Consider the following 133,717-nt stretch of genomic DNA (forward strand, 5'->3'; position numbering starts at 1 on the left):
CCCAAGCCTCAGCGCCATCGCGCCGAGCACCAGCTTGCGAGACACAGCGGGGCAGGTCCCTGCACTGCCATTAACACTCCGAGACCCTTAATACGAAGGCACATTCATTAATGGTCAATTAGCTGCTTTCAACACCCTGAGGACAGAAAACCGGCCATCTGCAGCAATGTCCCCTTCCCCATCCCCGCAGGGGCATGGAGAAGAGGGAAAGGGATCGGTTGTTGGGATGTTCACCGGGAAACTTCATCCCCCTGAGGTCCTCAGGTGCGACAGCCGGTCACCACGCTGTTGGCTTTGGGGGGCTGCTTTTCCCCCCGCTGCAGCTCAGGGGTTATTTGTCTCTTGAAGCATCAAACCAAGGGCTGAACGAGCAACTCGCTCTTCTGCGGCTCTCCCGGCATCGGCAAGTGTGCTCAGCCCTTTGGGAAAAAACAGGCTGTTAATTCAAGCACCTCATTTTAGGCAATGTTTGAACTCCCCGTACCTCTCAGAGGCGAGGGATGAGGAGGTCAGAGAGCAGCCCGCAGCTGACGTGCCGACGGTCAAAACCAGCACCAGCCGGCAGCCTCTGCCGGGGAGCAGAAGGGTCCTGCTCAGCACCGTGTCCAGGACAACGCCGCTGCCCCAGAGCTCTTCAGGTATTCCTGACAGGGTTTATCTACTCACCGTCCTGCTATCCTGGAGCCCCAGTTTTGTTTTTGCAAATAACATTTGCAGATTAGGAATTTGCAAAAGTTACAGCAGCCTCCAGAGACACGCAGCCATACCAAGCTATGCAAACGTGAAACAAAACGTGTCTGGAAATTCTGATGCTGAAACAGGCAAGAGAAAAAGGTACAGGGTCTTTCGGCACTGGAGGATACTGGTTATGTCCCCCTGGAGAGATGTGGGAAGGGCCTTCGGTGGCCCCTGACTCCTCTGGCCGGGGGAGGCGAGGGGCTGGGCAGCTCTGGCCCAGTTGGGATGAAACCTCTCACATCAGGCGCTCCCCGCATCCCTCTGGCATCCCGCCGGGGACTGACACAAAACACTCCCTCCAAACGCAGGAGACGAGGACACAAAGCTGAGAGGGGACGTCCCCTTCCCGACGTGGCAGCCATGTGGCAGTGACCCCGATGCGCCCAGCCAAAGCCGACACCTCCGCTTTTCCCGGCCCCAGAGCTCTCCAAAGCAAAAGCTCCCCAGGGAGTTCGGCAAAACGTCGCTCAGCGCAGACCACTGCCATTTCCACGGCGAAATTTAAATGCAAGAGTAGGTTGGAGCTCCTAAAGGATGAGACCGAAGAAAGAGCCCACGCTCAGCCCAAGTGCTCAGCTCTGCCGTGCGAACAGCATGGCCCCGGTGGGCTGCGGAGGGTGTCCGGGATCCGGCCCTGAGCGCCAGCCCTTGGCTGCAACGCCGGCAACGGAATCACAAAAGCCCTCTCAGAAACTTTGGCAGCATCCGAACGGTGAAAAAACGAAGCGAAGTGAGTCTGAAGAGACGCTTGCGGGGGAAGCGCCCCGCCGCCAGCCCTGTGCAACGGCGATGGGAAGCTTTTGTGTCCACACCAGCAGCCGATTCACTCCCTAATTGATTTTTTTCCCCCTCTTTGGTGTTGATGAGAAGCAGCCGCTCTCACACAACTGTAAAGGACACGGTGTTTTTCACTTAAATTCTTCGGTCGGAACAGACGGCAGAGAAAACAAAATTAAAAACCTATCCGACAGAAGAGATCAGCCCCGCAGCATCGGGGCTGGGAGGGCCCTGCAGCCAGGAGGGTGTCCCGCCGGCCCGGGCAGCGGGATTTGGGCCGAATTTCCACGGCTCTGAATGGTGGGGATGCTGTGGGAGCTGACTTGTGTCCGAGCAGCCCGGCCCAGCTGGCCAAGCAGGGTGGGCAGCAAATCTCAGCCCCACGTTTTTTGGCTGCCAGACTTTATTCCCTCCCTCTTCATTTACTATATCCGACCTTCCCGGTTCAGCCGCGGCACTAGGTCTGTGACACGGCCCAGAGTGATTTAAAGCATAAAGCTGAGGATCTGGCGTGATACAGACGCACTAACGTCACACCTAAAGGTAAGATCCCAGAGGGCAAAACACCTGCATCTGTCTGGTGAGCTCAAGCCTTTGATTTTCTTAGTTTGATCCAGTGCAAATGTTGACCAGGGGAAGGAAGGAGAAACTAGAAAAGCCAGGCAAGACAGACCGAAACGGAAGGTCTGCTGAACACATGCTGCAAATGCTTCCAGACATTATTTTCCCTTTACGTGCTTCATTTACAGGCAGATCCCGAGTAAGAAACATACAGACAGCACTTTCCATTTTTTTTTTTTTTTTGTCAGAGGTGTTATTTTTCTCTCTTGGAGGCAATTCAGAGCAACTGTCCCTTTGACCACGACATATATACTATTATATTATATCACTTATAATATAATAATGTATCTATATCATTTATCTATAATATATATTTTGAAATATATAATAATATATCTCCATTCTCTCCCTCCTTTCCCTGATTTTCCACGCACAGCAGTTATGAGCGCAAACAGTGAAGTCTTTCCCGTCTCAAGTTTGTCTAATATAGAAAAACAACTTTAGCAAATGAGAACAAAGTTCCAACTTGCCCAATATCCCGTTTCCCACCAAGACGAGGGGAAGACACTTGGCGAAAAGAACAGGGCGAACGTGCAGCGATGCTTCCCAAGATCTTACCCTCAGCCTCCAACAATGTGGGGGTCAGGGGGAGAGCAGCAAGGCTCTGCCCTGACCCCAGGACACCTGAAGCTCTGCGGCTTCTCAGCCCTTTTCCCCCCCTGCACACCTTCCACCAGGGACTCCTGTCACTCCCGCCCCAATCATCCCGAAATGCAGAGAGCCCTCTGGCCTGCAGGTCAAGTTTGCTAAAGAGAAAATACTGAACGCAAGGATATTCTTCTGCTCAGTGGAGTGAGTTTACAAGTGCAAAAAAAAGAAATAATAAAATAATAAAAATTCTTAACCCGTTGCGAAAGCACGAGAGGATGGAGGGCAGCGGAGGACTCCTGCCTCCCGGACACAGCCCCGCTCCGCTGCTGGATTTTGAAATGAATCAATAAAGAAAACGAGTCCAACAGCCAGATGTCTGCTTTCATCTCGCTGCGCTGGAACTGGAATAAAGCCCACAAAATCGCCACCAAAATACTTTCTTTGAAAGCTCTTTGTTAATGGCTTTCCGGCTGCAGGGAACGGAGACAGCAAACGTAACAGGCTGATGCCATCTAACGGCCGCTCGGATTCCCACCGTTCCAAGGCTGCCTTTGGCGTTGGGACCCAACCACAATTTCAGTGTGAACTCCTGAATTTACATCACTCCCTGCAGACATAGAAAGGAGAGGCATAACCAGTTGTAAAGGGAATATTTTCTCCCCCCCTCGGCTCGGCATATTTGCTCCTGCCACTGTTGAGGTAGTAGTGTGTTTAAAGGATTAAACATCTACACGGGTGATACCAGCGCTGGGCTGCACAAACAGGGCTGGAGCCATAAGCTGTGACCGGGTTTGCCCTCCAGTTCTCCTCATCAGCCTTTGTTTTGTTTGCTTCCAAGTTGATCAAATTTGACTGAAGCTTTCCATGCTGTGCAGTGGCCCAAGTGAAAACTGCTCGGCTGTGTTTGCACGTACTGCCGGCGCATGTAAAACGCAAAGCTAATGTAATCAAACCCTTCCAAAGAAGGCGGCTGTAGAAGTTCCTCCACATTACGTTCTGGCAATCTTTTCTCTTAGAAGCCCAAATTGCTGCTGGCTTTGCAACTGAGATTAGAAATCGTGGCAAAGGGCCGAGCAGCCTTTATATCAGGGATGCGCTTTCTACTGTTCCTCCAAGAGTCTGTGCGAGCTTGGTCAACCTGCAAGTGTGTAAAAACAGGCGTTTATACAGGCTCTGGGGCAGCTAAAATGCCAGAAGCGCCCATCTCCACAGAATGCCCTCCCTGCTGTCCCCGCCAGGCTGCTTGCGCTGTTTGAGCCACGCACGTGGCAGTGCCCACAGACAGGCTGACTGCGCTCCAGCTGCCTGCACGCACATGGCCAGGCGGTTTCTAATTAGTGCTTTTCAATGAGTCCTCCACCTCATTTAACATACTGGACCTCTGAAAGAACAAACACCAAGCCACGCAACAACCCCCTGGGTGAGGGGATGCATTTCCCCACCAGTTTGCAGGAGGGGAGAGGAGGAACAGCAGCGCTCACGTCAGAAATTTCCATCAGACCCACGTGCCCAGTCTGGGACACAGTGGCCCTTTCTCCCTGTCCTTGGCTACTCCACAGTGCATCGTATTTGAGAAGTTTCCACAGGCTGCAACAGTGACAACTCAACAGTTTTGCAAACTGGACTTCCAGAAAATAGAAAATCCTCAACTACTGAGCACCAGAGAAAACAGTGTACAGTAACTCAAGTGGCAAGGCAGGAAAATATTGGTGAAAGTGGCCCATTACAGCCTTCAGTGTGACATTACCCCGTCTCCTTGCAGCATCTAAAGCCCTATGTAAAGTATACCTCGTTCTGCAATTTTTGCAAATCAAGCTAAATCCAGTTTGCTGTGTAACACTCGTCTCCAGAACAGGTGAGAGTGTGTAAAAGAAGCTGGCAGGTGATCAGCCGGACCACAATACAGATTTTAGTATGGCCATAGAGACAAAAGTGGGATGGAGAGATGCACAGTTTTATAAATCCTTCGTTTTCCTTTATAAGGCTCTTAGGTGGTAGCTTGCATGTAATTCCTCATAGCATACACTGCTGCTGCTCTGCATTGCTCTTTTTTGGGTTAAGCATCCTAACGGTACTAATTATTTCCTACCACATCAGTGATCCATTTTGAAGGTTGTCTTTCCAAGGGCTCCTACTTCCCAAGATTTAAGCCTTAACGTATGTTATGCCTGCTATGAATGTGTACTTTATTCTCGCGCTTTGGCTTGCAGAATCTCAGATCCTTCTTGTAACACGGTGAAACTATGACACGAGTGAAAATAAAGGGTCTGCTGTGGTTCGTAGACCCTTGGGAATAAAGAGAGTTCGAAGAAGAAAACTATAGATGCACTTAGCCTTACGGTGTAAGCTCCTCCATGTTGATGTAGTGTCTACTTTCGTGTCAGTGCAGCACTAAGCAGACTTTAGATGCTCCTGGAGACAAACAATAGTAAGAAAATTACTTGAATCTTGGTTAAGATTTATTTAAAATGTTGAACCAAAGTTATCCTCTCACACAGGGACTGAGTTCATAAAACTGCCACCAGACTGGGATTTTGACTTTCTTGTAAACAGAAACAAAAGGCTGACTTGCGGAAGGACAACGAAAATAAACATTTCTTAAAGTCCTTAAAGACATTTCACAGAGCTGATATAGCTATAAAAACAGAACACTGCAACTTCTGCAGCCTCAGAGACTCCGAGGTATACCATATGCTGGCAGGGCATGACACAGCTGTCTTCAAATAACTTCGCATTAAAAGCCTTCCTTACAAACCCCCTTTGTTTTCATTAATAAAACGAAAAAAATAGTTATTTCCTCAAGCTATCTCCCTGCTCTGTACGTATACAGCACTTAAATCACCCAAGTCCTATGTCTCGGGCCAGCATACGTAAAACCCGTGCTGCAGAGCAGGACACAGACCAAGAAGATGGGGAAGCATGCCCTGGGAGAGGAAAGCCTGCAGCGCAAACTCAACCAGGGTTCGAAACAACTGCCTGACAACACTGCGTACTTTACCACGGGCCCGTCCTCTTTCATCTCCAGGATCTGTGACAGAGAAAACAACTGTTCTCTAATAAGATCAGACAATTTTCTTGCACAGCTTTCAGAATACGCAGAAGCAAGAAGCCATCTTCAGCATAAATTCTTAAGAAGTAATGTGCATAATCAAGGCATCTTTTCTCCAAGCGCGAGATGCAAGAGCACTGTATAAACAAAAGGCTGCTACACAAACCCCATCTATTTAAAATACTGTTTATTTGTGATTTAACATTAATTAGCATTACATCTATGAGCAATTTCAGATAACATTTATATATTTTCCACAGGACACAAGAGTTGGCTGGCTCATTCTTTATGCCAAAGCAAGTAAATAGAGGCATTAGCAAAAGGTGCAAATAGTTCACGGTTGCATTTTTAAAAATATTTATGCACATTGCATTCATTTAGATATATTTTTTAAAAAGTTATGAAAAGCGTAGTTCACAGGTTACTGTTTCTACATATGTTGTAATACAACACAAATAATGTAGAACATAAAAAACAAAGTAAGCAACTGAAAGTTTCCACTAGGATTAAAAACACTGATTCCAGTATTTAGTGATAGCTAGAAAATTGTTTCCAGGATCCATTCCAACATTGCATTATCACACTTACACGGTCAAAGCTAACCAGCCCCCGAACATGCTATAATCAACATTTTTGCATGCCAAACCACTCTCCAGCCATATTTAACGATTATATATTGTATAATATTTCAACCGGCAATTTGGGAATCACATGGATCTTTAAAATGTACGTCCTATTGCGATGACTGATTTACAGACGATTTGACACAGCGAAGAAAACCCTATGTTAATTTCTATGTTTAGTTTGTATTTACAATACAGTAAAAGTACTAAAATGACAATATCAGTAAAAATGAGTAGGTGGCGATACCACCCTTACCCATGGCACTAGGCTCTGATTTGCTCTGGGTTCATCCAAAGGACAACACAGATTCACGAGACCCTTTTACAATTCAAATGAAAGTGAAAAAAAAACCCAAAGTGTTGCACTCTGTATGAATCCATACAAATTACTTAAAACGTCTAATATGGAAATGTCACTTTGCTGATTTAATAAAAATATCCCATAATCCATATCATATATTTAAAAAAAATAATCACCAGACTTTTACTTTCTTTGTCTTCTCCTATTTTCTTACTATTTCACTTTCCCTTTTAACAGTTTTGTTTCCTTCATTTGGTTATGTTAAGAGATTATTTTTCTTCATTCATTAGCAATACCATGAGAGAAAAAAAACAAACCCACAAGTAATTTTTAAACATGAATCCAGTTCAATTTTATATGCTTTTATCTTTTGATTCCTAAATCCCTGGATTCCTGAATTATATTTAAGTATACTCTAAACCAAGCATTCTTAAATACACTCTACTATTAAATGCTTGGTTCACATGCTTATAATACCTTTATACTGAATGGTATACAAACATTTGAACATATAAAATCTTCTTTTTGTTTTGCCAGTTAAACTAAATTATCAATGTTAAGTGTATAAAATCCCCTTTCTTGAAAAATAAGGGTTCCCCCCCCCCCCCCAACTGATAGAATAAAAAAGAAGTCTTCAAAAATTATATTTCACTAAAATGAAATATTTGGCAAAAAAGTTATTGAAGAATGGAATTCTTTAGACATTTTGTATAATTCCAAATAAACTTTCTCTTACACAGTTTTTCCCCTAAGATTATGTGCCAGTGTATAATATTTCTATACGATCTAATCTTAAAAAAGATTGAAAGGTGTGCTGTTAATATGCACCCACTCAAACAGGGGTACAGAAACATAAAATATATGGTCAAAATCACGATACAAAAATGTATGATCTGGTTACCAAATGAGACAGCAGTTTTTAAAAGTCATATGATCACTCATCAGTAACTTTATTAAAGACTTTAACTGTACTGAAAAGTTTAAGGTCTGCAAAATACTCCAAGCAGAACTTGCTGCTGCATACTGTGATGGTATTCGATCTTGCTATGACGGTAATTAAGCACCTGCCAGTGTAGTTCTACATGAAACTAATGAGTGTTTCCAACCCTCATAGCAATTTTGGGCACAGTTAAGTGAGAGATGAATTAATTTTCAATTAACATGAAAGGTTTTGTTTTTTGTTCTTTTTTTTTTTTTTGGTTGGTTGTTTTTTTAAAGCAAAACCTCTTCCAGTTCCTTTTTGTTTAGGTTAAAAGTCCAGTTACTGCACACCCCTAACACTACGCTGTTAATGGTCAACTTAAACGTTTAAAATGTGCAATGTCTCCTCGCAACAGAGCTGCACTTATGCTTCTACTTTCTCCTTCTTTTTACTCTTTTTCAGGAAAGATGGGGTGCGGAATTTCTTCTTCTTCTTTGATGGGGATTTGGAAGGTGACCCTTCAGGGGACAGGGTCTCTTCTATCTTTTCAGAGCTTTTGATCGTAATCTCTACGCTCTCCACAGTACTAGTGGTTAACTGACTGACCCTCTTGGTGAGATCTTCTTCCACGTCATGTGCATCTTCCTTGCCGTTCACCACCACAACCGGCAACTCCACAGATATTAGGTTAGCATTCTGGGTATACAGATCTTCATGATTTTCTGAAAGAACAAACAATTTTGCAATTATTTATGTATGCTATCCTGAAAAAAAAAAACAAAACAGTATTGAAACAAAGTCTGCGAGTCTGGACTGTGATCCAAAGAATGAAACCCAAAGTGCTTAGATATGGGTTTCCCCCCGCCCTTTATCTCCACTTTTACTTGTTGTAAGCAGACAATACTGTGAAAATGTCATTAAAAGAAAAGGGGATGAAAAAGCTAACCTTATCTCTGCCAGGTACGTATAGAGCTCAAGCTGTATACAGTATATACAAATACAGTCTACATAGCATATACGTATACAGTCTCAAGCACAGTCAGAATTATGCTTTACTGCAAGAGACTAATTTATGAAAACACTGCCATCCCATACAGAAGTCTTTGGAGAACTGGCCTTTCAAAATGCCTTCTTAGACTCTGCTGAAAAAGTCTTTGGCACAAGAACTAATCTTAACACTTTTAGTAAAATAAAAATATAATATCTATTTCCTCCACCTTATTAATATCTAAATTTCAGTATGCCCTGTGTTGTTTTCTGTTTGTGAGAATCGTGTATTAGAAAAAATTGGGAAAAACAGTTTTCTGGACAGAGTCCCACTCAGACTTGGTAGAAGAGGACTCTGTTTGGCTCAGTTGACTTCATGCAAGTTTAAGAATGCAGCAGAACAGTGGATGGCTCAGGTTTTCAGAGCCATTGGCATTGTAAAGAAATTGCATGAAATACCTTCTAATTTTTCTGGGACATTTTGCGGGGATTGAGTTTGTGACTGAATTTGTGACACAGATGAACCGTCATCTGAGAATAATTCCTGTTCAGCATCTGCAGGACAAGATTTGAATTAGTAGCCATGCAAAAGTAAAAATCAAGCAAGAATGTCAGTGCTAGTGCTATAAGATTTACAGCTCTGCTAGAATTGCATCGCTCATGCTGACAACATCAAGAAGTTACAATACACAGTTTAAACTCTAAATTACGTATTTACACATTTTATCTGCTAACAATTATTATATATTAGTTCTTTAATAGAAAGCATTAAAAAGGGTGGCAGAGTTGCATTCCAAGTAGCATGCCCCGTAGTTTTATCTAGCCGTAAATCACACAGTTTGGTGTTACAGTAAGCTATCGTGCTCTGCCCTGAATGTGACATATAGCAAAATTGTTTTATTACACAATATTAGTGAAGAAGAATGCATAGGAAGTGTTATTGTTAAAAAAAATAAAATTAACCTGGAATTAGTAATTCCCTATGGAAGAGCAGTATTGGAAGAAAATGTAAAAAAGTGAAAGTAGATAAGTCTTGCACATTGGGAGAATAGAAGAAAAATCGAAGAAGCCAAGACCAAACATCTCAGTAAACTTTTGCTCAGGTGGGCACAGACTAGGTGACCTTCACAAGGTCTTCCAACCTAAGCTATTCTATGATAATTCTATAATTCTATTGCCACACTTGTGTGACCCCACCTGGAGTACTGCATCCAGCTCTGGAGGCCCCAACAGAAGGAGGACATGGACCTGCTGGAGCGTGTCCAGAGGAGAGCCACAAGGATGATCCGAGGGCTGGAGCACCTCTCCTATGAGGAGAGGCTGAAAGAGTTGGGGCTGTTCAGCCTGGAGAAGAGAAGGCTCCAGGGAGATCTTATTGTGGCCTTCCAGTACCTAAAGGGGGCCTACAGGAGAGCTGGGGAAGGACTTTCTACTAGGGCATGTAGCGATAGGACAAGGGGGGATGGCTTTAAACTGGAGGAGAGCAGGTTCAGATTGAACATTAGGAAGAAGTTTTTCACTTTGAGGGTTGTAAGGCACTGGAACAGGTTGCCCAGAGAGGTTGTTGAGGCCCCACCCCTGGAGGTGTTCAAGGCCAGACTGGACGTGGCCTTGGGCAACCTGGTATCCCTGCCTATGGCAGGGGGGTTGGAACTCTATGATCTTCAAGGTCCTTTCCAACCTAAACCATTCTATGATTCTGACAAAAACAGTCATTATACTAAAGTGTGTTTTTGTCAGCCCCATTTCTGTGAAAACCTTTCACTGCATTAATTTGAACACTAACCAAAGTGAAAAAACCTAAAACATTTATCAAAAAATTCTACCATCTCGAGGAATGATTAGTTCTAAAGTAGTTGCCAATGGTATATGCTAATAGTTAATAGGTATACATTTTTTACAGTAGATATTCTCAAACTAAGAATTTACTTATTATTAAAATGTAAACCTCAACATTGAAAACCACACCACTGACCTTCCAACCCTTGCTGCTTGCGCTCAATTGTTTTCTTATACTCTTCCAGTTCCTTTTCTGTGAGATGGCTGAATGGGTTGGGTGGTGCTGGTGGCGCGTGCTCATCATCTTCAAATTGCATTGGCTGGAAAAGAGAAAACCACAAAATTTAACAGTCAGAAAAAAAAGCAGCAAGATATACATGGTTAATGTCTTTTTTTTTTTTTTTTTCCCAAAGTTTGGTGACAGCAGATTGGCAGGGAACACAGAAGAAAAACATAGAAGCAGCCAGATGAAAATTACCCCATTTAACAGGCATTCACATAGTAATGGATACTGACCACTGAGCTGTAAATCACCATCCTTTCGCAGCAGCACAATCATTATTTGAGGTTGTTTTCTGTTGTATCAAGGGGGACAGCTTCAGAGTAGATACCTGCCTCAACAGCTTACACTTCAGAGACTAACATACTTGTCAAGAGAAGTGAAAGTTCTTTAACAACAGGGATTCAAAAATAATGTTTCCCATATTTTCTACAAATGGGCCAAATTCTAGGATTTTTTTTGTAGGAATGTGACTATGCACATGCTCCAGTTTAAGAATCTAACTGGAAGAGCTCTTCAGAGATGCATCTTGCAATGACAAAATTAAAGTTATTCTCATGTTGAAAGAAAACTCTTTTGGAAAATATTGGTTTTGCCTGAAATAAATAAGCAAACTCAGTGTTATCTCAAAAGAGTATTGGAAACCAAAATGAGGAAGTAGAGGTACTAACCCATGGATGGTTGGAAACTCTTAGAACTATAGAATTCCAATTACAATTCATCACAGTTTGTTAGATAACATTATTAGGGATATCTGTACTGTTTTCAAGTAAGTCTATCGTATTCAAGAAAAGACTAACGTGGACAGGTGAGAAACTGGAAACGCTCCCTCCCAATAAGAAGCCTGTTTCTAATGAAAGCTGCCTTCTACACGGTCCCATCCTACCCTTTAAATTCAGTTATTTCCAGGCCTCAATCATTTTCTTAGCAGTGGCTCCGCAGACTGATGAAAAGATTATTTTTGGCACCATGCATTGCAAAGTTCATCACTGTTTAGCTTAAATGGTCTTAGACAGGAGTCCTACTTCACTAATATTAATGGCAGGCAAACTTACCATGCATATCTCCATTTGAAACTAACTTTTTAAACCTCTGAAATGGAACATGAATAAAATATATTACACATCCAAAATCTGGCATTAAAATAATCAGTTCTCACAAAGTATTTAGAAAGAAAATGGCCCAAACTGGTGTTTGAAAGACAGGCAGCCAAATAGCCCAAATATTTGTAAATCAATTAATTGTGTCCTACTCACTGGACTTGGCTTTTTATCCACAACAATCCCAGCGAGCAGCTGAGACTGTGGTCCTGCTGTCTTTAGGTCATATCGGTTTTGCTCCCTTATCTACATAGAGAAAACAAACCAGGTTAGAAACAGACATTTCTCTTTAACAAATCCTATGCCTATCAGCTTTGCAAAGCCAGTAACACAGTCAGCAGTGAATGGTTTGAGGATCAAGCTGTATGCTGCTGCACCTAAAAATTAAGAACTCTCCTTCCACCTCTGAATACACTGCATAGGTTGTTTAGCCCTTCAAGTACTCCTGAATATTCATCCTAGTCCCAATTCTGCACTTCATGTAAGCCCCTGTTTAGAAATAAGCTCCAAGGAATAATATGTCTCTCAATGTGTCCTTTCCATCCCCCCAAATAAGTGAACTTTGTTAAGCCATTAGAGAGACCTTTGTGATTCCTTCTGCGAATACCTCATTGTCTTCCCCAAGCCAACAGCCGTAACTTCACATTGTCAGTGCTTAAGAGATTGACAGATCAGATATAAATATAAATACAAATACAGATCAGATAAAAAAAATTCTACAGCAGTAAAATAGAATAAACTATCTACTGAGACAGTGACAGGCATGAATTTAAAAATCATTGTCTGGGACTTGTATTATTAATCTCTAGATGATTAGAGGGTGCCTTTCCAGTTCTAAGGAAGGGAGTTGCTCCTTCTGACTCCAGTTCAGTCCCCACAGATACTGATATGGTGCTTTCCAAGAAAGAAAAAAAAAAAGTATTCAAATGGAAAGTGTCCTGAATATCTGTTAATATAGTTATGCTTAGGGTGGAGTATTTTGTCAGTCTGACAGTCAGCGTCTCATATGCTGGAAGGGAAAAGCAGCGAGATATTTGTGTTTACAGAGAGGTCCAACAATAATTTCCCATTTTCTTTTTTTTTTTTTTTACTGCCATTAGGAAGCAGACTAGACCATAGAAACTCCATCTTAATAAGTGCTAGGAGAATTAATACAGAACAGAGTGAGATTACAGTCTGAGATTGAATCACGCTGTAGATGACGCACAGCAATTTGGTTCATGTTGACACCTAATTATCCACTAAGTATAATGCTAAATAGCAGGGACTACCATTCCCAATCTATCATTTCCAGAGTTAATACTCATCCTTCAAACTATTGCATTCAAAATTTATATATATATATATAGCATATGTACCTACAGACTTCATGTGTATCATACACTTAAACACATGCTTTTTAGAGTCAAAAATCACACACATTGTAAGAAACTCCTTAGTAAAATAAGAACATTTGAAAATGTTATTTTACTGCTGTGTTAAATAATTACTTGAACATATAACTTTATTTGGAAATGTTACAAATTTTATTTCATTACACTTCTTTTACCTTATTTCTCTTTTCCAGCACTTCACTTGGGTTTGTGTTTAGAGGAACAAACTGGTTTGGATCTTCAATTTTGATTGGCGTTCCTCCACTAGTCTTGGAGGAGTCATCAGCTTTCATCCACTTAAAGGGGGGAAAAAAAAAAAAGCTAAAAATCCCAGCATGATGAGGAGGAACAATTCTCAGTGTTGTCTTACTGTTAAAGCGGAGATATAAAGAAAGGACTTTCTGATTTTATTCTCAATTCCACATGACACCCGCAAAATAATCCCAACTCCTTACAAGTTTGTATGTTCTCCCAAGAGGACCTAAGTTGCCTTTAATATGTAACATCAAGATTATTTTTTGAAAACACTGAAAGACATTCCTCAAAAACGCAGTACTAACTAACTGTGTACTAATGAAGTCATATTTAGAAAGGATCAAGCTGCCTAGTAACTGGCATATAGATCCACTAGCTCCAGAGCCCTTGTTCATGCCATCACCTCTGCTAACCACACATTTTGTCGGGAATTTTCTTCCTTCGTAAGTAAGGTTTTACATCCATTACTGAGGACATTTTTCTGAAACTTAAGCGTAGAAACTCCACAGTCTGCCAGCAGGAGGAGCTGATGCTACAGTTGTACCATGCAACTGGGAGTAGCCCCATAGTAAATAAAATGTTTTGTAGTCCCATGAGAGCCACCTCTCTCCAGGCTGGCCACACAGTGGGCAGCATCTTGGTGAGATGAAGGAGGAGGAAAAATCTTGATCATCATTAGAAGCAGTAGACTGAACAGAGTCTTCGAAGTCTTTTTTCGGCAAGCTCACAAACAGGGATAGTTAGAGACTAATTAGAGCTTGTGTCTCCCTTGTGTAGGGAACCGCCCACGGGTTATTTAAAACCTTCCTATGTTTGGTGGATAATTAATAGCACAAAAAAGATATGGTGGAAAAACTGTTTTCTACTTCAGGAATCAGAAGAGCTAGTAATAACAAGGAAATCATTGCTAAATTTTATCATAAACTGTTACTTTTCCAAACAGTGAACCTCCCCTACCCCAAACAGAGGGGACCCTTAGTACTAATGTTATTAAGTCTCCCTAAAGCCTGTTTTTATTTGCTTTACAAACTTATTTGCTAATCCTGTTAAAGATTTCCTGATATAAACAGTGCATAATTTACTTTCTCTCAAGTGTGAAAACAAAGCAACTGCCTAAAGTATCTACCTACCGTGATCTTAGTCCTGGGACTGGTTTCCCCGTTCCAGGACTCCTCAGGCACATTGACTTTCAAGTATGTGTTTGGAGAGTTCAGCCATCTTGTCTTTTCCCTCTGTTGCCTCTGTGCCAGGAATTTCAGGGGGGAAAGTGGGACTGTATCATCTTCAAAGGAAAAGGCAGTCACAGTGGCTGGGATCTCAACGTCACTTTTATGTCTGGGCTTTTCCCTGACTAATGGTTGCCTGTAGGCATAGCCAGTTCTGTATCCCTATGGAGGAGGAAATACAACAGAAAAATGGTTTAAAAAAAAATTTAAAAAAAAACCCCAAACATACACAAAAATCAAAAAATCAGAAAAAGTTATCCAAAGAGAGTCATGGAAGTTTTGGACTGCTCTAGATGCATTAAACAAGTCCACTGAGCTCTACAGAGAACGGGCTCTGGAACCCCATTTAAAATACCCTGTACAGTAGCAGTTGAACAGGACCCCACTCACACTTCACCTTCCTCCCGTCTTTGTGAATGTGTGACCAGATGACCTGCTCAGGTTGTGACCTAGGTAGCATTCATGAGGACATTTATCTGACTTGCGTAACAGCACATCCATGACACTCTCCCCTTCCTCACCCTACTTTTAGCAAAGGCTGTTCCAGAATTCATACTGCAGTGAAACAGACATTTCAAACAAATAATAATCATCTTCTTTCTTAGTAGTACAGTTGTTAACAAAATGTAGAGGTAATCTTCTATGTCTATTTACCAGGGTGTGATTAAAATTTTTTATTACTATGAGGCCACTATAAAAAAATACATTTGTGAGATGGGTTGAACAAAATTTCAGTTCAAAACATTATAAACTCTTCTCAATATAGAATACTACTGTCAAATACACTGACATGATAAAAACTAAACCAAGCAGAAGAGATTTCATATACAATAAAAGTTACTCCATCTTTATTTTCAAACTCAGAAAGAAACCAGAAAAAAAAAAAAAAAAATGTTCGCTTTACAGAAGCTAATCCTGTACTCAGAAGCTTACAAAGACTGTATGGACAATGCCGTCAACATGCTCTCACCAGGTTGTCCAGCATCCGCATGAGTGCTTCAAATTCTTGCTCCCCAACTTTCCATTTTTGTTGCGAAGCCATATTAACTCCACCTCCTCCAGTTGCTGCCACAGCATGTGTGGAAGGCTTGAACTTCTGCAGATCCAGTAGTAGAAGATTGTCTATCCCACCTGCTCCAGCTAATGCATGAACCTAGAGACACAAATGAGTGTATTTCATTTGTGGGAAAGCTTTTGGATTCTCTGCTTTTCTGAATTCACAGGAAAAACACAATTGGACACATGCCGCAGTTATTTCTCATGCTAGTTTTCTTCTGAGCAAAAATGTATTAAAATACATAGCAAGTGATTCTTAGGGAAAGGATGATAATATCTGCTAATAATTGCACTTCAAAAGGAATAGACTCAAACTCAAGCTTTCAAGAGTACCTTAAAAAGGTCCTTCTGCATCACCAGACAAAACATTTTTCATTTTCATATATGTTTCAAAATGAATGAGTGATCAAACTCAAAACAAATGGCAGGAGAGGGAGGAGAGGAAAGGAGTGGGAGACTGCCATTTGCACCTCCAAAGACCTACCTGGGAGGACAGGATCACTGGGGAACTAGTAAGAGCAAACTGATGAAGTTTCTGGGAATGGGCTTAGGAGTTATGGAAGGTGAGGACACTTTCAGTGGTCTCTCCCCACAGGTTATATATAGATGATACCTAACTAGGTAGCTGAAGTTAGACAAAATGGAAAGAACTCATTTTGGGACTCAAGTTATTTTTAAATATGCTACCCTTTACCATTACTCCAGAGACCTTTTGTTTATTTGGATTTATAAATCTTTGTGATCATAGGGAGAAGCTTCTTTCCTTGTCACAACAGTCAGCTTTGATACATGAGCTAGATGTTGAGAGATCTTAAGTCACACTTCCACATGCAGCAAATACCACTGAATCTATCATCTGACAGATCTCCTGCCTGAAGCTCACTCTTCACAGCATGGAACAAAACCTGTACCCTTCAGAGTGTAACACCACCCGTACTCACTCTAGGAAGAATGACACAGTATTTGTGCTGTTCCTTCTATGTTTTCCCCATTACTCCAATTTCCCTGACTTTGATCTGGCATATTATTACCGGATTCCACAACCCCAAATATTTTGTAATATTAGAGATCTTCCCATCTGGGATATAACCTGTAATTCAGCAGCATAAACGTTTGAAATGAAATGCAGATAAATTCTCTCTCACCTGTGTTTCACAGGCCAGTTGCACATTGAAAATATAGTGGAATGCTTCTTCCAGTGTCTCTCCTAGCGCTACCACACCATGGTTTCTCAAGACTAATACCTAGTAAATGAAGACACTAATGTTAAATGGTAGAAACTGGCGCAGTACATGAAAATTATTTATGAAGAGCGTGAGTGAGGCTGAATACCTTGCAACTGGGTCCAAGAACTTTCTGAAGCTGAATTCTCTCTTCCTGTTCATCAAGAGATCCCTGGTAGTTGTAATAAGCAATATCTCCCAGAATCAGAGCCTCTTGTGATATGGGAAGGATGCCACACTTCATAGAGGAAACCTGTTTCAAGAAAATGAAGTACTGTTAATTGGGCAAGAATTAAATTCTTAAACCCCACATCTCAACCACCCAAGCCTTAGCAGGGTGTACGTTGTATCTTTGCTAGAAGAGAGACAAACTGTCCATAGCGAAACTTGAGAAACAGTATCTTTTTTTTCCCCTCCCAGTCTAATTTGCAACAGGGTGACAGAGCTGCTGCCACCCAACCTAGGGGCAGACTCATTATAAGAAAACACAAATTACCCCAACTAAGTTAATTTTTGTGAATTTTATCCACTTTTAATTCTCAGCATAAGCCTACTTAATGGTCTTTCCTTCTTTCCCACGTTTATAACTTCAAAAAGCTAATATAAAAGCCATTCCTTTCCTTGTCTGTAGTCAAGGAATGCACGTATATGCATTTATATGTAAAAATAATATGATTTTAATTCTTTCAAGTCTCCTTACATTTTTATCATTGTTATACAGACCATTTTTAACTTGTATGTTAACTATGACTTTTTAATAGTGAGGTAAATCCAAACTGAACATATAACTACTAATTAAACCACTTAAAAATGGAGATGCATAATGCAAATTATGATGTATATAGCACATTACATGGCTTAAGATGCTATAAATGAAGCCTGTGTAAGCTATATGCTTTACAGCTGCCTCAACCTGAGTAGAATTGTATCTGAGCATAAGTTTATTCCTACCCATTTCACTGTGGCGGCCCTGTCTCCTACGCTGCTTATTTGATAACTTCACATCTTTTTTTACTAGTGTAGAGTCAATGTTAAAAACAAAACTGCTGTGAGCAGGGATTCAGATTCAGAAAGATGATCTAAGTTCATAAGGTAAACCTGTTTTCTTTTAGTTTTTATGCTAGAAGGAGGAAGACTTACAGCTGCTGTTGCAGGGGTATGTATATGTATTACACATCTGACGTCAGGGCGTGTGGAGTAGATGGCCACATGTGGACTGAATCCTGCAGTGTCAATACTTAGAGTCGTACTTCCCTGGTCAACTACATCTCCTAGGATGTTTACCTTAACCTGGAAAAGTCAAATAAAGGAGCAACGTTCAAAAAGTTTGCAACAACGGCCATTATGTACAAACTACTCTCCCTTGGTGCCAAATTTCCCCACACATATTTAGGGCTCAGAGCACGAAAAAAAAGTAGGAGAGCAGCCATGAATCTGTGTGTCAATAAACCATCCTGTTGTCCAAGCCCTTAACAGTTGTTGGAAGTTCAGCTGTGGAAGAAGCAAATACAAGACCCTGATACAACATATTCCTCTTTGGTCTAGCTGACCTTCCCTTGTTTCTGACTTGCAAAAATGAATTTTGTTAACATTTCCTACATTTTAAATATGAAGAAAATTCACTCTCTGAGAAATTTCCAACAAGAAAACTAAATGCATAGGGAATTTTCAATTTCATGGGAACGTTGAAATAATAATTCCAGGATAAACAAAAAACAACAGCAGGGTCATATCAGGTCTTGTTCTCATGTTCTGTATTTTGGTTCTGTTTGCTGGTGTAATGCCATCAACTTCAATCTGCTACCCCTTCCAACTGGATGTAGTTTCTTTACAGATACGTACTGACATGAAGAACATATGGCAGGTTCTGCACCAAAAGATACGTGATTTAGCAGCTACCATTGCTTAAATGCCAATCTGTAACTTCACCCATCTCTTTTGTTAGGCCTGGGGAAGATTATTCAACTTTACTTCCCCACTTGTAAAGGTAAGAGCTGATTCTACTAACACTACTCCTCCAGAGTCATTTCATATGTATTACCATATGGTCAGGTTATAAAAGGTTGCTGTTATACTGTGGCTATTTGATGAGCTTCAGCAGACAGGAAAACAAAACTTTGCTGCTCCACGTTGAACTGAAGACAAAGCAACAGAAAGGAAAGCTAAACCCAAAAAGAAATGCTGAGGACAAAGGATGCTAATATCTAAGTAGTTAATCAGTTTTTCATCTGGTGGGTAAACATTAAAAAATAAGTAACAGCATGAATATAGTTCAGAAGTCCATTTTAGCAGTCACAAAAGTCTTTCAGAAAACAGGTTGAGCCTTGATGGTTATTACAGCAGGTGAATCACATACCAAATTAGAAGCTGAAGCTTCAGAAAAGGACAGACCTCTTGGAATGATTAGAATATGGTCATGTTCTTTGCTTACTCTTACCTGCAAAGAAGGAAGAAAATGGATTACTGATCTATTTTTGAATTTATATTATTCAAGGGGAAAATTAGTTTGAATGAACAAGTGAGATTCCAAACAAACATTTTTATTCTTTAAAATACTTACTGTGATATAGGTATTTGGCAAATGTGCCCACCCGAACAAGTCAGCCAATCTATATAAACTGGCTAACTTGCAACGAGTGAGTTTTTCTCCCTTAACAAATGAGGAGGTATCTACCCCAGGTAGATCGTTGATGGGTGTAATCATTCCATGGCCTGAAAAACAGATAAAAAAAGATGTTGGCCAGTCGGGCAATTAAATAACTTCTAGATATGCCATGATCTTCCACAAGCAGTGTATTTCAATTTTTAGCATAGCGGTACCAGCAATTATTAGACTGGAACCGCACTGCTAGGATTTCCAAGGTCTTCAGAAACCTCTGTTTAAGACAGTAGGAACCATACCCCAAATTTAAGTCCTCGTCTCTCTTTCACACACAAGAAGAGTGAAATATAGGTTTCCTTTGAAATACCACTCGTATTTTAAGCTCTCTTCTGATTCAAGATCCTATATAGGACTGGAACTGTGCTTTAAGATATTTGCCACTAATGAAGTATTTTTACATGTTTGAAAATTACAGGAGAACATATTCCCGCTGGACTTCTGACACCAGTATAACTAATCTGAAGTCTCAATCTGAGGACTTTAATTTAGTCCTACAGAAGAAATTAGGATTAGTGCAAGAGTTCTCAAACTGCTGGACAGAAGTGATCACCTCTTCACGGAGAAAACACAAAGATCAATTTACCTCTTTGATTTGTGATTACACAAACATGCCCTTCTCCCCTTCATGAATGCACGATATCCCTTTGAGAGCTACAGCCTTTGCTTACAGGGAAAGTTGAGACCAGAAGAGGAAAAATTCATTTTGGCTTTCAACAAAAAGAGTATGCACTTTGAGATTAGTCGTCCTGTCAGAGTCCCCAGGCAAACGCAGTAGAGACAGCAGTTGGACCCCACAGTCTCCCAAACCAGCCAGAGACAGGGAGGTAAGATTTTTTGGGCTCTCTGTTGTTCTCTTCTTCCACTTGTTTTGCTAAATGAACTCTGAAGAGCCATTTTCACACCAATTCTCAAAAGATTCTGAATGCTGACAGCCGCGACTGTACTTCAGGTTTGTAAGCTCCCATATGATGTCCACCCACAGAACTTAAATCGACTTCAATGTTTCAGTGCTTTACAACTTGGAAAGAAAACCCTGGGTGTTAACTGAAAGATCCTAGTGACATCTTTATAACTGGAGTGCATATTACAAGCTGGTTTTAACTGTGGGAGCTGTTTGTGTAACAATTCAGTTTGCCAGGCTAACTGCCCCCCCCCCCCCCCCCTTCTAAAAATAATTTATGTACAAGAGTAGAAAAATAAATCTAAATTGTTACATATTTCACATCTCGGGTTATGCTCACGTTAAACTGCTAATAGTAACAGGGCGCAGCATTTTGTTCCCTAGCTCAGTTAAACTTTTATTAGAAAATTCTAGAATAATGGAATGTGAGGACTCCAAACATTTTGGATATCATTATATATATCAAAGAATTTGAGGGAAAGATGCCTGAAAAGGAAAGGTAAGGCCACCATCTGTACTACCTTACAGCTGAAGCAAGACAAAACTTTTATTCAAAGAAAAAGGAGACCCTAGCATTGCTAAGCCCGGGTGAGAATAAAAAGAGAAAGAGAAAAAATGCAGTTATATTCACTTACTGAGTGAAGATGAGGAAAAACCTGCAAAAGAGCTTGCTGTAATGTAATCAGCAATCTGCTGTAATGCAAGCAGTCCAGTGGGGTTATTGCCCTTCTTCATCTGTTCTTGAATAAGGCATTCCAGATCTTCTCTAAAAGCCTGTAGAAACATTTGAGAGTCATCAAGGAAACCTGGCTTTGATAGAAATAAGATTATTATAGGTGGGGCTGGTAGCTTTGCGTATTATTAATGTTACATGACACTTCCCCTTAGACCTTGTTTTTAGCTGCTTATAACTTTGCCAAACTTTAACCATTTGACCTAAACTTTGTACGGTAAGTATTGGCAATCTGGGGGGAAAGAGGAAGGAGTTTGGTCACAGAGGGTTAACTATTTCCCAGAATAAAACCAAGATAAAATGTATTTTTGTAAATGATAACAAAAAACCACTTTTATCAAGAATTAAAGAGTTCTCCGTATTTTGGAACAGGTACTTGAAATTCGATCAGGATGTGTTGCTTTTAATGCTGGATATTTTTTAATTCTGTAATTGCTCTGAAAATCCATCCAAAATCGATAAAGTTATAAACAACTGGAAAACTGGAGCTCATCCATTCCTAAGTAGTATCACAGACATGCAAAAACTAGAGGAATGCCGGGATGTCATCTCCTCTCTCTTTCCTTCTCTCAAAGGGAAAAAACCCTTCCCTCTTCTCCGTATAAAACATCCACAACCCCAAGAGATAAACTCTTGCAGAATATATCACAAAAAAGGTTTTCACAATATCAAATTTAATATACTATGCGATGTGGACAAAACTTGTTCCTTCTAGATGACAGACATTAACCACTACACACCACAAACGCCTGTCCTAGGACTATTTCAATCTTGACGTATCCAGACTAAGGAAATTCTGTTCCTTCAAACTTCTCTTATAGGTTATATCTTCGAAGCCTCTCATTATTTCTTGGCAGCATCTTCCAGCTTTTGTCTGAACCAGCAGTACACAAAGCTGCATACAACACGAGCTGAGGTGTATTGTGAATGCTCTTGCTGGTTCACTCCAGAAAGACATTTGCTGTCTTTACCATGCAGCTGACTCCTATTATAACTCCGGGCTATTCCCTATATGTAATTGCTCCTTTCAGTTTGCCTTCCTTGGTAGAGTACTTGCTCTCAATTAAAAAAAAAAATAGTTCTATACCGCAAATATAATTTCTTCACTGAATTTTAATTCAGTCCTTCAAAACACCCACTTTTTTTGGTAAAATCCACCAATCTCATTGAACAGACTGTTCATCAACAGCTTTGACTCCAAAAGAGTGCGCTACCAGACACCCCAAAAACATCCTCAAGACTTCTACTTGATATGGCCTCCCAGCTGGGCAGCTGAGCATCTACAACTACACCTTAATTTTCAAGTTTTCAAACACCTATTCTGTTCCTTAGGGTAACTTTGTCAGGGTCGCGCATACCTGAGACTTGCCAGATTTCCATGAGTAAAGCCTCTAAAAACTCCTGTGGACTGACTAGGCAGAGATCTGTTATGTGGCTCCCTCGGTGCAGACCAGACTACACATGCTGCATCCCCCCCCCAACTGAAAAACCTCTTGCTAGCCTGAAGATGCATGGGCAAAGTCAGTTTTTTCTCTTTAGTGGCTGCTGTAGGTAAGATCTGTGCAGCAGGGAAAGGGAGCAGATGGGGAAAAAGGAAGGAAGAAACAGGGAACCGAGTGAGGAAAGGAACCTAACTGGGACTGGGAGAAAAGAAGCGGAGGTATAGGAGGTGGATCAGCACTGGGAGCTTCTAAGGGAAACTGATGGGAGGTGATTATTGGGAGGTAATTGCCAGAAAGGCTAACAAGGATTTGTGGAAAGCCGCAAGTGGTTGGAGGAAAAAAATCTTGACTCTCATCCCTTGTCTGTCTTAAGATGACTGTGAAACCCATTCCTCTAGATGTGATTTAGCTCCAAGGATAGCCATAATCATCACGACTCCACGTGTTCCAACGGCAACGTGGGCACCATCCTTACTGGCAAAACAACGAGCCCAGCCTGGAACCCGAATGTGGCTGCAAGCCTGGGCTGCTGGAAGTCAGACGTGCAGATGATGTTTCTTTGCCCCTCTTGCACACAGACAATAATCTTTATGCATACCACAGTCACCTTGTCCCCGTGCCTCATTTGGCACACAGCGGCTAGTTCTCACTAGAAAACAAATTCAGTACTTTTTCTTCTCATGGCCCAACACGTGGCCCTGTGCCTTTTCTGCAGGCTACTCATACTCTGTTGAGAAGACAGTTATTTATCTGACAAAATTCTTCTGGGCAGATAATTACTGTAAATCCAAGTGCTTCACAAGCATTAACTTACTAATGCCCCAGACATGCCTTTAAGGTGCAGCAGGGCCCTGTCATCATTTCCACAGAACAGCAGCGAGGAGGTTGAAGTCAGATGTTTCCACCAACTTGGGACATTCATTTTGAGGCCCAGAGCTCCATTTGCAGAGTACTAGGCAGGAAGTAGCTTCTTCCATACTCAAAGCACAACTGTCAGTGAAAATTCAAGTGCAGCACTGAGTGTTTAATGCACTGCCATGCCTCAGGGTAACAAGTGGGATACACAGAAAATCATAATCTGAAAATCCAGGAAACAAATTCAGCAAGAAAAACAAGAAATCCAGAAAACAACATTCAGCATCACTGAGAGCCCAGTTTAAATGCTTGAGGCTGGTTAGTACCTGAATCTGAGCATCTCTCACTACAACCAAAGCAGTTTTCAATGCAGTTCAGATACATATGATTTATACAATCCCCTGTAGGAGACGTAAGGATTTTCCACATAACTAGAAGAAAGCATTTTGTTGGTCAAACAGCTCGCAAATGGATAGAAAAATGAGCCAAGGTCCAAACCCTACGTTCTACCAACCTGCTCAAAAGTGCAGAAGATGTAAAATAACAGAAGCACTTCCTTGGCCCATTGAACTTCATATCCCTCACATTACAGAAGGCTTCCCCCCCTGCCGTAAAAATACCCCAAACACATAAAACAGGCTTTCAAGCACCAGCCATCCCAGCACCGGCTCACTTTTCTGCTAATGGTTCACCATGAACCTATGGTTTTACGGCACTTTCTCCTTCTGTTACTATGATCTATTAAAGATTGCAGAGACAACTGGCCAATATATTTCTTCAACCACCTCTACTAACGCTTATTTTCAAATTCTGTCATTCCAAGATATTCAATTACTTCTCAAATATTCCTGAAAGAGGCCCCTTGCAAGAAAGCTCTGCCATTTCACACTCTGCAAGCCTGAAATGCTCTTTCAGTCTTGTTTACAATCTGTATATAAGGAAACTGCACATTTGTAGTCTCCCGGGGGCCATGTGGAAGACAGAATTCACAAAATTTATGGAAGTATTTGCTTGGGAGGAGATGGAGAAAAACAGTTATCTGTATTACATTAAATCACTCTCACTTCAATTCAACAAGGACTATAAAAAGGATCTGCAAAAACATTCACAGTAAACTCTTATTAGTCATATGCAGACTCTTTTTTTTAAACCTGCGTGAGTAATGTTACTTCTATCGCAGAAAAAAGGTAGCATAATGTATTTTAGGCAATTTTTGACAGAAAGATTTTTTGGTTTATTTCTTACTGTATTTTAATTCTTCTGCTTTCTGATCATGCTGTTTTCATTCTTCTGAGCTTAGTTTTGCTCTCTGATGCTAACAGTAGTATATTATACACTTACTGAGGCTACTACAAATGAGGATTTAGTGTTGTACTAACAATTTTGTTAAACCAAGTAATTTCAGAAATAACAGAAGATAGGAAAGAGCCAGGGCAAGCAGCAAATATGGGAGTTTGGGATGACCTGTAAAACAGAGGTGAGGATATGGATGAAGTGCATAAAATAAAGTACGCAATTTATCCACATGCCAGTGCGCAACAATGTTTTCTAGCAGACTGCAGCATGCAGTGTGTCAGGCATATGATTCACGCGCATTCCTTCATGCATATTTATGAATATTTCAATACTTTTCATTCACTGCTACAAACCGTTAAAACTTGGACCTGTATGTCCTTAGATAGCCATCCCACATGGGCTAACACAACCTTCCTCCGTTTCTGATAATTCCTGATGGGCTCATTTGATGGGCATCGCCTTCTGGACAACAATTTACCTTAAATATTAGCCATTAAATTAATGATATTTATTGAAGCTTTCACTGCACAGCACTGATTCTGTAAAACCACTACCATGCAGGGTTCCAGTTTTGGGATCTGACCCATGCAGCAGCAGGAATCTGCTTCCGAAAACCTAACTGCAGCCTGGAGACCAAGTGGTTTGGTTTTGCTTTAATTCACGACTTTAATACATATAAGGCATTACACTGCAACTGCCCACAAGTGACCAAGTGAAAGTCATGCTTGAGAGAGATGTTTTCAAAAAGACGACAAAGACTCTGCTCTGGCACAAAGCAGATATTTTCCAAGCAGAAAGGTCACTTGTAATTTCAGATGTAGTATTTGACAAGAAAATGCTGGCAAAGGAAAAACTGTACTGTCAGATGAATAAAAAACGATGTTATTCAGCAGTACGTTCAGCGTTGCTCAATAAAGAGAAAGTTTCAGCTCCGGGATTTAAACAGCTCTTTGGGTACATGTGGGGTAGTTTTTTGTTTGTTTTTTTTTGTTTGTTTGTTTGTTTGTTTGAAACCACTAAAACTTTAGACATAAGATGACACAATAAGAGCAGTGACTTTTTACAGTGGGGTACTGAGTCCCAAAGAGAGAAGCACAGCATCTCATGGCTGCCCATCAACACAGCCGCCCCACTTCTGGACTGGGCCAACCTGCCTGTGCCCGCACCAGTGCTACAGCAAGGCTGCTGCCTGCACAACCCACCCCGCCGTAGCTGAGAATCGTTTCCTGTTTACACAAGCATCCTTCTGCCTTCAGAGAGCTCACCCGCCCAGCCAAGCACCAGCGTCCCCCTCCTTGTTTGTGCTGGAACAGCACTTAAAGCATCCTGCTGAAAGTCTGCATAGAAAACAGCCCGTGGTGTGAAAACTGGGCCCACGACAGCTATTGGTAAGGAGGTAGGGCAACATTTCAGACAAGATGCACAAACAGGAGGATGCCGAGTAGAGCTTTTATTCAGCTGGCAGCAGACAGCCACCTAAGCGAATATCCCAACCTCAGTCTGCAGCAGGCTGCAAACTCCCCTTCCACTACTGCCAGCTGAGGTTATTCTCTTCAAAACTGCAGTGAGCTGAACTATGCCAAGTTACACCAGAGAGAAACAGTTTTGCATTTACACCATGAACCAAACCATCCCCTGCACAACCAAGCACACCAGCAGCTGACCTGACTGCTCTGAGTTGGTGGTACCCGGCTGCTCCACCTCCATCTCACCCATCTTCTGAATGGCCACTCCACTACCTTGCACTGCGACAGGATTTCCCCACAACTCACCAGTAAAACTATACAGGGCAGCTCAGCCTGTTCCCAAAACTGTTTCTAGAAATCCCCTGTTTCTAAACTTTCTAACTGTTTCTAAAACTCCAGCCAACTATTTTACACCAGCTCAGACAGCCTTACATGGTACTGTGGCCTGCAAAACAGATACAGCTTTTCTTGATAGAGTTATTAGTTGCATGATTAGGTCAAGGTCTTTCTGACATCATAAAACTACTCCTCCAGAAGTATTTGTAATCATCTTCCAAATACATACCATAAACTCAAGCAGTTTAGATGCAAAAATCTTTAAACTTAAAACTGCAAGGGCTCTCAAACTCGAGTGAAATTACAAGCCTCAGTTCTGACTCATTTACTTCCATTTTCTTTCAGAGGGAAGCCTTAGTGTGAGCTGACAGTGTAACTTTGGACTTTTAAGAATCAAAGCAACATTTGCATGTACCAGTTGAGAACTGGTACTTTTCAGTCAACATAAGCAGAAAAACTAGAATAACCAACTTGTTAGAATAACCCATTTTACATGTATACACATCTCTCTATAGCACCAAATAACAATGTTGCTAGAAAATTTGGTATTAATCTCTCCATCTTGGTAGGCAGCTTTCTGAAGATGCTAAGAAGTATGCAGGGTCATAAGTATTTTGACTATCTTTCTATGCTATTTGTTGACCATTGATTTCTCCATATAGTCCTTACTCACTCAAAAGAAGTAGACATAGGATAACAAGAAAAAATTTTTCCCTGTAAATAGAGAAAACAATGGTATACAGGTCATCTACAAATACTCCATACCATCGCAAACCTTTAAGAGAAGAAAGCATGTGCTCACATCAGGACTAATTACAGTAAGGTCCAAACCATTTGATATGTCAGTCTACAGGAAAGCAGCTAAAAAAGGTATGTGAGGTCCTACATTCACCAGCAGCGCTGCTGTTAGCCTGAGCGCTACAGAACCACACAAGAAACCCCTTCACTCATTTTTTACTTTTGTCCATTTTCGATCAGTTTATATATCTTAAATCCAGTTTTGAAAAGGATCTAATTCAACTTATCTACATATAAACGCACCCACAAAGAATCTCTAAGCCAAATCACCACCACTGAAGAAAAGTTCCAAAACTTAACTGGTATTTTGTTCTCGAGAGCGAAGAGATGTTAATTTTAAGTCCTGTGCTGTAAACGCAGCTGCCTGCAGAGAGGAAGACCTTCACTGAAACAGCCGATACAGCTTCGTAACAGGCTGTTTCAAGACCGGAGTTTAGATACAAACAACCTAAGTGGAAAAGGGTGGAGTTAGCCACAAAAAAACCGCCAAAGAGTTAAGGCTGGCAGGGAGAAGATAAGTCACAGAAAGTGTTTGCTAATACTATGAAAAGAAAAAAAGAGAAAAGGGAGCTTCTGTGTTAAGACAGAAAGAAATAGGCTCTGTATTAAATATGGGGAACTAGGTAAAGTTATAATAGTATCTTCACTTGCAGCGAAGTGTGTGGGTATCTGGGCTGGATTCAGCAACTCGATTGACGGCAAGCTGGTCCCATACAGAGTTCAGCCTGCGCCGGTTTTTCCAGCTCCTCTAACCTGGTACACACCAGCCTTCCTCCGTGAGCTGAAGCGGTGCGTTTACTCCTGCGATAAGCAGTCTAGAGATACCCTATGATTAAAGCAAAACCTGAAACACTGAACTCCTTTGCAAAGCCCATCTTCAGCACACCCAGCTCCCAGAGTCCCAGCGCCAGCAACCCCCACGCTCGCACAACCGCTGCTCTGAGGGAGGGATCTGGGTCCCTCCCTCGTGTTTCCTCGTGGAGTAAAGCCATGCTACGCATCTTGCTAGATGGAATACAACCACTGAAATTTAAAATGCTAGAAGAAATCATATTTCAGTTTGTCAGGGGTCTTACATGTCTCCGAGTACAATTAACTGTATTTTCAGTACGCGCAGGAATAGGCAGGGTGGGAGCACAGGCGGTGGCAACGCACCAGGACAGACGATGGGCAGAGCTCTTGCAGGGCGTTCTGGATGCATATGCTCCTCCAGCCAGGAAGGAAAGTCATCAGTCATGACTTTCCAGGATTTTTGAGGCACTGTTAAGAGCTTGTACTAAACCAAAGGATTATTTAACAGCCACAAGAAAAAAAAAAACAAAACCAACTTGAAAATGAATACAGATAAGTCCTTTTGTTATTCATTACTTGTATGAATTACTTCATACCCCTATTCCTGTTCTCACCAGACCAACTCTTGATGCCTTTATTGGACAGAATTTACAAGACTAGTAAATGAAAAAAATGGTGGATTTCTTTACAACGCATTTTATTTTATATCTCCCAATCACTTTCCTACAGAATTAATTCAGTGTTATTTACAATTAATAGCTTCAGAAACCTATAGGACCATAAGAAAGCTACCAGGCAAAGGAGGATGGATCTGACTGTTTAATGATTTGAATAATCTGAAGAACATGGTGCCAAAAGTACAACAGGATCTGCAGACACTCCCCAAGATGACAAAACCCCAAACCCAAGCAGTTCAACAACCAGCAGGAAAATTAGAAATATAGATGGGAGTAATTAAATTTGGAAACTGTTGGCATTTATACCTAATGAAAACCACAGTTCAAACTAAATGGAAAGCAGAAATCTGGAAATAAGACAGGAGTTAAAGGTAACTTTCATTTTTATGTAAGAAAGCAGGGAACAGCACAGAACTCTCAATCTCACTTGCAGTGCTGGTCTGCGTCAGAACGTGGATTGAATTGACCCTGTACCGTCACAGCTATAGAAATGGAATTTAGGCAATGGGATTTCTTGGTTTCTCATGGAGATCTAGTGGACGGCCTTGAATTAACAGAGCACTACACTGAGCACACATTCCCTCACTTAACACACTGAACTTGTCCACCCCCCTGGTCTGCCCCAGGCTCAGTGGGATATTGTCATGGCTCAGAAGGGATCTTTCAAGGGAACTTTAAGAGACATCTTCTGACATATCTTAAACGATGTGCCAAGTTGAGCTCATCTCCCCTGTGAATGAAATGCTGCACAGGTCGTATGATGAATGCATGTGATTAAAAAAGCCATTGCAATGAGAGAGGAGGGTCATGACTCCCCAGCAGGAAGTCATGAAGATGTCAGAGAAGACCGAAGCCAGAGGAGGGAGCTGCGATGGGAGAGGCCTGCCCAGTGAGGAGGTCTCCAGGGGATGTATAAGGTTGCAAGCTCTTCCCAGCCAAAGGGTGATGCTCCCGAAGGATCTGAACGGCTTTTGAACTTGTGGGGAAAGAGCAGTGGAAACTGAAACATGTGAGGAACTGAAAGGACTTTGATATTTTAAGAAAATAAACTGCCCCAAAAGGGAGTGGTGGTGTGAAAATACTGCACATTCACTCAATACAAAACAAAGTAAGCTAGACAATTGCAAAAGCCAGGGAAAAAAATAATCAAACCATCCTTCATCTCTGTCCTGACGGTTTGAAAATAATGTAGCCAGAAAAAAAAAAAAAAAAAAAAAAGAAAAAACAAGTGTGGGAGGCTTTGCTTGTTTTTGAGAAGAAAAATCTGCCTTCATGCTGCATGCTAAGGCAGACCTCTGCATAGAGGAGTTGCTAAGCAGGACTGTTATCTCCCCGCTTTTTTGGGCAAGACCAGCCGGCGTGGGAGTCAGAGGCGTGTGTGCATGTACAAGGCAGGAAGGAAGAGAGGCACGGGAGAGAAGTACATTTTTAACCTCAGCATAAAAAACCTCTCCGATTTTGGAATCCAGATGGTGAGACCTGAACCAGTGCCCTCACGTAATGGCAATGCCGAGCCAGAATCGCCCTGAATGCCCTGCAGAGCCATGTCGGTCAGTATGTGCTCTCTTACATCCAACATGAAATTAAAGCAAAGCATGATGAGATCCTGCCAGCCAAGTGCTCAACTTAAAATTCAAGAAGCTCTGAGTGTTTTGTATGTAAAAATGGCAACTACATGGTCATTGAGTCTCGGGAAGCCGCACAAAACTTTCACTGGTAAATTCAAAACATAAACCAGGCATGTAAATTCCAATACTTGGGCATTTTTATGTTTACTTATTTCATCTGTTCAACTCATCACTTTATACACAGATTTGAGTACTCCAACTTTTCCTTAAATCAGTAAAAATAATGAAATATAACTCATATAACAGTGTATTGTGTATAAAGTCAATAAGCGAATGTATCCTCTCCCATTTTCACTCTGACTTGTAGCTTTTCTTCAACTACAGTGATACAAAGTGGATGTAAGCTGTTCCTCAATGCAGTTTAAGCAGTGATCCTAATTTCCTGTCAGGTTACACACACAGTCCTGTTAGCTAAAGCCTGCAGTTAGCTTTCCTGCTCGTTAGATAATTGTTTCACACGGTCTCACTTCACTGGAAGCAGCGTGGCACTGCTGCCTGCCTGCAGAAATGCCCAACACCTTCCCTGGCTGCTCCAGGAGGGCTGCAGGGAATTTCTCCCTGCTGTATGTTCATGCAGCTCCCTGATGCTGAACTGACTGTTCAGTCTTCACACGGTAACTGTGCAACCATTGCCTTTTTTTTTTTTTTTTTTTTAAAAAGTGCTTTTGAAGCTTCTGGTTGCCATGGTGAGGGGATCAGAGAAATGCCAGAAGGAAATGAAGGACAGGAGGACTTGCATACCTTAACTGAAATAAGGGTTTTGATGATACAGCAAATAAATCTTTACTCTTTGAAAGAGGTAATTACTCTGTGTAACAAGCAATAGATGATTGTTTAGCATCTAAAAAATCCAAAACTATTTTTAATTTCAGAGTTAAGTTGGAAAACCTAAAAAAATCCCCCATCTTTTCAAATTTTGGATATATTATAGGTCAAGTATCTCAGACACAATGTAAAGCAATAAAATTAGTCCACTGCATAAATGTAGTACCTTTCCTTTAAAAACAGCACTGTACGTGAACCTTCTGGACTTGCAGACATTACTGAAACAAACTTCAACAGCTTTATCTTAAAGATTGGCCAGCGGTACCCCTGGATGCTATCAGGCTGCTCTGACCCTGCTGATCTTAATTTCTTTCCACCTTTCTAACAGACACAGAACAACATGAAGGTCCTACCGGATTCTCCAGGCTGTCAGATGCTCATGGGTTACATGCAGCATTAAGCAAACATGTCTGAGAATTCACTTATGATGTCAGGACATTCTTCCTGGGCAGCGGTCATAAAACTCCTATAATTTGTTTAAGACTTGTTATGAACAAACTCTAAGACATTAGCAAGCATGAGAGGTAATGGGAATAGCTTTTCAGTAGCTTTTAAATTATTTAATTTAGGAAAGGGAAATTGCACATCAGAGAGGAGTAGTCAGATTGCACATCAATATGTGCATCAAACAGCACATCAGAGAGATGCAGCAGTTTGATGTCTGCAGATGTCTGGTCAGGGCTGTAGCCCCTTTCAATAACATGCACTGCACTATACATACCGTGGTTGCTGAAATATATTCTCTAATTTATTTTCTTGCTAAAGGATTTAGACTTTCCTACTTGAAAGAAAGAAAAAAATCTTGTTAATAAAACAGATAAAATCAGTACCTAAGCTTCCTAGTATATGACAGTGATTAACCCTTTAGTTTTACACCAATCCTTTGCTCAGGGAAAGTGCACGTTCAAAGAAGCTCACCTCAAGTCTGTACATGCTCGTCTATTTTTAAGAAAGGTGTTATCCTTGCTGCGTACATTTTGTATTTACCAATACTTGCCAGAAGATGAGTCAATGACTATTGCTCTCATCTGAATGCAGACAGGGTGAAGATATGAATGCATATATCTAAGACTGGATGAAGATTTACCAGCGAGCAAACTCTTCTTTAAAATGTGTCTGATAACCTCTCTTCCTCTTCTTCCAAACACCTTCAAACTATTTCCTCCTTGTCAATTGGAATAAACCAGCGAAGCAGCAAAGCTCTGTGAAGCTCTATGCAATGTAATTCTGAAGCTAAAGAACCAAACCATTATGCGCAATACTTATTAATTCAATCCTGAACCTGTGTTATGCAGACTAGTAACAGGAAAATGCTTTCTGGCCCTTTTGTGACAAATATTATATTCAGGAGGAGACAAGGTAATCATTTTCAGTCCTGACTCTCAAGAACACTATGACACATGGCAGCTGGAACCTGGAAGAAATAGAGCAGTTTCTATGCCCAAATCAGTTATGAAATTTGCTTGATAGACATTCAGTCACAGATATTGTATTAAAAATGGTTTTATTTCCTCACACGAGAAATCATAACAGGGTTCCTCTAAATTTTCTATTTCAAGAAAAGAGACAATAAAAGGACATACTTAAGTGAGGGGAACTGGTAGCTCAGACTCCTCCTCTTCATGCCTGATCACACGCTCAGCTCCCATGTCCCCATTTCTCCCTGGTAGACGCCAAGAGCCGAGCAGGCGGCAGGCCCCCAGCTTATTTGGACAACTGTTCCCTTACACAACAAAAACTTGCACCTTATTGGCAGCTCCAAGCAGTCACTTTCAAAAAAGTGCTGGGCTCAGCTTCTCTTATGGCAGGACACTAACAGCAGCCCAGCAGCGACTCTTTGTCCTCCAACCTTCTGTTAAAACAGTTACCTAGACTCAGGGGTTGCCCCTCTTCACCCCCCTTCCTAAAATCTGCACGCTGACACTGCATCTGTAAAAAAAAAAAATGCTCAGAGGTTGCAGCAAAGGGACATTTATTACGTTTGGCAGATTTGGCAAAAGATCCCCCAAAACATTAAGAAAATAGTTACGCTCATCAGATCAATACAGCCATCAAAAGGACCAAAAAATAACACACGTACAAACCCAAACAAAGTCTCTAACTTATTTTTATCTGTTAGGCTAAAAATCTAGTCTTTGCTTTGAGTCCTGGCTACTCATAATGCAAATATTTTAACAGGAAGGAGCAGAGTCCGATCACATTTTACAATCGAGTGTTTAACATAACATTATCATGATTAAAGCATTATGCAATACCTCCTTAGAGTATTTTCTTTATAAAAGAGCTTGGCTGCAAAACCAAGCTTGCACAAATTGACTTGAAAGTAATAAATTCCTTAGTCAACAGGTTCACATTATACTCAGAGCAACACACAGATCCAAGAGGCACTCCACGACAACACTTTAGCAAACAATCCTGTTATTCACGGATGACTATAATAGGGTGATTACTAACAGCTGTTTGCAATCTCATTACATATGGAAAAGCTTCAAAAAAATTACAGAAGAAGCACCCCAACTTACAGAGGAACTGAAGAGAGAAGGATCTGTAAAACTGCTTAACCCCGTCCCAGTCCTGTTATCCTCATTACTCACATTACACCCCACCACCCCCAAAGGCTCAGCCTCGCACAGTCCTTACTCACTCCCTGTATCTTCAAAATACTCAAGGCAACAGTATTACTTTCCAATGTACTCACCACGTTGAACTCAAAGAATGCATGTATTAAAATATAAATTAAAACTAGTGTAAGAGTGGTTCAACAGATTTAATAGTTTTATATGTAGCCTACACAAGTACTGAACTTACACAACCAGTAGATGAGTGCTAATATGGCCAAGTATGGGTATGATCACCCCCAAGGACATGAAAAGGACATATAGTCTGGCTTTTAAACAAACTTAAACCAATTAAACATGTTAATTAAAGCATTCCTGATGTAAATGATAAGTTAATATTCAAACCCAGAAAGGAGAACACCATGTAGTGCCCTAATTTCTTCCTATTTGACCGGTGACTCCTTCACTCTGTTCCCAGCCCCAAAGTTTTAATTAACTGCCCTGCAGCCAGCCAGATCTTTTTGTAATACTGCAATGAAGCATAAGAATATAAAAGCATTAGAAGCAAAACCAACACAATAAAGGCTGCTTGTTCACAGACAAAAAACTATGCAAACAAAATGCTGTTCAGTGACTCTTCTTAGAAGATGGTCCAGAGTTATTTTAGCTAGTTGTGATGTAGATTTCTTTTTTTGAGTCTCAAGAAGTTAATCAGGAATCTCAGAAAATAACACTCTTTAGTTCTCATCCCCCCCTTAATCCCACTCACAGGGCTCTGCAGTATCTGAGTGACCCTCTTCCTTTGCTCCATCATGTTGAAGTCCTGTCTTAGGTCAGGAGACATGTTTCTTTCCCGAATATATTCTGGGTCATTCTCATTGATGCGATCGAAGTACCGCTCTTTGTGAGGCATCGTGGCCGGGGGAGGAGTAGTGATCACCACCTGACTGGCATCAGTACTCATGCTTCAGCACCTGAAACAAATAAAGAAGAGGGAAGAAAGATAAACCATTAAAAGCAGGGCATTGACTGTAACTTCCAAGTTTGGACACAAATAAGGTTCCTTTTCATCTCTACAGAACAAGATCTAAAATGAAAGGAGAAGAACGGAATAGTTATCATAATCAGAAAACTAAGGAAAAATTATAGAGAAGTGTTTAAAAACCATTAATGAGTTCTCCGATAGTGCATAACCATCTCTATAGATGTTCAAATAAAACCCCAACAGTGTACAATTAGAAATTATGACATTCAAAATGACCATAATAACTTTCCTCTATCATTTTACATTGCACTCATCACCCCCAAAGGTTTTTATATAGCTCTCCATCCTAGCATGTTCAACCAAACACACACAGAAGACATAGCCTGTGTTTAACATCCGCTCAAAGCTCATCTCCCAACTCAAATGAAGACATTCCTCAATTACAGCAATTCCAAAGCATCTCATAACCCCAGCTTAAAGACAAGATGCCAAGCTGCTCAAAGACTGCCAGGGGATCTCTGCAGAGCACAGGCTGGTGCCTGCACTTCCAGCCAACCCTCGGGGACAGCAAGGGAACTGCAGAAAAGGTTGGATGTTGGGTTGCACAGGATTGAGGGTGCGTCCACAGCATATAGCTGAGTTTTAGCTCTTCTCTTGTGTGCAATTGTATGCAAAGTTTCTCACTGAAGCTCATTACATTAGCAAAAAAAAAAAAAAAAAAAGCCAAAAAACCCTTTCATGTTATGGTAGAAAGCTACGCTTGAAACCTCATTAAAAATCCTGATAAGCATTTGTAAACACAAACAGAACTGGATCAAAAGCAAAACAGCAGATACCTGAATTTTCATACAAAGAATCAGGCTCAAACATACTCAGGAATACTGTTCCTCAAATGGGTACTGAAGGGGTACATTTTCTCAGGTTTGAGGAACAAAGAGAAGAAAGGTTTGTAGGAAGAGATAGCGTATTATGATAATACATTTTAGCATGCAAATATCTACATTCAATAATATATTTAATAGAAATATATTTGCATGCAAATGTATTTGGTATGTAAATAATTGACATCTTCAGAGAAAAAAAAAAGCCAAACATGAAGGAATGAGAGTTGTCAAGCAGTATTAAACAGCATGGTTTGACCTTCAGTGTTTTAAAGTGTCCTTGCTCCGTGGCACAGTTCACCTATCCCTCATTTGGGTCAGTGCAACTACTCTTTGAGGTATTCTGTGAACTGATGTGGAGCATCTGAACTCCTCCAACTACAACCTCGCCTATTTTCCAGATGAAACATCTGGAAGCTCTGTTAAAAACAGCTTCAGCAGCCCAAGCTCTCCTCCTGCCTGCAACAAGCCCTTTCAGTCCTTGTGCTGCATCCTCTGCGGTGCAGCCATGCCACGCACCAGGCTGGCAGGAGGATGCAAATTGGTTTGCAGCCAGTTTCCCACACTGACACCCAAACGGCTTTGCTGGCACGCTGCAAGGGACAGCGTGAGGATGAAATGCTGGGGCACTGCAGCCCTGCTACCAAATACGAAATGCCAGACGGAAAAGACGACAGATATCACCTACATAGCTGGGAAAGTATTAGCAGATAAAAGAAAACAACATCTATGATTTTCTTGTATACTACAGATTATGATAAAATTTGGGATTGAATACAACTAACACCCTTCTAAAAACAATCACTACGAGTTGTAATTGTTTTTGTTCTTTATGTGTTTGGGGTTTTTTTTGAAAGGAAAAAACACATTCCGGGATGCAACATTATCCAGCTGCATGCACAGAGATTCCAGGAGGTACCTGGCATGCCAGATTAATGTACCACATTCTGGGAGGTATAATTCGCATCCTGGAGGCAAGCTCCGTGAACTCTGATGGCTTCATTACAGAGGCTGTGGAAGCATACTGGTGAGTTTTGCAATTGCTGCTTGCATGCCGTCCAAGTTCACTTAGGTTGTGCTTACTGACCACCAGGAAGCCTGTTATGTGTATTCAATTTGGGGCTAGTATCAGGGAATATTAGATTGGGAAAAATCTCGTAGTATAAGAGGAGCTTTTCTAAAGAATGAACTATTGTCTTTTCCAGCTGGGAGCATTGAAGCAGAAGAATAAACCTCTTGAGACAGCGTTTGGGAATATGATCATAGCTCAGCTTCCCTCTGTTCAGGTTAGAAGAGATACCTTTATAAACATAACTGTGCATTATGTCTCCCCTCCCCTGTCCCTCTCCAAAAAATGGTGGGGTTTAAGATGCAAAAGAAAAAAAGCATCATGAGGAGACACAAGACCATAAGCTCACTCTCCAAATGCAACAAGGTATGAAGAGCTTGAGACCAGACCTCTCAACCTACATCGTTCTCCATCTGCGTCGGGGTAAATACCTCCATCTGAATCAGAACAGACACCTTCCAGTACCTGCTGGTAACTCACAACGGTCTAGAAAGGCAGATGGCAAGAACCTTGCTTGCATCGGCAAACAGCTGTGAGTCCTGCTCTTCAGTTACTTCTTCCCAGGAGTTGCCTTATCCAAGTGTTTTTCCTAAAATGCTCCTGAATCATGTTAACCCCAAGTGGCAAACTTGCTCAGCTGCTGATCCACTTGGTTGGTTGGACCAACTACACGCATGTCTGAACTTCAAAAAACCTTTATTGTTATTATTATAGGTTTACAGGACATAATTAGTTCAAGTCCGTTACAATTCATTCTTACAGTGACAGAAAAGCCCATTCATCTGTAAAAAGACACAAATGTGACTGGCAATACCTAAAACCTACAAAAGAAATTTTTCTAATTGCTTTGGACTTCATTTTTTCCTCTTTCCTTTCAGACTGGTTTGTAACCTCTAGCCATTAAGATCACAGCATTAAAGTTCTTGTACTACAAAAAAACCTCCGTTACTGAACATAATGTGGGTATTGGGTCCAGTTGTTCTTATTAGGTCTGGTTCAATGAACGCTCTGTTGGGCCCAGGCTGACTCTCATATAACCCCTACTGTTCGGCTGGAAAATTTTCAAACAAATCAGCCATTCTTTTATTATTTATTTGTATCTTACACTGATTATTTTTTTTTTTTTTTAAAAAGGGACACTTGTTAAAAATGTGCTCAGCATTTGAGGATCTAAAAATCTGTACCTCCTTCTCAGCACAGGACTAGCAATGACATAAAAGTAAGTATTTACAGAAAATCCAGATATCAAAAGCTATGAATTGTGATAGAGGTTTCTCTCCCCCTCACCATTTTTTTGGTGAGATTCTTTTGCCTAAAAGAAAAATCAGCCTTGCTGTAAGGCCACTTTTGGCTTCTAGCCCTTTCAGTGATGTCCATGAGTTACAGAAAGTGAGCGATCATCTTCCTGAGTGGCACTAGCTAATGTTTCTTATGCACGCTATACTGTGTAAGTGGTTCCAGAGACTGAGGCACAGGTGGAAATGAGAAGTCATACGCGCCTATAGCAACAAGACACTATATCTAGACTGGTCAGAAAGGACAAACACACACAGAAATCAAACCAAAACTAGGGTCTGATTTTTTCCTGGTGAGAGTCATCACTCTTGCTCAGCTTAGACACATATTTTAGCCCGTATTTTGTCTTAACATGCATATGCTGTCATGCCAAAAAGAGATTCAAGGTATACAGAAGAACAGTTTTCCCACCTATGGTTCAGCTACTCCAGTGGAGGGGGGGGGAAGAAACTAAGAAGAACAAGTCAGCATGTAAGTCTTTGCTATACAGAATCCCCATCTCTGCTGAAAACACTTTTAGGGATCTGTGAAACACAGTCTCAAAAGCTCTTGCTACAGTGTAACTTGTTAATCTAACTCTGCTTCCCCCAGTCTCGTTATACCCTCCTGGTTCATGCTGAACTGAACTCTGATACTCCTACAAAAGAAAACAGGTCATGTCCTCTTGTGCTTTGATGCCTTATATAGCTCATGGGTTTGGCCTCCATATTCTGTTCTGTATTTTATACCTGTAACTGGGCTACAGAAAGTAGAACATTCCACCTCTGTCAGGAGGCTAAGCATCTCTCTACTTAGAAGTAAGTTTTGTTCATCAAAAGCTTCCAATTTATTCTAGGAACTTGGAACTGATGATCTTAGGCTGCAACACTGAGTCCTGAGCATCCCCGTCTGACACTTCGTAAAGTCTAAGCAACACGCTGTGCTGCTTTTGTTGGAATAACTGTTTTCAATGTCAAATCACGAAAGCAGCTCAAAAATAATAATGAGGTCAGAGAAACAAGGAGTACTGAAATAAAAAAAAAAAAAAAAGCAAGAGACCAAACGCAATGAAAATTTATCTTACCAAAGAACACCCCAGAGAGCACTGACTTGATATATTCATATCTTTCATAATTTACAGAATGTATATAAAAATACCACCATAAGAGAAAGAGAGAGCAACAGAAAAGAGATGAAATCACTAGATCACCTAGCAATGAATCATTAACCTACCTTTTATGCTGATTTTTTTGTGGCTGGTTTCAGACATCCCCACTTTTTCTATGCAATACAATCATGTTTGAGTTTCCAGCACTACAAACCTGCAGCATACGCACCGCATCCTTAACTGGTACAACTGATTTCAGGTCTGAGCACTCGAGCTAGACTATACTGCATCTAAGCACTTCTTTTTTAAGGCTCACATTGTGTTATTCTGCTCTTGCTATTTCTCGCCTGCTTGTTTTTAAGGAACAGTCTGCTCCTCCTTCTCCCCATCCGGTATCCTGTCTGCCAGGAGACTTGTTGGAAGCAAACTGGGTGTCTCTTGATCTCAGTTCCAGCCTCCCTATGAAACAGGCAGGTTCCAGTCTGAATCAAAGCCTTGGCTTTAGCAGACAGTCGGCTACACAAGTGAGCTGGCAGAAAAACACTCTTAAGGAATATAAGGGAATGGTAAGAGAGGCAGGAAAATATGTAGGAAAATGTGGACTGATACGAGGGTCACCATTGCTGTCTTCTGGCATTAAAGTCACCCGTCCATCTTTCCTCCTATAAATTTCAGTAATGACACATAATTGAGTAATCACATCTGTTCTGGTGCAAGAAAAAAATTATTTGGATAAACACATCAAAATTATTTTTCTCCCCCCCCCCCAATCAGGACATCAAACACCATAAATATCTGGCAACGTGTTGACAGATTTTTTCATTTTTAACACTGAAACAGGTTTGGGTTTCATTTATCAGTCTCACACACTGGTAACATGAGTAAGTTCAGACATTAGCATTTTCTAAATACAATTTGTGGAGCTAAAAATATCTCTGCTACACCAGATAGGTAGCATTTGTTCAAAATTGTATTAACTGATTTTACTAATATGCAGTGATGTACACTAGCACTCAAGTCAAACTACACCCTTAAATTGACACAAGGTCATATTTGCATTAAAAAATAAAGCTGTCACACGTCCTTCTAACCTTCCCAGCTATTCAGTCTTTCTCCCTGCATCACCTCTTCAGATTCATGCCAGCAGACATTTGTAAGGTCAGTTGGGGGAATGGGTAGGAGAAACTACTCTTTGGCCAAGTTGAAAGTTTTGTTTTAATTTGGATTTTTTTTAAATGGATTTATTTTCAGCTGTATCAGTTCTCCCAGCCACTTAACTGCATATCTACACAAATGTTTGTTCTGAAACAAAGACGGTGATATGAGGGTGTCTAATACCGCTTCTTCCAGCGGCATGCAGGCATAAACAATTTGCCATACTATAGCTCAAACTGGTTGCAAAACAAACACTCTAATCTAGCGCTGCAAATTTAATTTAAGTCCTTCTGCTTTAAACAGAGTAAGCTAATGAAATAATCACCATCTCCTTTCAGACACCACATTAAAGAGACTGTGGCGGCAGTATATATTTTTCCTAAGAAATAAGCACTTGAGCATATTTGAACCTTGTTTTTGTGTTTCTGTATTAAATCTAAAGCGTTACTTTTGCCCAATTATATAGTGACATAGTGAAGTTAACAGAAATATTCAGGCTGGGTAACTCACACTTCACTCAGCGTAGAACAGAACTAAGCTAGCTACTTTTTACTGTCAAAATGTGAGATAACGTAGTGGGTTGCTGACAGCCACCCAAAATATGAGGGCTATACCTTTACTTTTAGCTGATGATGTGACACTTTTTTCTCTGTTAAGGAAGGCCCCTTACAATGCACCCAGCCTGTAGCAGATGCAGTCTGCACTTCCACACTTGCAGGTCAGACTGCCAACATTTTGCAGCACAAGCAGTGGCGGGGGGGGAACCCCAAGCCTAGAACAATGGTTTGATGTATCCAATAGGCTCTACCACATGGCCATAAATGCTATTTGCATGTGTTAAGTCTCATAAATGAACTTGTGTGCTTAACTATGTAGACGCAAACTACTTTAATCATTCAGATTTTGGTATTCCTTCACTGTTGCAAGACAGTTTTTAATGATGGAGAGAAGTCTTGATGAGCAAGTTATTCATTTACAATCATGCAGTGATATGGTGATCACAGACAAAACCAGTCTCAAAAGGGCAATCTTGTTCAGATCCAAGGTCCATCTTGCCCAGTATCAAACCTCCTGTGCTGAGGAAAGGCTGTATGTAACTGGGCTGTTTCTATTACTATATTGCATGACCCTGAAGCAGTCAGCAGTGTAGGGGCTTCTTTGCTTCACTCCATAAAATAATATTTTCTTGTTTCACTAGCAAATTGTTACGGTTGTGCAGACAATAAGAACATTTTGGGATTATGCAGTTCTTTACCCAAACATTCAAGCCACACCAAACCCAGTCACACAAGCAAACCGGTTACAGAGAATTAAACAGGAGTTCAGAGTTTCTCAGTGAAATGATGTATGGAGGTCTCCTGCACTGCACCAGGAAGGGGGTGGCTGCACCACAAAAACCACAAGAAAACACTGAGATGTCAGAGAAGAAATGGGGATTCATGTCACACATTGATTATTCACTATATTCAGCTCTTCTACGGCTGGACACAGTTTGCCACACCAGTTATCTGTAACAGTATGATAGAAGCAAATATGAACTATTAATTTGTAACTTTTAAAAGAGATTTTCTAATAGATTCTACTGCTAAAACCTCACTTTAATAGGAGGTCAGTCACCCACAGATATCACATTGGTTTGTTTTTTCTCTTTCCCTAAACTCGGTGCTTTACAAGAAATTTTTCTTTGCAGTAGTTGTATTTCCTCCTTTTATTTATTTGTTATTTTTAACAAGTACCTGATTCACTGCCATTTACCAGAAACAGTTTTAAAGTTGAGTTATATTTTGCTCACACATAAGTTTTATTTACATATGTAAGTGTATACATATATTTTGAAATAACATTAAGCTGCACTTTGGAGTGCTGATAGTTGTCACCTCTGCTTGGGTACACAGGGTGAGTGGTCTTATGAAATAGTATAGAGCCTGTGGATAGGGACAATTTCCAAGGCAATTAAAAAAAATCACCTCCTTAAATCAAGTAAAAACACCAGAACTGCTAATAAATGAAATTATTTGGTGAACTGCAAATAGCTTCTGTACTTACTAGACTTGAAAAGCGTGTCCTCTTTACCTCACACCCACTTTTCCTGTTTTTCTTTCATCTTCTATGTTATACTCAAGTTCATGAAAAAGCACAGTAAAAATGAGCTCGAAGACGATAATATAAGTTTCTTTTGGTTTAAACCGTTTTTCTATAGCAGCATTAAATTAAAATTTCACACACAAGGTATGAGACCACTCAAAAATATATGAACACTGAGTTTAAATAACCTGCTTCTATCCAAAGGCAAGACTGCTGTCCAGGAAGTGTGTCCTTACAGTAGCAGAAAGCTAAGGAGATGTACAAGAGCTGCCAGGGAAAAGAAAACCTATCCCTATGGCATATGCAAAAAGCTGCTCTCACACAAAGAACTGATGCACTGAATGACAACAATGGAAGTGAAGTTACTTGCCCCCTTCAGCATTTTTCTGCTCATTCCCACTTCGCTCCAAGGCAAAAATTCACCTGCCACTTACAGAAAACCCTCTCCCACCTCCACTGCTCCAGAGGAGTTGGTAAGAAGCAGAGCAGCATGAATTGCTGCAGATTTTCAAGTGGCAAGCTCTCTGAAGCTGTATTCCCTTGCAGCATTTAGGACTTCTACAAAGAAGGAGGATCTGAATGCAGAAGATCTCTGGCAGAGGAGCCAGCCAGCACAGCGATGGCAGCAGTGCCACTGCTTCAGCGCAGCATTTGCTTGTGACAGCCAACTCACAGGCAGCAGCAGGAGCGCTCGACCTGCAAGAGTTCAATCAAGTCTCCTCTGGAAGCGTTTGGGTTTTTTTTTTGGCAAATCCAAATGAAGATAAAAGCATTGGCACTTTCCCAACACCATCTCAAAGCTTAGACATTATTGAGAATAAACTATGCATCCAAATTTAATCACTTGTAAAAGTGTATTAAGAACATACCTATTAAAATCATCTCTAAACAGTAGTTCTAGATGATGAAAGCACACAAACACATGCGTAACTCCTGTGTACCGGCAGGCCATGGGACCGCAGGAAGATCCAGGCACTCCAGAGCAGCTCCTGGCAGCACAAACCTGCTTTGCAGATCCGGCTTGTGGGTCACCGCAGCCCTGATGGGCTCTCCCAGACTGGCAGTGCACTTTGGCTCTCACTGACCCCATTTTATTCTCTCTCTTTTACAGATGACAGCGTTCGCCCACCCCATGTCAAAACCTATTTGGATGCTTGGAACAAAAGTCATAAATATTATTAGCAAATATTTACATATTTCAAAGAATTGATCAGTGATCTCAGCACTTACTGGGTATTAATAGCCTGTCTTTATCCACTCCCAACACCAACCGATACCCCGCAGAGTTAGTATCAATATGGGATACAAGTAAACTATACTTGCACAGCAAAAATCAGATTCTTTGTGTTTGACGTTACTTAAGTCAGGGAACCCCTCAAAATAATGTCAGGGATCTTAAACTCCAAATGTGCATTTAGGTTTGATTTTAAAACCTGCAATAAAGACGTAAGACAAACATCAAGTTTTCAATAGGAACGACTGCTTGTCTTTTTTTGTTTTTAAAGATTCTGATGAAATGAAAATGCCACAGCACCAAAGCAGTTTCAACTTCTGGTTTTCATGATCCAGCTCTTATTCATGGCACAAAGAATAGAACACAGAGGGCTGGGGGGACAGGACAGGACAGTATTTAGAATTCACCTAGTTCCAGAGATATGTAGGATAACGGTAATGAAAGAGTAAGACAGTATTTTTCAAAATAATATTGCAATTTTAAGACAATAAAAAGCTTTTTTTTTTTTAAAAAAAAAAAAACTTATCTCTACTTATCTACATAATCACTTGTGGCTAAGTTACCTAAAAATATTTCACGAGTCAGTAGACAACAGAGAGCTAAATTAAAAGATTATGTTCTGTTAGTACTTATCCGTATTAAGCCGTGAAAGTACGCAAACACTACTCCCCACCCCCCTCCGCCCAAGCAATGGCTGAAAAATCTCCCTAAATCCTTCAAAAAAGATGAAACCTGGGTTCCTCTACAACATAAATCAAGAACTTATCTGTGAGAAAAAACATGTAACTGGAAAAGCTAATTGCAGTCAAAACCTTTCACATTTTGCAACACTATTTCTCTCCCTCTCTTGCAATGTGAAGCCTTCAACTTCCTCTGGTGGCTTTTTTCTTGGGCTTCCTCTAAACTGCACAGATGCAGAAGGAAAACAATTTCAGTCTTCATGCAGACCTACATAGAGTTATGGAGTAAAAGAACCAAGTTTGCTAAGTAAATATGTTGGGGGGGTTTTTGTTTGTTTGTTTGTGGGTTTTGGTTTTTTTTCCTTTTTTGTTTTGTTTTATAATCCCACTGATTTACACCAACCTGGAAAGCACCACTTGGAGTAATGAGGGCTACTCCCTACTCCTACCTGCAAGAGCCCTCCTTGGTCACTGGTACAATGTGTGACATTAGATAGCAGGGAAAACTCTTATTGATCCCAGGGCACTTCAAAAGCCTTCTTGATTTATGGCAGTTTGATTATCCTGAGAAATGTCATGGCCAAAGCAGCTGCCTCCTGGGTTTTGCTGGAGAGTCAGAGGCTGTGATGGTGGGCAACCCAGATGATCGACACGAGGCAACTGCTGGATTTTACAAATGTTTACACGAACAACCGATCTCGTGTATGGCAGCACGCAGCCAAACCTTTTTATAGCCCAAACCCCTGGAGTTCCTCCTCTTCACATCGAATCCTGACCTTTACCACTGCTGACAGCTCAGTGCAGACCCCATTTAAGACCACCGCCATGCATTGACCATACAGAATTGCAGCTCAACGCTCTCCGTGACTTGCAAGCGAGTAGTGGGAAACCCAGCCAACAGCTAATCTCAGAGCAGGGACATTTGTAACTGGAGACTTGAAGAAAAGATGAAATTGTGCCAGGCCTTCGATCATAAAGTCTTCAGGACAAATTGTATCTTTATTTATATTATGCACCACGCCCTGCACAATTCCCCCCAGTTCATCTTGGGATTTCTGAATCACTTCACTATAAATTTTAAATAAGGAGCAATAACACAAGTCACATTGAGACAACAATATCAGCTTGACCATGTCAAAATAAATTGGCTAGCTTCTCAAAAAAAAAAAAAAAAAAAAGGAATTTTAACATTTTACTGACCTGTACATACATTCTCACATTACACAGAAAACAACAGCATTTCAAAAAAGCTGATTTATGATAGTTATAGAATGCTTGAGATAAAACAACACAATTGCATATACTGATTTCACTTATGAAGAACAGGCATAGTAGGAACACTATGGTTGTCTTAAGGTTTTTAACTATAATTTTAAAAAAATAATTTTAGGGATCAATGAAAGCGAGATAAATGATGCCAGCCAAGCCCAGGCCTGACTGTGCAGCAGGCACATTGCCACTGACTGGCTGTGAGAAGCATGGGAAAAAACCTAGGTATCTTGAGAAAAAAGCTACACATTTACTCCAGTAAATGCTCCAAAAAAGTAAGCTACAAATGGAGGTGTAGAGGGAAGGCTCTGTTGGGTAGGTCTTTAACAGCTTGTATCAGCCATAGATGGCACAGAGGACAAAAACCTGTAAATCACTATTCCCAAGTTATGCTGACAGCATATTTTCTCACCTCATTCCACCTCCGAAGGATCTTGCTTTTTTCTGCATTAGCAGAATAAGTTTTGCTTTAACATATGGGATAATTTTTCCCTTCCTTGGTCTATTTGCGAACATAAATGTTAGTGTATATTAAAACATAACATGAAAAAAGTTAACAAACATGCAGAATGTGATTGAGGTTATGGTCACATGCCTAATATGTACAAAATTAGCGTCTTTAGAGGACTCAAGCATACCTTAATGCTACAGTTTTTCACGTTTTCCTGGCTGGCTTGAGACAATCCTGCACCCCCCAGCTCACATGTTTCAGCTCCTCACCTCTCAAAATGCTATCACCAGCTGTGCCAGCACACCTCTCCATGAAGCTAGCATCCAAAGAGATCAGCATTAAAAATAATTTGTGGGAGGAGGGAAGGGGAAAGTACGGAGCATAGAAGGGCCACATGGAAGTTCAGGGGGCAGCCAGGCCCTCCTTCTTGAAAGTTTAAACAGCAGGTACTTAATAAGCTGTGTTCAAAGCATGTTGCTTTAATTATCCTTCCCACAGAAATCCCTAGGATTTACGGTGGTGCAGCAACACTTTTTCTGTGTTTACCCACATTGATAGCATTGTCTTCAGCTTGCTTCAAATAATAAAAACAACCCAACCAACTACCTAACTAGTAAATACAAAAAGTTTCATTTGCAGTCAAATTTTAACCTATATAAATATGTACATTAATCTCAATTGACTTGCATTTGACCTGCTTCTCATCTCTGCCGCCCTTTGCTCATGGTACTAGAAATGCAAATTGAATTTAGAGAGCCAAAGGCCTTCTACACCTTCAAGACTGGAAAATTACTCCACTGAATTTCAAGGAAGCCAGTCTGAAGCCAGAGCTTTTGAACTTAGCCACAGCACTGAACAGAGAACATACCCAGAGCAGTAGCCAGCATGTCCCTGAGCAAGTGCTGAAGATTTACTAACAAAAGCTTTGGTAGGAAACACAGTGAGGGGTATTGGTGAGTCAGCATTAAGCATAGTAGAAATTAATTTTTTAAAAGTCAAAAGCAGAATATGTAAGTATTTCGTTATTAAGGTACTATTATTTTTCAGTGCAAGCAAGCAGTTCTCTACTTTTATCCCATAATTCTCCTTCTCCATCATCATTTGTAAGCATTAGAAGTCTGGATAAAAGAAAAGACACTCCACAACAGACTACCCCAGTATCACAGAGCATGGATGCACCCTGGCACGCTACACAAAATCCTGGGGACTTGCAAACATTTGCGACGGTTGTTTCTAGAATGCAAAACCAGCCTGACAGTAAACCATCGCCTCTTAGTCCTAAGCATGAAACATGAATAAGCTGGCAGATTTTCATGTCTAAAGAGGAGCCAGTCCAATGTACCAGCAACAGAATTTCCTAACAGCCAAGGCGGCACAAACACCATCCACCACAGACCACTTCAGGAGACACTTACTTTCTACTACAGCATTGTCATGAAAGTGAAGAAAAGCTTGGTTTCTCTTAGAGGAAAAACAAACGAGGCACTTGAATGAGTTGCAGCATCAGCAACTCAGAAGACCAGTTGTGAAGACCTAGGTTACAATTCTGAAATTCTGACGACGTGTGCAGCCTTTCATCAGTCACACATATAGCGTGAAAGACACTCCAAGTTCTTCCCTAAACAATTCTTCTGGTTTTGACTCCTACTGGGTTTTTTTTTTTTGTTTGTAATTTCAAGAATATTCTTATGCCAACAAATCTATTAGATGAATATTTATATTAGATAAAACTATTTCAATATAATGTATTATAACAAAAATCAATAAAGTGACATAAAAGTTGTTTTATTTGAATTTCCAAAGCTCGTTTGTAAACCTGGTCTGAAAATGGCATTTGCCTGTTTGCAATTAAGCCTGCTTATGTTTATATTGAATGTAAGTATCAGACATGTTACCACCCATGGGCTTGAGTTCAGAGTCTGAGTGCAGAGATGTGGGGGCAAATTTTTCTCTTATAACGTTATCTTATATTGTTATGAATCAAAAGCAACCGATTTACAATTGCTGTAAAAATGACACGTTCTGAGCTTTGGCAATGCTTATTTTTGAATATTTTGGTAACTCATGGAAATCATCCTAGGTAAAGTTGGTATTTCAGTTTGTACCATCAGAAAATTACTGATGATACAAAAAAATTTCTGAGGATACACAGATTACATCTGCTTGAGGAGTGAAAGTAAATCACATCTTTTCTATGGCTTTCAGTTATCTTGTTCATTTATACATTGGTTTGGTTTTTTTTTTTTGTAAACCTCTGTAAAAACCTAACATCATTCAAGGAATTAAAGATCTTGGTATTAACATAAGAACATGCCAAAAAAATACCACAAAACTTGATTAATAAAGTGCTGAATAATAAGTGATTAGGCGCCTGCCAAAGGCTCATTCACAACAGCTTCCACAGACATGCTGGAATGCTGCGGAGGACAACACTGACCCAGGGCAGCCAGAGCTCTGCATTAGCCACAGTGAGGACAAGAATACACCAGATCTTTTTTGAACTCGCTTCCTAATTAAAAAAGGAAAAAATGAATCTGCAGGATGAATCTGGTCTCAGGAGTCTGGTCTCAAAGGTTTCTAGAGGAGAAGCAGTGGATGCTGCTTTTAGAGCTGGGCAGTATTTAGATTGATTTTTTTTTCTTTAAGATGTGTTGTTCTAACTTGCTAATTTATTCCATTATTTTGGTCAGAGAGATAGCTGGATTTCTATTTTTTTATATTAATTATTGAGTGATGCTTCCAGTATGCATGGGAACAAGCATTTAAGATGCCATTTGTAGGTTGCTGTGGGTTTGTTTTGTTCTTTTTACTTCTCTGGCAAATTGCTATGGGATTTTGATTTCTGCCTGCCTCATCAATATTATGTTATATCTCTGTGATAAATTATCAAAACTGAACAGAATTTGTACTGCAAAACAGGCAGGAAGAAGTGGTGAAAAGCATGCAAAGTTTTGTGCTGTTATGAACAGACTTTTTCTTGAGACTTCTGGCTTCAAATTCAGAAAGCTGGAATTCATAATGAAAAACACTCCTACCTGGTGCACAACCCCAGTCTCTCACAGAGTGCAATCATGAAACTTGAAGATAGGTTTTTGTTATGTCTATCCTATGCTCATTTTTATGTTATATTCAAAGTGTTGTTCGTAATCAGGTGATGTTGGACTATAAGACTAGTGGTTTCTAGAAGACTAAAATAAATGGAGCTTATTGGAAGTTATTTTTAACTGTGACATTAATAAAGCACTGGCTACAAAGCTTTTAATGATTATACATTCAATATCTAAATAACAACACATCAGAGAGAGAAAGATAAAGTAGTAAGAAAACAAATCTGTCCCTTCCTGGCATGGTGCAGCAGGTTATGGGCATGCCTAGCTGCCCAAAAGTAAGTCAACAGTGTATTTCACCTTTTCATTCCGTGATTAGAAACTATTGCCCACCACAGTAAGTACTTCACGTCATCTGTTTCATCCTTGTATGGGACAGATGTAGAAAGTAATTACCAAGTGCCACTACGTGTATTGTGAAAGCACAGCTGCAAATGCTTTCAAAAATATGTTGTTTGGAAGTGCAATTAATGCCTCTAGGTTATTTGTCTATACTACATAGATCTTACACATCCAAGAGGTTTTTGTACTTTTCGCAGCAAAGTATAAAACACTTTAAAATTGAGAATTTAAATTATCTCTTGGTTCTGCAAACTTGATCACAAGTTCAATTAATCATGTAAACTTATACTAGACTTTTTTTCAGTCTTTGCCCTACGATCAGATGGAATGAACTACCTGTAGGATATTGATGCTAAGGTTGAACAGAGGTACATCTTTCTCTTCTAACCAGATATCAACTTCTGTAATGCGCAAGAGTATTATTTACCTTTGTGTCAAGTTTACCTTAAAGAAACCAAGAGGTTACAAAGTTAAGTGGCAGGGGTGAATATGTGCATAGTGTGATCAGGTAAGATCTCATTTTCATAGAGCAGTAGGTGAACAACAAGCAGGTACCTGGACCTCTCGCTGACATGCAGCATAAGCCCAGACATGAGTGCAGAACAGAGTTCAGTTATTTAAAAAAACCTCCTATGATAATTAAGATGAACCTATGAACAAGCACTATTTTGCAAACAAGGACAGTCAAATGGGAACTCAGATAATCGTATAAAAGAGCCAATACTTCTCTTTCTTTTAATAATCAGTGGTAGTACTTCCTGAACCATGAACAAACAAAACAGATACGTTTGGAAATCTAAATTTGTAGTATAAATTTAAAAATGGCATGAACTCTCAAAACATTGGCTAGCCTTTAGCGTATGCTAAAACTGGTATCTATAAGTCGCATAGGCTCACACTTCTGAGAGGAGACAAGTATTCAAAATTCCCAAACAAGCACCAGTGAATGATGACCTGAAAGAGTCAGGTCTACCTGAGCAATAAAAGTGCTCAACAGAATTAGGAATTGTACTAGTTGGGGTAGAATAGCTTGAAATTTTTCTTTCATGCCCTCTTGTTCCAGTTCCAATTGCATCATTATCACTAACAAAAAGATAAATCAATTCAAATTATGACATCCAAGTGATTCTATGTAAAAAAAAAAAACAAAAACCAAAAAACAAAAAAACCCCACATTTTCATAGTTATTCTTGCAGCTCAGCTGACCTCCTCAGTAAAACCATGACAAATGCTCAGTCAAGGAGGAAGAAAAGAAAAAAAAAAAACCCAAACCAAAACAAAAATCTGAACGAATTGTTACATAGCTCAGAGTATCAGTTAAGAAATATAGCTGCTCTGAAACATTTAAAGAAAATACAAAAGGGCCTCTACAATAGTATAACCTTTGCCTCTGTCTGCTAGCATCACAGTTTACATGGTTTCCATGGAAACCCTCTGCAAACATATGAATGTTCTTGTTGCGTTAGATGTTGAACAGAAAATCCTTTGTGGCAACTCTGGAGGGCCATCACCAGTGCCAACCTCCCAGCGGAATAATGCCCTTCACTATGCCTTGCCCAGCAGACTCATGACACGCTTGCTCACATGGCACAGCTGCTTGTTTTTTCTCAAATTAAAAAAAAATAAATAAATAAAATGAGAGGTGCATGTTCTAGCTTTTAATATTTCTTCCCACCTGAAGATCCCACTTTGCCCCCTGTCAAACTGATGGCAAAGTCTCCGGTACTGGACCTTCAGATGCAACTCAAGAGCTGCAGAGTGAAGGTACTGACTGGGAGGCTTCCAGCAGGCTTCCAGTCAGGGGCTGGGGAATATATTTACATAATGAGCAGACAGCTACCCAAACAGGGAATGCCACAATTCTTCATTATTATCTATTTTGAGAAAAACACATTAAAAAAATACATAAAATTCTTAGGATGTGACAGGTACACCACTCCAGAAAAAAAAAAAAAAAAACAACAAAAAATAAAAACTATTTTATCACCTTGTTGTTCCTCATCATGGAAATATCAACTGATCAACAAATAACTCACATACCGGATGGGCTCCTCCTCCAGCCATGGAGGTAGGAAAACTCTACACAAGCCAGTCTGAAATGTCACCAGGAGGGCTGGTTTCTTTTTTTCTTTTTTTTTGTTGATAAGGGTATGTGTACCAGTGAAAGCTGAGGGACTAAGAAACTTGTTTCTGTTTTATAAAGGAGGAGCTACTGGCAAATAGCTAAACATTGTGTCCTGTCTGACTTCCCTCAAAATGCATGTCCACTCTTCAGCTCTATTTATTTTATCAGCATTGAAATAAGAGTGCTTCTAATGAAAGTGCACCTTTAAAACTAACAGCATACACAGCTGGAACACACCTTGTTTGTAGATTAAAGCATTCCCCTATATTGTTATTCCTCTGAAACAACAAATTCCTAGTACAGCAGGTTTGACTCTAATTTCTGAGATATCAATGGCATAATTTATCTAATTGCTTACAGATGTGCACAGTCTCAGGAAGGATGACGGCTCCAAAGGCTGCACTCAAAATCAGGTCAGCAGACTCTGCGCAGGAGGTGAAAGCCTGCCTGTCCCATTCCACACAGAACTGGAGAAGTCAGCACCTTTTTGCTTGTAACTGAACACTTCACCTGCAATTCAGCCATTTCCAGCCGCTCTTACAGTCACAGTGACAAAAATCAATGATGTAATAGTTCTGTCTTAAAAGCTGAAAAATGAAGACAGATTTTGTACTAAGAAGAAAGAGCAAACCAAATACTTTTACTTTGCCAACACTCTCTTCCTGTGTTTATTTCCTTCCCTTTGCTGGGGGCAGCCCCGAGGGGAAGCCCTCCACGCTCCCTCCGGGCCACCCTCACCTCACACCCACCACCAGCCCAGGCCCTCAAGCACTGGCTGCCAAATTAGCTCTGAGGGAGACCAACTCCTCCTTTTAGCCTCCCCTACACAACGAAGTAATGAGGGGCTCAGTTGTTCTAATACTCTAATAGCCTATTGTTCCCTTGCAGTTGCATCGGCAAGATAAAACACCAAAAGCTGGCGTTTCCTGAGAGGAAGCGAATTCCCACCATGCGTTGCAGGACGTTGGCCAAGGGCTCAGCTTCACAGGGGGCCAGTCTGCCCCGTGACTCAACTCAGCGGGGAGATGGCGGGCTTGTTTTTGTTAGCAGGCGGTTTGCAGGAACATCTGCTCAGCAAAGTGGTGGCATGGCTCTTGCCCATCACCACCCACAGGCCCTTCCCTGCAGATCTGTGCAAAACCGTGTTTACTCCTTCCGTGCGTGGCTATCACTATAAAGATACCATGCTGACAGTCCGACAGCTAAGATTTGGCTCCTACCTGATCAATGTTTATTATCTGCTCCCTGCTTTAAGTTGTAGGGGGATTGAAAATATGCGAGTTGCTACCGAGCTGCAGTAAGCTTCCAGGGAGAGGGGAGCCATGGCATGAGCGCAGGGCCGAGGAGCCTGACAGCGGGGCTGGAGCACCACCAGCGTCACATCCACCAGGTCACAGGTAATAATGTTTGAGTACTGGCATGGAAGAAAGGACGCAACAGACAGAAATCAATTCAATGATACAGGGAATGATAAGATCGAGAAGTCACTCACTTTATATTTTCACATCCTCTCGTCCAATAAAGAAGTGCACTGAACACCATTAACATCCCACTAATGAGACACCCAACTGCCCAGAACACAGCAATAATGAACGTGAGCTCTGTTTCCACCAAATCTACCAGAAAGATTTGTAAGGGTCTGCTTTCCCACTGACACAAACACATGACTCCCATTAGCCTTAATAAAGGAAGAGTGCATTCAGTGGGAGAGAAATTTCCCAAGGTTGCGTAACTGAACAGTGTCATGATGAAAAGACAGCATAGGCTGCTAAGAGAAGTTAGCCATCCCAAAACTACTGTGACAGGCCAAACTCTTTCATAGTTTTCCCATGAATTTGTTCAACTTTTGTTGTAGTTAGGACTTTCTCACTTTAGGCCAGTGAAAATACTCAGAACTTTCCTTATGCCAAAATGATGGAAATGCAAATCAGATAGTGGGATGCTTAGCTATTTTTAGGCTGATAAAAATATAACTTCAGGCATGCACTTTCTTTATCTTAATGCATTGTTCCTGCATACTATTCTTGACTCCATGGTATATAAATTCTTACTTCTGTAACAATGCAAATTTGTTGACAGGATGATAGGTTAGAGTTTATCTTTCAGACCGTTTCCCTTGCACCAGTCAGAAAAATCTAGTTATGTCAATTTACGTCCCTTTCAGTGCTCAGTGAGGCGAGGAAACCAAGTGAAGTGTCAGAATGTGGAATCAATGCAAAAAAACTAATGCCAGAACTGAGTATCTGACTCCCAGGCTAAGCTCTGAGTGCCCTCATAAAACTTTGGTATTAATATTGCGTATCTTAAAACTGTGTTTAAGAAAAAACTTAATTCCAGATGTTGAAAGCATGATTAACTAAAAGTTAGAAGCTTTTTCTTCATCTTTTCTCTCCAGTTTGAGTTTATGTATTTTAAAATACCCAGGTACTTTGCCATTTTCGCAGGGTTTTGTTGGGGTTGGGGGGTGTTTGACATAAAATGGAATTTCATAGGCAATTTTGAAATAGTTGGTCACGTGTTTATCATAAGAGATCTATCTGACGTAATCTAAGACATTCAACGCTATTATAGCATATGTTAATGAAGGCTACTTCATGCATTTTGCTATAGTTATAAATGAGAGCAGACTTCTCTATTATCTCCCACTGCAATGACTAATACAGATTATCTAGTCTGCTACTACTCATACACATGATAAAAGTCCATTAGCACACGTACTCACAGAAGTTGAACTACTTTGACAGAATAAACTGAGATAGCGAACTACAGGGAAACAATTGCTCTGTGACTGGTGCTGTGCTGTTTTAGAGCCACATATTAAAATGTGTCTTCCAAGTTAAATCAAGATTACCTACCTATTTGTGCTCAGCTGTAAACAAAACCCCTAAACCAAACCCAATCACAAACCAGAACCAAACATATTTGATATATTTTATTTCACAGAGTTAAAATTAAAACCCCAGAGGCCAGTACAGCACATCACGGTACTGCACCACAGCAGAATCAGCCCTGTGCCCAATGTGGTTGCACTCACTTTAGCCGCCAGCATGTACTCAAGACTGAGCCCAGTCCTACTGAGGCCGGCGCTCTCCTTGACTTAAGTAGAAGCAAAGTCAGATCACATTTCCTAAAAAACAAACAAAAAAAACACCCTCAAACTAAAAAACCAACCCAAAATGTAATACACAGAACAACTGAGGCAAACAGAGTAACTGATTTATAGATTACACAGATACTAACTACACTGGAAAACCTCATTTAAACACAGAAATTGTAACTCACCAGTCATGTCACAACATTGAAGATAAAAATCAGTCAAGTCTCAAATAGAAGAAAATCAAAATACAAGACAACTTTCTGCAGCATCCATCCCCAACCGTTCTGTCAAATACACAACGGCAATAGCACAAAGCATCTTTATGACAGGAATAAAAGGCTCTTTAAATGCTCTTTTTATTTTTTATTGAATGAACCCACTCTTACACAAAGTTCACGCAACGATGTCTCGAGCTTTAGTACTGCCAAATCATGTATTTAATTAGGCAACTAAGGCTTGTAAGTCACATACAGAACAATCTGAAATATTTATTAATGGCATGTAATTACTTCATGTAGCAAGTCAGGTGGTTGATTAAGACACTGAATTTATTAGTATACTGAGATATGTAGTTGTCAGGAAGATTAAAACCTTTTCAGTGTTTTACCACAACTGACCAAACACTTCTCTGCTCCAGGTCACTGACAAAACCTAAAGAGAGTTAAGAACCAAAGCCACAGACTCCTCCCAGCTACAGTATTAGCATGTGTGGTTCACTCTTCTCACAGAAATAGTAATCTTTACTAACAGCGTTCCTCCCTCCAAGGAAGCACATTGCACCACACCTCCCAATTGTTTTAGAAGTACATATATACAAAGACCATAGTTGAAAAAGATATCATCAGATGTGGCAAGTCCAGAGAAATCTTGTCCTAAATATTTTTCAAGTTTATTCATGAGAAAAGGGTGGAGAAAGAAACCACAGCTACAAGATTCACAAACACAAACTCATTTACAGGTTTGCAAAGCAAATCATGCCACCAATCTGTCACGTAACCCATAGGAAAATGCAGTTGCGGACTCTCTGGATCAAGATATTCACTGTTAGCCGAAATTAAATTTCCCAGCTACTATGAGTTCTTAAAAGTGGGTTGGGTTTTTTTCCCACTTTTAATCTCTCAGTCAGACAGGCAGTAGATTAGGAAATAACATGAAGCCAGAGCAGAAAGCAACCAGTTTCTAAACCTTAACAACTTCTTGCACTACGGGGCAGCTAAGAGCCTGGTTCTCATACATTGTTTAGTGCCTTGAAATGGACACAGTTGGTTACTGGCCATGAAAAAAAAAAACACTGCAGCTCTGTAATTTCTTAAATATTTACTAACAAGATACAGTTCTGGGTTTTGTACCCTGGTGTATTCCTGATATCCAGACCTTCCTGTCAAAACACAGACTGACGAAAAGACCTTCTGGTAAAAACACTCCAGAATGCTTTTACACTTTGGTTTTCAAGTACAGATCTTCCTTTTTTTCCCCCTCCAACAAACACCACCCACTCTTCCAAACAAATAAGTAATCCAATGTTGCATAGGAATTTTAATTGTTTCCATAACTTCTGTTACCTGCCAAAAAAGTACTTAGCGTGACATATACAGGACAGGGTGCCTATGATACATGTATATTTAAAATAAAATATGAACATACAGATATATACAGACATACATATGTATAACATACGACTTATGTAATAGTAACTTTTGTATAGCTATAAACCTAGAAGCCTTTCAAAGAGGCAGCCTTTATTCTTTGAAGTAACAGCCACAGTTCAAGCATACTGACTCTCTGGCTTAGATTTATAATCAAGTTACTATGGCTGAACTTCCTGCGAGATTCACAATCGAGTTACTACAGCTGAACTTCCTGCATGCCATGTGAACCAGGCTTGGTTTGGTGTCTCCTTGTGCAATATTAGCCATGACAGATACAAGTTCACAGCGGGAATCCCTTCCATGAAAGGCTAAACTAGGATGCACTCCTTTGTATTTGCTGCAAGTACAGTCACAGAGATCTCTGCAGCGGTCTCTACAAGAGTGGCAGATGCGGGTGCTGTGACTGAAAGCCTGGCTCCTTTCAGGAGTTGTGTAACCTTTTTTTATTTTTATTAAAAAGATCTTGGTCTGTCAACCCTTCCTCACTCTGCACAGTATTTCTTACCACAAATAATGGCCCTGGTTTCAGTGGGACCTTTGAAATACTCATCTTGTGGTAGAAGTAATTGCATAACACAAGCTGGTGGGGACATTTTCAGCATATTTGTACAACTTCATTTATTTGGTTATTAGAACCAGGTCTTAAAATAACAAAAACTTGCTCTAGCATTTGTTTAAATAAACAATCCATTCTACATATCAGACTATTTATAAATATATAATATACAATTACTGTGTATCAGTAAAATCCCTAGGAGAGCTGTAGTTATTTTGGCAAAAGAGCTTATAGATGTTCCCTGGAGTAAATTGCATGGCAGCATAAGCCTCCTAGTATGGGAGGCCTGATAATTTCTGTAAAATAAAAATGCATTTAGAACAATTTAATAAACAAGAGGAAAAATATCTGTGGGAATTACAGGGTGGAAGCTAGCAAAATATTATCTTCAACAATAGATACTACACATTTTTCCACTGATTTTACAACTAAAACCAGCATGTTTCAGCTTCTGACACCATTGGTGCTCAGAATCTACTTTTGACAGTATTTTTTCCATTTGTGATGGGTGGTTTGTTTTTGCATTGTTATGGGCTGGGTGAAGCCTTGAGGCAGACATGCAGCCCTGTAGATAACATGCGTATTTTCCAACCCCGTGATAAGTTTCCCATAACTGCTGGCCTGGAACATGACTTGCAGCAACTTGACTGTTTCACATTTGGCTACCGCAGCATCAGTCCATTTAATATAACAGGTCTAAGACTATAGATGGAAGACAACCATTTTCAGAACGTATTACTTTCAATGCTCAACTTCAGACTATTTTCAAAAAATACTGACTGTTGCTTTCAGAAAGCCAAATCTTCCCCAATAGATTTTTTTCAAGCTGGAAATCCAAAGTCAGAGATTACTTTTGGAAGGTGCAGTTGGAATTTGAATACCGGTGTCAACAGTGCTGGTTGTTAAATCTTAGGAGAGGTTTTATTTTGTATGCAAATCCTAATAAGCATACATATTTCACTATTTTTGCTGAGGTCTGTGCTGTTTTCAAAGCCTAAAAAACTCGCATTTCACAGCTGCAAAGGAAATGACAAGAGAAGAAAAACACAGCCAGTGTATATCAGCAATTAATTCCATCCACAACTGCCCAGCTGTTTGCGCACGGAGGAACCGGCCTGTTTCCTCTCCAAGCTTTTGCCACTGAAAGCTGATACGGCGCTTTCAGATACATGGGCTGTTGGTAACGGGTTAGGAATGTGCGCAAGATCGCACGGAACTGAATAAGAAGAAATGAAATCCAGACCAGTGCACTGCATATCTGTGTTATGAGGATAAAGTTATCTGGGGGAGAGGGCAGCAGGATGGGGAGACAGGGATGGAGAGCTGCCAACAAAGTCACACTTAGTGTGCAGGATGGACACGACTGTCACTTACTGGTAGAGATAAAGTGGGACAGTCTCAGAAACCCACGTGTCTATATCAGCTCTGCCGCGATGTTTTTACATTAGCTGATGCAAAACAGGTAGATTTGGGGGCACTTCACAAAAGCCATTACTTTTACTTGGACTCTGCACTTTTACAATGAGGTTGCTGGAGACTTGGCTCCATCTATACTAGAGTAAAACTTATTGGTAAGTAATTACTACTGATTAGTAATTGCTATTTATTGGTAAATAATCTTCCCAACACTTGCAGCCCTGAAGCTACAGATATTAAGGCAGAATTCAGCTCTTTAGAGTCTTTCCTATGAATATAATGCCCTCCCCACCCCTGGATTTTCAGGAAAGGCACAGAGTATATAAAAGGAGGATGCTATGGGTAACATCTACAAACCCCGCCCTGCAAAGCGCCTAGAAATTTCATCCCACTCTGGAATAAACTCACCAGGCTACACGCACAGCTCATCTTTCCTCTAACACACTTAAACAAAAACAGTATGTATTTTTTCCTCCTGGAACCCAAGCCAGCCCCCATTTAAAATTTCCAAATTATCCATATGGATTCCTTTTTGCTGGGTAAAGCCACACTCAGCAACACTCTTCCAATGTTTATTACTGGTGTTTTTTCTTCAGCTCCAACACCACCAGTTAGAAAGAACTCCTTTGATCTTTAGTAACAGCAGGTCACCTTTCTGGACCACTCACCCAGGGACAGCCTCCCAAACTGCACAGGTATTCAGAAGAACACCACTAATAAGAAAATATTTCCACCTGACAATTTTCAAGACCAGTACCTAAGGTAAGAAGTAGCTATCCAAGGGCTATTCCCTTTACAAAAAGGCACACCGAAGTACCATCTTGTGTATTTTGTTGAATAAATTGGGTTTGCTAAAAGCTACAGGCTTGTGCACCAGTGTGTGGAAAAAAAAACATTCTACAGAATTAAGACTGTGATATAGCGTTTGTACAGTAATGAAACAAATATGAGAACTATATTCTTTTACCAAACAGGATTGATTAACTATTTAAACATTACCTTTTTAAATATGGTTCTCTAAATTTCAGACCTATGCTTCAGGAAGATTTGCATCATCTCTGAAACACCTACACACAGCTGCAGTATTATCACTGGGAAAAATACAAAAGAGGACTAAGTAATTTACAGTTTTCCAAGGAAAGTAAATCTGAATCGTATGGTTGACTGGAAAGTATAAATTTGTGCAAATGGCTTAAAATATCTTCTCTTTTTACTCCCTCAGAAGCAATGACTCAATAATGGGTAAACAGAAGCAACACAATTTTTTTAAAATCAGAAGTATAGCACACTTTAGACTGCAAGTAATCTCACCATATTGTCACAGGAATAGTTCCACTACTGCTTGAAAGGAAGAACCACACACATCATTCTTCCCATAATTTCACTTTTAGTTGCTCAACATTGGGCAAATCCATTGGGGGATGATTTCTTACATTACTTACTGTCTGCCACAGCAAAACCTGACTTTATCATATATTAGAAACATACACAGGAAGTTTGTGTATGTGATCAATTGAGTTTTACACTGGGGAAGAAGGCACAGCGGGAGGGAGGTGGAAGCAAGGGCACACAGCAGCAGTTGCACTGAGTAACTCTGTGACCTCCAAGGCACGCAGGCCAGATCTCCAAGACCGTTAGCTCTTTTCACATGAAGTGCTGCAATACAAATAATAATCTCTCTTATACATTACTTAATATATTATTTTTACTAAATACAGTGCAATACAAGACAAAACTATATTTAAACAGAAAAACAATGTGATGTTTTTAGTCTTAAAATCTCACAGGGATTAAAGGCTTTATTAAGACCTACCTCAAAACCTAAGCTATTTTGGCAGACTAAGGGATGGTGACAGTGCTGTAGCTGCCTCTCAAGAAATTACATAGCTTAGAAAGCTCCCTCCAACCCACAGTTATCAGAATAGGTATTAAATCAATAGCTATCAATTTCAACACTGTTTCCTAGGCTAAGTTTTCAGTAATGTTTTAATAGAAGACTGTGAAAATATTGATAGATGTTAAAAGTGACCACAGAGTAAATTTCACTGCATCAGTAAAACTCAGCTGAGCACTACAAATAGAAATCATTCAAGCATATCTTGCAGGTGCACGTACAGCAACTGGCTAACCAAACACAACTGTTTGCAGACTAGTCTCGTCTCTTTCTCCTTTTTCTTCTCCAAAGCAAAATTCGTTCTTGTGCAGCAAACCTATCCAGATCTATGCATCACTTAAAAGCATGGAAGATGCATCCCAGAAATAAACACACAATTCTTCTGCTCTTAAGGATATAGCATTTAAATTCAGGCATGATGCTTCAAGCTGGAGATAAATTTAAATGACTAAGGCTAAAATTCAGATGCAGAAAGGGCTCCAAGCCTGCGTACCACTTACATCCCAAAATAGACTTATGGGTGAGTAGCAGTGAGGTTAAGTGGTGCATAGCTCTCAGATTTGCTATACAGCAAATAGTTTCACACTAAAAGAATGCAAAAGGGGTTTAGAAAATCTCTAGTTTTCACATTCAGCCACAGTACGAGGAAGCTGCATTTACTCATGCTAAGAAAGTGCCCACATGAATAGCCAATATGTATCGCATACATTGGAATAATTACTGAAATATGGAAGGTGCTTGATAGTACCCAGAAATACTTATATTACATAATGGTTAAGGACAAATAGCACCCATCCGAACCTGCAAGAGTTCAGTGTGTGAATTATCACATTTCATACTTTATCGTTAAATAATTTGTGAGTCACTAGGGATGATTTAGGTTTTTCTCTCCCTGGAGTTTGAATCAGAAACAAAAGTTGCCTAATGTCTAAAAGTTCCCAGTCTGAAAGGAAAATTCCTAAGTCCTAGAGTAATAGTTTTCATTTATCATTCATATTATGTATGAACTACTGAAACTTAACATCTTAATGTTCAACATTTGTGTTCATGCATTCATTAGGTCATAGAGTGTGATTCTTTTTTCCTGACTTTAGATATTTACATAACATTTCAATTCGTTGTCTAATAAAGACTCTCCCTAGGATGAAATGAGTCATTTACTAGACTTCATTGGCCGCACTGTAGACTTATCGTGATTGCAAGAGGCGTAATTCATGAGTAGACATCCATACTGCAGACATCTCAAGTTATGTAAGACACATGCTGCTCAAACACTAGCAAGCTATGTGCAAGACCAACAAAATGCATAAGAGATCACTTAGCTACTTTAAATACCAAGGGGAAAAAAATGGCAAATGGTGGATTTAAAAAACAAGATTCTACTTACTAAATTCTGGCAATTCACACAGCATGACAGGTAGCAGATTTTGGCATGTGTTTTTTCTATTCACTTCATTAAATTCAGAAGCAAAGGGATCTTTTACATTGCTCCAGTCAACAAGCCATATCACATACTAATTTTCAGCACTGCGATGCAACACGGTATAAAATGAGTACCTAGCGGTACCAAGCAGATACCAAGATCTGGTAAGAGTAGTGTGAGTGTGGACTAAAATATGCTCTGAGAAAAAGTGACCAGGCACAAACAAGCTTTCAGAATACCAAATGCAGGAGCTGCTAACATAACAAACGTTAAGTGAAAATACATGTCTGATTCCTTAAAAAACATACATAAAAAGAGTCAACATGCAGGAATAGAGCAGGAGGAAAAGTGAGGGGAAGAAGAAGAGGTGAAACATAGTAGATTTAAGTTTTATTGGGTTTGTGAGCAAAATACAGATTTACTTGATTAGGAAAATGTATGACCTTGGAGACCACTATAAAGCAAACAAGTTTAAGAGAAAGTGGCGTTTAACAACTTCCATAAAAGATTTTTAAAGCAACAATAATGCTTTCCCTCCTGCTCCCAGTAAATGCTTGAAGCTAACATACATCTCAAAAGACTCTCTACTGTATTTTATTATTGCTGTCAAGAAAGAAAAGTGAGCCAAAAAGCAAACACATTACACAACTCACACTTCTGGGCATCAACGTGGTACTAAAGTCATTTACATTTCACTGTTAGTATGACATGTAAATAAGCAGAGTACTGCTTTATACTAGAAATCCTTTAACAGTCCACATTGAAAGTTGAGTTAAAGCAACAAACCCCTTGCATCCATCAGCCCCCTACAAGCACCTAGCTATACTCACTGCAATACAGAGTTTATTGCAGTGAACTGTATTGAATGTATTGCACTGAAATGTATTTGGTACAAGCTAATTTTAGTTTACTTCCTTGTACAACAGCTAGATGATCTGGGGTTGAATTGGCATGATTCATGGCAAGCATACAACACTAAGTTACAGTGAAGATGAAAGGATTTTTGAATACTTTTTGAAATCATGCAACCTTATCAGCATCCACCTACAAACATATGCTTTCTTCCATATGACACAACATGTGCAAAAAAAACCCACAATGACGCAAACTTGGTGTTTTATGCTTTAAAGAGAATAGCATAAATTTATATCTACCATGCCAAAGCCAGAAGGACAGATCTGGTCAAACTAAGTATTTCAGTGGAAGCGACCAGACCTCTCTGGTAACCTTTCTTCATTTTATGATTCCTTGGTACCAAATTGGTAAATAGCTGATGGATGCAGCAGAAGGCCTTTTGGTTGGTCTAGTAAGTATGTTTCACTTTAAAGCTATTTCACCATCATTAAGGTACTATTTTTTTTTTTTTTTTTTAAAAACACAACTCAATTTTAAGGTTGCTTTCTTTTTCCACCCTTAATTATCTTTTCAAACATCTACAGGTCATCAGCAACTTTATACACAATTGGTGAAATGCAAGTTTTTCCGGCTTAGGATGACAAGTAGCTGAAAAAAAAAAAAAAAAAAAAAAAATCCTCACAGCACACAGCCTTATTGCTTTATGCAACTGTTTACTCCTTCCAGGGAGGCATCGTCGAAACAAGTGTATCAAACAGCTCGCTCTTTTAAGTGGGTATTTTTCTCTTTTGCAGAAAAAGTGAAGGTCATAAAATGCCCATTTCCACTTTCAGTTCATGCATTTATATGCTTATGATGAACTAGTAGGAAAAATCTGATATTTAATTCCAATGCAAACTTTTTACACTGAAGAAACTTCATTTGGTCCACCCGCAAAGTTAGACACCTTAAAGAGACTGTACCCACGGAATAACTTGCATAAAGCCACTATGAGTCCAAAGAATCTTTTTTCCTGAACCCTTGTATCTGAAGCCAGGATGACACTATACCTTATTCATTTTTTATCCTCTTACCAGGGTGAGAGTGTTAACAGTAACGTAAAAAGAAGTCATGCACATGCAATCTGACACGTGCCAATCACACATGAAGACAAGAGAAAATTCAGGCTTGGTTGACTTCATAGGAGTCTACTTACCGACCATGCCACATGCACCAAAAACTAACCTTCACTTATATCTTGTGGTCAGAACTTGGCCAAAACTGAACAGACATTCACATCTAAATTAATGCACGTTAACAGTCACCCATTTTGACTACATACAGGTCATTTAGCACACTTGACACAATACAGTTAATTTCAGTCTACTATTTCTTATGATCTAATTATTTATTGAAATCCATCCAATTTAACAAAAAAGTTACATTGCGGTATAGTATACTGTTTCTGGTTATTAAGTATATTTTTCACAAAGCTATATGATTACAGAATAAATGATTGGTTTCTTGAATTTTACATCGCTGGCAGTTTCAATTCCTCAAGCTGAAGGGGAGGAAAAAGAAGAGACCCAATAAACTCTATGTCTCACCGTAAGGCTAAAGACCATCTATTTGAAATGTCTCTCAAATCATGAGATAAATGATATGTGCCCACATGTTTATCAGTTCTGTGGTCTTCGTTCCTAATGAAACATATCAACTTGCCTGTGCAGACCTGCCGGTCTGTGGTACCCTGACTACTCCTGGAATACTTCTAATATATTGAAATTGTGTTTGCCTATTTTCCTGCCTCTGATCCTGCAGCAGTTTTCAATAAGAGATCACAGTTGCCAGATCAGCGTTGTCACATGCTGTTACCTTAAGATCTCCTGGGCAAGTGTTATCTACTCCTGGCAATTTGCTACATTTCCCACCCCCACACCCCTCTTTTTTTGAGGTTCTAAAAATCTTTTCTACCAACATTTCAATTTGAGACCAATTCTCAAAGTATCATCTATGGAGTGAGGTTTCTGCATTGAAATATCTCAGGAAAGGCAACAAATGATTTAGTTTTCATTCTGCACCTTATCTTCACTGAACACTTCTTTTACACTTCAGTCATCTATCAGCTCTCCAGTCTGTCTGGCAGGAGGTCTGTTTCTGATGTACTTCAAATGATTCAATTTAAATGATTTATTGTAGGCTCTCATATCTTTAGCAAATTGTTTCTCAGAATATCTTTTGGCCAGACTTATTATACTTTAAAATTTAATTTGCAGGAGGATTGTTTTTTTTTTTTTTTTTATTCCCTATTTTCTTTGGAGAAAACTTCAACTTTTGAAAGATGTCTCCTTGTTTCTAAGAGATTCCTTAACTCTGCTATAAAACCTTTCTTACCTCAGAAATAAAAAATAGCAAAAAAAAAGGTTGGAGGTCTTTTCTGTACTGTATATATTTTATCCAACTTACAATTCACAGTCTTTAAACAGATGCTTTACTACCTGCAAGCTTCACCTTCTTTAAAACAAGCATTCTCACTTTTATGACTAGCAAAGGCAGAAGGCTGGCAGAGAAACCGCCATGTTCAGTTCCCCAGCTCAGATGTTAACAGACTTTTGGTTCATCCATACAAACGTAACCATAGTTCAAACTTCTACTTATTGGGAGCCAGGTAAGAACCAGCTTTTCTATCCCAGACCCCATATGCCAATGTACTGAAAGAGACACTGTTGCTTTCTGAAGTCACTGCCTTCTACAAGCTTGAGACTGGTATCAACAGGCTTACTCCTTTGAAAACATTCCAAGTTACCTCCCTCTGTACCTTCACAGTAGCAGGTTACTGCTCCAAACATCAAGGTGATTTGTAATGCATTATAACTAGGATCGGAACTCCTGTGAGTTACAATATGTTTCATAATACCACATGTTTAATTATTTTTAAGGAACACACATTCAAAGACTGAAAACAAAATGCAAACAAATGAGTTTTTGTTGTTGTTAAATCGTGATATTCAGGGGCTTGACTCCTTTACTTTATTAGAAGCACTAGCTCAATCTTAACATTGAGTTAGTTCTTCGTAATTTAAGTTACAGCCAAGTGAAGTATAAATGATCTAGCGCTATCCCTACAATTAAAAATGGTTAGCTGAGAATAAACAGATTTGATTCAGCGATGATCAGCCACTGATCTGTGTAGCTGCACTAGTGTTAATACAGAAACATGGATAACTTGAACTTAAAATTAAGAGAACTAATTATAGGTTACTCCAATTACCTGTATAGACAAGTTTCAAACTGAACTGTTTGACTTGAAACCCTATGTATCTTTCTCTGCGTTGAGGTGTAGACACGAGGCAATAGCAGCAACTGTGTACCACTGAAAACAGTTCCTGAATGTAGACATAGCATAAAGAAATCAGACTTGCGCTTAGACTTTTTTCACCCCCATCCCTCTTCAACCAAGACTCTCCTCAGCCTAAAGATGACACAACACAGATCACGTTTCCTAGCGCTCCATGCAGATAACCAGCAGAGATTGTAGCGTTGGAAAGGCTCAGTTAACAGCATAAGCCCTTTGAAGGAACAGAATTAAGAGAGCGTCAGCTGCAAACAACTCGACTGACATTGTTTCAGCTGACATGCCAAGGTACACAACTAAGCCAAATCTCAAAACTAGCTCCACATTTAACAGATTCTTTTCTATGAAGGCTCACTAGTCATTAGCAGACAGAGAAAACCCTCATGTTATTACAACTGAACTGTTAAGAAGTAAATCCAGCTTCAGCAGAGGGGAAACAAAAAGCTGTATGTTTATCAAACTGACTTTCTAAATATCAACATTTGCTAAGGAGGTCATCATTACTGAATACAGTTCAATGAGTGAAGAGAAAAAAAGATCCTACAGGCTGTTGTTGAAATTATTAAATCAGTATTGAGTGGAAGACAGTTTTAAGGCTTATAACTACCTTGGAAACAGATCAATTTTTAAACATTTATACTTCATTCACTCCACTAAGCTTATGAATAAAGCCAAACCAGACTAGGCTGGATAAAAATCCAACAATCTCCACTGCAAAGCCACATTGATAAACTGATACACATCTAGCTACAATTTTTTTTGCTCACAAAGATTCAGCACTTTTAAGCCATCAAGCACAGACTTACTCCTAAGCTGAGAAGTAATAAAAAAAATTAAGTACAATGTGGTAGAGATAGGTTGACACATTTAAACCCATTTTGTTAATAGTTATAATGCTAGCAAAATAGAATTATCTTGCCTTTTGGAAACAATATTTAATTATAAGCTATATCTGTTCTCTTGCAGTTATAAGCTTACTGATTTAAAATAGGCCAGTCTGCAATTTTGAATCAGCATTTTCAGCTTTAATTCCAGCATCACATAGAAAAAGCTGAAAATCTGATCATCATGTCACAAGCTACTGAGTAATTACATCAACTCTTTTTTTCCAGAGCTGTTCTTCATTAATTCATGATTAACAGGATTTGATAACACAATCTGTACTACTAACGTGTAACAGCCTCCTCGTGTCAACTTTAAAAGGACAAGTATTTTGCTTGGTGAACTCCAGAGCTCCAGCACTTCTCTTCCATGCTCGGCAAAATCCACTCCCTACAATTCCTTCTGGACATGCCCGTCAAGCTCCTCCGATCCCTAGTGCAGAGATTTCACATGAATGCTGTCCTCTTCCTCCTCCTCCCTCACATGAAACTGCTTTATCACACAGACCAAGGAACTTGACAGGGAACGAGATATGAAAACTTATCTGCTGCCAGCAAACCCCTTCCATGATAGGGGCATCTGAAAGGGAAAGGGAAAACACTGAAGGGCAATCCAACAGTCTTCAACACATTCCAGGCACTCGTGGGGAGGGAAAAAAAAAAAAAAAAAAAAAAAAAAAAAAAAGCAGCAAGGACAGCACCGACAATTCAGAATTTTAACGTAATGAAAATAATGCCTCCAAAAGATATGCCAGCTGGGAAAGCCTGAATGTCTTTTTCCTAAATCCACAACAGAAGTAATATCTTCAGAAATTCTGCACAAACCCAAGGATCAGCAGCAGGCCTGAGTAAGTAGGATCTTCGCTTCAAGCGTCTTATTCACTTTCTAAAAGGCTGCATGAATGAAGTCTTCCTTACTACTATGGATCATAGAAGTAGCAGCACTCCTGAAAGTATCCTAGGGTGATGTTTTCCTGCTTTACTTTAAAACCTTCCTCATCCTCCACTACTACTCTCGCCTCCTCCAGCTTTCCGTCACAGCGAGAGAAGCAGTGCAAGTGCTCAAGCTGATCATGCCAGAGGAACTTTGGTTTTGGCTCTTTTGAGACAAGAGAATCATCAGCTTGGTGTTGAGGATACATAGAACCAGGTTCTATTTTGTAATGGCAGTCTATGTTGAAAACAATGGTATTTTTAAAATAATAATTAAAACCAAAACACAGTCAAATAACCACACAACCCTTTCAACATGCGTAATAAAGCAACAGGAGCTACACACTAAGCAAGTGCTTTTTCAGGAGAAAGGCAACAACTGTAGAAACATTGAACAGGATCTCCTTTTGTCTTTTTTTTTTTTTTTAAATATTCTCTTTGATTACTTTAGCTTGCACAATATATATCTGAGATTGTATTTCATTTGTTTATGACTATCTGGGCAGAGCTCCAGTGCTTTGATGCAACTGGTCACAGTGAACAGCTCAGTTCAGCATGAGTACTACCACCAGCAGGGAAAGCTGGAGAGGTGGAAGAGATACAGCACCACTGACGTGTCCAGTACAGGATAGGGTTGAGACTAGCCAAGCAAACATTAACCGAGTTCCAGAAAGTTTCTTCACCTCAACAGGAGAGAAAAAGTCCAACAAATGAAGGATTCCAGAAAAATACAGTTGTCTTCACTAGATTCATTGTGATCTTTTTCCAAGATGAATGAGAAAACGGCAGAGTGCAGACACAGTATGAACAAATATTGTTGTCTGCAGCTACAAATATTTAGCGAGAAGATTAAGTCAAAGACTCAGATTCTTCTTCACTGAAACTTCTCATGCTAGGAACAACAACAACAAAAAAAAGTCTTGAAACTGATTGCTGTAGAGAACGAGGTATCAGATTACATGGTTTAATGAAATGTGCATGAGCCCAACTGTATGTTTAGTTTAGTTTTGGTTTTGTTAACAGGCTGCAAGACAAACTTCTTTTTATGAGTATTTATGGAAACAGGCATTTAAGGCAGAAATACACTTGTATCTCATATTCTGCTTCATCATTCCCCGAGACAGGATTATCTAGAATCACTGACATTTGAAGAGCACCACCTGGGCGACTTAAACGGCCCCAATTAAAAAACTGACCAAAATAAGAAAGTTCACCCTGCCCTCTCCCCTCAGAGGAGCCAATAAAGGCAGAATTAGCAGGAGGATCCCAGGCCTATAGGATGCTAAAGTATGGTTCTGTCAGGGCTGGTAACTGACAGAAGACAGAGAATATAATCTTTCCACATTTGCATGAAGTGCCATATATCCAGGAGTAAACACTTAGTAAACAGTTTCCCTTGCTCAAGCCTAGGAAGGGGTGTGCCTCAATAGATTTCGAGCCAGCATTCATCCCAATTCCTCCTTGCTGGACTAGCAGGAAAATGAAGATATACACTTAGTGATGGTAAAATAGACAGATGTATTGAAATATGCATTGGCAGGTGGGTGGCAAGCATAAAAAGCATGCTTAAAATAGTCCCAAAAACAACATCTAGCCTCTCTCTAAGCTTAGAAATCCCAGGGGCTCAAAAGCACCAAAACTACAGCAGCCTGGTTAGAACCTCGACCTTCACCAGCACTGCTACAGCCACTCTGCAAGACAGATATGCCACTGTACTGGTGGTAGGGTGGGATGGGCAGGGCAGCATGGGACACTAAAGACTGACACCAAGTAGGTTAGAGATAAAAATTTTGGTCAACTCTACACTGGTAATATGCAAAAATATTTTGGTAACTGTCCTACTTTGCCCTACCTTGACCTTTTCTACAGTACTATATGTAAGGGGATTTTAAAAGTCTAACTTCTAACAAAATGAGTAATGCTAACTGAGGCATAGAAATGTGCTTCATGTCAAAGAAAGGCATTACCCATCGCTCTCAAAAAGCATTAAAAAAAGCAACTTGACAAACTTGCTGAATCTTAAGTTTTGTGAGATGTTTTCAGAAAGTGGCCCCAACAGGTCCCTTGAATGTTTTAACAGTTTGAGGTCTGAGCCCTCCTCACACAAACCACGTGGGTACAGAAGCTGAAGGGAGTATAGTTTGCCCAACACCTGAGAGCCAATACTGAGTTTTATTTAACCAGGTTAAATGGTTGGGGGTAATGATGCCAACTTCTCTGTATTTCAGGGAGAGCTTGGGATTTTTAGTATTATTTTTAAAGAAAAATCCAGTTCAGGTGATAAATTTGAACACAGACTTAGATTAATCTTCCATCTTAATGTATTTTTATACTATTTGCTTTTAGACTGCTCCTTAGACAGAGCAGGAAATAAAAAGGCAGTAGTTTTACCATGTTCTCCTATCATTATAATGCGATGCACCAGATTGGAGTTATTAAATGAGCTCATAAACCCCCAGGTTACATTCTTCTTCATCTGCAGCCTTGCCTTTCAAGTGCGCTCTGCTCTTATTAAAAGGATCAGAAACCATCCTCGGGCGTACCCTTGTCTTTGAAGATGAAGCCCCAGCTACATTTTATCATAGAATCATAGAAAGGTTTAGGTTGGAAAGGACCTTGAAGATCAGAGTTCCAACCCCTCTGCCATAGGCAGGGACACCTCTCACTAGACCAGGTTGTTATGGAAAAGACCTCTCAGTTCATACCTTCGCCAAACTGCATAGCAGGTTTAAACAATTACACAAGACAGTGGATTTCGATTCCAGGCTCCTCTTACTCAGTCTCAAGTTTTTAAAATAGTATTTTTCTTTCTGCTAGGGCACTCCTGAAATAAATGTTCCAAACACTGATGATCCAAAGGCATTAAAGAAAAAAGTTACATTTAAACAGTGTGACACATATTATGAATAAAGAAACCCTTCCCATATGGAAAAGTTTTAGAAATTTGACATTTCTTTTCAATATGTGTTAATCAGAAAGACAGCAGTGAATTCTGACTGCTTCAGACAGAAGAGAATCAAAACTCTTGGGATATATTACACAAAAGAGCAATTGCAAAGAAGGAAGAAAAATCCTATAGTTTTTTTTAAAACTTAACGATTAACAGCGTTTTCTCAAATGGCTGGGAAAGTCTGCAGTTTGGAGCCAGCCACATGTTACTTATCAATGCTTCAAATGCAGGGTGAGTAAGAAAGGCCATGTCTGGCTCCTTTTGCAATAGGGAAAAATCTCTTTTGAAGTCTTTCTGAGGGACTGGTGGGGGAGAAAGTGTCAGGAAAAGGATCTGACAGGTTTTGCACAGTGAGGGGCAAAAGATGTCTGGAGTAAAATCTCTTGTCTGAATTGGGCAAAGAGATAGAAACCTCTCCTTCAGCACTGGAGACGCCAGATAAAAAGTCTGAGACTCCCTTGTATCTTTTTTCCAGCCACACGTTAATTCCTTTTTATGCTTTTTGCCAGCTTCTCATCTTACCAGGAGCCTGCAGGAGAGGCCAGTCGAGCACCAAGGGGAACGCAGCCATACTGGAGCTCCATGTACAGCAGACAGTCTCCCAAGTTTCCAGGAAAACAACTTGTATTTTAAACACCCCAAGCATCACAGGAGACCTCAATTTAAAGATAGAGGTGATTACCTGAACAATCTTAATGCAAAGTCAAAAGGACTAATAAATCACTCTGTTTCTTGAAATGAAAAGCATTACTGATGAATATGTCACTGCCAGTATTGCTGTTTCACTCCTGTATTTTCAATTCTGTGCAAATAACTAACCTGAGAAGTTCAGCATCACCTGCAATGTAAGTATAGTTATCCACTTGCAGGTCAAGAACTAGACATGTTTCATTTTTACCAGCACTTTAAGTTGCTCTGCCATTTCTTTTGAATTTCCACACTTTTGAAGACAGCAATCAAAAAGAAAACATCCATTAATTTTTCCTCAATCACACAGATAAAGCAAATGCTTGACATATCCAGTCCCTAAAAGCTTATTAGAAGGAGAAATTTGAGAGATTATTGCTATATAATCTGTACTCTTATCTATAGCAAACTGGTTTTGCATGTGTTGCATGAGCAACCTGCATGGCTAAAAATATGTGAACTTAGCATTAGCATCTCAACAGTGCAGAAAGCTCCAGAGTTCACTACATCATCACTCACAAGTAACAATTTCATGCACTCTTAGTGGAGGAAGGCAACTCAGCACTATTCAGTTTGAAGTGCACAGAAGTATGCAGTAAGCTTTTTATTAATAAAAGCCATTATCACTTTATCAAAATGTAAAGACAACGTTTTGATTCCTTCCTTGTTTCTGCCTCATAGCACTGCAATTGCAAGGTACGAGTAGCATTTCACAGGTAATATTTCACAGAAAATAAAGGAGAAAAACTTTCTCCAACTCAAAAACTTCCCCCAAAAGAACCCTAGCCAGGTGTTAGCAACAAGATTATTTTAATATAGTCTTTTTAATTACATAGCAGGCATGAAAATGTAAATTGTAACATTCTGTCATTTTAATCAAGGACTGGGAAGCTGAAGAAAAACACCGGTAGAAAAAAAAAAAAACACAATAAACTTCAGATTAAGAGATTAGGCACTAAAATACCCAAAGATTGCACTGCAAGAATGTTTGCTGCCTATTAGTATAAAAATGAAGACCACAACACAATATATGCTAGCTATACCACAGTAAGACTTGTAAGATGTAGTAGTCAGAAGTACCTGAAAAAGGTATGAAAAAAACCCCAGTTGATCACTTGTAAAATATGGGCTACTAGTCAGGTTTTGTCACCTTCATACTCCTCCTTTTGCATCTTTAGGAACTGTACACATAATGGTTAAATAATGTGCCGAAGCATGCTAATTACCGTGATGAATGTCAAAGCTGCAAGTAACACATTCACTCATCTTTGATACTTATCATCAGCTGGTCAGTGTAGCCAGTCCTACAAATAGGACATCCACCTTACTATGGCTGAAACTTGCAGGACACTGTGATATCCTTACACATAAGAAGTTCCATTACATATTTAGAGCAAATATTATGTAGTATTGTTCAGACTCTTGCACACACACCAAAGCTAAGGTACAATTTCATCCCACAAAAGTATTTTGCACAACATTAATGAAATTAAAGCTATTGTGGTGGGTTTTTTCTGTCTGTGCTATTTAATAAAAAAGTTTGCTGATTCAATTCCCCTCCTCCCCCTTAAAATCATTACACTAAATGACAAGCAAGAACATAGCCAAGAATTCAGACAGTAAAATGTTTTAGGTACCTTGATATTTTCCACAGGTCTCCTTGCTCTAGTAATATAGTTGACCTGTAAAACAGAACAAAGATTACTGACTCTTGGTAGGCTTTTCAATATAACTGGAATATATCGCATACTTAAAACCTAGGAAAGCATTATCACAAGACTTAATTTCTTGAACTCTTTTTCAGAATATTTCATTAAATTATATTTTACTTTGTTATCATATAACATGGTTTTCATATAAAAAATAAATCTCAAAGGGAAGTCTCATTTAACAGTGCCTAGTTGGGAATCTTGCTATTTTGCCTCCTGCACACCAGGTTACAAATCAGGAAGTAAAATCCAGCCTACCTGCTGCATTTTTAAAATAGCACATAACAGCCAGAATCCACAATTCTTCTTCTAGCCCATCAGAAGTTGAACACTAGAGCAACCGCTATGCTGTCGAGTGGGCAGGCTCCAGTCATATGGGGAGCCCGGGAAAGGAACACAATACTGCTCTTTGAAGGCTGATAACTACTGGTGTGCAAAGTTCGTTAGGAAACAACTGCCTTGCTCTGACCCTTTCCCACCACTGAGCAGCTATGGGTTTTTGTCTTGCCTTCATCTTTAACATGAAAGTAAAATGAGTAAATTAAGTAGCAATTGTTTGCTTCTGTCATCTTTTGTCTTCTCAGTCTTTGAGCACAAGTTATCTTCAAACAAACCTGACAAGTGTATTTCCATCATCTTCCTTTTCCCCCCTCAACCAGTGCTCCAAGGAGTTTTTTCCTGGGAGACAGCGGCCAGACTCCTTGACTTCATACATGCATACAAAACATATGCTACATTTTCTTTTTTAAGATCCATACATTGCTAATTAGGGTTTTCATGCACTGTAAAAAGCACTGAACTCAGCCTACCATCAGACACAGGCGGTACTTCTCACCAACCTGTTAACCCATTTTTATTCATCAGATTGCAACAGCCTCTTTCAACCATTACCAGCTTTTCCTTTTCCTTGTTACTCTTCTATGACTTCAATACAGTACCCTCAAGCATTACTGTTTAGGTCTTCTCAGTATATTGTACTACAAATACTTCACCAGTGTCAATATTTCAGTGGACTGGCCACCCCACTCCCCCCGTCACCACTAAAGGCTGGATTAGTCAATGTTCTCTATTAATTTCAGCTGTAAAGAATGGAATTCTGAAAAAGCAACATGCACAAAGGCAATTAGAATTACACTAAATTAGTGTAAGACATTATTGTCACAAGATATTCTCAAGCAAAACAACAAGCAAAAATTCCAAGAGAACCATGGTTAAAACAAGATATTATTGCATGTGTGCTCAAATTGTCTATTTTCCCTGAATTACTTTGTTACAGGAAGTTGGTTCCTTGATCACTTGAAAAAAAATCAATGTTGCCACAAATATGGCATTATTTTCAGCAAGTTCATGTATAGGAATGAACAATGTACTTATACTCATACTCAGTATTAATACAGGTAAACAGCCACAAAACTATTTAATCTACTTTTAGACCTGACAGGAATATAGATTTAGGGAACAGAATTGGCTCTAGCCAGGTGCTCTGTGTGGGGCTTGGGCATATTTGCTTATTTTGCTGTCCTGCCAACTGCTCCCTGGCAGAGCACACAAAGTGATGGCAGTGCCTGGGGAAAGAGGGGGAAGTGTACTGGCACCAAACTGTTGTGTTAGAGCAGGAGCCCTCCACAGCATCAGGAATTTAAACACTTTAACGTGACTGTTTATTCTTGGCATGGGTACGGTTTATTTTTCATCTACTTCACACTGTTAGAGATAAGAGAATGCTATTTCTATGCAAGTTCCTGATACGTTATTTTAAGCATAGCTGTCACCCACAAGAAGAGATCCCATCTTGCAGGCTAGCAGATACTGTTTCTAGAGGGCATTGGTAGATCACTCTCAGACATGAAAATTTAATATTCTCCCCAATTTTGTCAGCTCCAGGTCCAATAGCACTGGTTGGCAAGACATAGAGGTGCCTATTTATGATGGTGTTTAACACTACTTTAGCCCCCTTCAGAGCTGCACGGTAACCCTCACTCCATGGAGGCCAGCATAGCCCCAGGTAAGCAATGGCCAGCTTGCTCGGCTGCATCCCTACCTCTGGGCACTGGAGAAGTTGAAGACCTTACAGATCTAAGCAAAAGGAGGCAGCGGGGGAAACAGCTGAAGCCAGGAGCCATGACACTCCAAACATCACATGCTTTTGAGCAGATTTTTTTCTGCCCTTTGTCACAAGCGCTTTGCTACAATCCCTTTCTTCTTCTTTGCATCCCTTCTCCATAGTAGCATAGAATACCTCAATGCACTTTCACAAGTTCTGCCTCCCTCTCCAATTTAAAATTCTCATTATTAAAAAAACCCCACCACCAACACCACAAAAAACCAAACCCTCGAAAACTGTAAAATTACTATGACATTTGGTGCTATGAAGTAATTCGCTCTGCTTAATCTATCGGGGTCTTTTCATTCCACTGTACTCATGCCTTGAGTATGGGCAAGAAACTCTGACAGAAGCACTGGCTAGCAGTCGTCTTCACTGCACTTAACATTGTTTAGGCCATATTCTTAGCCCTTATTCCTTAATTAAATGCCTCTATGGCCAAAATAAAATTATACATCCAGTAACAAAGAACACAGATCACATCAAGAATGGCAAAAAGAAAATCTGAAAAGAAGGAGTAACTGTCATACAGTAAAGAACCAATTCAAAGCCAGCTCTCAGATCAGGGAAAATAATAACTGAGACAATAGTGGATGAATAAATTAGGAAGAGAGGTGGATTTTAACTCAAGATATGACAGCAATAAGACAAATATTGAATATGAGCAGCTTCAAAAAATTTTGGAATAAATCTGAATGCATATGTCAGAAATCAGACATATTACACAAATCCTAGTAGGATATTGAAAATACAAGTACAAATTAAATGTTAAATGAGGGCTTCAACCTGTACGACAAAAGGATATGTTTGTCAGAGATACCACTTCTCTCAAGAATTGAAGTGAAAAAGCTACTTGGTTATTTGAGAGCTAGCTCTCCCCTGCTCAGAGAAGCAACATTTTAGAGCTGCATCCAGAAACTATGAGTAATCACAGTGACAGATAGTCAAGGAGCTGATGGGATATCCTCAAAACACACCTCCTGGAATGAAAATATAATGTTCTTCAACTACTCATATTATTATGGCTGATCAGCATATATTAGGAAAATACAGTTCTGGTTTGAATCCAAAACTTGAGTAGAAAAAGCAAAGCCCTAGTAAATATTTAAGAGAATTTTGAGTTCCAAACTGAAGAGCTGGTAACTAATTTCTTTTTTTAACAAACAAAACCATCAAAAGATTGTGCAACTCTAAGAGCCCTTAAGGAAACAATTGGGAATTTTTCATAACATGCTATTTCCTTATACCACTGACCACAGGAATGCAAACAGTTCCACCAAACAGAGATTTCTTCATTGGAAACAACTGACAATCTAACCATGTTTCCATCTTTTCCACTTTCTGCACTCAGCATACAAAATAGATGATATAACAGGATACAGAAGTGTCATACCAGAACCATAAGGTATCTTTACTAAAACTCAGCACCTGAGAGACTTTACAATAATATATTTCCTGAGGGTTAGAGAGAGACAGAACTTAGTTACTGAGCATCAAAATTTATTTTTCTGCTGCGATTCCTACTTATTTGTTGGATTTTCCCAAAATACTGTTAGCATCCCTATCAACCAGAGAGAGACCCCTAGCCCCAACCATAACTCAGTATATCACTAACAAAATTCATTCCCTGACAGTAAGACAGGTGACGCTAGCAAGGAACACTAGCACGAAAACAGGTTTTTACTCAACTTGCCAAGTGGAAGAAAAAGCAGCACTACTGGTAGTATACCTCCCCCTTGTACCTTATATAATAACCCCTGTCTTAGTCTAATTAATAGATTTCCTCCCCAATTTCTCCATTTTGGATTATTATTTGGGCAATGCCAACTGATACTATGAATTCCCCCAAAGGAAGCTGGGAGTGTTGAGAGCATCGGTATGGGCAATGGCATGCTTAGTACTCATGGCCTACCAGCCTTCAGACCCTGCAGGAGGAGACTAAGTATCAGAGAAACCCCAAGGGAAAGGCAAGACAGGCCTTACAAAAGGGACTTCATTTTCTTGTCAGCTAATTAACAAGTCACTATCATAGAGAAAGTAATTTACACCCTGTGTCTAGCTTCATACTGCGAAGAGAGAAAAAGAGAAGACATGAACATAAGAAGTGGTAAAAACAGAGTATGAGAATTCAGGAAGGCACCAGGAATGCTAAAAGGTACTAATCATCAGCCCCCTGACAAACATCTGTCATTGCAAATTTTCAACTCAATTACGCAAAGATTTTAATCAGGGCTACAACTGCACTTAATTCTCTCCATTGCAGCTGATGGAAAGCAAGGGGAACAAGTCATAAAAACAGAACAAAACTGAAGTGTGCTACAAAAGGACCAAATTGTTTTCAGAAGGAAAAACCAAAACAAACAAAACCCATGAAAGACAAAGCTTTATGGAGTTAGTGTGCCAAACAAGTCAAGAATTCTGGATGGTAGAAGAGACAAACAAATGTCTTAACTTCAGATAGAGATGTTAAAAGACTTTGCTTGTGTGGGAGGGTGTTTACAATCTATGGCAGAGGGATTATTGCCCTGGTAGTCAAGGAAACCACTCTTAAAATTACAACACTTCAAATTTTGGAATTCCCCATTTAGGAGGGAACATGGAAAAGTCCTCCATGCTCTTCAAAAAGAGTAGAATGGGATATGTCTCTGGTGTTCTATGTGTGGATAAAAGAGCCACAAGGCTTTGACAACAAACTCATCCCAGTGGCACTGTGGAGGAAGAGGTCACCATCATAAGTGAAAATTGTCTATAGTGTGCTTTAATCTTCCAAGATGATTAGTGATAAAATAGACATTGCAAGTCCCCTATAGTATTTTCACATACAAAACCATTTACCAGAAGTTACTGAACAGGAAGCTAAAAATGTCAAGCTAGGCTTGATTAGAGCTATTGAATCTCTTGATCTTGTCTTTCAGAGAGATGCACACTAAATTCTCTAAGCACTGACTTTTCATCACAGCACACTCTTGGAGAATTCAGCTTTTCCAAAGTTACAAACATGTGAATGCTCCCTTCCTTTTTAGATGATGCTGAAAATCTAAATATAAATTATACAAAGAAGCAGTTTGGTTAAATTACAAGTAGTACAGCAAGTTTTCCTTGTTACTGTCTTAGCTAGATAACCAAAAAACCACATCAGCTGATAGGCCAAAGTCTGTGCTGAGCTTTAGAAAGCTACTCAAAAACTAATTTTTTATTACTGTCAGCATCCTAGAGAAAAACATGCACCAAAAGCTTTTCAATTTAATCTTACTGGTGACACTACAGAAAACTATTCAAACTCTGCAGACTGTAAGGCAAGGCAATAGTTAGAGCACACCGCATATTTACACAATTAGAACATAGTAATATCAAGCTACACAAGAAATGATCTGCTGGTTTGCATTAAAATGCAGTTATTTTTATTTTTTTCCTACAGTCAGTGCACCAAGATGCATGTTCAGAATGGCAAGAAACTACTGGCCAGAGTCTATCTAACATTCATACTCAAGTTTAATTGGCACTACAATCAGTGGAAGCTTTGGTGTTGATAAGGAAGCAGAGATTGATTTTAGAGAAATGTTACAAATCAGAGCTATTGAAGAATATCTGAAAAGCTTTAATTATGACTTCTGACTGAACTAAATACATATGAAAGTGAAGATGTTAATTCACACTTACCTTATGGTTTATAGTTCATAATAATACTTGTTATCCCATTTTAACTTTGTCATCTGATAAATCCCACTACTCAATGCTCAACAATTCAGTGTTGTAAAGCACATAGCTGCTGTCTAGTATATACTCCAATTATTAACTTTCTCAGCATGACCATAAAATACCCTACCTGAAAATATTTTTGAGTACTGCATTATTGAATCTCCACATAAATACAGTCTGAGCAGTGGATGCCAGGTACAGGCCTCATGAAAATAATTTCAGCATTACATACCTCTGCTCCCCTCGCCCCCTCAAAATGAGGTGAAGTCCCTACTGAGATTGGCATTAGTCAGGCTGTATTCATTCATATTTGTTAACATATTGCATCTCTTTCAGTGACAGGTACTTAAACTCATACAAAATACAAGTGCTAACTGTTGCTTCAAAAAGCCTGTCAAGTGGAGGAGGACAGTGCTCCTTTAGCCTTCATTATGAAAAAAAGAAAAAGCATATGTTAAAGCTATACACAGTGCAAGATAATTTTCAAGCTACGCCCAAAGTTTGAGCAATCATGAACAACAAAATAAAAATTAGCATTTTCCAGCTGCTATTTAATGCCCTAACTTGCATCCTAATCTTTTTTCCCCCCTCTACTTCTTTTTGCCCCAGGCCACATATATTCTGGTATTCAGACTCTTCAGATCTTAAATTTCTAGTAGAAGAAAAAAATATAATCTTTTGTTCCTTTTTAAAAAGAAAATGAAATGTGAAAGCTCAGCATGGCTCCTTTCTCACCTTTTGTTCGTATAGGTTTCCTGCTTTCTTCCTGTCCCCGTGACTATATTTCTTCTCATTTTCTAAGTCTTTCAGTGTAAATTCCAACTCATAAGCTTTTGCTACAATCTTACTACTGTCATCAGACTTCACCTCCTAATATGTCATACTTACTCCACATTTTAAAAGTTGCTCTCAGCTTCTCGCCAGAAAGCATCCACTCCAACCACTCCTACCAAGTAGTTTGCAGGATCCCACCCTCAGCAGCACACAGCTGTTTGAAAATGCCAAGACTGCTAATGGCTGTAAGAAATGCCACCCTCCAGCCACTGCAGCTCCCTCCTTTCATGCTTCACTTCTACTTCTGCATTCAGTTTTCAGCACCATCCCCAGCATTTGCAACTTCATCTTTGGCCTGCTCCTCCTCTTCCATTGCCACATGTGCTCTTGGTATGAGGGCTGGCCTTAAGCATTGCTTTGGCTAACCTCCTATAAATCATAGATATACTAGTTTACCACTGGGAAACAGTCCTGCACCTATCTAGCCCCTTTTATTCTCAATCTGACATCCACAAGAGAACATTTTTACACACCTCAAATTCGCAATTGGAAGCAACTTCTCGGTGGTGTATGCAGACCACCTACCTCCTAATTGGCCCAAGATGCCCATGACAGCATCAAAGCTTCAAGAATGGAATGGGTGCTTCAGAGAGCAGGACTTATGCTCCCTTGGGCTCCATCTCTCATGTGAGGAAACAAGACCAATTTCCCGAATAACTCAAGTATGTGCATTTGATACACCATTCTCATTAGACTTGCACATAAAAAGTATACTTAAATAAACATTTGCAGTTATAGTACTGGTATAGGGATAGCAGTCTGCCTGAGGATAAAAGGAAGGCAAATTTCATAGAGAATCTTTTCATAGAAAGTAACAATAAGATCTAGCACATTCTCACACTACTTTTCATTTCAGAGCATGTTTTTTCAAACTGTCACTTCACTCCTAAAAAATATCCATTCAGGTTTTTTTTACTAAGAAGTGCCGCTTGCTAACTTGATGCTTCAACCGCCTGAGCAACTACTGATTCTTTTCTAATTTCATCTTTTCCTTAATACTATGCTGCTGTTCTTTGTAAGCCATCAAATCTACAGCACCTCTACACCTGCTCTAGCACGCAGTTTTCTCTTTCAGCTACAAAGCTGAAGTGTTACTCCTATTTTACTTCAGTAACATTACTTCTGAGCATTTCCACCAAGGTTGCCAGCATTCTGCAGCTCTTTCTGGGACTGTTTAAACTTGTCTCATTCCATGCCCAAAAAGGGGAAGAGAAGAAAGGAAGTAAAAAGGAAGCCCTGCAGCTGAAGTTGAGGGGCTCGAGAGGATTTTCCCTACACTCCCAATACCGATTGAGGCAATTGGCCCAGTTGCATCAAGACACAGCACAACCTCCCATGAGGAATCTCTGCACCAAATGACAGATGATGAGATGTTTTATAACAAACTTCAAAATGTACGGTACTATTTTCTTCCAGTATTAATTTAAGTTACGGATAAAGCCATAGCTTTCATGACGCCACTATTGCTGCAAAACTAGTAATGATCAGTGCACATACGGATCTTTAAAAGTTTTTCCTCAGCTACAAAGTACCAAAATCCTTATTTACTGAAACAAGCTGTATTTGGAAGTTAAGCTTATGATGCGTTTACAAACTGACCAACTCCATTGGTGAAAGAAAACCAGATTTTTATCAGTGTTGTTCTTACTTTATTCTGATATTATAAACAAAAACCTTCCCTGTGCATATTCTTTAATTTAATCACTATCATGAAAAGCTCAATCTAGCCCTCAAACCTGAGAAAGAATAGAAGCCAACTACACTAACTTTTTCTTTTTAAACTCTGTATCTCACTTGTTCCGTTTTGACTTCTACAAAGCTTAATTCATCCAACCTCCACCCTAACCCCTGGGAGCATCTTGTACTTTCCAGCCATCTGGACTGTATTTACTTTACTAAGAAGAAAGTTAAATTTGTTCATGAACAAAGAAAATCCCCTTACTATCTTCCTGTCTTGAATGCGCAGTCATTTTCTAAGTTCTTATTTTCTCAAAAAAAATATTATGCCCTCTGGGGAGCTCGCACAATCTTTCTTGTGAGCTCTACTGAATTCATACAACTTATTCATTTACCATTTTCTAGTGTTGCTTTTTAAAAAAAAAAAAAAAAACCACACACAACAAAAAAACCCCACCGAGAGAGAGAGAAATTACCATTTCCTCCCTAGATTTCACCTTCTCTTCACAGAAGTCCTTAAAAAGATCAAGAAAGCTCACATATGATGGATTCGGATAGTAGCAATTGTACTAAAGTGTTTATTTAGACAGTAAAAGTGACAGTTCGGCAAATAAAATGAACTATTGCTAAACTAAGATATAGATCATAAAAGGAACATACACAATCATTTATTTTTGAAGTCATACCCATTTGGATTCCTCCCCCGGTAGCTCATTGCTAGCATAGGACTGCTGCATCTGTTTCTCCATTTTTTGTCAAAATACCTGTGCTACAACCCCCATCCCAACCCTGTGGATACAAAGATGCTGAGGAAGATGTGCAACAAAGTGCAAACTGCAGAAGACAAGCAACTACCTCAAAGTGCTTTTTTACTTTCAACCATGTTCTTAAAACCCACCAACTTGTATATGGCTTTATCTGAGCTGTTGTGTAATGCTTCCCTTTTAGTGCATTTTATAACACTATTTTTCAAGGCACACTATCTCTTTTGATCAAAGGTAACAAACTATAGCTTGTCATTAAAAGCTATTTTGCAGCTTTACTCCGCTCCACTTGACATGTACCAGAAATCTGCAACAAGTTTAAATGAGAGCCAGATTGGCCCCTTTCTTATGGACAAAATTAATCCAAGCAATGAGCAATACATAACATGCAGCTATCTCTTTAATTAGGAATTGAAGGTTCCTGATGCTTCATGATGCTTGACCCAAACATTTGATTAATTTAAAAAATTTATCCAGTTTAATGAACTAATTTAATACCTGTGATAAGGGAAAAAAGCCAATGTACAACTATACTGTAACATAAATTAGAACACACGTACTAGAAGACAAATACCTTTCTAGAGGGATGATTGCTTAAAGAGAACTACCTGCTGTTGTTCATTTTCAAGTTGAACATCTGAATTTAATTCAAAGAAGCGACCCTTCAAAGGCCTAATGACTTTTAATGATCAAGTCAAGTATCTTCTTGTCTCTTCAGTGGCTCTTCTGGAACACCAAGGAGTAGAAGTTCCGTTACAGCTGTGCAGGAGGCTGCATGCCACCACCACAGTAAGTTCATTAGAGCAGAAAATACACAGTGTAGATGTGACAATGAATTAAAAATGTAATTGAACATGCAAACGTGAAAAAAACTACTGAAATAACTCGCCCAGACATCAGGACACATAAAATAATCATAGAATGGTTTAGGTTGGAAAGGACCTTGAAGATCATAGAGTTCCAACCCCCCTGTCATAGGCAGGGACACCTCCCACTAGACCAGGTTGCCCAAGGCCACGTCCAGCCTGGCCTTAAACACCTTCAGGGATGGGGCCTCAACAACCTCTCTGGGCAACCTTTGCCAGTGCCCTACCACCCTCAGAGTGAAAAAAAACTTCTTCCTAATGTTTAATCTGAACCTACCCTCTTCCAGTTTTAAGCCATTCCCCCTCATCCTATCACTACATGCCCTAGTAGAAAGTCCTTCCCCAGCTCTCCTGTAGGCCCCCTTTAGGTACTGGAAGGCTACAATAAGATCTCCCTGGAGCCTTCTCTTCTCCAGGCTGAACAGCCCCAACTCTTTCAGCCTCTCCTCATAGGAGAGGTGCTCCAGCCCTCGGATCATCCTTGTGGCTCTCCTCTGGACACGCTCCAGCAGGTCCATGTCCTTCTTCTGTTGGGGACTCCAGAGCTGGATGCAGTACTCCAGGTGGGGGTCTCACGAGAGTGGAACAGAAGGGCAGAATCACCTCCTTTGTCCTGCTGGCTACACTTCTTTTGATGCAGCCCAGGATATGGTTGGCCTTCTGGGCTGTGATTGCACATTGCTGGCTCATGTTGAGCTTCTCGTCAATCAGCACCCCCAGGTCCTTCTCCTCAGGGCTGCTCTCCAGCCATTCCCCACCAAGCCTGTATTTGTGCTTGGGATCGCCCTGACCCAGATGTAAGACCTTGCACTTGGTCTTGTTGAACTGCATGAGGTTGGCTTGGGCCCACCTCTCCATCCTGTCCAGGTCCCTCTGGATGGCATCCCTCCCCTCCAGCGTGTCTTGTTCACCAAAGAGCTTGGTATCATCAGAAAACTTGTTGAGGGTGCACTCGACCCCACTGTCCGTGTCACCGACAAAGATGTTGAACAGTAGAGGCCCCAGTACCAATCCCTGAGGAACACCACTCGTCACTGCTCTCCGCTTGGACATCGAGCCGTTGACCGCAACTCTTGGAGTGAGACCGTCCAGCCAGTTCTTTATCCACCGAGTGGTCCATATGTCAAATCCATGTCTCTTCAATTTAGAGACCAGGATATTACATGGGACAGTATCAAACGCTTTGCACAAATTCAAGTAGATTACATCAGTTGGTCTTCCCTTGTCCACTGCCCTTCATAGAAGGCCACCAAATTTGTCAGGCATTACTTGCTCTTGGTGAAGCCATGCTAGCTGTCACCAATCACCTCCTTGTTTGCTGCGTGCCTCAGCAGAGTTTCCAGGAGGATCTGCTCCGTGATCTTGCCAGGCACAGAGGTGAGACTGGCCTGTAGTTCCCTGGGTCTTCCTTGCTTCCCTTTTTGAAAATAGGGGTTATGTTTCCCCTTTTCCAGTCAGCAGGAACCTCACCAGACCACTATGACTTCTGAAATACGACAGCTAGTGGCTTCGCGACCTCATCTGCCAGTTCTCTCAGGACCCGCGGATGTATCTCATCAGGTCCCATGGATTTGTGCACCTTCAGACTCCTCAGGTGGTCTCGCACTTGATCTTCACCTACAGTGGGTGGTTCTCCATTTTCCCAATCGTCACCGTTGCATCCTGCGTCATGGGTAGTGTGGCTGCAGTCCTCGCCAGTGAAGACTGAGGCCAAAAAGTCATCGAGTACCTCAGCTCTGTCTCTGTCCTGGGTAACCAGTTCTTGTGTATCTTTCCGGAGAGGGCCCACAGTTTCCCTAGTCTTTTTCTTGCTGACAATACTCAAAGAAGGATTTTTTGTTCGTCTTAATGTCCCTGGCCAGATTTAGTTCTATCTGGGCTTTAGCTTGTCTAACCCAATCCCTGGCTGCTCAAACTGTTCCTCTGTATACCTCCCAGGCTACCTGCCCCTGTTTCCACTCCCTATAGGCCTTCTTTTTGCTTTTGGTCATGTCCAGGAGCTCCTTGTTCATCCACACGGGCCTCCTGGCTTTTCTGCCTGCCTTCCTCTTTGTAGGGATGCATCGCTCCTGAGCTTGGAGGAAGTGGTCCAACTTTCTTGGACCCCTCTTCCCTCCAGCGCTTCATCCCATGGCACCACACCAAGCAGATTCTTCAAGAGGCCAAAGCCAGCTCTCCCAAAGTCAAGGGTGGTCAGCCTGCTGCGCACCTTCCTCGCTGCCTCGAGGATCTCAAACTCGACCATTTCATGGTCACTACAGCCCAGGCTACCCTTGAGTTTGACACTGTCTACCAGCCCCTCCTTGTTGGCAAGAACAAGATCCAGCATAGCTCCTCTCCTCGTTGGCTCCTCAACCACTTGGAGAAGGAAGTTGTCCTCAATGCAATCCAAGAACTTCCTGGATTGCCTATGCCTGGCTGTGTTACCCTTCCAACAGATGTCGGGGTGGTTGAAGTCACCCATGAGAACCAGGGTCTGTGAACGTGATGCCACCCCTATCTGTCTATAGAGGGCTTCATCCACTCAGTCTTCTTGGTCGGGTGGTCTGTAGCAGACCCCCACTGTAATGTTCCCGGCTCCTGATTTCCCTTTAATCCTGACCCATAGGCTCTCAGTTGGCTCTTTATCCATCCCTAGGCTGAGCTCCATGAATTCTAGCTGCTCCTTGACATATAAGACACACCACCTCCTCATTTCCCTTGCCTGTCTGTCCTGAAGAGCCTGTAGCCTTCCATGGCAACACTCCAGTCATAGGAGTCATCCCACCAAGTTTCTACGACGCCAATGAGATCGTAGCCCTGGAGGCGTGCACACGTCTAGCGCCTCCTGTTTGTTCCCCATGCTCCATGCTTTTGCATAGATGCACTTCAGCCGTGTCTTTGTTGAGGCTGACTTGGCTGGAGCAGCTGTAATTACTTTGCGCTGCTCTCCAGGTGGCATTCCTATGCCATGTATTAACGGTGCCTCCCCATTGGCTCCTGTTGGTCCAGGAGCTCCTGGCTTGTCTACGTAAACCTTTTAACTATTTTGCATTATTTTAGCATGCTCAAATTTTGCTTAAAGCTCTGTGGCCCCAGAAATGCTTGGACCAGCATAATTAAGGGGACAAAGCCAGGGCAGAAACTCTTCTCTTGCTAACCTTTACCTCTTCCACATGTAAAAAATGAGGACTTCACACAAAGTTAACAAAACTACATGTTCTGCTTCCTTGCATTTGTAGTTGCCAGTTTCTAGACTGATTCAACATCATCCCTTCCCAGTTTTTTCCTCCTCATCTCCAAAACTCACAAAGGACCATCAATGTGAATAAACACGGTTCATCATTAAAATTAGCCGAAACATAGTAAAGATGTATTACATCTCTGCTTTAGGGAAACACTGCCAAATTATTTATCAGAAACAAAACCCCAGGAGATCTGTTACCAATTGAGCAATACGTCCACTAACAAGGACTCTTCCCCCCCGCCATGTGATTTCAAGCTGTTCAAATTTTCCCCAGTATTTGTATTTTTTTTTTTCTTTTAGAAGTGAAGATATGGACAATAATCAATTAGGCAACTGAACTTCCTTTTCTTGAGACACAAGCTGAATGTTTCATGCAAGCTACTAAAAATAAGTTTTACTTCCAGCAATGACAACTCCCTGCAGCTTAATCAAAGGAATACTAATCACAGCCCAATAGGCTCTGTTCTCTAGAGCATCTGAGTTGGAAAATGATCAGTACAAGAAGAGTCACTGCAGACAAGAGAAGAATCTACAAAGAAGTGAGGACCAATATACACTTTGTGTGTATAATGTGTGATCCACTTAGTGTGCATCAATTTGATTTTACATGTTTCTAACAGAGAGAATGTGAAGCGACTTGATTCTCGGTCCACAGCTACGGTACGAAATTAGTTTCTAAGGAAACGGGGAGAATCCGAGGCAACAAAATTTCTGGGTTTGTGCTGCTTCTGTAGCAAACACAGCATGAGCTGCAGAAGACGAATGAAGCAAAATCCTTTCAAACTGATTAAGGAATTGAATATTGAGCGCCCTGAACTAGCAACCTTGCCGTGATATACACACATCTGTTTGAGGAGGGAGAGCACAGACATGTAAGTAGGATGCACACCCGCTCACCACCAGTACCAACCTACTCCTCAACAACAGTGCAGGAAGAGACACTAAAAAAACCCTATACAGCTGGCACTTAATATAGTCTGCTCATTCACGCGTGCTGCAGTTCCTCTATGACTTTAAAAAAAAAAAAAAAATCTGACTGCCCACATCTCGTGGTTCCTTTTTCAGAGGGAAAACAGATTTTTAACCAGCAAGGCAGCAAACATTTCTTTCTTTCCAAGAACTCAAAGGGGGGCAGGTAAAAGGTGCTGATTTTCAGGACGGGTTTCCACACCATGAACCCCAAGCAGGTTTCCCTGCTGTGATGAGTACTGCACTTCGGCAAGGGTTCCCCTGAGTCTCCATGCCAGCAGGGCTGATGACATGGGGCTGCTTCGGATGCTCTCCCCAGCCAGGGCTGCACCCCACATGCAGGGATCATGCTCAGGCCACAGACAGATCCAAAGGGCAGCTATGCCAGGGAACTCCATAAGATTGGTTCCTCCAGGCCAAAATAATCAGAATTCTTTGGAGAATTTAAAACTTTAGAAATACATGGTGCACTTCCAAAACTTTGAAATGAAACATTCCTTCTACCAACCAGCCACATAACCCACTGCTTAGCAATGAAGGTTGCATGTGTATATGTATCTGCAAGAGGCAAAACAAGTCTCATTATCCATTGTTCTCACAACACAGCAAGACAGTTTCTTTCTGGGTATACACAGGGTTTTAATGATAAGAAGTTATGTAAAATTCACATTTTCAAATAAATTCAGGTCTCCTTCACATTCAATAAAAACTGAACCATAAACTAAAAATAAAATCTTTCTAAAGCAGCTTCATTACAGATGTTCGAGTGAGGCTCATTTCAGCTCCAGAGAGAATGCCCCTCGGTTTGCATACGTGCTGCATTGGTTTGGGCATAGACATTTCTTACTGCACAGCTATCCACTTTTCAAAAGGAAAATGCCAATGCACCTCGAAACATCAGTGTTAAGAACCTACTTCCAAAAAGTGTTTGCGTGAAGGCCAGCAGCCCAGAGGTAACAGTCCGGCCTGAAATCCCAAATACATTACCACAGGGCAGGATATTATTTCACTGTGCTATTCTACTGCACATCAACACCCAACTCTATCTATAAATCAATGGAAGCTATTTTAGGCACAAAAGCTTCAAAATAAATCCTTCTGACCAACCTCCCAAATTAATTATGCAAATGTTGTATGAAAGTGCACAGATCATTATTACTTCCAATTTTTAAACTCCTGCACAGATACTCTAAAAGGGAAAGAAAGTAAATGCCTAATTATACACATTGAATAATCCAGATAATAGCCTGTCACATGCATCACTGAATGCAAGTCAGAATGATGGTTTTAGCTGTAAACACAATGAACAAACGTAAAATAACTTTGATCTCCTCTTTGGCAAGAAGACACTTCCTTAAGATACCATTCTGTATTTAATGGGATATATATATACATTTAGCATTTTTTTCCTGTTGAATTTCAAAGCCCTTCCTTACAAAATGTACCCTATAAAATATTCTAGAAATGAATACTATTATTTCCCCAAATAGAAGAATGCTGCCTCACTAAAAACACTAGAAGCAACAATACTATTTACCACATTGTTATTCAAGCAAAGCGTGATTGCTTTTGAATTAAAAATGTCCATAAAAAAGGCTGCACTCAAATATTCTTGTGCTGAGGGGCACTTACCACTTCAGAAAGAGAAAGGTATATCCACAGCAAGTAACTAAATTCCTAACACCTGTCATGGCAATGAAGTCCCTAACATGCACTCCAAGCGTGTTTAGCAGGTAGGATTTGCTTCATTTCATGCTACGTCTTACACAGCAAACAAACCATGCAGAAACCTAGAGACATACGAAAGAAAGGGCTAAAATTGAACAAGTAGAAGTAGATAAGAATGCCCAGGTCAGACATGTCAGGGAGGCAGCAGGAACCACTGCCATCCTCTTTGTGCCTGGTACTAGAGAAACTCCTTATACCACTGTCCATGCTACAAAGCCGAATTTTGGCATGTGTTAAAAATAAATTTCAAGACAACATTATTAAGGGGAGATTAAGCTTTTAATGAGACAGCTCCTTAGCCTAAATTTCTTGAGTAGCTGCAAGAAGAATGCCTATCCACTGTATGGCACAGCAGGCTTTACTTCCCCCCCCTCATGCTTTGCTTTCTAAGACCTTTTGCCACTTACAGGTAAAACACAAGATACCAAATTCCATGTTGAGATTAGACTAGTTTTAAGTTATGAAGAATTTCTATAAAAATAACAATACAGGAAAATAAATGCACAGCTTAAGTGATAGATAACTAGAACAGATTTAAGGGTCAGTCCAATGAAAACACTGCTGCTGCAGTTTTGCCTGGTGGGGTCACAACGCTGAGACAAAAGACAGATCCTGTCAGATATTGCTGCAATAGCTACTAACTATAACAAAGTTTACTGATGCAATCCTTGTTTGTCATCCACTGTAGGGATTCCAGTTTTCCAAAGGGGAAAACAGGAAAAAAAAAAACCACACAAACAAACCACAACCATTAAAACTATATGTTAAGTGTTACAGTCAGTTTACAGAAGATGTAAACAAGAGCAATACTCGAATTTACTTACATTCAGAAGACAAATCCCTACTTTGATGAATGCCTGGACCGTGTAAAGCTTCAGAAGATTGCTCAATTAGTTTAACTTATTTTGCCACCATAAGCAAAAGGAAATTTTTACATTTCAACTTGGAAAGATATTTCATTTCACAATATACATGTTATTGTCCAAGTCCCATAATCCCAACTCCAAATCAGTATGAGCATTGCAATTTAACACAGATCAAGCATTCTCAAAAATAGAAGTTGCTAGGGTACAAGACATGACCAGTTAACGTTTCTTTCCTCTTCAGAAATCAGAATTCAAGCAAAGCGTGATTGCTTTTGTATTAAAAACATCCATAAAAAAGGCTGCACTCAAATATTCTTGTGCTGAGGGGCACTTACCACCTCAGAGAGAGAAAGGCATATCCACAGCAAGTAACTAAATTCCTAACACCTGTCGTGGCAATGAGTCCCTAACATGCACTCCAAGCGTGTTTAGCAGGTAGGATTTGCTTCATTTCAGGCTACGTCTTACACAGCAAAGAAGAAATCAAGTTTTTCCTTTTTTTTTTTTTTTTTCTTCCTCCAGTTGAGACAGAACATTAATTGTAACTTAGTCAAACTGACTCAATTCCACAGGCTCCTCCAGCACACTTCTAGCAAAGCCCTTTCGGGAGGGGACTGTTTTTCCTCTTTCAAAACCATAAGTTGAAACAATACTCAAGTGTACCATTAGAAGAGTACAAATGTAAGTTATTACTATGTAAAAAGGATGCTAGTTTTACATGTTACTTCCTCAAGAAAGGAAGGATGAGACCTCATTTGGTTTCAATTCCCCCCTCCAGGCTCTTGCACAGTTAAATCAAACCACGCTGTTCTCTCCTCACCTCTCAGTAGCCACCTTTCTAACAAGATCCTCAACTTTGGCAAAGGGCATTTATTGCGCACACTTCAAACCCTTCAACAAAAATTACTTTAAAAAGGGAAGAAAACATACGCTGATCAAACATTGCTACATAAAGTGGCAACGCAAGACTGCATGAGATATGTGTTGAAGGCCACCAGAATTAATCCAAGTCCAGGTCTAAAATAAAACAGTAATTACAGAAGTGTAGTATTCCCTGAGTATCTGCACCTCAGTCACTTTACACAAGCCCTTACTGATCTTGCAACTCGTTTCTTGAGTTTAGCAGTTTGTAGTGGAAGCAAAACAAATAGTCATTTTTACAGGCTGCTTCTAAAACTGCCACATTGAGAACTTGTACATCAAATTCAGTTACAAAAGAGAGCAAAACTAGGATACAATTAATTGACATCTTCAACTTGAGTCCAACTGTTGAGTGTTTTAATGATTCAAGTCTAATCTTGAGGTTTTATCTAAGCTTTTCTTTTTACTCTTTTATAGTAATATTTGCCTATTCAGATTGGGTTGGGAAATGTAAACAGAGGCTTGTTACCCAGTTAAACAGAAATCCTACCCAGTGTAACATTTTATTAAGTCAGACACTACTTAGCACACCATCCGTATTCTCCCCTCACTGACTTCCCAGCCATCTGCTCCTTCCTCATTTGCTGTTCCATTCAACAAGCTCTTGTGCATTTTTCCAAACAGAAATGGAACAAGCAACAAGTTTGGGTCTTCATATGAAAACAAGCATAACGGCTTGACAAACACCTTAGGAATTGCAAGTTGTAATATCATAACATCTCATGAACTTTCTCCTGAGTTTGCACCAACCTATAGGTTTACTAGCAAAGTGCAGACATGTACTCAAGTTTCCTGTTTTAATATTCCCCCTCCTCCTTTTTTTAAACCAAGATTATTCTCATCCTTAGAAACAGGAAGTCATTAAGTTCAAAATGTTTATACTAAATGAAAACATGCATATTGCCATGACTGCTATACAGTGCCTATTGGGTGGTCTCAATCTGAATCCACTTTCTGACCAGCAAGTGCTTCCCTTGGAGAAATTCTCAGAACACAGCCTCAGAGACCAAGGATTGGAAAGGTATAAACAATCAGCTATTATAATTACAGTTCAGGATCTTTTTAATTTATTTAAAAAAAAAAAACAAAACCACACTTTAACATACCCACAAAAACCTCCCAAACATCTGTTTTCAGTAAGTATTTAAATAAATGTTTTCCCTGGATTATATCAGAAATTGGCTAATGCTATACATTTCTTGGGATAAACTCTGTAATGTGCATTAATGCAGTGCCTTTGTTGCAGTAATTAGCATGTTTATTTGTGCCAGAGTGTGAAGAGGGAAATTGATAGCCCACTGGCATCCTCCACTGATAACCTTCAGAGCACCATCTACAACCGCCTGTGATGAGTATCTCCAACATGCCAACTTCTGGTCATACTGTTCTTATTCATAAACCCCTAAACCATTTCAAGGTTCCTCTTTGATTTGATAAGAATTCAAAAAAAAAATAAATCTTCAATTTAGTACTTCGATAATAATACATTAATGGGTGGCCCACAAAGACTTCCCATACACAGAACATCTGACTATAACTCTCCCCAGACTAAGAGAAAAATATGTCACTTGTGCTTTTTTACTGTCATACTAGTCCCAATTTACTATGGCTTCCCTTTTGTGGATATAAATTAGATTCCAGGAGAAATCAAGCTCCAGTACATCACCAGAAATTTTCAATTGCTTTTTCAACACCATCTGTCCTTATTACAGTAAGTGTACTTCCTCCCAACCTCAAGATTTTAATTATTAAATAATATTTGGAAGAAGTGAAGAACTCTCTTCTCAGAAGAGAACTACAAAGTGATTCCTCAGTAATCATGAGCACTTTCAGGAAACTTGAATACTCCTCCAGCACACCCACTTGCTTCCCATGAGCAAGCAGTATTCAGAATTATCTGGAGAGGTCTTCCAAAGTGCTGAGAACATAATTTCTAGGCGTTTTGATGTTCTATGTATCACCAAGAACAGAACATGAAGCCAAGAAACAGTAAAACATGTACAGATACAAACAAACAAAAAAGCTGCTAAGACTAATATCAGACCTACCAAAATATATCCTGAACACACCAGGAAGAGACCAAGAGGAATTTACACATTATGCCACTTCCACATTAGGCTCCTTACTCTTGTTTGGACCCACAGGTCAATACAAATGCCAGGAATTAATAAAGCTAGCAGTACAGATCAGCTCTCCAGAGACCAGCCACATCTGTTCAGCAATGCCAAGCTGCCAGTTGGATGGAGTCCCAAAAGCCTTTAAAGGGTCATCATGCACAGCAAAAGCTTGTACTTGGCTAAAAACCTTTTAGCCTAGCAACTAAAAAGGTAATAGGTATTCTGTTAATTACATCAAGTAATTAAGATTTTTAGCTCTGTTAATTAGGATGCCTAATTTTAAAAGGTCTAATAGCCACAGTATTTAAATTCCTGTTTTGTTCTGGTATTGCAACAACAACAAAAAAATCTATTCAAAACCACTGCCATTCTCATGACTGAGTCAAAAAAAGGTTATGCTGTTAACAGATAAGCTAATTAGTTGAAATGGAAAGAGTCAAAGTATTACTTGTTGAATACTGTATATTCCAAGCAACTTTAATGTATGAATAATCAATTAAAACATCCAAAATGAAAGACAGCCTGGATCTCAAATGACACCATTAACACCACAGGGATATTTTATCTAGGTACAAACAGTTAAAATGTCCTTTCCTTGTGCAGGTTTGATGGGAACCTGTCAAGGGAAGAAATAAACCCTACTTAGATGACATTTGCCTCCCTCCCCAGGGTGTCCCTCACTGACACACAAGGTCTTGCAGGGCATAAAAGCTCCTATGAAGTTTTTGACACAAAAAGCTATTTCTGAAATTACTGTCTGCTGGCCTATATGGAAATTGCTCCTTCCAAATATTTTAAAATCAGAAGTACAGTACTGTACATGCTCAGTTAAACACTGCCTTATCTACAGCTTTTTCCACAGCTGCAGGTGGCTCAACTTTCATGTGGGAAAGACACAGCTGATATCCTTAAATACCTTGGTGGGCACGCGTTGAAGAGATCTGTTGTTTAGCATTACAGCAGCCACTCTGTAGCTTCCCCTGCTCCGAGGGCATCACAGCCCAACAATTTTTATTACAGGAAATCATGCCTCTGATGTTTGCAAGGTATTTCCAATTCTTATCTTTCGGCTGTTACCCAAGTTGAACCCAAAGAGTGAGTCCAAGCAGGACCTCTTCACAAGCCCCACAGAGAGACCTCATTGTGTAAGCAAACATGATGCTTTTAAGAGCATAATTAAGATCAAGCTGCTGAAATTAGTCTGAACAACTCATGCAAATGACTGCTGTGCAGTCTATTTTACTAAAAGCAAATCATTGCTCCCAAATTTTACTCATGGCAGTGAGCAGTACCAGGGGTTTGCTACTAGTCCTAGAAGGCACCACATCTGTTGAAGTTTGTCACTGCACAGTATTGCTCTTTCTGACCCCACGCAATGCTTCAGGAGTGCTACCAGCATCGCAGGGGCACTACAGGATGCAGGACACAACCCATAAGACACCTGGAATTATTAGTCCTCATTCAATTACCAATTCAGCTACTAATTTTATATCCATTTAAGCAGGGCTTATTAACCACACTACACAGCACCCCAGACCGGCCATCTGGAAATGCAGATGTCATCTGCTCACCTTTGTAATCTGCTGTAAGGTTTTCAGATGAAGGCATATTTCATCTCATGGTGCTATATAAATAAACAAAGTATTATAAACAATCATTTTTATCTGACTGGGGTTATGTCATATGGTTTGCTTTCTCTATGAAAGAAAACATGTACATAAAGTGCAACCAGATGCTGTTGGCAGAGAATCGATTTAATATGGACTCATTTCTAAAAACATGATTACAGATGTGGCCTACATCTTGAACCCAATGTTTAAGGAAAAATTCTCTCTATGTACAATCATTTCACTCATCTTCTATGTTTTCTCCAAGTCTCTTAACTCACAAAAAATGTTTCCTAGAACTAAGTTACACACCCTCCCCTTTCACACTTTCAAAACAAGAATAATTCAAGCATGCCCTTATCAAAGCAAAGCTGAACATGTTACTGAAAAAAACACTGCTTTGTGGCAGCTCATCACTATACCAACTGTGAGAATGCAACACTGCAAGTTAAAACTAAGTCTAGACTGAGTTTCTTTACTACAAACAATGCTTACCTAGGACTGCACCTTACTTGAAATTTGATTTTAAAAGTACAAAAATAGTTACTACAGCTCTACTCACAGGAGTAGAAAAACTTAAGACACTTTAATCAATTATTTTTAGTGTTCTGATTTAAAAAAAAAAAAAATAAAACCAAAACCCAACTAATGCATACCCAAGTTTTTAGGGATGTCATTAGTGATCAAAATCTCACTAATTTATAGAGGTCTCAGTAAGGTAACTTAAATATATGGTAAACATTTGTGTGCTCTAGTATTGGTTAGAACATAAAAGGTAGTTTAATTCTGATAAAACCCCAAACAATCAACAAAATGAATAGAAATAACAAGTAAGTTTTAAATTCAAAATTAGTAACATCTAAATAAGAACTTGTTTTTTCATGCTTGCCGATTTATAAAACCCTATCAACTTACCTCAAGAAAGTTTAAGTAAAACTCAAACTGTCTTCAAAACAAGATAGAAACAACACAGAGACTGACTACATCATTCCACCTCTAAACCCCAAAGAGTTTCACTATATTTGATATTTAAGTATTGAAGTATTTAAGGACAGTTCTCTTAATAAGTGCACTCCTGAAATAGATCAGACAAGTTCATGTTCATATGAATACAGAATCCAGTGTTTAAGAAAAATTATGTCTCTATATAATCATTTTACTCTCGCTCTACATTCATGTTCATATAAAATTAATCTAGTAAAAACCCCACATGGTTCATGGTTACTGAGGTTATTGCCTTGGCAATGCATTTATCAACGGAATTGAAGCACTTGAAGCTAGGTTAGTTAACCACAGTGATATCACTTAAAATCAACAGTTGAAAAGAAAAAAACCTCCTTCCCCATATTACGCTTTGGTTGCACCTTTGAAAAATAAAGCTAAATAACTCTTTCAGAGGACATTGTCACTTATGAGCGCCTACATTTATTGATAAAGCTCAGGTACTTAATTAATCTAGATTATCTTTTCTGATCATGGTATTAAAAAGTTCACATAAAATGATGAAAAAGTTGAGGAATAAAATCAAAGCAGGGAAAAGTCCTGTTTTCACCTAAGAAGTACAATGTTGGATGGTGTGAATAGAGCTTCAATTTTAAAATCCTCTCACGACCAGCCAATTTCTTATCAACAGGTACACAACTCTATTTACTTCCAGAGGCAGCAAGATGGGACAACTGGATTCTTTCACAACTACTTAAAATGTCCCAAGCAACCTTTAATAAGGATTTTAAACATCCATTACATCTGACTTGAGCATAAGTTTCAACAGGATTAAAATTTATATCTATATTTGTATAAACACTTTAGTGTTGGAATCAGATTGATTTAAAGTGCGATTAGACCTAATAGCTTGCTCAGAGAGGAAACTTTGGCAAGGATGGATTGGATAAACAAGACAATCTGAGCCCAGAGGTGAGCCAAGCACTTGTTTCTGCTCTACGAGGAAGAGGTTATTTCAGCGAGAAAGGCTGCTGGAGTGTCTGAGCACTGAGGCTCAGGTACACTCTCACCTATGCTTTTCCAGCAACTTTGGTTAGAGTTGCTACAGTGACACAAGTGAGCAGCTCTGCCCACATGCAGTCTACACAGTGCCTAAAAATTACCCCCAGACTTTGACTGCTACAGTCTCAGTTAAAACAGAATAGACCTGCTGGGTAGATGCACTTACCTAGTATTTGTAACAGAAAACCTACTAGTGGAGCTTTTTCTTCAAACATAAAATATTCTCAAATAGGGGTTTCTTTTGATTTGACTGATTCTAAAGCTACCTATATATAACTAAATAACTATAGATGGGGGGTAGGAGAAACAAATGAGGATCGGTGTACATTTGTTTATTTCCTTATGAAGAAAGACAAACAAATTGAACTGCTCAAGAACCCAAACCATACAGGTAGTTTCTAGATATATTAATAATGTGGCAGTGGCAAAACCTTCATTCATTTACTAGGTGCCGACTATTTCACATGAAGGGTTTCACTGTCCCCAGAAAGGACAAACACCAGCAGCTGTTGCATCAGTACAGGACAAAATATCTTAAAAGGTGAAAGATAACATACTGCATGATTTACATGATATATTAAAATGTTTTTTTTTAAAAAAATACAATCTCACAGCCCAAATCTTTCCCAAGGTTAAGCCAATATGCAGATGGGATATTTAAATATGGCAGCAATCTGAATAATGAGCTGAGAACTAAAGAGTGAATTGTTATCCGGGTGTTATCTGCAGGGAGCTGAAAGCACCCACTGATCTAGGCCACACTGTACAAAGAATTTGTATGCAAGCCTAATAACCCAAGTGTGCAAGTCACAGTACTCTACCAGGGCACTGTAATTAGCCAACCAAGCCCAAGCTGGGTTTGCCTTGTTTTAAGGCTTCCAGCATCCACAGAGAGTTCCCCAAAAAGCAATTCAAAGGAGGAATGTGATTAAGAGGAGAGCCTCAGCTGGCCAAGCTGAGTGGTGTGAGTACCTCCTGCCTTTCCTGTCCCTTATGGACTGAGCCAAAGGAAGATGCTATGGCTCAAGAGAAAGTCTTGGTAGCTGTGGGATTTGAGTCCAGTGCAACCCCCCTCTCCTGCCCCAAGATACTACAAGAAAATCACTGCATCTCACAGCCACGATAGTTCTACTTTTATAATCCACCCAATCTATTAAATACCCTAAAGAGAGCACTCTAACTAATTAGAAAGCTGCACAATCACACACTATTGGTCAAGCCCGTGCTAGTTCAGTTTACTGCAAAGAACAAACAAGAAAAATTTAGTTTATGGGGATCTAATTTTCTTTTTTTGCCAAGAAAGGTTGACCCAGATGATCCTTGAGGTCCTTTCCAACCTGGTATTCTATGATTCTAAATACTGTCACTCAAACCTCTCAGGAAACAGCTTCACACAACTGCAAGATAAATAAATAAATTTGAAGATGTCAGCTGTAGCCTTTTATGTCTTTCCACACCAAGTTACACAACCTTGCTACCCTCAAAATCCACAGGCTTCTGTAGATGACTATAATTTTACAACACATCCATACTCATCTCGCCTCTGGTTAGAAATGGACATTGCAATAAATTCCTAGACAGACAAATCCTACTTTTACAAATGCTTTAAAAAAAGTTTGCCCTGAAGTGCCTAAATTATTCTGTTTTACGTAATACCCATTGCTGTAATCCACAGAAATATTTCCCAAAGTTTATCCTTGGGGCAATATGTAGTTTTACCCCTTCTGTCAGTTTTCTTTTTTCATTAAGCAGAATCCTATTTATTGTACCACATGCATATTATGCTACAAAAAAAAAAAAAGACTAAAAATGCTGTGTTCATTAAATTTGACCATAATGCACAGCGCTAATGCACCGCAAGTGCTAATCTCAGATACTATACAGCTTTTTGCTCCATGAAGAATCCAGTTTTCATCTTCCAAAGTGCTACACATTTAGCCACTGTAAGGCCCTTCATTTTTACCAGAGTGAGTGGCTTCTAACATGGGTAGTAAATCAGATCAGAAAAGGAGTTAAACTTACGCACTTGATCCTGAATAAGAAGAGAAAGAGCATTAAGAAAGTCTCTCCTAGATTTCTATGAATAAAGAAGTGGATAAGGTATGTTGAAGAACATGTGCAGAAATAGATGGGGAGAGGAAACAGTTTTGTGTACTGGGTATGATTCAATTGTTGCACCCAATTTCATCAATGCTCAAAGACACAGAAGTTATTGAGAATAAAAAAGGGTGAAAAATCCCCCCAAAACATTCTAAAAGAAAAGGACATTAAAAAGTTGGCTACAGTTTTGACTTCAGCAGCTTTACTGTGGTATGTATTAGTTTGTAAATGTCAAAGCTAATACTATCTTTTTTCCTTCTCCTCCCTCCTTGAGAAGTATCTGCAGAAAATTGCAGTACCACACGCTCTCTACCCTGAAAGACCAATGTTCTGGCATAGCAGAGGCACTGAGAAACAGATTCGGCATCATTCCTCTTCTGGCAGTGCTCAACATCAGAGAGAGAGAGAAAACCACCAGCACACTCTGCCTTCCCACTTCACACTGTATTTCTGGCCGAGATTTTATTTATTTATAGAACCTCTCAGTAAATTTGCTTGTATCCTGAAGTACATTTTGAGGATTCTATCACAATTAATAATATTTTATAAGTGTAGTAGAAGGCGAAAGATACCATTAACAGCTAGCAGAGAGTTGCAGCAAGTCAGAGGCAGTAGCAATGAAGGTCAGGTACTCACTGTGCCAGAAAGCAGCACCACTTCTCGCTGAGCAGGAGCTGAACACTTGGAACAAGGTTTCAGGACCCTCAGGCACAGCCAGGTCTATTATACTGGCTTCAGTTATAGTCCTTTCTGTGAATCTGGATGTCTCCTGTTGACTTTACTGCTCTAATGGCATTTGAATCAAGGAGACTTCATGCATTTATACTGAATTCTGGTTTACTCAGGAATATTGGATACAGTGACTAAAAATATTGCCCAAATCATCTGCTATTCGTCTTTCAGTTACTTCAGGCACTCTAGCTGCCTCAATTTTAAACTCTGCTTAAAGCAAAATGAACAAATGCCAATAAAAAAAAATTGATGGAAAATCCAACATCAGCCAAATCTGGCATTGTTTGTTTCAATTATATAGAATCATTATGTCCGGTCCTTGGATCCTCTTTATTATACCCTCATGTCCCCTGACTGAAGAAACCTCTGTAACAGAAAACCCTCAGGAGCCATAACTTAACAAAGACAGCATCCAGACTTGATACAACGACCGTATGAATGAAGCTAGTAATCTGGGTATGGTTAGAGTTCAAAAAAAAAAAAAAATTCCAATGGCCAAAATGAAAAACTACATTTGATAATAAATCTTCTTTTTATGAGTAAGCTTAATACCCTTCCTCTTGGTAAAAGAATGTATTACTACCTTCCTTGCCAAGAAACAAAAAAAGGACAGAAAAACCACACAGAACAAGAACAGTAAGAAACAGAATAAACATCGGATACACATAGTATTTTGAAAGTGTTTTACCTTTTTTTTTTTTTTGCATATGGCATTAACCAAGACTTTTTAAGAATACCAGCGCTTGAAATGAGCCTTCAGAAAGGCAGCAGAAGTCAGAGCCAAACCAGGGTTGGGGTGAGATGAGACAACTGCATAGGAATTACTAACGAGCTCCTCCACACGCTTTACTATTAGGAGAAAGCAAGAACCTACACGTGTGCAAGCATGGCAGTCAGACACAGACAGACCCCGGGTTGGTACAGTAGACACACCACCTTTTTCCTACAGAAATCAAATGGCTGAGAACCCAAAACCACTGAGCTTAGATGAGGATAATGTTTGCACCCAACCCCAGACACCACTGTTTTCACAATTTCAACAAGAGCAGAAGTGTTGCTACTCCCGTTTGTGGTTTTAAAAGGTGACCAGTACAACAAGCTCCCTCTGAAGCCGTTTGGCTAATCACATTTAAAATTCAGGGGCTCTATTTTGGTTCATCTAACACTGAAATGTTACCAACAGAAAACAAGCTCACACTGGGGGCGATACGTGCAACAGGCAAAGTAATTTTCAGAAGCTCTTTCTGTTGAAAGTCAGTATCAGGTCGTTCAACGCGCTGACACAGCCAGAGCTGTTATTTTTAAACACAGCCATAGTCTATTTAACTAAAGCATCTTTACTCTGACTGAGCCAGTATTACTTTGATAAGACTCCTTAAGTATCTGCACTGAAGCCTGCACATGATATCAAACGAAGAAAATACAAACTTTTGAAGACAATGCTTCATTGTAGCTAAGAGAAAAAAAGGAGAGGTCCAGGAAAAAGCTAGAGGACCCAGCACTGAAGACTGAAGTGCATCTGCAGGATTGCTATTCAACACAGTGAATTTGTATCATTCACCACCTGCATAGAAACTAACTGGAACGATTTCAGTCAACTTACACAGCAAACAGCTTTCTCCTGTTGGAAACTCAGCATTACATTTCTAAAACAATTCTTCTGCCAAATTTGTTGGTAGCAACACTAGGTTTTCTTACACATCATTTAACTGACGAGAACCTGGATGGAAGGAGAAGAGAGGCAATGCTATTTTCAAAGGCATGTAAGAGACTTCAATTTAAACAACATTTTGGGAGGTAGGCTGAGCTATGCTAAGCAACTTATTTGTATACATTTTCCTCAATGTAATTCTTACTTTATATATATGAAGTTGTCCTGTAAACATACGCACAAGTTCATTACTTCTAGTAATTTGCGACCCCTTTTCTCTCACCAAAGAAATAATCTGTTCTACGTGTTCCTGAACATATAGACACTGTGGTCTACCTGACACAATGAAGTTTTACTATGGCAATATTTAACCTCAATTTCTTATATGTAACTATGAAATAAAACCAAAAAATAAGAGCAGCAACGGTACACACTGTTCAACAGTGAAAACCCTTTTATTTTACAATAGAAAATTTAGTTGTACGTCTTGTGCTATGCACGTATACTGCAGGCCCTGGAGACAAGAGCAGGCTGTTACAGAAAGTAACCCCAAGCACCCAACACCTCCACAGTACCCAGGACTGTCACTCACCAGCAGTTTCAAGGAGCTGGGACACAGGTGCAAGACATGAGCCAAAGAACAGCTCAGCCCAACATGCTGACATTATTTTAATCAAAAAATAATTTCAAGGTCTACCTAGTTTCTCCAAAACATTGCATTTATCCCCAAAAGCCTCCCTTTAAACATGACTGTCCCTCCTCAGATTTTGAGAGTACTGGAAGGGTAGAGGGAACCTTGTAACCTAGTGGCTGCCCCATCATATCTCAAAGCTTAGAGAAACAACTTTTTCGTTCTCACTTTCCTACAAACAAGTCACCTTGCAGAAGGCTCAACTCACAAACACCTTCCACTTACATTTTCACGTTGCCTCCTAGTACTGCAGGCAAGACCCTGCAGGGCTGTCACCACTGAAGGATTAAGGGCTGGAGTCAACCTGAAGCTCGGCACTGACAGTCCCCATCTCCTTATCCCCCCCCCCTTTCCCCACAGGTTCTCACTGCTGCCTTTGACACCTCACACCCACTCTAGTGTTCACTCAACCGTCTCTTGAGCTAATTTAACTTATTAAAGAGAGTTAATGTGGACAGGGGGGAGAGGAAGTATTCTGCTGCAATTCACGGTGAATTGCAGAAGTTCAGTGAGCAGCAGGGCTTACACAAGAGAGGACAGGGCAGGACCACAGGGCCAGGAGGGAAGAGAAGGATATCCCCTTTAGCTTGCTGTAATGTACAAACCAAAAAATCTAATCAGATGGAAATCAGAGTCCTAGAGAAGAGTGACAGTATTAAAGCGGTGATTATATTTTTTGGAACAGTGACATGCAGACTTCTTATTTGACTGGGTTCTTAAATAAGATTACAGGGTTTTAATTTGTTTCTTTAAATTGGTTTTGGAGAGAGAGAGATAAACCCAGAAAAAGTTTAGAGAAAGGGTGGAATAACCTTGGAGGGAGTACACTACATTATGCCATGTAAACCATAATAGTTTCCCCAGCACTAGTACACATTCTTCAAGTTAACTAATAAACAGAAGGGTCAAAAAGAATTACTTACACTATGCATTTGCACTGGTAACTGGTAATTCTGAAGTTTTAATTTCATCTTTGAACTATCAGTTATATTGACAAGCAACAGTGGCAGCAGTGTGTATTACAAAAGGAGTAAACAAGTGACCTTTATCTCACTTTATTAAAGTAATAAAGTGTAGACTTTTTTTTTAAACTTTCTTCAAAGAGATTTTTATAGCTAACTACCAGCAGGGTGTGGACTGAAGCTAAAAACTTTGAAATAGGTCCCTGTGAAATCTGAAACCAAAATACAGCAAAGGTCACCCCTCTGAAGAACCGTCTTGTCTGTATGCATACTGTAAGCAAAGCTCTGTTAGCTCAGCTTCAGTAATAATGTAATTCAACTAACCCCCTGGGAATAGCAACATAAGGTTTCTACTACAAAGATAGATTTACTGCACACAGTACCTGTTACTATACTTTTGCAGCATGTTTGATAGTAGCCAGACACTGGTGTTACATGGTATACCTCAAGCTACTTTTTCTTGTTAAAGGCTAACCCAGGTTATAAATATGACATTGTTATTCTTACTCCCACCATTAGCTAGTTCTTTTTAGTCAACATAGTACATTCAGTAGAGTCTTATGCAACACACCAGGCAACATTAATAGGAAAGGAAGCAATACATCTGACTTTTAAAAGTTTTTACGACTTCTCCACCTCCCCGCCCTCCCCCCCCCCCTTCCAGAGGAGACAATTTCAACTCTTTTCAACAAGAAAACAGAATTTTTCCAGTGGAGAGACAGGGTCTCCTAAAACAAGTATTGGGACTTTGCTGTGTCTTGTGGGGTCCTGTGAAACACGTCTCTAAGCTTGGGTCTGTGAGAAGTGCCATATAGCAAGTGAGGTTCTGGAAAAGGGTTGCCCACATTCACATTGCTCTGCAGATACATATGGGCTAGGCAGTCTATTTTTGCAGCTACAGGAAAAGACCATGCAGTCAAAGCTGTTGGCACTGGAACCACTGGGTGAGCTTGAGTTCCTTGTCTACAGAGCAGAGCGCTCCTACCTCCTGCATCTCCACTCAGAGCTTTCGCTCCAAGTTACATTGTATGTTTGCCATCTGAGATTTATCAATCTTCACATCTAAGCAAAGATTTCACAAAGCGTAGGACTGAAATGCTGACTGCCCTTGCTGGATGACACTTCTCTGGTATAGTAGACATCCCACCGCAACTAACGGTCTCCACTGGCTACTTTGGATCCATCGCTGATGAGATGGTGTCCTGATCCAGGCAACTGGAGACTTTCAGATTTAAGATATTTTGAAGAACAAAGGATCTCACCTGGCAATACATTAAAAGTCACTTGATTGGCTTAGAAGTACTGACATGCAATAAAACACTCACACTGGGAACAGCAAGAAAAAGAACATCTTCTACTGACTAGACAGCAAAAATTTCCATTTTGAATGGTGCAGTGCTTGAGAAGAACTAAGGAGTCTCTGAAATCTAGCCCCTAACAAAGAGTTGTCTTAGGGAACGTAAAATTAGGGACACTGCTGTTTAAAAACACCTAAGCTTAAGTGAACACACAAAAAGAGCTTAACATGTATGCAACAACCATTTAAAGAGGAAGCAGTATTTCAGTTTTTACCCAAGTGCTTGGCTCACAGGAAAACATCTGATGTAAAAAGGGAACCCACACTGCCCCTCTGCCACCTAAGGGCAAATTACCCAGGCAGCTATAAAAAAATCTCCTGATGTTTTACAGCTTAAACGTTTTATATAGTTAAAGCACGTGAACTCCAGACAGCTCAGTTTATGTTATTTGATATGTTTTAACTAGGAAGCTACCTGGATTTGTTTCAAGATTATTATTTCTTTTAAACTAACCTGGTTTTGAGTATAGACTCCCTCATGCTAGCACTACACAGATATATTCAATCTTTTGCATGCTGCAAAACTGTTTAAACAAAGTTCAAAACAGAGTAAAAAAAGGAGGGGGGAACCTGACTTCCAGACCACTGGGTTTGGTTTCTGGTTTTGGTGTTTGTTTTCTTTTTTTTTTTTTTTTAATTATTTTTATTTTATTTTAAAAACCCACAAATTTCAGTGTATTTGCAAGTTCTTGTGCACATTTCTTATTTTTTGCTCAATACCAGACCCATTATTTTGATCAAATTGATAAGGAACAAGCCAAACATATAAAGAGGGCTTCGCTGATTACAGGCATACATCACTTTACAAAACATTGTACTAGCCATTATTAAAGCATGCATCACAACTTCATTTTTCTTCCTCAGCTGCTCAGGATTAAATCTTCACAATAAAAATATTTATGAAAATTTGACTGAGCGATCTACTTCAGACACACTGTCTTCTAAGATGGATTTTTTTTTTGTTGTTCCAAATCATGCACATGCAGAGGTATCTGCCAAGCTCTCCAACTGTGTCACTCCAGTCCTTAAGCCATTTAACACAGAACACGCACATGTCCTTTGAGTGCCAAGTCAGCTATGCATCAGACAAATAGCTCTGGATAGTCAATCCATAACAATCAGCACATCAGTAAACAATCTAATTTGTATTCAGTATTCTGTCCACTGATGGGAATAGGAAAAAAAAAAATAAAACCAATACATACCTACAGATTCTTTCACAACCTCAATAGTTTTAGAAATTAGAAAATTACACAACCTTTGGCATGAAAATACAGTTCCCCCTAAGAGACAACAGCTACCATTTAGTAAATGAATTAAAGACCACGAACATCACCTGCTTTCTACCCTGACAGCCGGGTCAAAAAACCATTTGAGTCACCAGAAGAATTTTGCTTTTGCATGGACTTTTAGACAAACAGGCATTTAAAGCCAGCTGCCATTAAAGCCACAAATTGCACAGATTAACTGTGAACATTACAGAGACAATTACTCCTTAGCTGGGTATTTAGTACAAGGCTTCATATGGGATCAAGATCTGAAACAAGATGATGGACTTCTTGTGGGCATCATCACAATTTAATCATGATAACAGAAATATCTATTTGACTAGTTATTAATTTATTATGGCAATAATACTACATCAGTAGGGCTAACATTGTATTCAGTCAACATGGGAGTGCCACGTACTAATTTCATACACAGCTTCTTGCATCCTAAATTTCAGCACCAGCATAGAAATTGCAGATAATACTGGTAAAAACTATCATAAGAGAATACTCAATCTTACCCTCCATGGGCTACTATATCACACAATCTCCAAATAAAATTTGTATGTTCTAGGAATTAAGTTTTTTGGTTTGGTTTTGGTGATTCAGGACGCACAGCAAATACAGTAGGTTGTCTGCTGCGTAGCAATAATTGGTATATTAAAAGAGAGCTGGCTTAAATTGTATTTTACTCCTGTTTTAACACTGAGCAGGAGCCTGGAGAAATTGTTAAGCAATTCATCAGCACTCCTGAAAATGGTTGTGTATCCAAGTCAGGAAAACACAAAGGTACTTGCAAGGTCACTACTTCTGTGTCATTGTATTCAGTTCTAGACAGAGCTGGATGTACTACCTAGTATTGTCTGCTGTTTCCGTCCCAAAATTCTATTTTCAATTTCACCTAATTTTTCATATGTTAGGCTGAAGGTTGCCTCTGCTAAGTGTCTGCTAGATCTGAAGCACCTGAGCCCAAACACTTCTACTCTTCCTGACATAAGGGCTCATAACTGTACTTTCTATAAAACTAAACTGTAGTTTAATTTTCATTTTTTAAATCCAGAATATTTTCTTTGGAAAGCACTACCCAGCTTTCAAATACTTGACTTTGTGGCCTTACTGATGCTCTTTATAAATACAGAGGTTTTTGTATATAAATCCATCAAGAATAAGATGTCATACAGGTTGCTAAGGAAGTACCAGGATAGTGGATTATATGAAACAACTTATGGTAATATCAGCAATCTCTCTGAACCCAGCCAACTTAAAATTTTCATTGATCTAGAAATGATTTAATTGAATCACACAGACAACTTCAGTACCAAATCACTTCCACAGCATTCTGTCAAGACTTCTAGAGCTGTCAAAAAAGGCATTTTTTTCAATGAAAGCCAGTCCACATTTGGGATGGGTGGAAGGAATATTTCAATTTATTTTGTTTTGACTGTATTAGAACAACTAAAGCAAGCTTTATCCAATAAGTAAGCTTTTTATCCAATAAGTAAGCTTTTCTATTTTGCATTCTATTTACTATCAGAAGGACGCGCACAGGAATGCTTGGTTGGGTGGTAAGTACCCTGCTTCCAGAACTGACATTTACTGTGCATCTGCAAACACAAGATGCAGATACAACTGTCCTCTAAACTATGTTGTATTTAGTGTAATAGCTACGGATGGTATGCATGGGAATGCTTGTTTTCTACAAAAAACCCAAAACACCTCACATCATGTAATATAATTAAATACATGCAACAATAAAAAAAGTCTTGAGACACACTATGACAGGTATAGATGAAGACAGCAAGCACAGATTTTCAAAGCAGTTCAACAAAATCCTCTTACTTTGGACAACAGCAAATAGTTCAGCTCTTGGTTGAAGTGCCAGCTACTATTGACACCAACACTGTGCTAGGTACTCACTCACTCAGGATAGCACAGCGACAATAACAGTGGTAAGCTGCAATCAACTCTGTAGTATTCGATTGCCACATACTTCAGCTGGAAAAGTAACTTCAGGAGGTACCAACTGCAGGAGGGAAAGGGATTTATCAGCTGTTATCTGCTGTGGGTCAAGACGACGCAACATGAAAAGCTACAAAGCAAGCTGGAGCTCTCACACCAGTTTGTGACTTACTGATCTTCCTCTCAACCTCCTAACTCACATGAAAACTACCTGCTGCTTTGATGTCACTAGGATTTTAACACATTAAATAATACAAGGCCAGAAAACAGTTTCTTTACCTAGCCAAGACCACAACAGTTTAAAAGACTGGAACAATGAACAAGGTTATTATTATATTTCCCTAATTAGCACTTTGTAACAGCTGATTGCATCCTTGTCAAGGAGAATTGGTATTACTACCATAAGACACACACTGCATTTAATATGATCCCAAAGTCCTAACTAAATACCTAACTACATCACATTTACCAAACTGCGAAGATCCAGGGGGAAAAACCAACCAGTAGCCATCACCCTCACACTGTGTTTTGAAGCTCTCAAGCCTTCTTTCACTATCTAACTTCAATGAATCCAAAGAAAAATCTCAACTTTTTAGTAGCAAACATTTTCCAGTTTACTGATGATTTTGAAGTGATAGGCCACCCCGCCTAGATTAAGAGCATGCCATAACTAAAGACACTTTCTTATCTAACCAAAATGTATTCAAATTGGTTTGTTTTAACTAATAAACCAGACCACGAATTATCCACAAAACAGTCATGTATTTGCTAGGATATCTTTAAAAGAAATACCTCAAAGTCTCATTTGCGATGATGTACAATGATTTGTACATCTAAGAAAAGAACCAAAAGTGTTTCCCCATATGCCAAGTGACTCAAAGTTAATATAGGAAGCAGAGTAGACTCTGTGGCAAACAAATTTAACATTAACACACAATGAGTAAGTTACTGCTTGTTCCCTAAGGGTCAAGTAGCTTTTATTCATCTTAATCCACAAAAACATGCTACAAAAAAAGACAACTACCACCCAAGAACCCCACCACTGTCTACCACCATCTCTCATATGGCAACCAGCATGTCAAAACATAGCTTGAAGAAAAGCCTATGATGTAATGGGAAGCAATGTTATTAAATAATATAGATTGCATTCTTCCAAGTCGATACCAAAACAATGACCAACTCAGTTTTTCAAACAGGAGCACTATGAAAATACAAAATTGATTTACAAGGGAAATAATAGCCAGAGGTTGCTGTGGCTGCTAAAGTTATAGAACATTTTTTAATGAAACAAAATTTTTTACCCAGTTTAAAAAAAAAAAAAAAAAAAGCTAGCAAGGCAATTTTATGTGCCCGCTCAAAGTCACACAATTTATTCTCCTATATTAAATTTTCTTTTTTTAAAGCATTATCATTCCAACACTTTCCACAGTGTGGCAAGGACATTTGTCACTGTTTTAACCAGCAACAATGATTTTAACAAGGGAAAAACTAGCAGCCTTCTGCCTTCTTTCATTTCAGTTTTTGATTTGTAAAACTTTCCACTTATGAAAGGAAACAAACTAACCTGGCCTGTCTTAAAATATTTTTCATCTTTTGTTTCTTATGAGTGTTAATTTCTGCTCATTTTCACTGCAAATAACGTCTTACGCCAGGTCACTTGGCCTATAACAAGTCAAGCTGAACACAAGCAGGCAGCCCTGTGTGCAATGTCACCTCTAACATCACATGCAACAGGGACAGTTCCAGCACAATTACACTGAACCCAGCTCATTTCATCCAGCCCTGTCGAACAAACAATGCTCATTTCATAACCAGCAGAGGTTGAACAGAAGAGCTGCAGTACACCTGAAACATCCCCATTCATCCACATCTCTCAAGTCCACCCACTCTACAAGCAACGCAAAGTCTCTAGTGTGAGAGGCACCACCTGGACCTCCTCTTTGGGTTAGATGATCACAGCACACGACAGCCTCACTGCACCACCCTAAAATCAAAATCATCGCTTCCTTGAATAAAAATGTCAGCTGCCTCAATCCTTAGGCAAGATGCAAGGATAATGACTGATTTAACCAAGAGACCATTAAACCCCCAGATATCCTAGAGCGTAGCAGCACTCCATCTATTGGTCAAGAATTAAGGACGTGCTTAATCATCATCATCGTGCACTAACCTCGATCATTAAACACTCAGCCCCTAAAGAGTGCACCCCTTCCTCCCTGCTTAGGGCTTCATGTTCTCCCAGCGAAAACTCAAGGCAAGTAATAATGTCTTCTGAAAAATAACATGAGTATCACTAAAAGTGTTAACATGAAAATTTCTAAACTTAAAACTGGTATACGCTATTAATCACACAATTATCATTTTGTTTCATTGAGGAGCACATGCACTCCTCTCAAAGTAGCACTGAGGAGCTCCTCTGATAGTGGCCAAAGAGCCCACGGCACTTCCAGAGTTCACACCTTCTTTCCCTGTAAGTACTGGATGGCACCACGGAGGCTCAAATGAGAAGTTCACACACTGTTTTCAGCCAGGCCACTTATGTGGCAGAGTGCGCAGACCAGAAAACTCCCTGGTACAAGAGATGTGCTGGCAAACCCTGGCAGGGAAGCGAAAGTGAACATCTCACAGCAGATCTGCTGCCAAAACAGCCGCAAGCTGAACTGCCCCAGCTTGCACTGCTCCCCGCCAAAGCCACCACTGCCCCTTCCCAGCAGATCACACACAGCCATATGTCCACCACACCTCTGCTTTATTCCAGTTGCCAGCAACTGGACCAGGAGGCACATGAGACAGCCTGAAGATGCCCCAGGCACATCAAAGCCCTTTTTTAAGGGCTGAGGTTACATTTATCAGCTTCATTCCTCCGGTACCAAAGCTGACTTAAGCAACAACTTTTCCCACACAATTAGTAATTCATCAATTTCTTACAGTCATGTTTTTATAACCCTTGGCCAATTATTTTTTGCCCAGATACTCATTGCCATTGATTTTATCTATTTGTTTTAAAACTTAACTCCTCCACATAGTGACACCACACAGATGAGGCATAATCCTACACATCTTTCCTCTGCTTAGTATCACACCACTACCCTCCAGACACGAATTTGGGACCTGTGGATGAAAACCAGCAGGCACAGCCTCAACCCACCTGTAACATAACAATGCTGAGAAGACAGAAACAGAAGCAACCCACCTCCATGACTGGCTGCAGCGGTTGTTGCTTTCGAGGTATGCTCGACCCTCCTTGCACAGCCAGTGCAAGGCTTCCCTGCTAAAATCATGCCGTTTGGCCACGCATACCCTGCCTGCCTGCCCTGAAGTCCGGACAAACGCTGATTGATAAACCCACTCTGAATTCCTAAACAAGCTTTTTAATTGCGAGATAAAAATTGCTTTGGGGCGAGACCAAAACTGAGGCAACGAACTCCCCAAGAGGCCCGTCGTAATCCTCATTTCTGGAGCCTGCAGCTCACCGCAGCAATCTGAATTTTGCCCTGGCTAATTAGAAAAGCGGAATGAAAATAATGCCGAAGTGTTACCGAAACGGGGGCGAACGCCGGCAGGAGCCGGGGCCGCGGGGCCGGGCCAGGCCGGCAGGTTGGCATCGCCGTGCCCGGGAATGGCTGTGCCCGCACCAGGGAACCGCATTCCCGGGCTCCCCGCGCCGCTACCGACGGCAAAGGTGGAGCCCTGCGCGACTGACCACGGAAAAATAAAAAGCCAAGAGAATGTAGATTTTAAGAAGTTTCCGGAGACCCACAGGGACTCCGGAGCCCTGCGGTGGACCAAGGACGGTCCGCAATTATAATGATTACTTTCACGGTTTTATTTGATTAGCGGAGTTACCGAGCAGCGGCGCATTATTTAAAGCCCTGCGCCTTTCCAGCTCAGCGCTGAGGCAGAAAGACGGCACTGCAGCATCTCCCCCGGCCGGAGAACGGGCGTATAACCCACCGACAAGTTCCCCCCTTGAGCCCCCACGGCGACCGGCAGGTCGTCGTCCCCCCTCTCTCTCCCTCCACACCGCCTCAGCCGCGGCCGTGAGGCGACTGAGGGAACGGGGAGAGAGGTGGGGGGGGAGCGCGCCAGGCCTCCAGCCGCCCCCCCACACACACCCGCCCCTCCTTCCCCAACAGCGGCAACGGCTCCACCACAGCCGCCTTCGGCGGGAAAGCCGAGGATCCCCCTCCCTTCCTCCTTCTCCTCCTCTCCACACACCGCCGGAGCGTTACCTCAGCGGGCCCGCGCCTTTGTGCTTCAGTCCATCCCTCCTCGCCGGCGGCGGGAGCCCCAGCACCACCGCGGCGGGCGAGAGAGCGAACGGGCGGGCGGGGAAAAAAGGGGGCGGCGCACTATGTGGCAGGAAGGGACACCTGAGCTCCTCCTCCTGCGCCCGCCCGCCCGCTGTGGCTCACTATCTGGCAGCCAGCGGAGGACTCACCCGCCGCCCTTCCCTCATGGCCCCCTCAGCCAAGTTTGAAGCCGGGGGAAGAGCTCGTCCTCCCCCGGCTTTAAACTTGGCCGAGGGATCGGCGGCACTGTCAGCGTCCTCCGCCCCGGCCGCCCTCCATTGTTGAGGAGATGGACTCTGCAACGCCTCAGTGCACCACTGAGTGCGTGTGGCGGGAATAAAATAAGGTGTATCTGGGAACAATCAATAACACCCGCCACCCCAAAACCCCCCAAAAGACCCGTTTCGGAATGAATTTTTGAGCGATTTAAACAGTCTTTGGGGCTGCAAGGCAGCAGAAGGCTTCTCCAGATGGCTGGTGCTGCTGAGGAGAAAGAAGGCGTCTCGCCCCATTGCTGGGAGAAAAGCAGCCCTGGCTAAAAAAAAAAGCTGCACAAAATGCAAAAACTGTGCTTTTTTTTTTTTTTTTTTTTTTGGCTGTCTGGAATTGTTCTGCTTTGCAGCTGAGAGAGTTGGGGTTGTTCAGCCTGGAGAAGAGAAGGCTCCAGGGAGACCTTACAGCCCCTTCCAGTGTCTGAAGGGGGCCTGCAAGAAAGATGGAGAGGGACTTTTCACAATGGCATGTAGCAATAGGATGAGGGGTAATGGCTTCTAACTGGAAGAGGGAAGATTTAGATTAGATATTAGGAAGAAATTTTTCACTCTCAGGGTGGTGAGGCACTGGCACAGGTTGCCCAGAGAAGCTGTGGATGCCCCATCCCTGGAGGTGTTCAAGGCCAGGCTGGATGAGGCTTTGGGCAAACTGGTCTAGTGGGAGGTGGCCCTACTTATGGCAGGGGGGCTGGAACTAGATGACCTTTAAGGTCTCTTCCAACCTAAACCATTCTATGATTCCATGAAATCATCTCTCTTGGTTCCCCACCCAAAGTTACTGGTTTCTTGGTTTGGGGGCTGGTTTGCTTACACCTGAGCCATGCTGACCAGCTCTTTGAAGTTACAGAGGCACTGAGTGACGGTTGTCCTTTATCTGAAAAAAGTCTGTCTTTAATTACATTTTTAATTATGTCTAAAACTCAGAAGTTGTCTAAAATATGCTTGAAAGTCTTAAAAGTTCCCTTTGAAATCAGCAATACTACTTACAGGTGTAAAATTACTTGCACAACTAGCTTCATGTAGATTCAGGGACCAAACCTTTTAATTCTGTGTACTGCTCGCTTTTAAAGAGCCCCTCAGGGACTGTGATCATGGGGAAATGAGCAGGGCTGGAGCAAGGACAGGGTGAAGACACCACTTGCCCGGAGCTCTCTTCTGACGGAGCCACCAAAGAGGCTCCAGCCCTGATGGCTACTGCCACCACACCAGTATAGGAGCTGCACGTCTGTCACAGAAAAGCAAGCAAGGCCCCTTGGGAACTAGAGAGGTATTGGGAGAAAAAAGTGCTTGAGGAACAAAACTATCCAGCCAAGGGATATTTGATTTGGGTAGGGAGAGGATGCAGAACATGTTTTAACTTTGCAAATTTATACCCAGCACTGAGATGGCTCCACCTGACTGGACCAGCACTATGGGAATCTGTAGGCACCGGCCAGTAATAATGGGATGAGGTGGTACACCTCTGCTATTTAGATGTTATAATACAAGACCTCTAACTATCTGGTGGTTGTAGGAAATGAAAAATTACCTTAGGCACAGGAAGAATATCTACCTACATGAGGAGTGTGCTATGAAGGTTGAAGCAATTGGCTTTCTTCCAATTTGCATATTCATTCAGTATAAAACTCATGGAATTAGTAGGGATGTTCCTTGCATGTTCATTCCCTCTTTTTTATTTTCTTTTAGAAAAAAATACAACTGTATCATGTTTTAATAAACTTTCAATCTGTAAAGGCCAAGAAAGGACACATTTTAGATGTGGTTTTGAAAGTGAGGGTGATACTGCAATGAAATCGGTGGATTGGGATTTCTGTGCTCTGGTCCAGACAACTGCTTAGCTGGAGGTGGTGCTGCCCCAAGAGCAATTGGGTATGAATTGGCCACACGCAAATTTAAGCTGGAAATTAGAGGAGGCTTGTTAACCATTAGAGCAATCAAACTCTGCCTTTTCCAGGGGGAGTATTGGGAATGGAAAAATCTCACTGCTTTTGAGATGAAGTTTATTAAAGTCATTATATGATGCATTGTCTGCAACAGCAGGGGACAGACTTGATGTCTCAGGAGCTTGATTTGAGTGCAAAGGTTCTGCGTGACATTGAACACACACATTGAGATTTGAATTTCAGAGGCAGCAGTTGTTTATCCCAGCAGAATGCTTTCAGGCATGTAAAGATGCCTTTTGTGTTTATTGTAGGGTGAGTTTTCTTCTCCTGGGCATGCGGATGAGTTTTACTTCAGTCCTGGAAAGATTATGGAGATGACAAGTCCTTATGATTCAGGTCATACATGGATTACAAGCAGGATCAAGAAGAAACTTTCCTGCCTGGGAGACGCTTCTCCCAGTAGTTCCAGAGGTTTTGTTCCCTCCTTTGAAACAACTGGCAGGTGCTGCTGCAGAGTTGCTGGCCTCGGCCAGTTCTAGTTAGGCAGGTCTCCGTGCTGCAGCTCCTGATGCGGCAAATGGAGATCCCTGCCTGGGCTGCCGGCTTGCAGGTTCCTGTGGTGCCTGGAGGCCGCTGCATAGACACCCTTTTGTGGAGTAGGAGAGGTAACATCTAGAGCAGGGAGGACAGATAATAGCCAAGACTGGTCTTTTGGGCTTAATATTAAAAAGTATTAAAAAATTGTAGCTTAGTATTAAAAAAACCCCACTTAACGAGTGAAACCAAACCCACAGTAAGCTACCACGGCATTGCATTTTTGGAGTGTGGATGCTCAGACATAGATCTGGCTCTGTTACTCTCTCTGGACCTCACAGCATAGCTCCCTGTTTGCCATGTCAACGAAACCCTCTCTCTGTACGTTTCCTGCGAAATACATTGCAAAAAATCCACAGGTAAACAGGTAAAGTGTTTCCTTTTTGAGGACCCAATCTAGCAGAAATACTTTGCCACGTTACACAGTACTGCAGCCTTTTTACCCTCTGTAAAGCCATGTGTCTAATCAGTGGACCTAGCTGAGCTACTCATTAGAAACTTGGCCAAACCACAAACATTTGTTTCCTTGCTTTATGCCAAACTCTGAGAAAGGAGGAGGGAGTGGCATGGAGCTCATGTTAATGAGTTCTTCATTCCCCACAGAGAGATAATCAGAGCACTGCTCAGAGATTCATCAAGATTTTTTATTAGCACTTTAATGACCTACATGTTGGGGTTTTTTTTTAAGGAGTTACTTCAGCTAAGATCTAGATAATTCCTCATGCAGCTGTGGTTTAGGAAGCAGCTCAGGGGACGTGCATGCCAAATTACTTTAGCTCTAGTTAAAAAAAAACATATATACCACGAGGTTTCCTGGGTGCCTCCTTTTTCAATCAAGGGCATTATGTCCTCAGTCCGTCTCTTCTGGGTTATGTGGGGGGGGTTTTGGTTTCTTTTGCAATCTTTGCAGCTTCAAGAGCCGTACAGCAAAACGCCAAACACTGGTGGTACTGCATGTTCCCCGCAGACAAAGGACCGTAACAGCTCCCTGACCCCGGTCACTCCGGGAGGCAGGCTCCCTTGGGAGCGATGAAAGGCATATCCAGGGACCAGCACTGATTTTACAGAGAACTTCAGCTGGCTGAATGAGGAACAAAGTTTCTAAATGCTGAGGGCTGGAGCCTTTTCCACACTGCTGCAGTGTGAACCTCTAGCCCTGCTGAGGAGTCTGTGGCCCCATGCATGTGGTGGGACACCTTGCCACAGCCATCTATACATTATGGTGAGAGCTGATGGCGAGACAGTAGTCTCACGGGCTTAGCGGAGGCTGCTCCGAAATTACCCAAAGTTCAGTATTTGCAGCTCTCCTCCTGTAAGGTACCAACACGATGGCAGTCAGTAATGGCAGCTGCTCTGGAGTCCCATTGGTTTAAAAGGGAGAGAGCTACTGGAGTTTTGCTGTCACTTAGGAGGGCCATTGGCTGGAAAATGCTGCACCATCTCTTCCCATGCCTCCCCCGCTCCCCAGTGGCCAGATTTCCTTCTGGTCTTCTGGAGACAGCTGTGAGAATATATACATTAAAGACAGAGATGTAGTCAAATACTGCAGGATAACTGGGGTTATGAGAGTATTATAAAGGAATACTATTTACTTTTTCCTGAATCGAACCCCAAGTGTTTCCTGTCAGACCTCAGTACAATGGGAGACGAATGTACAGTCCGTTACGTTCACATTTCCTCCAAACAGCCGTCTCTTTCCTCCGAATGCAGAGGACAGGAAAGGATGCTTTCTGCCCCCACTCGTGTCTCTCAACTGACTTTATCTCATTTGAAAAGTGATTTGAGACATTCAGCATTTGCTGTCTTCAGTAGTTTGCCTCCTTTCTAATGCCTACTGCCTCAGGATGGGAGAGGTTGTAAATATGGTGGAATTCCTTTGAAATCAAAGAGAGCTTCACTGGGGTAACGTCAGCATGAATGGAAGCAAAATGAGGTCCGTGGGGAATAAAATGCTAAGTCTGGGGAAACAGAAAATCAAGATTCACAGCACTAGTCCAGAAGAATAGTAGTTCATATCATATAAAAAAAACATAGTTCTCATTTCCTCCTTATCCCTTCAGGACAGGAAAGAACATCCTGCTCTTCTAATATGAGCAAAATACAAGTTATTTTTGGAAGCAAAACCTCATGTTCATAGCACATTTTTAAAAAGACGTCTCTAATCTGTGATTCCGATGATGTGTTTGGAGCGCAGCACATCCTTTTGCATCAAGAAATCCATGTTTGTCAGCTCAGCACCATCTACACTTGGGCAAAAGGTTTATGTTGGTTGAAGAAGTTGGGAATTCTTTGTCATCACATTAACTGTGACTTGAAGCTGAACTGCCACCTCTATCACCTGACCCACACCTTGTGGGAAGCCCAGTACCACTGCCTGGGGGAGTGGAGCATGGAAGCACAGGAGCGTAAGGTCATGGGCTGGGGGATGTGAGTGTTGATTCAGTAGCTCTGAAAAAGGATTTCTGTACCTATCCTGGACTCTCGGGTAAGCTTCCACTTTCTTCTTCGTTATCGCAAGACAAATTGGACATAGGACAAAACTAGAGTCACCCCCCGCCCTCACTGGTGATGTATCTTTGCACGCTGTGCTTGTTGTTCTAACTCTGGACCCACAGAGGAGCATTTGGCGTAATTTCCTGGACAAAAGTTTTGAAGTTTAGAGCATCAAGACAAATTCAGGGCCTTTTGGGCAAACTCTTGCTTTTTGTATTTGATGGATCACTTAAAAGGACAGCACAGAGATGAAATCAGCCTCAAATTTGTTAATATGCATAAACAATATTAATTCACAAATAATGTTTGATTTGGGATCCTGCATAGGTAACTGTTACTCCCAAAGCCTCTTTTGAAGCAAATAAGATCGAAGAACATATGTTAGTGCAATCTCTAACGATAAGGATAAACAAATTGTAGAGGAGTTAATAATTTACCAATTCAAGATTAACAAACGGCTGATGTACTATAAAAAGAGTTCCACTTTCCCTTTAAAAACCATTCATAGAGTATAAGATTTTAGCTCCTCTCAGTGTCAAGGGCCCCAAATACCTAAGCAGACTCTTGGGAATGACCTCATCTGTAATTTCTGAGTGTATTCCCAGGGATGCGTAATGCTAGGAATGGCCGGATTGAAAGCCGGGGGGGCAGGACCTCGCTGCCCCAGCATGGCAGGGCTCCCCAAAGAGCTGCAGGGGCCAGCAGCGCCTACACGGAGCTCACTGGCGCTCGACAACAGTGTGCAAGCGTCTGCTCAGTGCAGTGTCCTGTGGCCACAGGCATCGAGAGCACACTTAAAAAAAAATCCATCCAGAGATATTCCTATGAAGTCAGTGGATTACTCACATACTTAAAGCACTGATTTCCCCGGCGGGACAAACTGTGTTCAGTGGTTTTCATACTAAAGGACGTGAGATTTCTTCTGCTGGCTGTCTCGGTTTGTTCTCAGACAGGAAGTGGAGAAGGACAGCGGGACCAATGATCGGGTCTGTGCAAACAGACACTGGAAACTCAAAACAAATCAGTCGCAGAGGTATGTGGATAGTGTGCGAGAGAAAAACCTTTGCTTGTCTTTGCCCGGCAAATCCTGGTAATTCTTCAGAATGTGTTTTAACCAGCTCCAAGTCTGTCTCTTTCCCTGCTGATGACTTACCATAAATTGCAAAGTCAGTGGTTTTAACTGGGGGTATCTGAACTCTCTGGGACTCCACAGGAGAAAGATAAATGAATCTACACAGCAGACTTCAGTGCCACAGCCATTTGGCTAAGGGAGATAAGGAAACTGCGGAGGAGTAAAAGAACAAATTCCCTTTAACAACAGTAATGTGTAATTCTACATGCCATCACTTATATACTAGAAAATAATACACAGATTCACTAAGTAGGGTTCTGAATATGTGTTACAGAGCAGAAGAAGCAGCTCAGACTACTGTGCAGAGAACAGACCTTGAATTGTCTAAAGATAGATGGTGAAAAGATATCAAACATAACAAAGTTCCTTAGGCTTCACCAGAAAGGGAGATACATCAGTACAAATTGAGTCTCTGGCCCCCTGTAGCTCTGCAAATCATCAAAAAAGACATTAATGTCATTAGCAAAACCAACAAACGTGCCTATACTTATTACTTGTTTGTAATAAGATTTGGCTAGTGTATAATTAGCAGGCTGCAGAAGTCTTTTACGACCTCTGAGAACAGTCTCTCTGCCACGCTGAGGTTCACCGGAAAATTCCCATTCTTCCCATGTAGCTACAACTTCCCCATCAGTTTCTACCCCTTCGTATGGGCTGACATTAGCATATGCAACATGTCATATAAATCCATTTGAACTATATATATCTACACATGCACACGCATTAGTTTGGTTTGATTATTTGTTCTACAAGGATAGTCTTTGATCAGGAGTGCTTGTTTCCCAAGAGGCAATAGCACTCTTCTGCCAAGCAGGACAGTGAGTTATGTTGTGGATTTGTGGTACATACACACAGGATTACCCATTAGCTGGCTTGAACACATCTCATTGTGTATGGTTGATTGAGCCGGTTCTCTGTCCTTCTGCTGGGGTGCTTTTTCTCAAGGCTTAAGGATGGCTGTAGCGAATTATTTAAACATGTGCCTAAGGATATGCATAGCCCAAGGGAGGCTGGAATGAGACACATCCTCATGTAGCTGCTGAACTGGGGTCCTGATTTGGATCCCAGTGTCAAAAATATGAATTGGGTGACAGCAAATGGCACTGAACAAGACTGCAATTTGTGCCACCACTCCGCAGAAGGCTGGGGAGACTTCAGTCTTAAGTATAGGCTTGGATGGTGCTGCATGGGAAAATGGCACGCGAACGTTCAGTCCACATTAAAGCAGATGAGAAAGGCGGTGTTGGAGTTGGCCCTCTGTCAAGCCAAACTGCAGTGACGGATCCAGCATCCTGCCCGGCTTTTGGGTAGGAAACCAGCTCCAGACCTTGCAACTCTGCTCCATTTTTCTACAATCAGGGGGCTTTTCAAAGCCGTTGAACGTATACATGAGAACCGTCTGTTTCACTTCCTTTTCCAACACCAGAGGTGTAAAGAGGCCAGCACACAGCCAAGAAACAGGGCCATGAGTCAGCTGGGAGTTTCTGAACATCTGACTGATACCCTTAGTCGGATCGAGTGCTCCAGCTGCTGGGGCCAGGACCGGCTGCTGCTGCTGGGGGTCAGGTCTCAGGGAAACGGCTCAGTTAATGGTGTTCTCTGAAGCTCAAAGTAGTGACACGGGTGCTTTGGAAACCCATCAGGAAGGGACCTGTTTCATGATCCACATTCCATCACTCGCACCAGTGCTGTGCTCCCCACGCTTTGAGAAAGCTGCTCTTGGCTTACAAAATATGTAACTCAGACCTTGCCTCTCTGCCCTGCGAGCAGGCGCTCAGGACGGCGACGTTCTGGAGCTGTGGGAGTGGTTCCTCCCTATCTCATGAACAAACAATACAGTACCTTCACTTGTGATGTTGTTATCAATGATTCAAAATGAGATAGCAAAAATACTTTCCATGCTGTGTAACTAACTTCCTAGCAGAGAGATCCAGCTGCAGATATGATACTCACACTCTGGTGCTTTCAAGGATTATCAGTGTAATTTTAGATGATAACGGAAAGATAACACTGAGTGTTTAAAAAAAAAAAAAAACAAACCCAAAACAACAGATGTGATAAAATGGGACTGTAGTTCTGTCACTGCTACAAACTTTGTGTGTGAACATGGGCAGGTCTTTGGGAGGAAACATCAAATTTGCATCCCCATATTTGAGAGTCCAAGTTTTCAGATGTCCTGATGGACTTAATATATTGTCTTTCAAATCACAGTGCAGCAGGTGTTGCCATAATTCATAACCTCTCTTGCACTTGGGTTTTTGTTTTCCCAACCCTTGACTGAAGTGTCCTGAGCCACAGATTTCTCCAACTGGATCCAGTACTTTGTGCTTCTGTTTTGAAGTCTGCTAGCAGGCAGGCAACACCAGCCAGCTTTACTTGCAGAGTCCCGGTTTGTGGTGAACTTTCATTTCTCTCAAACAAAGTAAAACTGGTGACTCAAGACTAATGAACTGCTGTGAATACTCTGCTTTATCAGAGGAAATAGTTGGAGGCTGAAGTCTTGGTCCCTAACAAGTCTTTGCGAGGGTATTAACATGTCTTGCCAAGACCTAGTAATTCCCTCGCAGCCAATATAACATTCCTCAGAGGCCATAAGGCAAGACTGGAAAGGGGGATCATGTGGCTTGGTCCAAGCTGAATTAGCTTCTTCAGAGAAACACCCTGAGCGTGTGACTTCTTTGCAGACACAGATCTAAGGTAACAAAAGCCACCAGACTTTGGTGAATCCATTCAAGACATCTATTGTCAAGATGTCTCATGTAAGAAAGAGGAATAGATTTTCAAAAAGGAAATAAAAAACTGCCCATACTATGCGATATTCTTAGGAAAACAAGTAGCCTTGGTGATTTGGGTTAAAAAAAAAGGAATTGGGGAAGAGGATATTGCACAGCTTTGACTGTATTTTGTTTGCCTGCTCTCCTGTGAGAAAAGTGTCAGGAGAAGAAAAACAGAGAAAAGCTAAATGTATTCCCTGCAATGTAACTGATTATGCAAAACACTGTCCTTTTGGGAGCTGTCTACAGGAGGTTAAACCTGACTTTCAGAAGAGTTTTCAATTATGGCATTTGAGACCTCTGGAGTGGGGATTATGGGAAGATAGTATAAATCAGATGGCCCTTTTAAGACGTGCTTTTTATTCAGCAAAAGGACGAGCCCTCAGACTGGAACTCTTGCAGGCACCCAAGGTATGTACAGTAAAGGGCAGTACAAAGATCCCCCAAACAGGCTCCAGGAGCGATGGTGCATGGTTTGGGCTGGGGGGGGTGGGGTGGGAGCAGTGCTTTGGCTCCCGGGCTGTCACCATCCCTGTGCCCCTGCTAAAATGCTGTACAGCTAATTAGCTGTGGGAGTAGCCTTGCTGCCTGCTAGTTTGGTTGCCTCTGTGCCACATGGCTTTGCTGGGCTATTTCTCCAGCCTGAAGGGCAATGGGAATTTTACCAGCAGCTTCAGTGAAAACAGGCCAGCAGGCAGTGCTTTGCATCTCCTACGCTAAGGATCTTTACTTGGTTCACCACTCATTGTTCTGACAGTTGTCTCATTTATTCACTTTTTACATCAAAATCCATTCCTCTAAAGCTTATGTTCAGCCTTAAGCTTCAGCATGTGCTAATAGCATTAATCATTCTGGAAATAGCTCTGTCTACTCTATCAGTAGCTATCTTGATGACACACTGTCCCAGCTCCACATTGCTTCCCTGCTCTCTGGGGGTGGCTTTCCAGCAACTAAATAGGTGCACGGCACAGGAGAGGGGTAGGAGGCAGAAGAAAGCAGAGGGGGATGCCCTTGGATTGTGCCCCCATGTTTCAGTGTGCGTGCCAAGGTGCACTTAGCTGCAGTGTGATTCAGCAGTGGTTTCCTCTGGGGGGGTCTGAGCTTCCTCTCTGCATCCCATCTGTCCTGGAGGAGACATCACACAACACGCTCGGGGTGGTAAAGATGGTCTAGAAACCTTCCAAGAAGGGTCCTACTGTCACAGGCGTCAAGGGCAGATGGGACCTGCAGATAGGAGAGCCAGGTCTTGGAAATGCTCTGGGATCCTGCAGATCAAGTAAGCGTCGATGTTGCTGTGTGACCTGCCCATATGGTTTTGCCTTTTTACTAGCCAGACTTCTGTGTGTGCATCTCTTCAGAAAAAGGAAGGATATTCTGGATGGCTTTGAAATCTCCTCCTGGATATATTAAGAAGTAACACCACGTGTGGAATCACCAGCAGAGAAATTCAACTGAGACTAAAAATAGTTTCCTTTTGCTTTCTTATCAAAACAAAAAACGCTAATGCCCAGATCTAAGATTCTCATGTTTCTTTATCTAATGGACAGTCTTCAAATAAAAGCATCCTCTGGGGCAATGTCATGTTTCCTTCACAATTGCCTCAACCAGATTTTCTCTTCTTTCTGATCATATAATATCTCACAGCTAGCTATGGCGACTGTGGAAAAATGCCAGTAACAGTAGTAAGGTTGCAAGTAACACATTGCTCCCTTCTTTGAATATAACTTAGCCGCTGAAAAACAAATGACGGTTCCAAGCATATGACCAGTCACCTGCCTGCTTCCCGGCCCATGGCTTAAGAAATTCAAATTAGTACAAAAGTTTCATAATTAATAAAAAGCCTTACTTTTATGAAGGTCAGTAGAGATGGCTCTGCCCGTGATTGCACACGCACAAAAAATCCAGTACAGTTGGCAGATCACTTCCCATGTCTTAGCTTCCCATTTTTAAACAGTACGAAGTACTTGCAGAACTGACAACTTTTCCACTGTCCATAGCAGGTGCCAGGGGAACAAACTCCACCATGGGGCATTTGGTGGTCTCAGGTATGTTACTGTATGCTGCTGCTGTAGTGCAAGATGCACATGCTGAAATAGTCCTTGAATAGGAAAACATGAGGTCATTTTTAGCTATCGATAGTCCATGAAAATTTAAAATGCATGGGACGTAAGTAGGGGTGGATCAGAATACTGCTATGGTAATTGTTTAAGAAATATTATGCTTTTACTCACAAATCAATAGAAAGTCAACAAGTTCATCCGAGATTGTTGTGTTTCTTTTTGAGCCATTTCAGTAGTACTTGCATTTTAGTACCCCAGTATCCCATTGCACATGTCAAAATATTGTATTGATACTTGAAATTAACTTAATTACCTGGCTTCTTCAGCATTGATCATCTGTTTTGACTCTGTGGTCTTTGGGGTAGTACTTCTCCTTCAACTCAGAGCATATTGTCATAATTAACTGTGAATCATAGTCAGGAGAGAGTAATCAACTTGCAGCTTCATCTCTTTTCCAGTTAACATTTTGTCATGAAGTATGTTTAAAAAGGCTGGAAATGAACATAGAATTGAAAATTAACTGAGCTACTTTATGGTTTTTACTACAGCAGCAACAATACATGCCTCACAGAACAAATTTACCGAGAAAACAATTTTTGCTGTCAACACCATTGGGAAAAAGCCAAAGTTCCCTTTCAAGTTACATCAGTACTGCCCAATTTAAACAAATGCAAAAAATGAGAATTTTGTGATTTTTTTTTTTACTCCCTCCAAAAATGTGGTGTGTTTCTTGCATTAACAGGCTAAGACATCCTATTCAGCCACATTGCCTTCTAATCAAACTCTTTCCTTTACCTGTTGCTTGACGTTAAACCGCTGCTCCTCCTCTGCATCCTCTCTTCCATCTCTGTGCTCCCCTTCCCCTTCTGCTGCTGCTGCGCTGTTTAAGTTAACATTACTTTCAAAAGTTCCCTTTTAATCAGAGCGAGCCTGCTGGCACGAGCTGTCAGCAGTATTCATTTCTCTAGGCTCTTGCCTTATGTTGCATTGCCGTGGCAACAAGATTTAGCAGCAAGGCAACAGCCTTGAACTTGTCAGAGTCTGTTGCAACGTGCTGAGCATGTATTACTCTCCGGCACCTTGGGTTGCTATAACAACTACTAACAATAAAACTCATCTCCCAGCTTTAAGTACAGGAACTTTTACAGTCTGTTTCCTGGCAGAGCTGCAGCAGTATTATGTGAATCCTGGCTCTGCTTGTTTTGTCTTCTTCTTCTTCCTTTTTGCATGATAGCAGCCTCCAGGAGCGAGGCGCCGAGGCACGGCAAGGAGCTCGGCCATCGGCGAGCGTGGGCACTGCCGGTGCCGAGAGCGGGGCTGGGCAAACAAAAGGCTGAGTGACCGCAGGGACAATGCGGGGCACAGAGCCCCAGCAGCAAACCCCAAATGCTCCGGACTGCAGGCTGCACCCGGTGATGCTCAGCGCCTGTCCACACCAGGCTTTCAACTGCGGCCTTTTGGTTCTTCCCCTGCCCCAGCAAAATACACCCTGCACGGCTGGTTAACGGCATCCTGGGGAGGAGGCTGCAGCCATCGGAGAGGCACTTTGGGTCTCTCTCCGCGCAAGTGTTTCCTCCCACTCCTGCTAATACTCAGCTGGTACTACTGATGAGAATAAAGGAGCAGTGCTAGCGTGGAGAGACGTGCAAGGGACCGATGATTGTCCCCGTGTCATCCAGCCCTGCTCAGCACAGGTCGTCACGACACAAATGTCACAAATTAGATCTGAATCACTGGTGTTAGGTATTAAAAAAAAACTCTTAGCAGAGAAAAAAAAATCTCTTAGAAGAGGCAAGGCTTTCAGTGCCAGAGAAGCCCTTTAATTAATGAGGAACATTTTCAGTCAATGAAAAATGCAGGGTAAGGATGTAAATTGATCCAGTGCAGCATCAGGAACCGTGGAAGTTTCCCAGCAGCAAACCCGCTGCCCTGTCACACCTCCTTCCTGTGGGTTCATTCATGTGGACAGTACAAAGCACTCATCCCTTTCCTGTATGTCACAGCCATGAGTATCTCGTGCAGACCTAACATCATTCTCACTTTTCCATAGCACGGGTCATATTTCTTCAAAGGGACAGAATTCATAACCAGTGAGTCGAACAATGGGAAGGCTTGTTTAAGAATAACTCAGGATACAGCACATTTCAAGTGTGGTGAGGGATGCAAACAGGAACAGGAAAGAAGCAGCAGATCTTTCCTCCTATATGAGCGAAGCTCAGCTCCTGCAGCCAGGAAGCATTTGTGGTGATACCGCACTTGGGGAGATGCAAAAGGAGGCAGAGATCTGCCTGAGCAAAGGTCTGTTTGTTTAGATGGATTTTAAAATGTATAAACGGCGCTTTTCATTTTCCACAACTGCTTCCGGCTGAAGGACAGCGGTTGCAGGTGGCAGGAAAGGTGGGTTTAAACCAGGGGTATTTGGCTGGAGGTCTGGTCTCACACTGCTTTCCAGTGATTGCCACCCTGCGGGGCCAGAGGCTGCGATCCCTGAGCACAGAGCACTGCCCAGACCCCCAGGTCTTTTAGAGATGACCCCAAGCAGGACCCAGGTAGGCAATGATTTCCTGCTGATGGTAACAGAAACAGTGCATGGCAAGGAGCATCGCTGGACATGCACTCTCTTTCTACAGGAACGCTTTTCATGGCTTCATTTGCTTTTTCAGGCTCCTGCTTTCTCCTGCACAGAGTTTTGAGTAGACGCTGCCCGTACTGAGTTGCTAAGAGCCAAGCAGCCGACCTGACAGGGACGCCCCAGCCCTCAAACTTCTCTGGAGCTCCTCACATTTCACGTTTCATTTGGAAAAAAAAATCAGTCCCGCTTTTCTGACTCCAAATCTAGAGTTTTGGTTCCACAGATAAAAACAACTAATCAAACATAATGAACCTTTGTTTTAAGGAAAACAGCTCATTTGGGAAGCCCAGGGCTCAGTTCTGCAGTTAGATCTTGGGATGGCAGTGCCCAAAGACCTGAAATATCATAGATGGGGTCTCAGATGGTCCTAAACCTCTCATGGATATGGGCTGCAGATCACCTTCCCTTGAGCATGGGAGTTAAAAATGTGGCCAGGCACTGAACTAAAGCACTCAAAGAGCCCCAGAGTTTGGAGTAACATCCAGGGCACGTGCCAGCACCCAGGTTTGTGCCTGAGTGCTGATCGCAGCCTGGGACTGCCGCATGGCAACTGCGGGGTTCACTCCCACAACGCCACTTGCAGGAGCTGAGCTACATCTTTAAGGTTTACCCTTTCTACATGGGACACATGTAGAATGTTTAATCCCAACTTTTCTGCTTTGTCCCGTTATCTGAGACAGACAGTAACCCAATATTCTGTGTCTGGACTCCTGCACCCATTGGAATAAACATCTGTTTCTTGTACTGTGATTTGTTTAATATATTGCACAGCACGGGATGCCAAATTGTTTCAACACATTCAGGCCCAAAGGATTTTTCGACAAGTGACTGGGCCTTGCTCACAAAGGCGGTGACTTCAGGTGGGATTTGGGGATTGTAAAATGTGGCCTTTATATATATACATATTTACAAACAAATCTCTACTATACTGTAAATGTTAATTAGAAACAAAATCCTTGTCTGGTCCCTCACTGGCAATCCCAAATGCATCTCAAATCCCAGATGCATCTCAAAGGTGTGGTGATGCAAAACAAAATATGTGCCCAGTTGGTAACTGGCTTCCTAAGGAAATGAAGTTGTGCACATTGCCCATATCCATTTGTCCATCACCACTTCCCCAGAGACTCCTGAACCCCTCAAACAGCCCCAGGCAAGCCTGGCAGCAGGACCGACAGTGGAGAGAGGCTCAGATTAGCGTTGCCCAGAGGAGACGCACTACTAACACAAGCCCTGGCAGGAGCTTGCAGGAGGGTGAGGGGTTGTCCTTGTCCCTTGTCCCCTGAGGGGACAGGGAGAGGAGTGAGACCTAACAGCGTTATGGAAAGTGAAGGCACTGGATCCAGGCCACGCGTGTGAAGGCACCTGGTTCCATTAGTTTTATTGCCAGAGCAGATAAGGAAACCTTGTGTACTAAAAGTGCTTCCCAGGTGTCAGGCCAAAACACAGGCAGGTCGCTGCACCCTGTTAATGCTTGTGCTAGTGAAGACTTTGAGGAAGAATGGCATCATATAAACTGAATAAAAGCCTTTGTTGTGCAAGAAGCATGATTTTCCTATTTAAATATCCATAAATGTATCCAATTCATCAGGTTATACTTCCTTAGCAGCATGGAATTTTATGCAAGCTGAAAAAATGATCTCCTAAAGCACTTAACAGGGCACTAGTGACCACCATGGTCTCTTTTGCATGCATGAGAGCTAGCTTTTCCCATATTTTTGCCTGCTAGAGCAGACCAGGGGAAACTAAGAAGTCTTGGAAATCTCCGCCAGGCTCATATTTCACTTGCAAACAGGTGAGTGCAGGTGAGCAGGGACGTGTGTGCATTGTTTGGCGTGGAAACCGAGCCAGGCAGAGAACTCGGCAAACATTTCATTTTCATCCTTGTCATTAAAGGTTTACAAGCAAAGTCCTAACATCTGGCATTTAACTGAAAAGAGCAGACGTGGGAGTACTCGGATATCTACCTGGCCTGCTGCTGCCTCCCTTTCCTTTCCAAATGCAGCTGCTGGGAACCACCCAACCATGATCAGCTTCCAGTGCTGGCTGGATAAATTGTCCTCCCAAGAAAAACTAAGATAAGATCTCTAGATACGCTTGTTCCTTCTCTCCCTGCTATCTTTTCCCCCAAACACACCATTTGTTGTTGCAGTTTCTAGTTTCAGTGTTTCCAAACACACAAAATTTATTTTAAATGTGATCCAAAAGGACTTGTGCCACGTGTTTGAAACCTCCATTTAACTCAGAGCTGAGAGCTTAAAATAAAAGCAATTTTCTGCTGAACTGTTCTCAGGCCCTTCCTTGCCTTGGCATGTTACAGCGCTGCTGTTATATACTACCAAAAGACTGGTGTTAATTGTTGTTAGGTAATTTTCTAGGGTGGAAATAGGAAGAAAACCGTACTTAGAAGAATTGCTCTCTCCCGCGTGGACACTGGCGTGCCTGCGGGCTGGGAGGATGTGACCTTGACGAGCCAGCGCAGAAGCACGACTGCCACCAAACTCACTGCAGGGCTTTTGTGAGTAAAACAACTTGCACGTGACGGGTTGCAGGACAGCCCCTGCGAAACACAAATACAAGTGGGTTGTTAATTGTCTGGGCAATCCCAGCACCGTCACGTGGATGGGAAGGGCTGTTTGGCCATGCGTGCAACCTTGTAAAAGCGTGTTTTTCCTCTGCTCTAGGGAAAGTGATCCCCCTTCCTGCCACGGGTCTCCTAAGATGTTCCCTGGCTTGCAAGCAGCGCTGAGGCTGCTGTGGGACCATGGCAATGGGAGAACCCAACAGTGCTGGCAGCCCCAGTCCCCGTAGTGGGACAGTGTGGCTGAGGGCATCCTTTTGTCTGTCCAGTGTCCAGGTGATGCCCCAAGCCACTGGCAAGACATTGCAGTCCAAAAACTCAGCTGTAGCATCCCGTGTCCTCGGTGAGAGCTGTGCAGATGCTTAGCCCCCTGCTACAAATCTATTTCCTATTGCTGTCTCCTACAGCACCCTGCACCGCAACCACTGCTTTGAGGGGAAAATAGGTGTGTCCCGGTCACAGACTGCTCCCTGGGTTGGCCTCTGACGCCATGGTCTCACCAAGATGCCAAACAGCTCCTGCCACGAAAAGGCTGTGGGCTTGTCCTGCGGGCAGGGGGCATCTCGGGAGATTAGACTGCAAAACAGGAGTCTGAATTTCACAAGTGCCCAATGAGAAAAGGTGAATGAAATGAAAGTTACAACTGTAATAAAGGTATCACAGGTATAGGGGCGTAGATAAGATAACAGGTGTTCTTTTATGGCTTATTTCCTGGCCTTGATCACTTGATACGGATCAAGATTTCAACAGAGTTACTGACTCTGTCACTTGGCCAGGTTGGTCTCAGGCAATTTTGGTTGCTACTTGTGGCCCCTCTCTTTTGTAATCTGATGCAAATACAGCGCTCTAAGAACATAAAAGATAGCCCAATTAGGACAATTTAGTTAAAAGCAAGGTATATTGAAGTGCTTTCCTAGTACATCTTTGCAACGGAACTTGCACCGTTTTAGTTGAAATCAAACAGGTGCTTAGAAAGGACAGTTTCATCTATTTAAGCATTTCAGATTATATATCATAGACAGCACTGCCTGATAAATTAATTATTAAAGTATTTTACATTATCTACATTGGCAAGTTCATTAGGGCCAACTCAAAGCTTCCCAGAGACCTCAAATGCCCAGGAAACAAGCATCAAACATTTTGGCTTAACCGGAAAGCTCATTCCGCTTTCTCTTATTTAAGTTATTTGTCATGTATTATTCAAATGAAATAAATAGTGCTGCCTCCCACGCTCATCCGGGCAAAGCCTTTAGCAGCAATCCTCCGCTGGCTCGTTCAGCCTGGGCATCCACCAGCCTCCGCATGGACCATGTCTCAGCACCAGTCCCCCATGCACCCCAGGCCCCCCCAGGGCTCATCCATGGCCTTAACACCGGTCCTGCTGGGTCAGGCCACTGGTGGTACTGGGATGCTCATGGTGTTTAGACCTAGGTCTCTGCAGACAGACAGGACCAGCCCATGTGTCACTGTCACGCCTCCACCTGTAAGGTGGCTGTTTACTGCAGAGGACTTGTCACGAGAATAATTGGGAGATGTCTGCAAAATGCGTTCTGGCCTGGTTCTTTTCTTACATGACCATTCGTTTCCTGGAATGAGGTTCCTATGCAGAATACCCATCAGTTTGTCATTATTAATTTTACCAGGAAGGGAAGGAAATTAGTCCAAATTTTAGTGCTCATTGAGTCAAAACCAGTTAGAAGTCACCTCTGGGTACAGAAGCTTTCACAACATGGCTCTGCAATACCAAGCGCTCAATAGTGACTAAGAAGCTCTTGCAGACATCAATATTTACCCTTCTATTTTCTGCCTCCATTAGCACATTTTTGGGAGATGGGAATGCAGACTTTTTTTTTTTTTTTTTTAACCTTTAACCTATCTTCTTGATTTTGATCAGGAAGACAGAATTGGGACACATTTTGGTTACCAAAAAACGTAGTGAGGTGTTTTCAGTGGTGTCTTAATTTATTTCATTTTAAAGTACAGAGAGACATCAATACTACATTGATAGTCTGTCCACAGCAGCACTTGTTATTTCTGCCCTGAGCTGGGACAAAATTAGAGAAAATTAATCAAATTCAATCCTCCTGGTTTGCTCCCTTCCTGCTGCAGAGCTGTAGGGTAGCTAGAGGAGGCAGGACAGATCTGCTCTCACACTGTAGCTGGTCTCCCTGGACCGGCTCTCGACAGGCAGGATGACACCTCCAGACCTGGAGGAATTAATGAGGCAAGTTTGATGGAGATGCTGAGCTTTCCCCTGCCTTGTCCTTCCCCTGGTATGTGGGTCTCTGCGAGCAGCCTGGTTATTTCACACAGTGGACACTCCCCAAGTCACACTCCCACATAGGAGATGTATTTTCTTTCCTCCCTGTATTTGATTGTCGCTGCTCCCACGGTCCGTTAGCTAACCCAAACTGATTTAATAATGATTCACTGGCAAAAAATAATCAAATAAACAATTTCACTGGCACAGGCATTAAGATTACCTTGTGTTTAGCCCCTGTGCTAAATTCAGCCAAACCGAGCGGGAAGGGAAGAAGCCGGACACCTTTAGCGCTGCCCTGGGAAGCCAGCATGGAGCGTGTGGACAAGGCCAAGGGGGGGCTGGAGTCTTCTGTTCCCTTGGGTACAACATGCACAAGCCGGGAATCACGGGGGAGGAAAAAGGCCTCCCTGTGGTGCAGCACTACATTGTGAGCCAGAAAGGCACGTGACGAACATTTGAAATGTTTCGGACTGATCCATCCCCTTTCCCTGGGCCAGCACAGAGCTCCAGCAGGTGCGGCTCTCCACAACCCTTTATTAAGAGCCACAGCCAAATGCAAAATCTAACCCCGAATTATTATTATGAGTCAGAGGAGGCTGAAAGGACCATTTCACAACCCTGATTGGATTCAGCTGCAGAGTTCGCCACGGGCAAATGATCTCCGTGATCGTCGTGCCAATGTTGCAGTGCTTTTAAAATATCCTGACATGTGCTTTAGTATGAGCATCGCTGGATTCTGGCCGGTTTCCAAGAAATGAATCTTCTCAGCAAATATTCTGCAGGGTGAGCATAATGTGGTCTGTAACACAAATGCAAAACACGGCTGTAGTTTAGCCTGAGGGGGACACTGATGTGGTGATCTAAATGGGCCTTTCCAGCCCAGACTGCTGTGATTGTATAGGTCACTTGTGGGCAGGGCTGGAAGATGGGGTGATAATAATTGGGAAAGAGCAATTAGCTTCACCCAGGGAGATTAACGAGGAAAGAAAACTCTTCCTGCTATAACAGCCGTGGTCATCAGCCTCCCCCTCCTCTCTCTCCCATCCCTCTTCAGGAACAGCCTGCAGCCCTGGCCCCATCCAACGACCCTTTCCAATGCTGGGATGCTGATCAGGACAGACCGTTTATTCTCTTCTGCTGGATTACAAGTTTTGCTGTGCTGCGTTATGCCCTGGATTTTACTCCAGAAATGTATGAGAGCACGCTCCACAACGTGGAGATGGCTGCAGAGGGAGAGAGTCACCGGCCAGGGCTGGCTGCAGAATTTGGGGGATGGTGGGGAAGCTGGAATTACTCAGCTTGGAGAATGGTCAGAGAGAAGAGGGAGCCAGACCCTTTCCAGCTGTGCACAGCAAAAGGGCAAGGGGCAAGTTGCAATGAGGAAATTCTGCTTGGATATGAGGAATAAACCATTTTGCTCCAGGGTGGTCAGTGCTAGCATGGGCTGCCCAGGGAGCCTCTGCTTCTCTTCTCTTGGAGATACTCAAAACCCAGCAGGACAGTCCCTAAGCAACCTGCTCTAGCTTTGAAGCTGACCCTGCTTTTAGCAGGGGGTTGGACTAGAGACCTCAAAAAAATTTCCTCCCCTGAAAACTTCTACATTTCTCTCATTCTGTTTTTACTTCATGCTTCCTCTGGAAACATGAATAGTCGGGGAAACCCAGGTGGTTTGGTAAAAGCCTGGCTTGCATTGGCAGGTTAGATACAGCAGCAAGAGTTTGGCAGTTTGTGGGTAAAGCTCTGCAGGCTACAGCAGTAGTGTGGACTGAGGAAGGGCACAGTAGCTGCTGGCTGCACTTTTTCTGCTCTGGAAAAATGCATACAGACTGAGGCCCAGGGACCGGTTTCACAGGTTGGCCACATACCAACAGAGGCTGCTTTCCCAGTGGGATGCCAGGTGTAACGCCCAGCCTGAGCATCTTTACGGGCCTGGTCCCAAGCACCATGCACCCAGCCAAGCATCCCCTCTCCTACCAAGCCCACGGGACATAGGGGAGGCCCTGAACTAAGACGGGTCCCTCTGAGCACCCCGTTTTCCTCCTTTCTTCATCCTCTGCAGAGTCACAGTGACACTGGGCGCAGTGACAAATGCCGCAGAAGAGTGGTGGCTGCAGATGTGTCACAGGATGGGGGTCGGAGTGTCCGCAGGGTACCAACCACTGCAAGCAAACCCTTCCAGCCTGGACACAGTCACCAAGCAGCGGTTTTGCTTTTGGTGGTGATCTTTTCACATTTCTGCAACAGCCCCCTGGTTTCACCCACAGGGCTGACTCACAGCCCACCCGTAAGAACCTGCCGGGGGGGGGGGGGAGAAGTGCAAAGGTATTTTCATGATGGAGCGCGCATGGCAAATGGCCAGATTTCGCAAGAGCTGCACTCGCTGCCCTTACAAACACGACCCCCTCCCCAGCCGGTATTTTGGGAGTATTTTATCTCGCAAAGCGGATGGTTCCCGTCCTGCCGAACCATTTAAGCGAAGCGATGGGACGCTGCCACGTTCCTTGGAGCTGCGCTCAGCACCAGAAGAAACAGAGCTGCGGGGCACCAAACATCGGCACTTTGGTGCGAGTGCCCTCCCCCTCGCGCCCCGGTCCCGCCCGGGCTCCTTCCCCCTCCGACCCCCCAGTCCCGCTCCGGTTCTTTCCCGCCCGCCCGCCCTCCGCCTCGGGCGGCTCTAAAGCACCACCGGCACCGCCCGAGCAGCTGCCGTGGGGTGCCGTGTCCCGCTGCCCGGCGGCGGCGGCAGCAGCAGCAGCAGGGCGGGCGAGCGAGCGAGCGAGCGGCCCTGCTCCGCTGTGCCCCCGTGACGTCCGCCCCGCGACGTCAGCGGCGGGTGGTCGCGGCGGCCCACGTGGGCGCTGACGTGGCGGCGGACGGCGGGCGGGACGGCGGCAGGTGAGGAGCGGCGGGGGCGGGGGTAAGGGCAGGCCCGGGTGGGTGCTTCAGCGTTAATGGCAGAGAACGCGAAACGTCCGCGGGGGCCTCGGTACGGCCTAGGCCCGGCTTCCCCCACCGGCCTCGTCAGCCGGGCCCTGTGCCGGTATCCAGGCCCAGTCAGGGTGTCCGGGCCCCAGTAGGGCTGTGTGAGGCTGGGAGAGGCCTCTGGCTCAGGGGAGGAGGTCGGGCTGGGGATTTTGGGTGAGTTTGGGGTGCAGGTGGGTACTGGTGGGGGGGCAAGCGGTGAGGTTTGTGCCGCAGTGCATGGCTGCGAGTGCTTGGGCTGCCCTGCATGCGGCCAGGCCAGGTCAGAGAAGCCCTGTTTTGAGGTGATGTCTCTGGTTCCTGACAGTGCACGCTTATATGCTTATTTTCAACAAGTTTAGTCATAGCGGAGAAAACAAAGAGGAACTCATAAGAAGGATGAGCGTCTCTGAAGCAAACAGGACATAAACACTCAGGGTGGTCTAACACGGCAGCAGGCAGACCCAGATGCAGCCTGACCTCACGTCCCTTCTCTGACATGGCACTGACACACACCTTGACACAGGGTCCCCAACCCTCGCCATAGAGGGTGCCTGGGATTGCAGCAGCCTATTGCTTTGCATGTGTGTGGGAGCAGGAGGAGGTGTCGGGTTCCTCTGGCAGCATTTTTGTGGTCAGTCTTTGCCCCATGTGTCTGATG

General features: G+C 41.3%; 1 protein-coding gene across 2 annotated transcripts; it reads right to left on the reverse strand.

Moving 5' to 3' along the window:
* Positions 1-5,946: 5,946 nt before the first annotated feature.
* ADD3 (adducin 3) lies at positions 5,947-111,400 on the reverse strand. Of its 2 annotated transcripts, XM_082486234.1 has the most exons (17): positions 111,355-111,388; positions 107,003-107,186; positions 72,949-72,993; positions 34,640-34,844; positions 21,100-21,238; positions 19,462-19,613; positions 19,258-19,338; positions 18,042-18,191; positions 17,011-17,154; positions 16,824-16,922; positions 15,593-15,775; positions 14,527-14,784; positions 13,318-13,437; positions 11,925-12,014; positions 10,585-10,708; positions 9,069-9,164; positions 5,947-8,344 (listed from the first exon to the last, which is right to left on the reverse strand). In XM_082486234.1, the coding sequence occupies exons 4-17, from the start codon at positions 34,832-34,834 to the stop codon at positions 8,046-8,048; spliced, it is 2,130 nt and encodes a 709-aa protein (XP_082342360.1). In that variant the 5' UTR covers positions 34,835-34,844; positions 72,949-72,993; positions 107,003-107,186; positions 111,355-111,388; the 3' UTR covers positions 5,947-8,045. The 2 variants fall into 2 exon arrangements, with proteins under 2 accessions (XP_082342360.1, XP_082342361.1); XM_082486235.1 differs by lacking the exons at positions 9,069-9,164; positions 107,003-107,186 and having other exon boundaries at positions 111,355-111,400.
* Between the last annotated feature and the right edge of the window lie 22,317 nt (positions 111,401-133,717).

The sequence above is a fragment of the Vanellus vanellus genome (genome assembly GCF_965231255.1).
Source record: "Vanellus vanellus genome assembly, chromosome: 7".
In the NCBI taxonomy this organism is placed as follows: Eukaryota; Metazoa; Chordata; class Aves; order Charadriiformes; family Charadriidae; genus Vanellus; species Vanellus vanellus.

Bases quoted from the DNA above. Each gene is read 5' to 3' on its own strand.
- ADD3 (XM_082486234.1), bottom strand. From the start codon at position 34,834: ATGAGTACTGATGCCAGTCAGGTGGTGATCACTACTCCTCCCCCGGCC. The intron at 15,776-16,823 runs GTGAGAGAGAAT...TTGTGTCTCTAG, and splicing joins AACTGGCCTGTGAAACACAG to GTTCATGCATTAGCTGGAGC. The intron at 12,015-13,317 runs GTAAAAGAAGTG...TTCTCTATGTAG, and splicing joins TGCTGGAAAAGAGAAATAAG to ATAAGGGAGCAAAACCGATA.